Genomic DNA, 144,179 nt, shown 5'->3' with positions numbered 1-144,179 from the left:
AAGCTAAATACCACTGACATAAACATTTGTAATACAGTGTATAATATTAATTTATCTATAGAGGTGGGGAATCTTAGTTCTGATTAACAGAATGCTTTCTTGGTCTTTCTATGAGCTGGAGGTATAACTTTAAACAATTTGGAATCAATGCTGAGAGGAGCCAGCACTACACATGCTGTCAGTTGCGTCTCCATTTTACTATACCTCCACCTTCAGTTGTCATTTTATTTCTGTCTTCCAAGTGATCTGACCATAGGTCAGGCTAGTGACTGAAAAGTCACAATGCTTTTACAATGACGTGGTTCACTTGACTATTTTAAAGAATGATAATCTTTATTCTCTTAACTTCACTTTTTAAGAAAGGAGGGAGCGAGAAAATGGGGAAATATAGACCAGTTACCATGACATTGGTAGTGGGGAAGATGCTTGAGTCGATTATTACAGATGTTATAGCAGCGCATTTGGAAAGCTGTGACAGGATCGGTCAAAGTCAGCATGGATTTATAAAGGGGAAATTATGCTTGACTAATCTTCTGTAAGTTTTTAAGGATGTAACAAGTAGAATGGATAAGGGAGAGTCAGTGGATGTGATGTATCTGAACTTCTAAAAAGCCGTTGACAGGGTCCTGCACCAAAGATTAGTGTGCAAAATTAGAGCACATGGTATTGGGGGTAGGGTATTGACATGGATAGAGAACTGGTTGGCAGACAGGAAGCAAAGAGTAGGCATTAATGGGTCCTTTTCTGAATGGCAGGCAATGTCTAGTGGGGTGCCGCATCTCAGTGCTGGGACCCCAGTTATTTACAATATATATTAACGATTTAGATGAGGGAATTAAATGTGACATCTCCAAGTTTGCGGATGATACAAAGCTGGGTGGCAGTGTGAGCTGTGATGAGGATACTATGAGGCTGCAGGGTGACTTGGATAGGTTGGGTGATTGGGCAGATGCATGACAGATGCAGCATAATGTGGATAAATGTGAGGTTATCCACTTTGGTGTCAAGAACAGGAAAGCAGATTATTATCTGAATGGTGTCAGATTAGGGAAAGGGAAGGTGCAACGATACCTGGGTGTGCTTGTACATCTATCTATCTATCTATCTCTCTCTCTCTCTATCTATCTATCTATCTATCTATCTATCTATCTATCTATCCATCCATCCATCCATCCATCCATCCATCCATCCATCCATCCATCTATCTATCCATCCATCTATCCCTCTCTCTCTCTCTCTCTATCTATCTATCTATCTATCTATCTATCCCTCTGATCTTGACCACTTCCTGGTGTTCTGTATATTGATTTTAGAAAAATCGCTGCCACTTACGGCTGTGATTCTTGACCATCTTACTCAGAGTCCCCCTCCGCTGCGCAGGACACGAGGATTTTTCCAATCGATGAAATATAAAAGAGTTAATAGTGTTGAGATTTTCTCTCCTGAAGGCCACGCCCCTTCCGGAGGGACTATAAAACCTGCAAGTGTTGAGTGCCTCAGTCAGTCTCTGCAAGATGGGGGAAGCGAGAGGGTCACGTCTCTCAGTCTGAGCTGTTGATAACACTGAACACGTGTTCACTAAACTGTGAGTATGGTTTTACTGACCTTGAGTGCCCTTAATGTGGTTTGAAAATGAAATTGTGGTTGGTTTGAAATAAAGCACAGCAAATGGCTGGTGGTGGTTGGTTTGAACTAAAGCACGATTAAAAGTCTAAACTTGACAACTTCCTGCTTGCACTGTATATTGATTTTTGCTAAAACGCTACAACTTATGGCTGTGATTTTTGGCCTTCTTACTCCGTCCCCCTCCGCTCATCAGGTGCAGAGGATTCTTCCCATCAATGAAAAATAAAAGTATTATTAGTGTTTAAAAAATGTTGAGAATCTCTCTCCTGTCAATCACGCCATGAAGGCCACGCCCCTTCTGGTGGGAGGGGGAGGGATTATAAAACCTGGAAGTGTGAGTATGGCACAGTCTCTGCAAGATGGTGGAGGATGAGGTCACGACTGTCTGAGCTGTGAATCAACTGAACACACTGAATGTCTACTGAACTGTGATTGTGGTGTTTATGTTGGACTTTGTGGTGTTTTGTAGTGGTTTTATGGTGGTTTTACCCTGCTTTAAATGGTATGAAATTGCATTTGAATGTGGTGGCCTTCAAGATTCAAGATTCAAGATTATTTAATGACCACACAGTCAAGCTGGTGGAATTCATATTCTGTACAGGATGTTACACAATAAGCTGATTCCCGTCAAACATAACATAAAACACAAACAACATACAGTATACAGTACATGCATGAGGTGGCTTTGTGATATTATCATAGAGTGTTCAGGGTTCGAATTGCATATGGATAGAAACTGTTTTAAAATCGTGATGTTTTGGCGGGCAGTGAGCTGTAGCGCCTCCCTGAGGGCAGCAGGTGGAAGATGTGGTGAGCTGGGTGGGAGGGATCAGAAATGATTTTCTTCACCCTTGACACGGACCGTTTGAGATTGAGTGATTCTATTGATGGGAGGGGGGTGCTGATGATTTTGGATGCTTTGTTGACAATGCACTGTAGTTTATTACGGGAGTGAGTGTCTAAACTGCTGTACCAAACTGTTATTGATGAAGTGAGCATGCTTTGGATGATGGCTGTGTAAAATCGGATTAGGAGATGTTTCCTCACTCTGAACTTCTTGAGCTGACGGAGAAAGAAGAGTCTTTGGTTGGCTTTTTTATAAATTTGATCTGAATTGGTTTTCCATTTGAGGTTATTGCTTATGTGAGTGCCAAGAAATTTGAATGAGTTAGTGGTGGATATGGGTTCACTGGAGATGAGTAGGGGGGTCTTGGGTTGTGCCTTACGTCTGAGATCGATGATTTTGATGTGTTGAGTAGGAGGTTATTGTCTGTGCACCAAGTGACTGCTTTGTGTGTTTGAGTGCGGTATTCTGTTTCCTTGTTGTTAGAGATGAGACCTATGATGGTTGTGTCATCTGCGTATTTGTATATTTTGACTGAACTATCAAAGTTCAAAGTTCAAAGTAAACTTTATTGTCAATTCAAATAAATTGGATTGAAATTGCGTTTCCCCATACTCCAAATGTGCAAATAATATTTATAACACAGACAGCCAATATACCAATAAGATAGACAATATACATTATTTAAAATATTCACAGTGTGCCAGACTGTAACATTTTGAGGTATGTTATTAAAGTGCAATAGTAAAGGTGCAATATAGAAAAGTGCAAATAGCATACTGCAGACATTGAGTTAAAGTTAAATGTTCATGGAATTTTCTTGAGTGTGTTGAGTAATCTGATGGCCTGAGAGAAAAAGCTGTTTTTGAATCTGGTGGTTTTGCTCCGCATGCTGCGGTAGTGCTTGCCAGATGGTAGGAGAGTGAACAGTTTGTGTGCTGGGTGTGTGGTGTCTTTGATGATATTGGTTGCTCTCTTGCGACAGCGAGATGGGTATAAGTCCTGGATTGCAGGTTGTGGTGATCTGGTGATCTTCTCCGCTGTCCTCACCACTCTTTCTAGTGCCTTCTGGTCAGCAGCAGAGCAACTGCCATACCAGACTGAGAGACTGCTGGTAAGAATGCTCTCAATGGCACCCCTGTAAAAAGTGGTGAGGGCAGAAGGGGGGAGGTCGGCTCTCCTCATCCGTCGAAGGAAGTGGAGGCGTTGCTGAGCTTTCGTGACTAGGGAGATGGTATTGGTGGACCATGTCTGATCATCTGTGATGTGCACTCCCAGGAACTATACTGGGATGTGAGTTGATTTGTATAGAGTGAGAATAACCAGGGTGACAAGACGCAGCCCTGAGGGGCTCTTGTACTGAGGTGCAGAGGGTGAGATGTGGTGTTGTGTATCTTCACCCTTTGTTGTCTGTTCCAAAGGAAGCTATGGATCCAGTGACAGATGCAGGGGTCAATGTTCATGTCCGTTAATTTATGGAAGAGTTTGACCGGGTTGATGGAGTTGAATGCAGAACTGAAGTCCATGAACAGGATGCGGGCGTAATTGTTGGCGGTTTCCAGGTGTTGCAGAGTGTGATGGATGGCCAGGTTGACTGTGTCTTCCACTGACCTGTTGGCTCTATATGCAAATTGATATGGGTCCATGTTGAAGGAAGTGCTGGTTTTGAGGTGAGCGAGAATAATGCGCTCAAATTACTTCATGGCCATGGATGTAAGGGCAATCGGTCTGTAGTCATTGAGGCAGGATGTTGTGTTAGACTTGGGCACAGGAATAATGGTGGATTGTTTGAAGCACTGGGGCACTGAACATTGGCAGAGGGAGGTATTGAAGATGTTGGTGAACACAGGGGCCAGCTCTGCTGCACAATGATGGAGCACTGCTGGGCTGATGTTGCCTGGGCCTGCTGATTTATTTTTCTTCTGTCTCCTGAAGGTAGTCCTCACCTCGGCCTCCTGGATGTGGAATGGAGGGGGAGGAAGAGGAGAGGGGGATGATGGTGGAGGGACTGGAGACTGTTCAAACCTGCCATAGGAAATGTTCAGTTTATCTGGGAGTTGATGATCATTATCAGGGATGGGGGTGGATTTCTTTTTGTAGTTGGTGATTTCCTGAAGTTTTTTTCCAGACAGTTCTTGTGTTGTTGATTGAGATTTCTTGTTCTATTTTGGTGGCATAATTGTGTTTGGCTTTCCTTATTGTAGACCTTAATTTATATTTTGCAGCCATGTAGTCCTGCTTATTTCCAGTTTTATATGCAGCATTTTCCTCAGTTCTTAATTGTTGAATTTCTTTTGTGAACCAGGGCTTATTGTTGTATTGTTTAACCGTTCTTGAAGGGATGCAGAGTTGCTCACAGAATTAGACATATGACGTCACTGTGTCCGTGTAGTCGTGGAGGTCACCAGCTGCGCAGAAGACTTCCCAATTAGTGCATGCGAAGCAGCCTTGCAGCTTTTCGATGGCGTCTGTAGACCATGACCTGACAGATTTGGGCGAAGTTTTTGAGGATTTTATTTTTTGCTTATACTTCGGGATAAGCAGCAGCATCGCGTGGTCTGACTTGCCCAATGGAGCTCCTACAAAGGCACAGTAAAGCCTCCTTAAACGGAGCGTGTTGTTCCCTCTGCTGGGGCAGGTTACGTGCTGGTGGTAGTTTGGAAGCTCAGTGGACAGGTTGGTGCGGTTGAAGTCACCTAACACAATTATTGCTGTGTCTGGGTATGAATTTTCTGTGTCGGAGATGTGACTGGCTAGTTCGCTCATGGCAGCGTTAGCATTAGCCTCAGGTGGAATATAAACACCGATTACAATGACCGATGCAAATTCTCTCGGGAGGTAGGTGGGTCTGCATGTGGCAGTAAGGTGCTCCAAGAGTGGGGGTCATACATGGCTGAGTGAGGTGGAGTTTGTGCACCAGCGTTGGTTTACCATAATGCATATTCCGCCACCTTTTGACTTGAAAGATAGTTCAGCTGACCTGTCGGCTCGGTGAAGTGTATATCCTGGCAGCGTTACTGCTTGGTCGGGCACTGACTGATCCAACCAGGATTCAGTCAGGCAGATGGCAGAGCAGTTGCTGTAGTTCCTGTTGGTCTGGATCAGAAGCTGGAGTTCGTCCATCTTGTACCGGAGAGATCTAACATTTGCCAGCAGAAGGGCTGGGAGAGGAGGTCGGAATGGGCGCCTCTTGAACCTCGAGAGGATACCGGAGCGCCTGCTTCGTTTGCCGGTCTGCGGTCTGCTTCGTTTGCTGGTCTGCGGCCAGAATGTGGGGAGGCCCGGAGAAACAAACGTTATTTCCTTCGGTAAAGATGGCCTCAGGACTCCGTGGATGTTGAGTTTGAGATTTAGAAGTTCCCATCGGGTGTATTGGATTACACATGACACTTTACAAACGTATAGCGCAGACACAAGTACAAGAGACAGGAACACAACTTGTACTGGGCGAGCCTCGCGGCCGCCATTTATTTATTTATTTTTTTCTTGCATGCTGCATGAAATTGTATGAAACTGCATTTGAATTTGGTGACATTGCACCCTGCTTCAAATGGCATGAAACTGCACTTGCATTTGGTGGCCTTGCACACTGCTTGAAATGGCATGAAACTACACTTGCATTTGGTGGCCTTGCACCCTGCTTGAAATGGCATGTAACTGCACTTGAATTTGGTGGCCTTGCACCCTGCTTGAAATGGCATGAAACTGCACTTGAATTTGGTGGCCTTGCACCCTGCTTGAAGTGGCAGGAAACTGCACTTGAATTTGGTGGACTTGCACCCTGCTTGAAGTGGTATGAAACTGCATTTGAATTTGGTGGCCTTGCACCCTGCTTGAAATGAATGAAACTGCACTTGAATTTCAAGGAATTTCAAGGAATTGCCGTCAACTGCCAGCTCACCAGCCATGAGTGAGCTGCCAACACATCAGGCTTGAATGACTGAGCTGCCACCCCAAGAATCCATTTGGCCCACAATGTCCATACTAGCCTTCTGGAAACCAGTCCCTTCAGCTCACAACACCCATACTAGTGCCCCATAAAGCCTCCCCCCCCCCCCCACTGGCCACCAATATTGGAATTGGTGGAGAGGTGGAGTATTGCGTTGGGGGACCAGCCATCCCATGTGAACATGGGACCCAATGGGTCCCACTTAGTCTAGTACTATTACTAAAACTCTCACCTTGACCACTTCCTGACTGCGTTGTATTTAAATTTGTGCAAGAACACTACCCTATATCGCTTGGATTACTTGCCACCTTACTCACCGTTCTCCTTTGCTCCAAGCCACCAAGTTTTGTTCCGATCGGTGGAAGATTACAAAAGTTATGAAGGTTTAAAAAATCGTGAGCTCAGCAGATTAGTCTTCTTGCCTGTGAGTCACCATGAAGGTAACGCCCCTTCCAGCACCCGCTGTTAATCTTTGCTGATAATCACTGGGCGGGGCTGAGTCCACAAGCCGTGCAGTGAAGAACGACCAGCAAAGCAACCAGCACCTGCTTTAAGTCACCATCGCACCCCCAACCCCTTCCCCTCTGGTCCCCCTCGCTGGCTCCTGCCCCCCTCACCCGTAATACCGCACTTCCCCTGTATTTTCTTCAAGCTCTTTCCCCTCCTGCCCACTCACCCCTCCCCCAACACCCCCAACCCCCACCCCCACCCACACACACCCCTTCCTGGGATGGCAGGACTGACATATGATGATGGAATGGGTCGACTGGGCTTGTATTCAGTGGAATTTAGGATGAGAGGGAATCTTATAGAAACATAAAACATTCTTATAGAATTGGACAGGCTAGATGCAGGAAAAATGCTTCCAATGTTGGTGGAGTCCAGAACCAGGGATCACAGTTTAAGAATAAGGGGTACGCCATTTAGGACTGAGATGTGGAAAAAAAATCACCCATTGTGAATTTGTGGAATTCTCTGCCACAGAAGGCAGTGGAGGACAATTTACAGGATGTTTTCAAGAGAGAGTTAGATTTAGCTCTTAGGGTTAAAGGTATCACGGGATACGGGAAAAAGCAGGAATGGGGTAATGATTTTAGAAGATCCGCCATGATCATATTGAATGGCAGTGCTGGCTTGAAGGACCGAATGGGCTACTCCTGCACCAATTTTTCTATGTTTCTATGTTCTATGTTTCTTTGTTTCTATGAAGGGATTTGAATGGGGTGTAGGGTCGTATCCATTTACGTGCAAACAAGCTGGGGAAGGTTGAGTGCTCTTCCAATCATCTGACAGCGTTGATAATTATTTTTCATATTATTGGCCAGTACATTATGAGAGCTGTTGAATTTTATTTGACAACTCCGACTGCACAGTGGCACAGTGGTTGGGTGGCAGCCTTACAGAGCCAGCGACCCAGGTTCGATCCTGACTACGGGCGCTTGTCAGTACGATGTTTATACGTTCCCCATGTGAACTGCATGGGTTTCGTCCCACACTCCAAAAATGTACAGGTTTGTAGGATAATTGGCTGTGCAGAATTGTAAATTGTCTCTAGTGTGTGTAGGATAGTGTAAGTGTACAGGGATCGCTGGTCGGAGCGGACTCAATGGGCCAAAGGGCACATTTCCGCGCTGTATCTCTAATCTAAACTAAATTGAACTAAAATTTACCATGGTAGTACTTGACTGCCACAGTCACATGTAAAAATGAAAGATCACATTAATCTAAGTATTTATGGTGCCAGCTGACCTACTTTCTGTGATTTACCACAAATCGAATTCAAGTGATCATAGTTAAATGTGACCAGTGTGGATTTCAAAATAAGCAATTGACCTTGACAAGTCCAGTAGAATTATTTGAAGAGTTTAAAGGGTGATGGATGAAGGACAATGGGGTGTGGATGAACTTGGGGAAAGCATTTCCAAAGTCTAGGATCTAGGATGACGGAGGAACTGATGGAGATTCACATTAGACAGGAAATGGTATTGAGTGGACTGATGGGATGGAAGGCAGATAAATTCCCAGGGTGTGGTGGTCTGCATCCCAGGGTACTTAAAGAAGTGGCTCAAGAAATTGTAGACACATTGGTAATCATTTTCCAATGTTCTATAGATTCAGAATAGGCAGGAGAATGGGTTTGAGAGGGAAAGATCGATCAGCCATGATTGAATGGCGGAGTAGACTTGATGGGCCGAATGGTTCATAGAACTTATTAACATCACTCTAACTGCTTCACTCTAACTACTTATCACTCTGACCACACACCGACCACTTCAGTAATTCCCAGCTACTTCCTTCTTTGTTACACCCCACTTCAGCATGTTATTAAACCTTTTATCCATGTGTTTGCTCACAGGGCTTTGGGCATTAACAATCACTCAGTAAGCCACATCTGTACTATTTAAGAAACTGTATAAAAATATCCTTAGCCTATTAATTTTGTAATTATTTGTTATAATTCATGTATGGATGTATCAGGACCACAATGGTCCTGTAGTTAACATATGATGAGCGTTTGACAGCTTTTGGCCTGTATTCGCTGGAGTTTAGAAAGATGAGAGGGGATCGTTTAGAAACGTACCATTTAATAAAAGGCCTGGATAGAGTGGATGTGGAGAGGTTGTTTCCACTAGTGGAAATGTTTAGGAGCAGAAGGCACCGCCTCAGAATAAAAGGATGTACCATTACAAACGAGGTGAGGAGGAATTTATTTATCAGAGAGTGATGAATCTATGGAATTCATTGCCACAGACAGCTGTGGAGACTAAGTCTTCAGGGATTTTTAAACCAGAGATTGACAGGTGCTTGATTAGTAAGGGTTTCAAAGGTTACGGAGCGAAGGCAGGAGGATGGGGTTAAGAGGGAAAGATACATCATGCATAATTGAATGACCGAGTAAGACTCGATGGGCCGAATAACCTATTTCTGCTCCTATGACTCATGAACCTATGAAAATACATTGCTGGCTGACTTTATTTTTCACCAATCTTAAATTTGAGGACAACGTTTGTGTGAGACACCTGCAGTATGTCTTCAGCATCCCTTTGGTTTCCTCCTGCATCCCTGCAGGAGCTCCGGTTTCCATCCTCATCTCAAAGATGCCTTCTGTGAACTGTCCCTAGTGTGCAGGAAAGAACAGTGTATGAGTGATCAATGGTTGGCACGGACTCAGTGGGCCAAAGGGCCTGTTTCCACACTGCATCACTAAACTAAACTAATAACAACAAGTGAGTAAATACAGTTTCAGTTGTAACAATTACAGTTTACTTCAACATTCTGGGTGTAGACATATATACAATGGGAACACTTCTCAATTGACAAGAACAGTTTAGCATATTCAAACAACTTTTGATGGGATTACAGATATCAAAAGCAGCCCTCTTTCACCACAGCAATGAGCGCTAATTATCTGCAGATAATGGTGTGCATTGTGCAGTTATTTGATGCAGCATTGTGCAGCATAGACACAATGGACACACGGAGAATCCTGTCTAAGGTCAACCCGTGGAAAGCAGTCGGACCCGACAACATCCCAGGACGTGTGCTAAAGGAATGTGCTGAGGAGTTAGCAGATGTGCTAACAGACATCTTTAACATCTCCCTTATCCCATTGTCCCCACATCAATAATCCCCATAGCAAGCCGTTTGCTTCAATCAGCCCTCAATTAATGAAGTCTTCATGATATCGTTAGATGTTCTACCACGCTGCACACAGTAGCTCAGTCCTGTACATTGACTTCAGCTCAGCGTTTTAATGAACACCACCCTGTGTCACTGGATCTTGGACTTTCTGACAGAGAGACCGCAGTCAGTCCGTGTGGGCAAGAACACTCAGGAATGTGAGGAAAGGTCAATGAGATGGAATCCAAATAGAATGCTGAAGACTTGCATTCCAGAAATAGCCTTCAGCCTTTAATCTTGAGCCAAGTTGTTGCTTTACAACTGCAGCACTGACATTTATCTGAACAGATGGAACTATGCCCAGTTATATCCAGTCCACTTAAGGCTGAGCACACCCCATGCAGACAGTTATTGGTTCATCTCAATCATTTATAAAGTAATGCATGGTGTCAACAACAGTGCTGTCAAGCAAAACCCATTTGCCCATAATTTGTTGTTTCAGTCAAGTTTTGCCAGGACCATTTGATTCCATACAAAAAACTGGAGTAACTCAGCGGGACAGGCAGCATCACTGGAGAGAAAGAATGGATGACGTTTCGGGTCTTAGACAATAGACAATAGACAATAGGTGCAGGAGTAGGCCATTCGGCCCTTCGAGCCAGCACCACAATTCAATGTGATCATAGCTGATCATCCCCAATCAGTACCCCGTTCCTGCCTTCTCCCCATATCGCCTGACTCTGCTATCTTTAAGAGCCCTATCTAGCTCTCTCTTGAAAGTATCCAGAGAACGGCACCCCATGCACCGCCCTCAGAGGCAGATAAATCCCACACTACAAAAAACTCTCTGTCACTGAGAGAAAGAAGTGTTTCCTCTTAGACAATAGACAATCTCCGAGCCATTCAATAAAGCTGATCATCTCAGTACCCCCTTATTTCTTAAATCTGACTCTGCTGGCCCCTGGTATCTGGACTCCCCGCCCTCAAGGCAGAGAATCACACTCGGGAACATGGTTCCGTGCCTCTAAACTGTGCGTGTCCCCCAAACCCTTAACAATCAATTACATGTTTCAATAAGATACCCTCTCATCCTTCTAAACTCCAGAGTGTACAAGCCCAGCCGTTCCATTCTCTCAGCAAATGACAGTCCCGCCATCCCGGGAATTAACCTTGTAAACATACGCTGCACTCCCTCAATAGCAAGAATAACCATATAACCATATAACAATTACAGCACGGAAACAGGCCATCTCGGCCCTCCAAGTCCGTGACGAACAACTTTTTTCCCTGAAAATAAGAATGTCCTTCCTCAAATTAGGGGACCAAAACGGCACACAATACTCCATGTTTGGTCTCACTAGGGCTCTGTACAACTGCAGAAGGACCTCTTTGCTCCTATACTAGATTCCTCTTGTTATAAATAATAATAATAATAATAATAATAATAATAATAATAACTTTATTTATAGAGCACTTTAAAAACAACCACTGTTGCCACAAAGTGCTGTACATAACTAATCATGAACAAAAAAATTATTACACGACAATAAAAACACTAGAAGAGAAAGTAAAAACAATAAAATTAAAAACATTAAAAGCACTAAAACAGGAGCAAAGTCTCAAGCAGGGTCAAAAGCCAAGGAATATAAATGTGTTTTAATACTGGTTTTGAAGATGGACAGTGAGGGGGCCTGTCTGATGTGCAATGGCAGGGTGTTCCATAGCGCCGGAGCAGCAACAGAGAAGGCTCTATCCCCTCTGAGCTGCCGCTTAGACCTCGGTACCTCCAGGAGCAGCTGATCAGCTGACCTGAGGCACCGGGCAGGAGCGTATGGATGAAGCAGCTTGGAGAGGTAAGGCGGTGCGAGCCCATTCAAAGATTTAAAAACAAATAAAATAATTTAAAAATGAACTCGAAAGTACACCGGGAGCCAGTGGAGGGAGGCCAGAATTGGCGATATGTGCTCCCTATTTCGAGTTCCAGTTAAAAGGCGAGCAGCAGCATTTTGAACCAACTGGAGATGAGCCAAGGAAGATCGAGCAACTCCAAAATAGAATGCATTACAGTAATCCAGCCTAGATGTGATAAAGGCATAGATTACTGTTTCAAAATGCTGCCGTTCAAGAATGGGCTTCACCATGCCATTCACTTTCTTCACTGCCTGCTGTACCTGCATGCTTACTTTCATAGACTGATGAACAAGGACCACCCAATCCCGTTGTACCCAAAATGTCACCCAGCTACTCCAGCTTTTTGTGTCGATCTTCGGTTTAAACCAGCGTCTGAAAGTCCTTCCTACACATTAGACTCCATACCTCAGCATTCAGCAATTTCATAAGGTGAGGTGTGAATGACTACTCTTGACATCCGAGCTTGATATGACTGAGCATGGCAACATGGAACCCTGAGTATGACTGGACGGAATGGGAAACAATGGACAACTCACCAGCTGGACTCATGCCTAGCATGAGGGAAAATGGATGTCATCTTAGATAATCACCACAGCACCTAGCTCATCACTGCACAATTGAGGCAGGGCAATGGAAAAGGACCAACTATCTTTAAATACTTTATTTACAACTTCTCTCCATCATTCGGTCAAAAATGGAAAATTCCCAGATGACCGAGCAGTGTTCACTTATATTTCCATCACCATTCTTGCCACATGACACATTTTGGAGAATTGCCCAAAGATTGCTCCAATTTATCTTTGTTTTCACAAATGTTTCGATTTGTTTTATACTCTCTCCTCACTTTCTAAGCATGTCAGAAACTATTTTTTCCCCCCAGTTCTGTTGAAAGGTCCTAGGCTTGAGAATTTGGGCCAGATATTGTTTATCTGCAGTTGACAATTCCACAGTGAACTGTTGGCAATCAGCCTTTCTGTGCCCAAGATGTGTCAACCCTCCAAGTGTGTGCCGACGAGGAATTCCCTTTATCTCCAGTACACCTAGATGATCAGATAGAAAGCAAAGAGTAAGAACAAATGAATCATTTTCATGTCAGCAGGCTGTGACCAGTGGAGCACTGCTGAGATCAGTGCTTGGTCTTTGGGAAGATTGTTTCTCAGAAGTTCAAAGGAAATTTGAAGCTTATCAGATTTATACTTCCGATCTGATTTTCTGCACTCTCTTATTGTATATCTTTATTGTCATTTTCCTGAGTACTCACATACCCAGAGGAAACAAAAAAACGTTGCTCAACCAGTGTCCATTCAGTGTGCAGTAAAAATAAATAGAAATAAAAATACATATATCATGAACAAATTAACACTCTACTCTCTACTAAACATCAACAGGCGTTCCGATCGGCAGCGGCACGACAGTGGCTCTGCTGCAGTGTGTCCAGGTTGATGGTTGGTGCGCGATACTTTGGCAATACTTTGGCAGGGGGCAAAGTCCGTTTATCAGTCTTATAGCCTGCGGGAAGAAGCTGAGGAGCATCCTGCTGGTTTTGCAGCTAATGCTCCTGTACCTCTTCCCAGATGGCAGGATGGAGAATATGTGATGCGATGGGTGGTAGGGGTCTTTGATGATGGAGATGGCTCTGCTGATACATCTCTTCCTGTATATGTCCAGCAGGAAAGGTAGTGGAGCACCAATAATCCTGCTGGCGGTCTTCACAATCCTGTCTAGTTGGTGCCGTTCGTACGCCTTGCAGCTCCCGAACCAGGAAGTGATGCCACAGGTTAATGTGCTCTCGATTGTCTCCTTATAAAAAGTTCGTAGGTGTGTAGTGGGGAGACCTGCTTTACGTAGTCTTTGGAGAGGGTGTAGTCGCTGCTGGGCTCTCTTGACCAGTGCTGTGGTGTTGGTCGTGGACGTCAGGTCATCTGACAGGTGGAGTCCTAGGAACTTCACGCTGCTGATCCTTTCCACATCAGCTCCATCGATGTGCAGAGGTGTATGGTGTTGTTTTCCCGCATTCCTGAAGTCAACCACCATCTCCTTAGTTTTTCCCACGTTGAGAATGAGGTTGTGGGATTTGCACCATCCTGTGAGCAGCTCTACCTCCATCCTGTACGCTGACTCATCATTGTCACTGATGAGACCCACCACTGTTGTGTCATCAGCGAACTTGTTGATGAAGTTGTTGTTGAGTCTAGCAGTACAGTCGTGTACAGTTATTAGGGCTCTGGTGGTGTCAAGTGTACAGATTAGACCAACTATAATTAGTTGATGTTCGAAACTGGAGAAATGATCAGCGTTCAGGAGGTGGCAGTTGAAATGTTTCTTAAAGACAGTGGTTCGACCCCCACCGCGACCGGAGAGCCTAGGCGAGCTGAAAAAGTTACAGTTATCAGGACAGAGTTCCACGAGTGGAGCAAACTCACCAGGATTAATCCAGGTTTCTGTGACCAGTAAGAAGTCGTGCGGTGAAGAAGTCGATGAGGATGAAGGTATTGGTCATCAAGGATCTCGCGTTGACTGCAGGGACTGGTGAGTTGTGGTCCGGTAGCGGTTCCCACGTCAGCGGGCGGAGGTTCAGGGAAACCACGCCGCTGCGTTTCACACATGGCCTGGCTGGGAGCCCGCGGGCTGACAGACCGGGGACCGGGAAGATCAACCAGAGAGAGGCATACCTGGGCTCGAGGGACCGCCAATAGATGGAGTGGTAGGGCCGACCAGATCCGTCTTCACAGTGCTGGGCGAGGTAAGCTGATGTTGAACGGGCACGGGTGAGAGTCTTCAACCTTTCCAGGGCGCCCGCGCATTTACTCCGCTTCCTGGCTTGGCACGCAGCGGCGTCTACAAGGCCAAGCCCGTACACCCACCGGGAGCCGAGCGAGGAGCGAACGGAAGGGGAAGCTTTGTCCGGGGCTTAGTCCGGGGCTTTGTCCGGGGCCTTGTCCGGGGCTTTGGCCCGGGGCCTTGTCCGGGGCCTTGTCCGGGGCCTCGGATGAAGACCACGATGACAGATGCTCGGATGTCCAGGAGTGTTTGGCGTTGGTAGACCGGGATTGATTGCAGGCCATATGGATGGTTGAGGTTGAGGTTGCTTTGTCCGAGGCTTTGTCCAGACGGGAGACGACGGGCAGCCAAACACAACGGCGCGGCCATCTGGAAACTATGGTTATGACAGAGGGATAATAGGGAAGCTGAGTGGAAGGTGAGGAAGATGACAGATGCAATATTTTATTGTCATGTGTACCGAGGTACAGTGAAAAGCTTTTTGTTGCATGCTAACCAGTCAGCAGAAAGACTATGTATGATTACTATCGAGCCATCCGCAGTGTACAGATACATAATAAAGGGGATAACGTTTAGTGCAAGATAATGTCCAATAAAGTCTGATTAAAGATAGTATGACGATCTCCAGTGAGGTAGATAGTAGCTCACGATAGCTCTCTAGTTGTTGATAGGGTGCTTCTGTTGCCTAACAGCTGAGAAGAAACTGTCCCTGAATCTGAAAGAGTGCGTTTTCACATTCCTGGTACGTCTTGCCTGATGGGAGAGGAGAGAAGAGAGAGTGACCGGGGAGAGACTTATCCTTAATTATGCTGGTGGTGTTTCCAAGGAAGCGTGTAGTGTAAATGGCATCAATTGAAGGGATATTGGTTTGTGTGATGACCTGGGCTGTGTCCACATTTTTATGCATTTTCTTATAGTCTCGGATGGAGCTAAAAAATGTAAAGTCATGTGCAATGGAATATAAAACAGAAAAGAGGGTTTTTTTTATAAAATGGTGATAGATTGAGTGGTATTGTTCTAAAGGATCGAGCTATCCTTCTACAAATGCTAACATATTGGTGCAGCAAGTGATCAGGAAAGCAAGTGATAAGGAATGGCAAGTTACTCTTTCTTTGAAAAAGGCATTAAGAAGCTTTACAGCAATCGTAGAGACCCTTTGTGAGATTGTACCCGGAGAATCGAGCGCAATTTCAGGCTTTTTTTTAACTTAAAAAAAATATATAATTACGTTTGAGGGAGTACAGTGAAGTTAGGTTAGGATTAGGATTAGTACGTTTTTTTTCTGTGAGGCAAGGTTGAATAGAGCATGTCTGTATTTTCTGGTGTTTAGAAGAATGAGAGGAGAACTGTGGAGCTCATTACAATCCTGAAATACTTACTGGGCTGAACAAGGGAAATGCAGAGAGAATGTTTTCCCTCGTCAAAAATTCTCAGAATAAAGTACTGCTATTTAGGACTTCTTCTTACATAGAAACATAGAACATAGGTGCAGGAGTAGGCCATTCGGCCCTTCGAGCCTGTACCGGCATTCAATATGATCATGGCTGATCATCCAACTCAGTATCCCATACCTGGCTTCTCTCCATACCCCCTGATCCCTTTAGCCACAAGGGCCACATCTAACTCCCTCTTAAATATAGCCAATGAACTGGCCTCAACTACCTTCTGTGGCAGAGAGTTCCAGAGTTCCTTCTTTTTGTGTCCATCTTGTTACGAATGTTGACCTCGCTGTCATCGTCCATCCTGAAAAGGACGCAAGCTTCCGGCGACAATCAGTGGAAGCCATCACTTGTCGCAATAGATCATGGTGGTGGCAGAATTAGCTCAGGATACTTCCAGTTTCCAGCCCCGCGATGTAGACACCTGCTATGGACCTATTTAGGACTGAGAAGTCTTCCCTTAAAAGGTGATGAATCTCTGGAATTGGGTACTCCGGAGGGCGATGATGGTTCATTCAGTGAGTTACTGCAATACAAAGATCAATAGATTTCTGAAAATTAAAAGAATGAATGGATAATAGGAATTGTACATGAAAATGGCACATATGAAAAGTTCAGGTATGATCTTGATGAATGGCAAACAAGCTCCTATTCTTATGTCATTGTGTCTCAATACAGATACCGCTTTGCTGACCAGTACCAGCAGTATTTATTGCTTTAATTTAAGAACGGGTCGAGTCATTGAGAATCATAGAATCAGCACGGAAACAGACCTTTCGGCCCAACTTGCCCATGCCGATCAAGATGATCCATCTACACTAGACAACCAGCCTGCACTTGGCCCATATCTTTCTAAACCCTATGTTTTTTTTGTTTTTAATTATTTGTAAGAGTTTTAATGCATTTAAAATTAAAAGCCACCTTTTCACAATCTACTTTAAAAATTATTTAAATTTATTCATTCTTTTTCACTAAAATATCTCCATTAGAGATCTTCTGAAAAATTATTCAAAGGAAGACCCCACCAATTCAGGTGGTTTAGTTTCGTTTAGAGATACAGAGTGGACACAGGCCCTTCGGCCCACCAAGTCCACACCGACCAACGATCCCCACACATTAACACTATCATATACATACAGTACTCAGTACAATTTCCACTTATACCAAGTATGCAAACCCATATAATCATATAACCATATAACAATTACAGCACGGAAACAGGCCATCTCGACTCTTCTAGTCCGTGCCGAACACGTATTCTCCCCTAGTCCCATACACCTGCGCTCAGACCATAACCCTCCATTCCTTTCCCGTCCATATACCTATCCAATTTATTTTTAAATGATAAAAACGAACCTGCCTCCACCACCTTCACTGGAAGCTCATTCCACACAGCCACCACTCTCTGAGTAAAGAAGTTCTCCCTCATGTTACCCCTAAACTTCAGTCCTTTAATTCTCAAGTCATGTCCCCTTGTTTGAATCTTCCCTACTCTCAGTGGGAAAAGCTTATCCACGTCAACTCTGTCTATCCCTCTCATCATTTTAAAGACCTCTATCAAGTCCCCCCTTAACCTTCTGCGCTCCAGAGAATAAAGCCCTAACTTGTTCAACATTTCTCTGTAACTTAGTTGCTGAAACCCAGGCCAACTAACCCACAAACTTGTACGTCTTTGGATGCGGGTAGTCACGATGCGGGTAGTCACGGACTCTGTGAGCCGAAGGGTCTGTTTCCATGATGTATCTCTAAACTAAACTAAACTAAACTAAACCCACAGTTACAGTCTTAATCAACATCGGTCATAAAAAAGGAACATAACAAAATAGGATCAAGAGTAGACCACTCAACCATTTGTCCTGTTCTGACTTCAAAATAATTATTGCTGGGATGTCCAAGGCTACATCTTGTAGGCTAGCACAGAGGCACGGCTGGTAGACCATTCATAGGAGCAAGGGGTCCTACCTCAGTTGTACAGGGTCCTGATGAGACCGCACCTGGAGTATTGTGTGCAGTTTTGGCCTCCTAGTTTGAGGAAGGACATTCGTGCTATTGAGGGAGTGCAGTGTAGGTTCACCAGGTTAATTCCTGGGATGGCGGGACTGACATACAATGAGGGAATGGACCGACTGTGCTTATATTCACTGGAATTTAGCAAAATATAAAATTCTTAACGGATTGGACAGGCTAGATGCAGGAAAAATGTTCCCGATGTTGGGGGAGTCCAGAACCAGGGATCACAGTTTAAGAATAAGGGGTAGGCCATTTAGAACTGAGATGAGGAAAAACGTTTTTCACCCAGAGAGTTGTGAATCTGTGGAATTCTCTGCCACAGAAGGCAGTGGAGGCCAATTCACTAGATGTATTCAAGAGAGAATTGGATATAACTCTTACGGCTAATGGAATCAAAGGATATGGGAAGAAAGCAGGAATGGGGTGCAGATTCTGGATGATTAGCCTTGATCATATTGAATAGCAGTGCAGGCTCGATGGGCCGAATGGCATACTCCTGTACCTATTTTCTATGTTTCTATGTTTAGAGCAGCTATCTTACAGCACCAAAGTTTTGGGAGCAATCTTGATCTCAGGGTGCTCTGACTTCCTTCCACTTTCCAAAGTTATGCACGTTAGTGAATTCATTGGTGACAATCAATTACCCAGTGTGTAGGTGAGTAGTAGATTTCAGTGGTGGGAAGTTCTGAACAATGTTGGGAGACAAAAAAGAGATTAATTTAAATGAATGAGTGATTGATGTTTAGAAGGCTGAAGGGCATTGATTCTGAGCTGTACCTCTTTATACTTTTTCTGTGCTACTTCCTCATTATCTTTACTTTCCTAATCCTTCCACTGCACGATACAATCTTCCGTCAGGATTTAGTTTATGTAGCACCCATGGGATTGATAAAATCTGTTGAAAATTGACACAGCTCTGGTATATGTACCTGAAGGGCCGCAGGCAGCAGAAGATGCAGAATACTCTCTAGAATTTAGGAGATTGAGAGGGGATCTTATAGAAACTTACAAAATTCTTAAGGGGTTGGACAGGCTAGATGCAGGAAGATTGTTCCCGATGTTGGGGAAGTCCAGGACAAGGGGTCACAGCTTAAGGATAAGGGGAAATCCTTTAGAACCGAGATGAGGAGAACTTTTTTCACACAGAGAGTGGTGAATCTCTGGAACTCTCTGCCACAGAGGGTGGTTGAGGCCAGTTCATTGGCTATATTTAAGAGGGAGTTAGATGTGGCCCTTGTGGCTAAGGGGATCAGGGGGTATGGAGAGAAGGCAGTTATGGGATAATGAGTTGGATGATCAGCCATGATCATATTGAATGGCGGTGCAGGCTCGAAGGGCCGAATGGCCTACTGCAGACGGGCCACAGTTTGCTGCTGTCGCCTGGCGTCAGGCATGGCTCACCCGCCGTGTAACTGGGAACCCGCCTGGAGTAGGAAGCTGCTGAGCCCGGCTCCTGGTCATCCCGGAGGATCGGGAACCAGAGAGGAGGGTTGGTGGGAGTCAGCGACAGTAGCTAACAGTTGAACAAAGGGCCAGTAAGAAGATACATGGTTATTACCTTCCGCGACCTCAAGGTCAGCTGCAGGAGGAGCACTCGGGACATGAAGGTTGAAGGTGGCCGGGCGAGGAAATGGACGATGGTTCACTGGACTGTCCGGATCATGGCGACGGCTGCAATGTGCTTTTATGGCCAGCTGCAGCTAGGACTTTGAAAAAGGTGCCGTATCTGGAGACTCTTGTTTATGGTCTCAGTGGACTGTTTCTATACATTCAGTACTTCATTGGAGATTGTAGTTATGCATGATAATAATCTTACTGCACTGTTTGCAAAAAAAAGGAATTTCACTGTGTCTTGGTACATGTGATAATAAAGAATCATTGAACCATTGAACGATTGAACTCAAGCAAGTTCTCCACAGTTATTCTTTTGTTATCGTCCCATTGAGGTGAAATTCACTTATTCTCCTTTTTCTAGTATAAGTCTGCACCTCAAATTCACCTCCTTGAATGACATAAATGACCCACACATGTTTGAACCCTTCAGATATCGAGGGCAAGAAATAGATATTTCTCTGTCAGGCCAGGCACAGGTCCAATAGAGGAGAGGGATACAGTTGTCGGCGACCCGTTGCAGCGGCCCCTAATTTTGTTTAGTTTTTTTTTAGAGATACAGCATGTAGAAACAGGCCCTTTTAAATGGCCCACCGGGGGGAACTGTTTTAAAGACCCTGTGATGACCGTGCTTTTCCTAGGGTCTCCTACACCTACACCGTAGCGAACAAGCCTTTACATTCATACCAAGACCATTTAGCTGCGGACTCACCATCGTCTTTGGGCCTGTAGCGTGGGGAGCGGCGGGCTCGTGACTCGCTGCTGCGACTCAGACTGGGGCTCACGCTCCAGCAACGCAGCCGCAGGTCTGGTGGACTGTGACATCGGGAGCTCGCGGGTCTGGGAGGAGAGAGAGAGACCGCTTCCCGGAGCTCCCGCAACGCGACTTCTCAGCCATGATGCCATTGTCACGGGGTTGGAACAAAAAAGGAATGGGACAGTACATCACCCAGCGCGGCTTACTCCATGGCCGTGGGACACTCAATCGCCCGTGGGACAGCAACTTGGACTTTAAGAGGGAGCGGGGCCGCGCCCCGAGGTAAAGTGGCCGTGGGACTTATCATCGCCCGCCTGAGACTTGAGTTCATTCCAGGACCATGGGGAGAGAATGGAATTGCCTTCCATCACCCGTGACCACTGTGATGGAGGTTTTTAATCTGTGTATGCTTCAGTTTCCTCCCACACTGGCTGTGGAAATAACATTTCGTTTGTAGTCTCACTGGGGCTTTGATAAAAATTATTGTATTTGTTGTATTGTAAGACGTCTTGACCTCTAAAATACCCTAATTTTTAGTTTAGTTTAATACAATGTGGAAACAGGCCCTTCAGTCCACAAACTTGCCCACATCAGCCAACATGTCCCAGCTACACTAGTCACACCTGCCCACACCAGTCCATATCCCTCCAAACCTGTCCTATCTATGGACCTGTCTAACTGTCCTAGGATAGTCCCAGCTTCAACTACCTCCTCTGGCAACTTGTTCCATGCACCCACCACCCTTTGTTCGAAAAAGTTACCGCTCAGATTCCTTTAAAAAAAAATCTCCTTCACCTGTCCTCTGGTCCTCGATTCATCTACCCTGTGCGTCTACCCGATCTATTCATCTCATGATTTTATACACCTTTATACACACCTGATATGATATGATTATTTATGCACCCTCAATAAAATCACTTTATCCTCCGCAATCTCAAGAAAACCACATCCTCAAGCACCTGTACTCAGGATCGAATAGTCCCAGACTCCTCAACCAGTTGATCAAACTGATACTGTGCTCCTAGACCTTCAGTAGCTTGAAAGAGAAATTGGAATGTAAATTGTGTTTACTCCAACTTATCTGTGCAACTAAAGAGGAATTTGACAGCAGCTTGGGCCAATAAAGGGATGGTGGCGCAGAGTTAGAGTTGCTGTCTTACAGCGCCTGAGACCTGAGTTCATTCCTGACCATGTCTGTATGGAATTTGTACGTTCTCCCCGTGACCACATAGGTTTTCTCTGGGTGCTTCAGTTTCCTCCCACAATACAAAGACATACAGGTTTGTAGGTTAATTGGTTTTGGTAAAAATTATAATTTGTTCCTAGAGTCATAGAGTGATACAATGTGGAAACGGGCCCTTCAGTCAAACTTGCCCACATCAGCCAACATGTCCCAGCTACACTAGTCACACCTGCCCACGTTTGGTCCATATCCCTCCAAACCTGTCCTATCTATGGACCTGTCTAACTGTTTCTTAAATGTCGGGATAGTCCCAGCTTCAACTACCTCCTCTGGCAACTTGTTCCATGCACCCACCACCCTTTGTTCGAAAAAGTTACCGCTCAGATTCCTTTAAAAAAAAATCTCCTTCACCTGTCCTCTGGTCCTTGATTCACCTACCCTGTGCGTCTACCCGATCTATTCCTCTCATGATTTTATACACCTTTATACACACCTGATATGATATGATTTTATGCACCTCAATAAAATCACCCCTTATCCTCCTGCACTCCAAGGAATAGTCCCAGCCTCCTCAACCTTTACCTATAGCTCAGACCCTCTAGCCCTGGCAACATCCGTGTAAATCTTCTTTTTAACCTTTCCAGCTTGACAATATCTTTCCTATATCATGGTGCCTAGAACTGAATACAATACTCTAAATGCGGCCTCACCAATGTCTTATACAACTGCAACGTGACCTCCCAACTTCTATATCAAGTGTATAGGATAGTGCTAGTGTATGGGGATTGCTGGTCAGTGCAGATTCATTGGTGCAAAAGGGTCTGTTTCCATGCTGTATCTGTAAACTAATCTGTAAACTGATCAACTTAAATTGAGTTCACTCCCAACTTATCTGTGTAACTGAAGCGTTGTCTGACAGCAGCCTGGGACAATAATGGGACTTGCTGTGATAATGCTGTAACCCAACCTTTGATTTTCTCAGTATGAACAAATAATGGTGGATAATCTCCAAATGAGTATATAATGACAGTTGCAGATGAATCTTGTATTCAATTGCAGTTTCCAGGATAGAGGATAACACACAAGATGAATACTGAGGGAATAAAAGCACAGAGCATTCTTACACAGAGCATTAAGTGTACAGAACATTCTTATCATGAGACCAATAGGGTTGCAGGGTCATTAACTTTAGAATCACAGAATTGTTTCAGTGTGGAAGGCAACCATTTGGCCCATTGTGTCTGTAGCAGCACCACATGGGAGCAAGCCAGTTGCTCCATTTCCGCTGCCCTCTCCCCATAGACTTAATTATTTCCCCTTCAGTTACATACTCAACCCCTTTCAAATGCTACAATTGAATCTGCCTTCACTACCATCCTAGCAATATATTCCAGGTATTAACCCATCACAGTTTAAAACGTTTCACCTCTTGTCACTTTTGTTTTTTTTGTATTCAGATTACATCTGTGTCCTGTGTAGCTTGATCCTTTTGCCATTTGTATTAACTTTCTATTTGTTTATTCATTTCTTGATTTCAAATACCTCTATCAGATCCCCCTCACCACCTTTTCGATCCAAGGAAAACAATCCTTGGATCTTTTCACATGACTGGAATAATTTTAGAAAATCTCCTCTACACCTTCTCCAAAGTCTTCAAATCCTTCCTTAAAAATCGCCGGATGCTGTCTGTACAGAGTTTGTACGTTCTCCCCGTGGGATTTCTCTGAGATCTTTAGTTTACTCCAACACTCCAAAGACATATAGGGTGTGTAGGTGAATTGGCTTGGTATGCGTGTAGGATAGTGTTAATGTGCGGGGATTGCTGGTCGGCGCGGACTCAGTTGGCCGAAGGGCCTGATCCGCTCTGTATCTCTAAACTAAACTAAAATAAATGGGTGCAATATTGCATGTGTAACTGAACCATTGTTTTACAAAAGTTCATCCAGGTTTTGTTCTCCCTGTGCCTTGTGTCATTATGTATGAGGCCGAGCATTCTTTTTAACCTGCATTCACTAACTGTCCTGCCACTTTCACAAAACTAGATCTCCAGATCTTTCTTTCTTACATCTCTTCCTCCCTCTATCGATATTCCTTTCTCTGGCTTCACAATTCACAATTCTTCAATCCTTTTGCCTCACACTTTTTTTTCATCTCTGGCCTTTGTCCAACCATTTGCCTATCAATGACTTAAAGTATACCATCACTTACGGCAAATTTCATGAACATGTTTCTGATGCAGAGCAGATTCTCACCCTCCTAGAATACCTATCTGGGACACATGACAATAAACTCTCTTGACTTGACTAGTGTAGCTGCGACATGTTGGCTGGTGTGGGCAAGTTGGACCGAAAGGCCTGTTTCCACTGAATCAGTCTATGACCCCATGATTCTAGTAGAACTGTCACAGTCTGCCCTCTCCTCATTCTCATCCACTGCACCTCCCAGTACTTTTCCACCGGTCCCTCCTTCTCCTCGCCTGCCTGCCTGCCACTCCCCTCTCATCAGCCCAACTCTCCTCACCTGTTGCACTCAGTTGCCTCTGATCACCAATTAACCCGGTATATAGACTCGCCTCACCATTCACACTGTGCCAGATTGTTCTCAGCATTCATGCAAGACTCTCCAGCGATTTCCCGACTGCCTACACGGATTCGAACCTGCCTGCCCCTGACCATTCCGTCCTTTCGTCTGTCCCTCGCTGGTTTGTTTGCATCGTGTGTTGGATCGCCTGGTTACTGGACCTTCCGCTACCCCGACTACGTCTCTTGCCTGCCCCTCTTCGGAACCCTCGCTCAATCCTGAGCCTCTGTGTGAGTACGGTGTACCCATTCCTGTGTTACTACTCTGTGCTGCTATTGGGTCCAAGCTATACCCGTTACAGTACAATCTGGCCAACAATGGACTCGGCGCACACAACGTCTCCGTCAAACCGCTTCGAGAGGATTGAGCACACGCTCCTGCAGCACAAAGCTATGCTCACTGCCCCCAACTCCGAGGTTCGACAGGCTGTGTCAAGCCAAGAGCAGGTATTGGTTGCACTAGCCACCCAGGTCCAACGGCTGACGACCACCCTCGCCCAGGCTACACCCCATGCTTCGCCTCCGGCTCCGACAGCCCCAGCTCCCGGTCCGCGAGGACCATCAGCTGAGCACCGGGTGGGAACCCCGGAGCGCTACGCTGGGGACCCGGAGGTCTGCAACCCATTCATCACGAACTGTTCCATTCTCTTCGCTCTACAGCCCTACACCTTCGCCCAGGAAGCGGCGAGGGTGGCGTTTACCATTAATCACCTGACTGGCAGAGCTCGGCTGTGGGGAACGGCTGAATGGGAGAGACGCACGCCGGCTTGCTCCTCTTTCCAGACCTTTGCCGCGGAGCTTCGCAAGGTGTTCGGCGAGGTTTCGATGGGTCCGGACGCTGCGGGAGGTCTGCTGGGGTTGAGCCAGGGGAACCAGAGCGTTGCTGACTTCGCCATCGACCTTTGCACCAGGGCCCGTCAGAGTGATTGGAATGCCCCGGCCCAGTGTGACGCTTTCTTGCTGGGTTTGAAGGACTATATCAAGGATGAGTTGGTGTCCCACGACCTTCCTTCTTCTCTGGATGGGCTTATCGAGCTAACGACCCGTCTGGACCGACACATTCTGGCGAGACGTCGGGAGAGGCGACAGGGACAGGCGGTCCGCCAGCTAGCCACCCAAGCTCGTTTTTCTCCAGGGGCTGGACTACCCTCGTCGGGGCAACCGTCGAGGCAACCCGAACCCATGCAGGTGGGTCGCACCAGTCTCACCCCGAGGAACGGGAACGTCGGCGTCGGGGGAACCTCTGGCCTGGCGGATCATTACATCTCCAAGTGTCCAGTAAAGGGCCAGATTCACCAGTAGCGGAGGAATTACTGCTGAGTCGAACCTCTGAACTTTCCTCTGCCCGACGCCCTCTTTGTCATGCCCGTCTGCTGTTGTCTGATGGTTCTCACACCCTCGCCACCTTCATAGACTCTGGTTGTGACATTAACCTTATGGACATGGAACTAGCCCGTCAGCTAGGCATCAGTTGTGTTCCCCTGCCTAAACCTGTTCCCGCCAATGCCCTCGACGGCCATCTCCTGGGGACTGTTTCTCACCAGACGGTCCCAGTGCGCATGCTCCTGTCTGGTAATCACCATGAGACCATCCAGTTCCACATCCTGCAGTTTCCCCGTCTTCCCCTCATCCTTGGTTACCCCTGGCTTCGGTGACACAACCCCAACATTGACTGGAGGACAGGGGTCATCTTGGGTTGGAGCCCTTCCTGCCACCAAGTGTGCCTGAAGCAAGCCTCAGCTCCTCAACCGGCCACCTGCTACAGATCCCAGCCGAGTACCATGACTTTGGGGAGGTTTTTAGCAAGTCTAGGGCCACCTCCCTTCCTCCTCATCGGCCCTATGACTGCACCATAGACCTCCTGCCTGGTTCCGCTCCTCCTAGGGGTCACCTTTACTCCCTGTCCGCCCCTGAGAGAGGCGCCATGGAGAAATACATGAACGACTCCTTGGCTGCTGGTCTCATCCGTCCCTCCTCGTCTTCTGCTGGGGCTGGGTTCTTCTTCGTGGAGAAGAAGGACAAATCTCTGTGTCCCTGCATAGATTACCAGGGGCTCAACGGCATCATGGTGAAGAATCGCTACCCTCTCCCACTCATCTCCTCTGCTTTCGAGCTCCTGGAGGGGGCCACCATCTTTTCGAAGTTGGATCTATGCAACGCCTACCACTTGGTCCGCATCAAGGAGGGAGATGAGTGGAAGACCACCTTCAACACTCCCACGGGACATTACGAATACCTGGTGATGCCCTTTGGCCTCACCAACTCCCCGGCCGTATTCCAGGCTTTGGTCAATGACGTTCTCAGGGACATGTTGAACAAGTACGTGTTCGTCTATATTGATGACATCCTCATCTTTTCACGGACCAAGGAGAAACACGTACACCACGTCCAGGCAGTTCTACATCGGCTCCTGGAGAACTCGCTCTTCGTTAAAGTTGAGAAGTGCGAGTTTCACTCCCCGTCAGTCTCCTTCCTAGGATACATCGTTGGCCAAAGGAACATCAAGATGGATCCTGCCAAGGTCTCTGCTGTCACCACCTGGCCTGTTCCTGACACCCGCAAGCAGCTTCAAAGGTTCCTGGGGTTCGCCAATTTTTACCGTCTGTTCATCCGTGGCTACAGTACTGTGGCCACACCCCTCACGGCACTCACCTCCTCCAAGATTCCATTCCGGTGGTCTGCCGCGGCCGACGAAGCTTTTCAGACACAAGACACGGTTTACATCGGCCCCCATCCTCCAAGTTCCGGACTCAGAGAGACAGTTCGTGGTGGAGGTGGACACCTCCGACGTGGGGGTGGGAGCTGTTCTGTCCCAGCGGGCTGCCGGGGACCAGATGCTCCATCCATGCGCCTTCTTCTCCTGACCCCTGCTGAGAGGAATTATGACATTGACAACCGAGAACTGTTGGCGGATAAGTTGGTGTTGGAGGAATGGCGTCACTGGTTGGAGGGAACTGAGCAGCCTTTCTTGGTTTGGACTGACCACAAGAACCTTGAATACCTCCAGTCAGCCAAGAGGCTCGACTCTCGTCAGGCCCGCTGGTCTCTCTTCCTCACCCGCATCAACTTCTCCCTCTCCTACTGACCTGGGTCCCGCAACGTGAAGCCCGATGCCCTCTCTCGGCAGTTCTTGACTAAGGAGGAGCCTGCCACTGGCCCCAAGACCATCCTCCCGTCCTCGCACAGGGTTGCCTCCCTCACCTGGGAAGTGGAGGAGAAGGTCAAGGCGGCCTTGGAGAACCAGCCGGGACCCAGCGCATGCCCTCCTGATCGCCTGTTTGTGGTTTCTGCCCTGCGGTCCGACGTCCTTCAGTGGGCCCACAGCTCTCGACTCGCCTGTCATCCTGGCATTCAGCGGACCAAGGAAATGGTGCTATGGAGGTTCTGGTGGGCATCGCTGGAGGAGGACACTCGGGAGTTTGTCAATGCCTGCCCCGTTTGCAACCAGCACAAGGTCTCACACCAAGCTCCTGCGGGTCCTCTGCTTCCACTGCCTGTACCCCATCGACCATGGTCCCACATCTCCCTGGACTTCGTTACCGGCCTGCCCCCATCCAGTGGTCACACCACCATCATGAACGTGGTCGATAGATTTAGCAAGATGGCTCACTTCGTCACCCTGCCCAAGCTTCCGTCAGCCAAGGAAACTGCAGAGCTCATGTTACTCCACGTCTTCAGGCTCCATGGTCTCCCCGTCGATGTGGTCTCCGACCGGGGACCCCAGTTTGCCTCTGTTCTGGAGGGAGTTCTTCACGCTTGTGGGGGCCCCTGTGAGTCTGACGTCTGGATTTCATCCCCAGTCCAACGGCCAAACAGAAAGGAAGAATCAGGAGATGGAGACGGCGCTGCAGTGTATGGTGTCCAAGCATCTCTCCTCCTGGTCCCAGCAGTTGTTGTGGGTGGAGTACGCCCACAACACCCTGACAAGCTCGGCCACTGGGCTCACCCCATTCCAGTGTGCCTACGGGTTCCAGCCTCCACTGTTCCCGGCGCTGGAGAAAGAGGTTTCCTGCCTGTCCGTCCAAGCCTTCATTCGTCGCTGCCGCAGGACGTGGACCCAAGCCAGGGCGGCTCTTCTTCGCTCCGTGGACCGTTACGCCACAGCTGCCAACCATCACCGCACCCAGGCCCCCACTTACCTCGCGGGCCAGAAGGTGTGGCTGTCGACCCAGGACCTTCCCTTGAGGGTGGTCCAAGAAGTTGGCACCCAAGTTCATTTGTCCCTTTGAGATCTAGAAGGTCATCAACCCAGTGGCTGTGAGGCTCAGGTTGCCTCGTTCCATGCGGGTCCATCCTACGTTCCATGTGTCCAGAGTAAAGCCAGTCCGGGAGAGCTCCCTGGTCCCCGCAGTCCCTCCTCCTCCACCTCCTCATCTCATCGACGGAGGCCCCGCCTTTATGGTGCACCGCCTCCTGCACTCCCGCCGTCGCGGGAGGGGTCTCCAATACCTGGTCGATTCGGAGGGTTATGGTCCAGAGGAGAGGTCCTGTGTTCCTGCTCGACACATCCTGGACGCCTCCCTCATCAGCGAGTTTAACCGGCGTCATCCCGACCAGCCGTCCAAGTCCGCCACTCATAGAGGGGTCGCAGCCCCTGAGACTCTGTCCCCTTTTGCGTCTGAGGCGCCCAGTGATGACGAGACGGAGCTTTCCTCTGATGCTATGGAGGAGGATGTGGACATGTATGTCTCAGACGAATATTAGCCCTCCTCTGGTTCCCCTCCTCCCACCCAACTCTGCATGGGATTGGGTTTATTTTCTTTATTGTTTTGGGACGTCAGGAGCCGTCCCTTGAGGGGGGGGGGGGGGGGGTTCTGTCACAGTCTGCCCTCTCCTCATTCTCATCCACTTCACCTCCCAGTACTTTTCCACCGGTCCCTCCTTCTCCTCGCCTGCCACTCCCCTCTCATCAGCCTAACTCTCCTCACCTGTTGCACTCAGTTGCCTCTGATCACCAATTAACCCGGTATATAGACTCTCCTCACCATTCACACAGTGCCAGATTGTTCTCAGCATTCATGCAAGACTCTCCAGCGATTTCCCGACTGCCTACACGGATTCGAACCTGCCCGCCCCTGACCATTCCATCCTTTCGTCTGTCCCTCGCTGGTTTGTTTGCATTGTGTGTTGGATCTCCTAGTTACCGGACCTTCCGCTACCCCGACTTCGTCCCCTGCCTGCCCCTCTTCGAAACCCTTGCTCAATCCTGAGCCTCTGTGTGAGTACGGTGTACCCATTCCTGTGTTACTACTCTGTGCTGCTATTGGGTCCAAGCTATACCCGTTACAAGATGGGGAGAAACAGCATAAACAAAAATCATTCTAGGAGGGTAAGAGGAGAAACAGTTAACACCAACTCTATTTCTCTTTCGACGGGTGCTATCCGATATGCTGAATTTACTGTTTTCTTTCAAATTTCCGGCAAACGTATTTTGTTTTACATAGGTAGAGAATTACCTGACTGTGGTGAAAGTGGGGGGGAAAGGGAAAGGTGTATATGAATATGTGCGACTGTATAGCACATTTGTGTGTCTCTCAATTGTTAACGCCCGGTAGAAAAAAAACCTTTGCACAGCGCACGTTCTAATCAAACAATAATCCCTGGAAATATACAGTGATAGTTTGATGGTTTGAATGGGTGAAGTGTTTTTTGCTGAGAACAGAACGTGAGAAAGCTATTTTTTTTTTAATCCAATGCTACAGGTTCCACTCAGTATTAATAACGATCAGCGATCAAAAGGCGCTGCCAGGCAACGGCTCAGCAGTACCTAGTCCCCATATTTCTTGATGTGATATTTCTGAGTCTAAACAAATAGCGATTCCTCCGCTGGAGCCGCCGGCCATTGGTCAATGGGAATTTCAATCCGTTCAACCCCCGGCTAACAAATTTATAAATTAAAAAAAATAAAAACAAAGCAATCGTCTTCCCGAACAATACACCATTCATTTCCACGCTGCGGTTTTAGACTCGAGCATGTTTAAAATATAATGTTGGTAAATTATTATTGATTGATCGCCCAGCTGTTGCAATATTGACATATAGCTGGGGCTCGAATTGGTAATGTGTTCACTCTGCAGATACGGAAGGGCTCCTTGGGTATGTACTTTGCTGGGAGATTCTGCTGGAGAATAAGGGGAGGTGAGAGGAACAGCTTTCTCTGGATATGGCGAACTCGTGGGCAATAACGCTCGCTCTCGTCCCATTTCACCCAACGACGCATTATTGCCGGATGCTCTGACCTTTCTCCGGTGCCATCCCCATTCTAAAAATATTGTCTTTTACAAAAGAAAACGGGAAAGGTGCCTTACTGGAGTGATATCCCGTGTTCATTGACACCGACGAGTGAACGTAAAGAAAAATCCGTAAACTGAAAGCGAATTCATGTGCTGAGCGTTTTCGCCCAGTGATAGGACATCAAACCAGTGGTGAGTACTGAATCAGACATCTATCTCTTCATTTCTGGACTACTCTCATCATCGTTTCTTGTTTGAAGTTCAATTAATTTTGATAATTTAAAAAAGAAACTGCTACCAGCAATATAAGATCGGCCAGTGATTTATTTGCATATGGTGGTTCATACAATGATTTGACTTGACGAGTTATCTGATTTGGTATGTGTTTGGTGTTCTATTTGGGATTATAATTCGCAGGGTCTAAACTTTATCCCAGGGATTGTGCACATATATTTTTTTTCTCGATTTTGTTTAAATCGATAATGATCTGCATCCACAGACTGACACAAAAGGCAGTGTACTGGTTGCCCGGGTCTTGTATCTCAGTGGAGCTGTATCTCTGTAACGGCGGAGAATCCTTACTCGTCCAACTCAAGAAACATGAGTGTGTTTCGGGTTTTTTTTTTTTTTGTTGCTTAAGAGAATATCCGATCATTTTATGTGCATTATTAGTGGCAACGGTGCTCCGATTCACTCCCACCGTCCATTTTATGGTTGCTGGGTGCTCACCTTCTCTCCCCGTTGCCTGGACCACTTGCATGTACAGTCGGTTACATTGTAAGCTCCCTGATTTCTGCTCGGGTGGTTGTGGTTTCTCAGTTTCGATTTGGCAAACGAGTGAAAAGCTATCATCAAATTAAAAATCCTGCAGTAAAAGGCACACACCAGACGCCTGCTCTGTTTTGTGTAACGCTGCGGAGATGTCCATAGAAAATGGCTGGGAGGCTCCGATGAAGCTGTTATTTTGTTGGGTTTTTTTTTGGCCGGGGGGGGGGGGGGGGGGTGTGGAGGGGTGAGATGAAACAACAACATGAACAAACCACGACAACAGAATGGCACCTCGCCACACAAACGGCGGGGTATGTTTGGGATGTTTGCTGGTTTATTTTAAATATAAATCTTCATAATTAATTCCATTCTTCCCATAATTAAACAGCTTTTTAAATATGGACAAAAAAGAACGTTTAATAATAAACAAGATTCTTCGTCATTTTCAAACGCAGATTGGGGGTCTTTGAGATTCAATATTGGTTTCTGCTAGTGCGAAAAGTTGCTTTCACTTGGCAATAGGGATGGCAATCGTTGTTTCAAGTTTCCACGTAGCCCGCGGGTCACAAATCTCTAACTCCGTATTAACATCGCAGAGATGTAATGCATATAGCGGGGGATGAGAGGAGAATGTGGTTTCACTTGATAGAGATGCAGTCTACGGGGCTGCGCTTCCCAGGGACTGGCTGTCGGCAGCCCGCTGCTGCGGGGATCTCCGCGTACAGTTGGAGCAGTATTGCTCGGGCTCAGTGGCATTCACGGTTCATTTGCCATTTTCTTCCCGACTCGATAGCTGGGTTGAAAGAAAGCCGTTTCGGCCTTGCGGAAATATTCCGACTTGCACTGCAACAGCGAGCCAGATGCAACGTTGAAACGGGAACACTCCCGTGTTTTATTTTTGACAACAGCGAGAAGGAAGGGGGGGAAAAAGCGGAGATGAGATTTTGAACCGAGTGTTTTTGTTTTTACTGTAAAATCCCAGTGTTTTATTTGTAGCCGGCCGCACGCTGGCAGCCGGTGGCCATGGGCTGGGATACCGTGGAAAGCAGCGGTGAGGCTGCAGCTCGGTGCGTTGATGCCCGCACCGTGAGTAACACTCCCGTCCAATGAGTACCGCTTCCGTCCACTCTGCAGCCTGCCCTCACAACCGGAGCCTGTGTGCGGGCCAGTGTGCGAGTGAGGAGGAGAGAAGACGATGGGGACCGCACGGAATCCCGCTCCGGGTTCCCCTTCCCCCCCCCCCCCAGCCCAGCCTAGTCTAGTACAGTACAGCACTGTCCAGCCCAGTGCAATGCTGGGCTAGGATTGCACAACCCAGTATAGACGAGCCCAGTCCAGGACAGTACAGCCATGCCCAGTTCTGCCCAGCCCAGTACTGCCCAGCAGCCCAGCACAGTACATCCTAGCGCAATCCCAGCCCAACCCGTCAGCACAGCACGGCCTAGCACAGCACAGCATGGACCAGTACAGTACAGTACTGCCCTGCCCAGCCCAGCTCAGCTAAGCCCAGTACAGCACAACACAGCGCAGTCCAGTGCCAGTACAGGAGGCGATGGGGCAGCGCCTCCGCTGCCTTCAAACTCGTATCAGGGATGCACAAGGGAGGGACTGCGCACTAACTGTGCTGTGCTGCGCTGTTCCTCTGCCCCCACCCCTCGTGGATGTCCAGACCGTGGGCATCACTGGGGTACAGTCTGTAGCATGATGCCTTCAGTGGGATATTATCGCCACCCTCACTGAATGTGGTCCTGATGCTTATTAACGAATGTCTTCTCAACCAAGCAATATTGCAGCCACCCAGGCCGGTTTCTGTTGTTAGACGTAAAATGCTGGAGTAACTGAGCAGGACAGGGAGCGAAGCTGTCCTTCTCTCCAGAGATGCTGCATGTCGTGCTGAGGTACTCCAGCATTTTGTGTCTATCTTTGGTGTAAACCAGCATCTGCAGTTCCTTCCTACTGCGGTATGTGCTGTTGTTTGAACTGGAGCGAAGTTCCCATTCACCCAGTGAAGAAGGGATGCCAGTGACCTATCTCCCCTTGAATGGTCAGTCGCAGTTATCCATTATAAAAAATTAAAAAATAAATAAAAAATCCCTAGGTGCAGTTTCCTCAGATCTAGGCGCTGATTCACTTGATCACATCATCTAAATTCTCACCCCCTCCTCACTTGTTGCAATATTAAACATTCCTAGTGTCCCAATTTGAGTGCCAATTTCCAAATTCCCAATTTTCACGTACATTTCCACAAGGGCATCCCATCCCCTTCGATTGGTGATGTATTCAAGAGCGAGTTAGATTTAGCTCTGGGGGCAAACTGAATCAAGGGATATGGGGAAAAAGCTGGAACGGGGTAATGATTTTGGATGATCAGCCATTGAATGGCGGTGCTGGCTCGAAGGGCTGAATGGCCTACTCCTGTACCTACTTTATATGTTTCTATCCAGTACCTGGTAGAAATGTGCAAATCCATAATTTCACAAACAACGTAACTTATTTATCCGCATGGTAGTCGCGCAGATATTCCTGCACCCGCCCAAGGTGTAACTTCAATTGTGGTAAAGATTTAAGGCGGCTGCGCCGGGGCGAGGGCAGGGAATCCTCGTATAGGGAGGTTTCACGGCAGTCGGGTCACGGCCCATGACCCGTACTGTTGCTACGCTACTCCAAATGGATTACACGCGATGAACTGCGGGTAGGCACTTGCCATTGTTTCCAGCGTAGTGGGCCCGTTAAAACCCGCTGAAATTGTCAATTTTTGCATTGTAAATAATTATGGAAATCGGGATAAGCGTCAGACATTTAGCCTACCTCAGAATTCCAAAAGCGAGGAGAAATGACGGTAGATAGAAACGAGAGCTGAAGGGACAACAACAGCTAGAGTGCTTGGCGAACATTGGCCGTTTGCTCACTGCATTTCATCAACAGTAAGGCATTATTTGTGTTTTTTCTTGATTCCTTTGGCATCTAAAAAGTTTCAGAAGTGATAAATCTGGCTGTAATTTGTTTAAATCGCCCATGGTTCTCGTGCGTTTTTACGTACAAAATGAAAACGCATCTGAAGAAAAATTTACAGCCAGATTTATCACTTCTGAGAATTTTTAGATACCAAAGGAATCAAGAAAAAACACAAATAATGCCTAACTTGATGTAATGCAGTGAGCAAACGCGATAATTCCCAATATTTTCAATATTTACCAAGCACTTTAGCTGCTGTTGTCCCTTCAGTTCTCGCTTCTCTATACCTTCATTTCGCTTCACATTTGGAATTCTAAAGTTGGGTACATGTCTCTCACACATACCCCGACTCCCACAATTTTTTTTCAGCGCAAAAAATCAACATTTTGGCAGTTTTTAACAGGTAGGAAAGTACGCGTTTCCAGCATTAATAACATGTACAGGAAGTGACGGATGTCTTCCAGTTGGATTTAGCGGCTCCGTGCGTCGAGCCCTATGACCCGGTGACCTTCCGTGCAACCTCCCTATTCGCCTTTGGACATCCCACTGTAACGTGGTTATGTGCACATCTGGGACATTTAGAACTGAGTGATGGGTTAACATGGTGATCTAACATAGACATAGGCATCGGATGTAGTAGTGGCTTCTGTTTCCCATCAAAGTAAACTGGGGATTGTGTGCAACGCTAAAGTCACATTCCGTGAAAGAAGGGACCAGGGCTGAGATACCAGGGGGGCAACTTCCCGTGGATTGGAAGGCTGTTTTCGGCTTTATTTATAACTGCCAACATTCTTTAGTCTGGAGAGGTTAGCAGTGTCTCTTTAGCATGAAAAAACTGCGACCCCTGATCCCCACCCTAGGACATTGAGACATGGTGGAACCGTCCCGTTATCATTTTTATCTGACATTTGAAACGCGCGAACATTAGTAAGAAGACACAGCAAAGAAAATAAATTGTGACCGGCGCCATGTAGAAATGTGTATCCATCCAAAATCGAGCTTACTTTGTGCTCTGCTCCACCAGCACCTACATATTATTCAGTTCTCAAATATAATAATATTGCCATTATATCAGTGAATCAAAATATTTAGTCCGATCAGTTGAAAAGTGGGTTTGCTGAAAAGTGGGTTTGCTCTCGCCATCAGCATGACACCGCACCAGGGAAGAGACAATTGCAATGCAGTGCAGCCTATATTTCCTTCATTCAAGTGGGAATATTTTCTTTTAATTAACCCCAAGCACGGATAAAATAAAATGCATATGATTTGTAATTTACAAATTATAATTGAATAACAATTTCAGTAATGAGATTGCATTTAAACTGGCCCATTTACTACTTCATTGCTAAAGCATTCAACTACAGCTAATATATCAGGGGAGATGGGATTATGTAATTAATATATTACAAATGTTATAATATATTCCTGTCCTGTCCGCTACAAACGTGTTCACAGGATCAAAACAAAATAAATAATGAATCGTACTTAACCCATTTGAGGTTATAGTTATAAATTTGAATGAAATATATTATTAGTTTTAAAGGTGTGACTGATGAAGTTGAATAGCATCTTTACACTAGCAAGCACCTTTTCTTTTGCCAAACTCATTTTCAGAAGTCTCTGGGACATTGATCTTTGTTAGCAGAACAAGAAAGGGGTTCAATTTTGCATAACCAGTTCAATGTGTTGAGCCTCGGATGAAAAGATAAGGATAAACACATGTAAGATTGGACAAACTATCATAAATATATCTGCGAGCAAGGCACAAATGACTGGAAAATTTCATATCATGCAGCACCTGTAGGAAAATAAACAGTTAATGTTTTAGATCGAAGAAGGGACTTTGACTTGAAATGTTAATGTATTTTCACGGGGGCTACCTGACTTGCTGACTTTCCATAATTTTCAGTTTTTATTTGCCATTTCCAACATTTGAAGTCATTTGGTTCTCTCGAAAGGCCATTCGTTTGATAGGTGTAGAATGATACTGTATATGTATAATGGCTGCATGATTATTATGTTTTCAGCTACAGCAGACTGGATATTACTTTGTCAATCATAGTTGGCATTTACTGGTCTTGTCTAGCTGCTGCAAAAATACTGAGATGCAGAATTTACAGTGGAATTGGAAATCAAAGGACCAAAAGATAAATTACTGACATTCTGTAATATTGGTTATAGACTATAGCAATCTTTAACTCAATTATTTGATAGTTGGATTTTCAGCTATGCACATCTTACACTATAAGTAAAATTAAATGATCACTTTCAGCGGTGGTGGGGATAAAAGGACTAACTTGCTGCTGCAGGGAGGAAAAGCTGTCGGCTTTATTTGATATGATAGTGGAAAGCTTTCAAAATGAAATAAACTGACGGGATATTTAAAGAATGCATTGTAGAAGGGAAATTGGGGATACTTTGAGGGAAACTGGAGCAAAATTATGAAAGGAGGAAGTGAGACGAGATTTTTGAGATGTAAAGATATTAGGAGAATTTTATACAAGATGGATGGAGGATGTTTATGGACATGAAAGACGAGACCTCGGAATTAAAGCTGCTGCTAACAAAGGTATGGCAGGGTAGAAATGCCAATCAAATGTCTAACTACAGCCGCTCTTGGAAGGCTTTGAGTTATGTGCACTCGGGAAATTATCCCAATGTAGAAAGAGGAAAAATGGGTAAAATATTCAGGACCTAACATAACAGTTAAAAAATTTAACCAGTTATAGAAAAATATTTTATTTTCTCCACATCATACTTAATGGTAAAGCATTGTGGATTGCATATATACTAATGGTTTGAATTTTCACTATTCCAATGGCTCATTGAAATGTTGCTCAATAAAGCTGAACAGCTGCTGGACACATTGAGGGAATAGTGAAACCTTGCGATGGTGATGGTGAGACTCTGAATCATGGAGATATCAATTAATCCGCAAGGATCTCTACATATCAGAGGAGAGGATAAGAACGGATTATAGAGAAGGTGTGGAAGGACATTAATGTACACAAATTGGTTAGAAATCTTTGAACATACGCAGGCAAATATCAAATTGCAGAGCTTGACCAAAAATAGGTTTGTGGGAAATTTTTGAAGGCCCAGCAGAAAGGCTGAATATTTAGTTTCAAAGCATGGATCAGTTCAGAAGACTAGAAGCAAAGTTATTTGTCTTGACAATTGTGATGAAATGTTTTAATCCATTCATGTGAATATTGAAACATATTTAATTGTCAGAAAAAATGTTCTAATGTCTAGGCAGATCATTATTCAGTTTGTTTTGTGGTAATGTGCTATTCATGTTTTGAGTGAATCTGGTTCGTTATTTCCCCGTTATCTTGCTAATAAATGTAGACAGAAAATTAATTGCAGTTTCTTTTTATCTCGGTGAAGTAAATTGCATGGTGCAGAAATGGATTCTTGCACAGTAGCTCTTGCTAATGGTATTTTAAATCCATTTCTTTCATTGAACTAACTTCAAATGAAATACAACAAACAGCAGAAAAGACTAGTGGAAGGAAAATTGGCTGCTTGATCTTTCAAGCTGTTTTCTGTTGCCCTGTATGGCCAATCCTTGTATAAGAATTTTACGAAGCATCTTATTCCCAGTGTAAATCATTCTCAACAATTAAATTTTTAAATAAATTCAGGTACTTGCAGCACTCACAAAAGTTTCATATTCAATAAACATTTTAAAATCCTGAACATGGCTCACGCATTTCTCCAAGATTGATTCAGTGGATTTTCTGTTTTACCACCACTTCCACTATTATAAAAAGACACACAAAGAACTGCAGATGCTGGTTTACAAAAAAGCACCACTAAGTGCCGGAGTAACTTAGCGGGTCAGGCAGCATCTCCAGAGGACATGGATAGGTGACACTTGGGGTTGGGTTCCTTCTTCAGACTGATTGCAGTAAGGAGGAGAAAGCTGGAAAAGAGATGGGGATGGGACAAAGCTGCAAGTGAGAGGTGGATATAGGTGAGAGGGGCGTTTATTGACAAATGGGTAGATAGATTAGAGACAAAAGGGTGTAAGTTAAGGTGAGAAGAGTGACATGTGAAACCAGGTGAAGGGATATAGATTCGAGGGGAAAGGGGATAGGATAATGGGAGAAATGTGTGCGCACCCGAGTAGATCTCAGGCTGTCTTGCCTTAAATTGGAAAAATAATTTAAATTGAAATTGAAATAATCAAGCATATAGCCACTATTCTATTACTGAATGTTAGAATGCTCTTGATTCCTCTTGTACATCACGTTTCCAGCCATCAGTACTCTTCAATTTTAGATTTTGTACTCTTTAGAGCAGTACTTTTCCCACTCTTCAACTTTAGATTTTGTTTGTCTACTTTGGTTTACTAACTGCTTCAGACATAGATTTTGTCCCCCTGCCACCTTCTCCGCAACTTTAGAATTGTTTAATTTCTAATATTAGCATGTTTCCATGAATTGTCATAAATGGGAAAATATTAACTCTAGTTCTCTCTTCTCTGAGACCTGTTGAGGATTTCCAAAACTATTTTAAAGTTTATTTTAATGTTCAGTCCTATCCAACAACAAACAGCAATATGCCAAATTTGGTTGCAAAGGAGCTCAAAAGGCTGCCAGAAAAGAAAACTTGTGAAACATTTGAGATATTGTGATGCTATAAAGAGGAAAATCTTGTTCTTGGAGGTTATGTCTAATAGATTGCCTGGACCTCAGTCAATAGAAACTCAATGGAATCAATAATTTGGAACAGCATTAGAAAATAACAATAGGAAAGTACATTCATTGACAGTCATAAATAAAGACGTTACTATTTAACAATTTTGACAGCATTTCTAGAGGGGAAAGTCGATGACCAGAAAAATGGGCAGCTAATTTTACTTTCACAAAAGTATGTTTTGTTCAACTAGTTTAATTTAGTTTAGTTTAGTTGTCATGTGTTAAACCATTTGTGAATATTGAAGTATATGTAATTGTCAGTCTAAAATGAAAAGTGAAAAGGTACAGTGAAAAGCTTTCGTTGCATGCTAACCAGTTATTAGAAGGGCAATACATTAACACCTATTTTTGAAAAATAAGCATCACTGAATGTACATGATATAATATTCTTAGGCAATGCAAATGGTCTTGATTGAAATGTATACAAACAATTATTTTACAAATTGCCAGTGGATAACAAAAATGAGCCACGACTGAATAACTGGGAAAAGTAGAGGTGTCAGAAAATAGATGCTGACGGATCCAGAATGAAGTGGGTTGAGTGAATAAAGTTTCCAATAACAGACCTGTAATGCGAACTTAAGGCAAAAGGCGATGAAGATAAATTATTGACTTCTGAAAATGTTTCTGACCTGCAGGAAATAGAAAATAGCGACATTAATTGTGAGTACACTAATTAACAGTAAGTGCTGTGTTATGCATCCCACAAAGATCTGTTTAGGAACCTCGGCCGTTTACTCCACTTGCTAATGACTTGGATGACAAAGGAGCCACATTCTTAAATTAACTTTTGACACCAAGAAAGGTGTCATTGTTAGCATGTACATGAAAGTGTGAAAATGCAAAGCAATATTAATAGGTTGGATTAATTAATTTCAATGTGGCTCTCTGCCAAAAAGATCATTGTGATCACAAGCATTTCCTGTGCTCTTCTGTTCTGTTCTATGTTCTATCTTATACTTTCTAAATGGTGAAACGCATGAGGCAGTGGAGGTGAAGAGAGACCAAAGGGTCTGCTTACGCCATTAAAATACCACTAGTATGCATAGAAAATAATCAGAAAGACCATTGGAATAGATGTTTTTATTTCCAGTGCACTGGAATAAAAGAGAGAGCTTCTCAGACCTCATCTAGAGACTTTGAGCAGCTCTGGCCACACCTTGCGAAAGATAATTTGGCCCCAGGCAGAATGATAAGGGTTAAACTACAAAGAAACATAGAAACTAGGTGCAGGAGTAGGCCCTTCGAGCCTGCACCGCCATTCAATGTGATCATGGCTGATCATCCAACTCGGTATCCTGTACTTGCCTTCTCTCCATACCCCCTGATCCCTTTACCCACAAGGGCCACATCTAACTCTCTCTTAAATATAGCCAATGAACTGGCCTCAACTACCTTCTGCGGGAGAGAATTCCAGAGATTCACCACTCTCTGTGTGGAAAAAAGTTTTCCTCATCTCGGTCCTAAAAGATTTCCCCCTTTATCCATAAACTGTGACCCCTTGTTCTGGACTTCCCCAACATCGGGAACAATCTTCCTGCATCTAGCCTGTCCAACCCCTTAAGAATTTTGTAAGTTTCTATAAGATCTCCCCTCAATCTTCTAAATTCTAGCGAGTGCAAACCGAGTCTATCCAGTCTTTCTTCATATGAAAGTCCTGACATCCCAGGAATCAGTCTGGTGAACCTTCTCTGTACTTCCTCTATGGCAAGAATGTCTTTCCTCGGATTAGGAGATCAAAACTGTACGCAATACTCCAGGGGTGGTCTCACCAATACCCTGTACAACTGCAGTAGAACCTCCCTGCTCCTATACTCAAATCCTTTTGCTATGAATGCTAACATACCATTTGCCTTCTTCACTGCCTGCTGCACCTGCATGCCTACTTTTATGCACCTGCATGCCTACTGAGTCTGAAGAAGGGTTTCGGCCCGAAACGTCGCCTATTACCTTCGCTCCATAGATGCTGCTGCACCCGCTGAGTTTCTCCAGCATTTTTGTGTACCTGCCTACTTTCAATGACTGGTGTACCATGACACCCAGGTCTCGTTGCATCTCCCCCTTTCCTAATCGGCCACCATTCGTTTAATAATAATCTACTTTCCTGTTTTTGCCACCAAAGTGGATAACCTCACATTTATCCACATTATACTGCATCTGCCATGCATTTGCCCACTCACCCAGCCTATCCAAGTCACCTTGCAGCCTCCTAGCATCCTCCTCACAGCTAACACTGCCCCCCAGCTTCGTGTCATCCGCAAACTTGGAGATGTTGCATTCAATTCCCTCGTCCAAATCATTAATATATATCGTAAATAGCTGGGGTCCCAGAACTGAGCCTTGCGGTACCCCACTAGTCACTGCCTGCTATTGTGAAAAGGACCCATTTACTCCTACTCTTTGCTTCCTGTCTGCCAGCCAGTTCTCTATCCACATCAATACTGAACCACCAATACCGTGTGCTTTAAGTTTGTATACTAATCTCTCATGTGGGACCTTGTCGAAAGCCTTCTGAAAGTCCAGATATAACACATCCACTGGTTCTCCCTTATCCACTACTAGGTACATCCTCGAAAAATTCTATAAGATTCGTCAGACATGATTTACCCTTCATAAATCCATGCTGACTTTGTCCAATGATTTCACCACTTTCCAAATGTGCTGCTCTCCCATCTTTAATAACTGATTCTAGCAGTTTCCCCACTACCGACGTTAGACTAACTGGTCTGTAATTCCCCGTTTTCTCTCTCCCTCCCTTTTTAAAAAGTGGGGTTACATTAGCTACCCTCCAATCCTCAGGAACTACTCCAGAATCTAAAGAGTTTTGAAAAATTATCACTAATGCGTCCACTATTTCTGGGACTACTTCCTTAAGTACTCTGGGATGGAGCCTATCTGGCCCTGGGGATGTATCGGCATTTAATCCATTCAATTTCCCCAACACCACTTCCCGGCTAACCTGGATTTCACTCGGTTCCTCCATCTCATTTGACCCCTGGTCCCCTGCTATTTCTGGCAGATTATTTATGTCTTCCTTAGTGAAGACAGAACCAAAGTAGTTATTCAATTGGTCTGCCATGTCCTTGTTCCCCATGATCAATTCACCCGTTTCTGACTGCAAGGGACCTACATTTGTTTTAACTAATCTTTTTCTCTTCACATATCTATAAAAGCTTTTGCAGTCAGTTTTTATGTTCCCTGCCAGTTTTCTTTCATAATCTATTTTCCCTTTCCTAATTAAGCCCTTTGTCCTCCTCTGCTGGTCTCTGAATTTCTCCCAGTCCTCTGGTAGGCTGCTTTTTCTGGCTAATTTGTACGCTTCATCTTTTGTTTTGATACTATCCCTGATTTCCCTTGTTATCCACGGATGCACTACCTTCCCTGATTTATTTTTTTGCCAAACTGGGATGATCAATTGTTGTAGTTCATCCATGCAGTCTTTAAATACCTTCCATTGCATATCCACCGTCAACCCATTAAGAATCAATCGCCAGTCTATCTTGGCCAATTCACGTCTCATACCCTCAAAGTTACCTTTCTTTAAGTTCAGGACCCTTGTTTCTGAATTAACGATGTCACTCTCCATCCTAATGAAGAACTCAACCATATTATGGTCACTCTTGCCCAAGGGGCCACGCACAACAAGATTGCTAACTAACCCTTCCTCATTACTCGATACCCAGTCTAGAATAGCCTGCTCTCTCGTTGGTTCCTCTACATGTTGGTTTAGAAAACTATCCCGCATACATTCCAAGAAATCCTCTTCCTCAGCACCCTTGCCAATTTGATTCACCCAATCTATATGTAGATTGAAGTCACCCATTATAACTGTTTTACCTTTGTTGCACGCATTTCTAATTTCCTGTTTGATGCCATCCCCAACTCCACTACTACTGTTAGGTGGCCTGTACACAACTCCCACTAGTGTTTTCTGCCCCTTAGTGTTTCGCAGCTCTACCCATATCGATTCCACATCCTCAAAGCTAATGTCCTTCCTTTCTATTGCGTTAATCTGCTCTCTAACCAGCAACGCTACCCCACCTCCTTTCCCTTTCTGTCTATCCCTCCTGAATATTGAATATCCCTGGATGTTCAGCTCCCAGCCTTGGTCACCCTGGAGCCATGTCTCCATGATCCCAACTATATCATAGTCATTAATAGCTATCTGCACATTCAACCCATCCACCTTATTACGAATGCTCCTTGCATTGAGACACAAAGCCTTCAGGCTTGTTTTTACAACACTCTTACCCCTTATACTTTTATGCTGAAAAGTGGCCCTTTTTGATTTTTGCCCTGGATTTGCTGGCCTGCCACTTTTACTTTTCACCTTGCTACCTATTGCTTCTACCCTCATTTTACACCCCTCTGTCTCTACGCTCACACATTTAAGAAACCCTTTCCCTTTAACTCCATCCTCCACTATCCCATTCGACACCCCACCCCCCTTATTCAGTTTAAAACCACCCGTGTAGCAGTGGCAAACCTGCCTGCCAGAATGCTGGTCCCCCACCTGTTAAGATGCAATCCGTCCCTTTTATACAGTTTCCCCCTTACCCCAAAACAGATCCCAGTGATCTAAGAATCTAAATCCCTGCCCCGTGCACCAGTTCCTCAGCCACACGTTCAGGCCCCGTATCTCCCTGTTCCTGCTCTCGCCAGCACGAGGAACTGGAAGCAAACCGGAGATAACAACCCTGGAGGTCCTGCTTTTCAGCATTTTTCCGAACTCTCTAAAGTCGCGCTGCAGAATATACATTATCTTCTTTCCGACATCATTTGTGCCGACATGCACTACCACTTCCGGATGTTCACCTTCGCCCTTGAGGATTTTCTGCACTGTGTCCGTGACATCCTGGATCCTGGCACCAGGAAGGCAGCACACCATCCTCGCATCCCGTCTGTTGCCGCAGAAACCCCTGTCCGTACCTCTCACAATGGAGTCTCCCACTACAATGGCGTTGCCTGCCTTAGGCCTTTTTGATTTTGGCTCAACAGCCCTATTCGCATCGCAAGCCAGTCCGTCGCTCAGTGTAAACAGGTCTTCTGTCCCGACAGCTTCTAAGTGGGTGAACCTGTTCACAAGAGGTACAACACCCGGGGACGTTGGTATTCCATGCTTCCCTCACTGTCTCCCACATTCTCTCTTCCAGTACCTTAGGTGTAACAATCTTACTGTAGGACTTGTCGAGGAACGACTGTTTCTCGGACGAACCGGAGGTCATCCACTTGCTTCTCCAGTTCCCCAACACGGTCCTTCAGGAGCTGTACCTGGATGCACTTCTCGTATTTGTAGCAGCCAGAGGCACCAGCGGTGTCCTTGACCTCCGCCAAGAGGCGCCTATGGCCTACCTCTCAAAAACCACATTGACTATCCATAATCAGCCTTAGTCGATCCAAACGTATATCTTATTGCTCAGAATCCTCTCCAGTAACTCATCCACCAGAGAGGCAAGGCTCACAGGTCTATAGTTCTCAGGCTTTTCCTTGCACCCCTTCTTAAATAGAGGAACAATATTAGCCACCAATGTTTTTTTATGTTGGTTAGCAGATATATGATGAGTGGTCATTGTCTACAAATTAGGACCTGGCTTCTGTGATGTGCCACTTCAATTGCACATGCAAATATAGCAATTGTGTCCAATTGTTCATTTTATTTGTGTGATTGGTAAATTTCTGTTTATAAAAAATATTAAGGGAAAGGGAAGAAAGGTAGGTGTAAAGGTTGGCCATCCAGGTGGCTCTGCATCCAAGCTCATGATTGAAAATTCCAAAAGAGAAAATTGAACATGAAAATGGAAAGAAACTTGCCAGAGTTTGCTTATATGTCCAAATAGGTATAAGACAGTAGTAATAAAGCAAGCACCGTGGATTATATCCCCAGATGATAACATATTCCTGGCCAGGTCCTAAACATGGTGTTAGTTTCAAAATGCAACAGCATGTGGAAGAAAACAATGAGACTCTTTGTGGAGATGCAGGGGAAAGTCATAGTTCTGGTCCCTGGTATTAGAAGGAGAAGTTGTGTTTGATATAAATTGGATTTCCAGTGTAAAAAAGAGATGTTTTGGGGAAGAATCTAACAGGACACAAAGCTATGAAGTTTGTCCCAAGCTTTTCTCTGTTAAGCTACCTTTGGTTTTCTTAATTGTCGCCCACTTTAAGCCAGGGCAGTCACCTACTTTAAACATGTATAACTAAATCATTTTGTTGGATAATGTGACATCATGATTTTTTTTAGTTCATTCATTTTTGGTATGATAACATTGGTGGTGTGGCCAGCTTTTATTGTGCTGGTCTAATAATCATCGAGTAGATGGTGGGGAGTTATCTCCTGGAATTCCTGCAGCTCTTTTTGTGAAGGTATGTCCACAATACCATTGGACATAGAGATCCAAGATTTAGATTCAGTGATGATGATGATGATGGAATGGCAATATCTATTTCTAAATTGGGTTGATGTGTCACTTGGAGGAATCTGGAGGTAATCGGAAGTATCTTGCCCTTATCCTAATGAATTTGGGAATAGCAAATAGCAAATTTTTTTTGCCTTTTAGCAGATCATATTTCCACTGTTTGAGGATAACCTGCGACATCTGAATGATTATTGTTGCACTGCATAAAGAGCAAATGCTATAATCTTATTGCAAGGACACATGTATAATGTATGTAGCAAGCATACGAGCAGCCATTCATTCCAGGTATTTAGTGGCGAGTGGAAAAAAATGCTTGTTTCTTCAATGGCTGCAGGCATCAGTAAACAATCCTGGTGAAGAGTTCTGTAATCTCAATGAATATACATCAGTGGGTTAAAGGAAGTGTTCTTTATTTGAAACATTGTGCCGTGCTATCGGAGATTAATGACTTCTGTATTCTGTACGCAGGATTATACAAGTTTAGGATTACTTTTAATATTTCCATTATTTATTGTGTCTCCCTGGTTGCCTTGCAGCAGATGACGTTGAACAGGGTGGAATGAGGTTCCTGCCATGGAGAGAATATATTGTCATATTTTAATCATTATATCTTTATCGGATCCCTCAGTACACTAAATTTAATTTAAATGGACTTAAATGTTGGCCTTGAGAAACACAGGGCTGGGATTAACTGGATGAGGACATGTCACACCCTGGCCTTCCCTCTTCACCCTTCTCCTATTAGGCAAGAGGTATAGAAGTGTGAAATCGCACACCACCAGATTCAGGGACAGTTTCGTCCCAGCTGTTATGAGGCAGCTGAATCATTCTACCAGGGATTCTACCTCAAACTATCCATGATCGGACTTTGCTGGCTTTACATTGCACTAAACCTTATTCCCTTATTTATCAATACACTGTAAATGGATCGATTGTAATCATGTACTGTCTTTCTGCTGACTGGTTAGCACGCAACAAAATATTTTCACTGTACTTTGGTACATGTGACACTAAACTAAACTAAAGACTAAACTAAACTGACTGCAGAAGTTCTCTTCTGGAGAACCAGGAGAAACGGGAATGTTCTTGGATTATTTTGATGATCAGAACCACGCTTTTCAGTCCTGGTCCCCATCTTCTAATCCAGTTTCCAAACCTCCTGTCCTGCAATTTGTTGCCCCTTTCAACCTTCAAAAGTAATGGTTTGATGATCCCACCTCTCTCCAATCTCCAAACTCAAGTCTCCTGATAACCATCTCCACTGCGATTCAAAGACATCGCATCTATCACTACCTCTCTCCTGATTCAAGTGACAACCCCCCTCGACCACCCTTAACCCTTGATCTTTCCCAACTGTTCTCACTGTGGCCTCCTTCTGTTCATTTTCCATCATCTTCTGTTGCCATGCAGCAACCAGAATAACATACCCATAATCAGGTCCTGCCATGAAATTCATTGGGATCTCCTCATCCTCAAGATTTCCAGGTCCACTCTCACCCAACTCTATCCCATCCTCCCATTCACTCATTAAAAGTAACAGGACTATAAGTTCTGATTCAACAGTGCCAACCAAACTCGTGTTGACTGTCACCAGGGCCATTTCTTTTACACAGAGACTGTCCTGATGAAATACATTGTATATAATTATTTCAGTAAGAAATACAGTCTCTATAAAGATTGTGCTTGATATTATTCTTGTGCCACTAATTAAAAATTGCTCACTAAATTGTAGACCAAAGGATAAATCCAACAGAATTCAATTTCAGACAATATTTCTGCAAAATTAGATGTTTTGTGAAGGTGACTATAAAATACAAAGTTAGTGAGGGGAAAAAAAGCAACTAATTATAATAAAGTGGTACTCATGCTGCAGGCATCAATTGCCAGTGCAGCAGAGACTCATTTATATTTCTCAGTGTATTATATTTAAACAGTTGCTCTTCTGCCAAACGTCTTGGCAAAGGCTCTTCATTCAGTATTACTTAATGGTCCTGTGAGAATACTACAGTATTTTATACAAACAAAATAATCAATAATAATTTACTTGAGTGAAGTAATGTTTAGCAGAATATAAAGCTTTCCTTAACATAAAAATACTCTTGAGAATCAAAGAAAAATAGCTTTGTAATGAGATGACCATTCTTTGAGAAATCAATTTATAAAGAAGTAGCTTTACTGAATCTTAAGCTCAGCTATGATCCTCAGTTATCAATTTATTGAAATATAAATCCAAATTCTACATATATGTGGAATGCCCTTCAGGAAGGAGAAGGACATGGAAGGTAGCGAGATCAGGGAGAGCAGGAAGAGTACATCTTGATATCAAAAAGGAGGTGTTGAGTCTTTAGAGAAAATGAAAATTAATGTCCTGAGGGCCTGATGGGATCTAACACAGATTATTGAAAGAGGCAAGAGGGGAGATTGCTGGGGCTCTGCATCCGACTTGGCCACAGGTGAGGCCTCGGGAGAACTGGAGAATGGTCATTGTTGTTTCTTTATTTAAGAATTACAAGAGGGACAGACCAGAAAATTATAAGCTGATGAGCCTGACAGCTGGTAGGGAAGTTGGTAGCGTTATAAACTGGTCGAGAAATTATTGCTGATGATTCTTAGGGATAGGATTTACTCATTTCTAGAATAGCCTGAATGTATTAGGGATCATAGTTAGCATTGGTATGAATCCTGCATACTTGTTAGAGATTATTTTTGAGGAAATGACAAAAATGATATACAGTTATTTGGAGAATTAAATCCAAGGCATAATTCCATGTGAATGTTGTATGTTAGAAAAGGTGTGCCCCATTCAAAATGAACAGGGCCCAGTGGAGAAATGCCAAGTAGGCTAGATATTTCAACAGTTGCTCTGTACTTTCTAAATGGAATCCGCAAATCCACATTTGGAAACTGAACTAATAAAAACTCAATTAAAAAAAAAAAACTGGTAAGGGTCTTGAAAAAAAAACAACAAAAAACTGCAGATGCCAGAAATCCAAAATAAAAACAGTAATTACTGGAAATACCCAGTATGTCGTCACACCCACTGGAAAATAAACCGAGTTTATGATTCAGGTTGAACACCATTTTGTTAATTGAGGCCTTTCTCTCCAAATCTCCTATTTTAGATTTAGTGAAAATATGACCACCAATCATATTAATGGCATTTCAGAGGAGCCCCAGCCATGTAAAATCATGGGTTAGGTAATGCAGCCTGAAAAAAGACATACTAATGAGGTCAAGTGCAAGCTTCATCAGACATAGCAGAATTTTGTTTTCATTACTCCAAGCATCACGATAAGTCAGAGGGTCAGATGGTGGTGAATCTGTGGAATTCATTGCTACAGAAGTCTGTGGAGGGCATGTCAATGGATATTTTTAAGGCAGAGATAGATAAATTCATGATTAGTATGGGTGGTCATGGGTTATGGGGAGGAGACAGGAGAATGGGGTTAAAAGGGAAAGATAGATCAGCCATGATTGAATGGTGGAATAGACCTGAATGGCCTAATTCTGTTCCTCTCACTTATGTACTGATAATCATTTGTCTTCCTGAGATTTGAATGAACAGAGAAGCAGATGAACAGCTGTGCCATTTGCTGAAAACTAACCTGCAACTCCATGCAATGGAATTTTATAAAGGTCTGCCAAATTTCATGCTGTACCTGACTTTCATTGCATTCTTCCTCAGTCAGTGCATATATCACCCCTTCTTTGGAAAATTGATGCAGTGTATTTATTCAGATGCCTCTGCCTTAGTATTTTGATTGTTCCAGTCAGGTACTCTGTCCTTTCTAACTCGTTTTCTCTTCACATATTTGTAAAACATGTTAGTGTTATTGTATTTTTACCTGCCAACATTTCTTTGTGCTCTCTCTTTGTCTACCCAATTTATTTTTTAATTTCACCACTGCATTTTCTAAACACTTTCAGGTCTTCCTTGATGTTGAGATCTCAATATTAGTTGGAGTTTTCCCGCTATTTTAATTTCATCCTGCTTGTATGTCTTTGAACATTCACGGGCATCCAGAAATGGGAACTTTAAAAAAAAAATAAGAACATATTTATTTTCAACCTTCACTAACTCTTGGATGTATCCCACTCCATTGACAATGAATTCACCATCAAATAACTATTTCTTGTCCACTTTTATGAATTAAAATCTCGTTAGAGTCAAAGAGTCATACAGCATGGATGAAGGCCCTTCTGCTCAACTCCTCCAAGATGTCCATCTACATCTGTCCCATATTTTATGAGGATGTTGCCAGGACTACAGGGTGTGAGCTATAGGGAGAGGTTGAGTAGGCTGGGTCTATATTCCCAGGAGCACAGGAGGATGAAGGATGATAATGCCCTTTTTTGAGGTGTACAAAATCATAAGATGTATACATCGGGTAGATGCACAGAGTCTCTTGCCCAGAGTAGGGGAATCGAGGACCAGAGGACATAGATTCAAGGTGAAGGGGAAAAGATTTAAGAGGAATCTGAGGGGTAACATACACACAAAGGGTGGTGGGTGTATGGAACAAGCTGCCAGAGGAGGTAGTTGAGGCTGGGACAATCGCAACATTTAGGAAACAGTTAGACAGGTACATGGATAGGACAGGTTTGGAGGGATATCGACCTAGTGCAGGCAGGTGGGACTAGTATAGTTGAGACAATGTGCTGGTGGCACCAGCAGCGATGGCAGCTTAGCCAACGGGTTCTCTGTCTTTTCATCTTTTCAGTTATTTTTAGTGTGTTTTAAAAGTATGTGTTAATGTTCTCTGATTTGTTTTATGTGGGGAGGGGTCGGGTGAAACTTTTTTTCAAACTCTTACCTTGCTGGAGACGCGATTGTTTTCCGGATCGTATCTCCGGTCACTCTGTGGTCTAACAACATGGAGCTGGTGGCTTTGCTCGAGACTGACTTTGAGCCCTACCGCGGGGCCGTGGATTTACCATCTGAGCCTACGATCCCCTGCCTGGGATCGACGCTCCAACCGCAGCCTGCAGATTTCAACATCGTGGAGCTCGCAGTCTCGGGGAGAGACTGATTTTGGGATGCTTCAAAGTCTCAAGAGGTTTGATTAGCCCCGATCCGGGGTCCGATCGCCTGACGCGGGGAGCTGAGATCCTCCCAGATGCAGGAGCTTTATCACCCCAACGCGGAGGGCTCGACTGCTGGTTATGGGAGCCAAGATCGTCCCGTCAACGGAAGGCTCGAGGCCCCTGACTGCGGAAGCAATTGAACTTTTTTTCGCCTTCCCTCACAGTGAGGAATGTGGAGGAGTCACTGTGGTGGATGTTTATGTTAAAATGTATTTTGTGTGTCTTGGTGCTTTATATTGGTATGACTGTATGACAAATCAAATTCTTCATAACTTGCGAAACTTACTTGGCTAATAAAGTATGATTATGATTATGTTGGTCAGTGTGGGCAAGGGGCCAAAGGGCCTGTTTCCACACTAAATCACTCAATGTCCAAATGTCCTTTATATATTGTTACTGTAACTACTTCAACCACTTCCTCTAGCAACTCCTATCCATGTATCATCCTCCATGTGAAAAAGTTTCCTATTAAATCTTTCCATTCTCCATCATGTTATCCAATACATGGTCGTATTGCACCTTCACTATCAGTTGTCTTGGTGGGGCGTCTTCCCGTGGGTGGTGTCTCAGTGCTCTATGTGCTCAACCTAGTAAAGGTTTTTGATCCAGATTTCAGACTTTTTGCAATAAGTCTGCAGCGAATTCGCGGGGGTCTCAGTTCCCCTCTTTTCCTTCTTGGATGCCAACAATTCTTGAATTCTGACGTCTTTGACATCCTTCCAAGTCAACACATTTTTCAGTTATTTTACTCAATAAGTCTGATAAACGTTTATTCTCTTTGAGAAGCTTTTTTGTAGTTTCAGCACTTGTCGCCGCCATTTCCTCTAATTCAGTTATTGCTATATTTTGTTGATCCAATGTCTTATTGATGGGATCCAATCTATTGTAAAGCTGGATTCCATCTAGTTGATTTTAACATTTCCCTCTTCAATCTGTTGATCAAGATTTTCTTCCATTGTTTTCTTCCATACTTCCAATAGTTCGTGAACAGAGAGTGGTGAATCTGTGGAATTCTCTGCCACAGAAGGTAGTTGAGGTCAGTTCATTGGCTATATTTAAGAGGGAGTTAGATGTGGCTCTTGTGGCTAAAGGGATCAGGGGGTATGGAGAGAAGGCAGGTATGGGATTCTGAGTTGGATGATCATATTGAATGGCGGTGCAGGCTCGAAGGGCTGAATGGTCTACTCCTGCACCTATTTTCTATGTTTCTATGATTTCTTCTTTAATTTCTTCTTTAAATGATTGAAGTTCTTCTTTAAAGTGAAATGGTCCAGGTGTATTTGAGTGCTGGATGGAAGTTAGATCCAGATAGCCATGGGAGTCAGTGGGTTTATAGTGGATGTTGGTCAGATGTCTATCACCTGCGATGGAGATAGTGAGGTCAAGGAATGGTAGGGAAGTGTCGGAAATGGTGGAAACTTCCATCTGGCACTCAAATACACCTGGACCATTCCCGACACTTCCCTACCATTCCTTGACCTCACTATCTCCATCGCAGGTGATAGACTTCTGTCCGACATCCACTATAAACCCACTGACCCCCATGGCTATCTGGACTACACTTCTTCCTACCCTGCTCCCTTTAAGGACTCCATCCCAATTCCTCCGTCTATGCCGCATCTGCTCCCAGGATGAGGTGTTCCACACCAGGGCATCTGAAATGTCCTCATTCTTCAGGGAACGGGGGTTCCCCTTCCCCACCACAGATGAGGTTTGCACCAGGGTCTCTTCCATACCCCGTAACACTGCGTTCTCTCCCCATCCCCCCCCCCCCCCCCCCCCCCCCCACTCGCAACAAGGGCAGAGTCCCCCTAGTCCTCACTTTTCACCCCACCAGCCGTCACATACAACAAGTAATCCTCCGTCAGTTTCTCCACCTCCAACGTGACCCCCCACCACTCACCACATCTTCCCATCTCCCCCCGTGTCTGCTTTCGGCAAAGATCTCTCCCTCCGCAACTCCCTTGTCAATTCTTCCCTTCCATCCCGTACCACCACCTCCCTGGGCACTTTCCCTTGCAACCGCAAGAGATCCTACACTTGTCCCTTTAACCCCCCCCCCCCCCCCCCCCCTTCCCCCCTCGACTCCATTCAAGGACCCAAGCAGTCATTCCAGGTGCGACAGAGGTTCACCTGCATCTCCTCCAACCTCATCTATTGCATCCACTGCTCTAGATGTCAGTTGATCTACATCGGTGAGACCAAGCGGAGGCTTGGTGATTGTTTCGCCGAACACCTCCGCTCGGTCCGCATTAACCAACCTGACCTCCCGGTGGCTCAGCACTTCAACTCCCCCATTCCGTATCTGACCTCTCTGTCCTGGGTCTCCTCCATGGCCAGAGCGGGCACCACCGTAAATTGGAGGAACAGCACCTCGTATTCCGCTTGTGGAGTCTGCATCCCGGTGGCATGAACATTGAATTCTCCCAATTTTGTTAACCCTTGCTGTCTCCTCCCCTTCTTCAGTCCTCCTATCTCTCCCTCAGTCCTCGGGCTCCTCCTCCTACTCCTTTTTCCTTTCTTCTCCCCGCCCACCCCCCCATCAGTCTGAAGAAGGGTTTTGGCCCGAAACGTTGCCTATTTCCTTCGGTCCATAGATGCTGCTGCACCCGCTGAGTTTCTCCAGCATTCTTGTGTACCTCTTGTATATCTTATCTGTTGTCCTTACAGCTTAATGGCATATTTCCTATAACAGGGTGACTAAAACTGAATGCAATTCTCCAAGTAGCTTTACCAACATCTTGTACAACTGCAAAATAATATCTCAACTTCTATACTCAATACCCCTACTGATGAAACTCAGCATGGCAAAAGTCTTCTTCAGCACTTTGTAACCCTGTGATGCCAGTTTCAGGGAATTGTCTCAGTGTAGTTTGAGGTTGCTCTCAAGGGCCCTACAGTTCACTTTGCAAATCTTTCCCTGGTTTGACTTCCTGAAGTGCAACACTTCTCTGTCATTCCTTAGTCTACTTGCCCAGCTGATCAATATCCTGTTATAATTCTTGATAACCTTCTTTGTACTTCATAACCTTCTCCATGCCACATATATTTTAGTGTCATTTGCAAATTTACCAATCATTTCTTGTTCATTTTCATCCAAATTATTGACATAGATGACAAACAACAATGAGCCAATCACCGATCCCCGAGGCATAACACAAGTCAAGGGCCTCCACCCCTTAATATTGGAATTGGTGGAGTGGAATATTGCGTTGGGGGACCAGCCCTCCCGTGTGATGCTGGGACCCAATGGGTCCCACTTAGTCTAGTAAGTTCTATTTTTTTATTGACAAGAACACTTTTAATTCGCTGTTGATGTAGAAGTCAAATATATGGGAAATGTGTGGATGAAATAGAATTCTTTAATCAGCTGTTAGATCCACATCAGCACTGAATCCCAATCTCTTCCATCTCCAGTAGCCGTCTGTTTCAATGCTTTGGTTATCTCCAGGGACCCTCTGGGAGATAGCTGGAGGCGTACCTTGGGTTCTCTGGTGTTCTGTGCTCTCTTCTGTGTGGGCAAGAAAGGAACCATCAGGAGAGAGAAATAGCATAACTTGGAAGGAAGGACATAGAGCATTGTGAAGCTATCAGGCAAGAGTGTTACACTGTTTAAATGGCAGTGTTAACCAGACATTTGAGACAGTGGTAACCTGACATTGAGACAATCATAATCTATTGTGAAATGTGATATTAGAAGTGAGCTGTTGTTGAAAAATTGAGAGGTTTGGAGTAATATACACATCAGAATGTAAATGAATGCGCCATTCCATTCATATTTCCTGTTCCAATCAAGTAATGAAATTGATTGTCACACTGAATCCAAATGTAGGATCCAGCTTCCTGCTGCTGACTTGCAAAACCATCTGCACAGTTCCCTAGTTCAGCTGTTAGTTTCTTCCTCTTCTCAACAGGGAAGATTATATCCTGGCCATTCTCAGCATGACATGCCACAAGGTATTACTGAATTTGCTGCCTATTTTTATTTTCTCATTGAAAGCCGCAGAAGATACAAGTCCTCTGATTGTAAAGTCCACTTGAGAGCGTGCATTAAGATTGATGTTTTCACATTGTCATTGTGGTTACAAATGGGTTAATTGAGCAAACCTGTCACAGTCTGCCCCTGACACTCTCCTCCGCCTAGCGGAGCTGGTCCTTACCCTCAATAACTTCGAGTTCGACTCCTCCCACTTCCTCCAAATACAAGGCGTAGCTATGGGCACACGCATGGGCCCCAGCTATGCCTGCCTATTTGTAGGTTACGTCGAGCAATCCTTGTTCAATACATACCAGGGCCCCATCCCCAACCTCTACCTCCGCTACATCGACGACTGCTTCGGTGCCACCTCCTGCACCCGCACACAACTGACTGACTTCATCCACTTCACCACTAATTTCCACCCGGCACTGAAATACACCTGGACCATCTCCGACACTTCCCTACCATTCCTTGACCTCACTATCTCCATTGCAGGTGATAGACTTCTAACCGACATACACTATAAACCCACTGACTCCCATGGCTATCTGGACTACACTTCTTCCCACCCCGCTTCCTGTAAGGACTCCATCCCCTACTCCCAATTCCTCCGTCTACGCCGCATCTGCTCCACGGATGAGGCGTTCCACACCAGGACATCTGAAATGTCCTCACTATTCAGGGAACGGGGGTTCCCCTCCTCCACCATAAATGAGGCTCGCACCAGGGTCTCTTCCATACCCCGCAACACTGCTCTCTCCCCCCATCCCCGCACTCGCAACAAGGGCCGAGTCCCCCTAGTCCTCACCTTTCACCCCACCAGCCATCACATACAAAAAATAATCCTCCGTCAGTTTCGCCACCTCCAACGTGACCCCACTACTAGCCACATCTTCCCATCTCCCCCCATATCTGCCTTCCGCAAAGACCGCTCCCTCCATAACTCCCTTGTCAATTCTTCCCTTCCCTCTCGGTCCACCCCCTCCCCGGGCACTTTCCCTTGCGGCCGCAGGAGATGCAACACTTGTCCCTTTACCTCCCCCCTCAACTCCGTTCAGGGACCCAAGCAATCGTTCCAGGTGCGACAGAGGTTTACCTGCATCTCTTCCAACCTCATCTATTGCGTCCGCTGCTCTAGATGTCAGCAGATCTATATCGGTGAGACCAAGCGGAGGTTGGGCGATCGTTTCGCCGAAACCCTCCGCTCGGTCCGCAATAACCTAGCTGACCTCCCGGTTGCTCAGCACTTCAACTCCCCCTCCCACTCCGTCTCCGACCTCTCTGTCCTGGGTCTCCTCCATGGCCACAGCGAGCAGCACCGGAAATTGGAGGAACAGCACCTCATATTCCGTTTGGGGAGTCTGCACCCCGGGGGCATGAACATCGACTTCTCCCAATTCTGTTAGTCCTTGCTGTCTCCTCCCCTTCCTCAGCTCCCCTGCTGTCTCCTCCCACCCTCCAGCCTTCCGGCTACTCCTCCTTTTCCCTTTCTTGTCCCCACCCACCCCCACCCCTGATCAGTCTGAAGAAGGGTTTCGGCCCGAAACGTTGCCTATTTCCTTCGCTCCATAGATGCTGCTGCACCCGCTGAGTTTCTCCAGCTTTTCTGTGTAACCTTCGATTCTCCAGCATCTGCAGTTCCCTCTTAAACACAGTCTGCCCTCTCCTCATTCTCATCCACTTCACCTCCCAGTACTTTTCCACCGGTCTCTCCTTCTCCTCACCTGCCTGCCTGCCACTCCCCTCTCATCAGCCTAACTCTCCTCACCTGTTGCACTCAGTTGCCTCTGATCACCTATTAACCCGGCATATAGACTCTCCTCACCATTCACACAGTGCCAGATTGTTCTCCGCATTCATGTAAGACTATCCAGCGATTTCCTGACTGCCTACACTGATTCGAACCTGCCTGCCCCTGACCATTCCGTCCTGTCGTCTTCCCGGATAGCACCTCGGCCTTCTGTCCCTGACCTGGTTTCTGTCTGCCTCTCTCCTGGGCTGTTTGGTGTATCCCTGCAACGGCTCCTCGACTACCTGCCTGACGTCGATTCTCCTTTCGTCTGTCCCTCGCTGGTTTGTTTGCATCGTGTGTTGGATCTCCTGGTTACCGGACCTTCCGCTACCCCGACTACGTCTCCTGCCTGCCCCTCTTCGGAACCCTCGCTCAATCCTGAGCCTCTGTGTGAGTACGGTGTACCCATTCCTGTGTTACTACTCTGTGTTACAGTATTGTAATAAGATTCATTACCAATTAGACCTGCCTGATTCTGTGCTGCTATTGGGTCCAAGCTATACCCGTTACAAAACCCATCCCCACTAAATATATAGAGACAAAAAACTGGAGTAACTCTGTGGCTCCCACTGAGTTACTCCAGCATTTTGTGTCTGTTCTCGGTGTAAACCAGCATCGGCAGTTCCTTCCTACATCTTTCACCTGAGTAATCTGCTTGTCACATTTATGACTAAATACTGAGTCAACACCACAGGTTTAGCATCTTTTTGTATGTTCTACAATTACGAGCTTATGAGGGAAAATAGTGAAACAATGAGTAAAAATAAGCTTGCCTATATTGTGCCTATATTGCACCTGCCTACACATTCATTCATTATTTTGTTATCTGAAGTAAGAGTCCTGTTGTAAGATATTAGATAACAAGAAGATTTATGTATATATTGTATTGTTTATGATATTGACCTGCATGCATAACTTCATTAAAATGTCCTTGTTTCTGTGTTTGACTGCAATAAACAAGCTAACAACAGTCTTTTAGTTTAAGAAAGAATTGCAGATGCTGAAAGAAATTGAAGGTAGTCCTTGCTTTTTCCCTCTTCCCCATCCCCTTCCCAGCTCTCCCAAAGCCCACTGTCTCCTTTCCTTTCTTCTTCCCACCCCCCCCCCCCACCCCCACATCAGTCTGACGAAAGGGTCTCGAGAAGAGAGAGTACGCAACCTTGCGGTGCTCTTATGGTGAGCATTTGCGGGTCCGAGATGTGCTTTCCCAGTCTCACATGCTGCTTCCTGACTGTCGGGAAGCTGGTGATCCACCGACAGAGGGGTTCAGGCACAGTCAACTCGGAAAGTTTGGAGTGTAGTAGCTCTGGCACAATGGTGTTGAATGCAGAGCTAAAATCAACAAACAGGATCCTCGCATAGATCCCCTGGCGGTCTAGGTGCTGTAGGATGAAGTGCAGGCCCAGGTTGACTGCATCATCCACAGATCTATTGGTCCGATGTGCAAACTGCAGAGGGTCCAGCAGGGGGTTTGTGATATTTTTCAGCTTGGCCAGCACAAGCGTTTTGAGTGTCTTCATGACTACAGGTCAGTGCGACAGGCCTGTAGTCATTAAGACAAGTAATCCTTGCCTTTTTGGGTACAGGGACAATAGTGGAGTCTTTGAAGCAGGCAGGGTTACGTTTCTGATTTTCAAACCTGCAGTAAAACTCATTCAGGTCGTTGGTCAGCTGACGATTGTTCAAAGAGCGGGGGGCTTTCCTCTTGTAGCTGGTAATTTCTTGCAAGCCCTTCCAAACTGAAGAAGAGTCACTAGCTGAGAACTTGCTCCTCAACTTCTCAGAGTACCTTTCCTTGGCAGCTCTGATTCCTCTTCTCAGCTTGTACTTGGCCTGCCTATAGAGGTCTGCATCCCCACTCCTGTAGGCCTCCTCTTTAGACTGTCGGAGCTGTCTGAGTTCTGCAGTAAACCATGGCTAGTTGTTGTTGAGCCATGTCTGGGTCTTAGTTGGAATGCAACTGTCCTCGCAAAAGCTGACATATGAAAATACAGTGTCCGTATACTCATCGAGGCTTGTGGTTGCTTCCCTGAACACATTCCAATCCGTGCCATCAAAGCAGGATTGTAGGTTCTCAATGTCCTCGCTTGTCCACCTTTTTGTTGTTCTGACAACAGGCTTAGCAGCTTTTAGTTTCTGCCTGTAGGTCGGAATAAGGTGAACTATGCAATGATCAGAGAGACCCAGACCCGCCCTGGGAACAGAGCGATATGTGATCTTGATTGCCGTATAACAGTGATCGAGTGTTCTCTCCCCTCTGGTGGGGCAGGTAACATAAAGTCTGTATTCTGGAAGGTCAGGGTTGAAGTTAAAGTCCCCCAAAACAATTTCCAGGAAGTCACTCTCTCCCCTCATTACCTGGTCAACGAGTTGCATTTGTGCCTCGCGTATATTTGAAATAGTTACATTTGTAAACTTTCACGCAATTGGTTTGCTATTCAGTCATTCGCCATAAATCAACAAGGAATAAATATACTGTTCTTTATGGTGGGGTTTATGAATTTGTTCCCACTGCACAACTTATCCCAGTAACTTGAGCAGCTGATTGTCAACATGTGTTGATGTGGAAATGTGGTCAGCCTATTGGAAATTTGCATCTCAGTTACATGCTACATAGATATTTGGTACTTGCTAGGTAGAAATTTTCTGCAATTTACTGCTGGAAGTGGAAGTCAGTAAATTCTCAGTGTTTTACTCAAGCAAAAAACACTTCTTAAAAAAAAAATCTCATGTGGAAGTAATGGAAGATTTTTGTGGGGCCACCTGAAATGTGAAGTACTCCATTAAAGGTACACTACTGTCAGAATCAGAATCAGATTTTATTCGCCAAGTATTTTTTGCAACATTTAATTTCACTGGCAAATTTCACTGGCCAGGTCAGTCATACAAATAAAAGCAACCGACTCAAAAACACATTTTAACATCAAAATCCACCACAGTGACTCCTACACATTCCCCACTGTGATGGAAGGCGAAATAAAGTTCAAGTCCTTCCTTTTGTTCTTCCTCGGTCGGGGGTCTCGAGCCCCCCCGTTGACGGGACGGTCTTGACTCCCGTAGCCGGTGGCGTTCGGGCCCTCATGGAGGCGTTCAGCTCCTGCATCGGGGGGTTGTCAGCTCCCCGCGCCGGGCGATCGAACCTCGCGTCAAGGCTGGGCGAACCTTCTGCGGCGTTGTAGCTCCAGACTAGCCTCTCCCGAGACTGCGAGCCCTTGATGGTAAGTCCGCAGGCCGCGGTGGGAGCGATCCCAGGCAAGGGATCCGCTCCGATGTTAAGTCCGCGCCCCGCGGTGGGGCTCATGACAGTCCGAGGAGTCTTCCAGCTCCAGCGATGGTAGTCCGCAGAGCCCAGAGAATGTGATCCGAAAATTGGCCACATCTCCTTGAAGGTGGGCACTTGAAAAAAAGTTTCCCCCAATACCCTCCCCGCTCCCCCCACATAAAACAAACTGACATACATTAAAACAAACTTTTAACAAAAGCTAAAAATAACTAAAAGATGAAAAAATGAACACTGCCAGCAGGCCTGCCATCTCCTGGCGCCCCTGGTGGTCTCTCGTGTGCTCGTGTGTTTTTAAAGAGGCATTTCCAATTTTACAATTTCAACTGTGGCACAAGTATCTTCAAGGTGCACATTTTATTGTCTCCAACCATGAATCCAGTTTTATTTTTGGAGACTTCCTGATGTTTTTGCAGGTTCTGCTTCTTTGCTAGACTTTCTTGATTTTGAACTTAACATTTAAAAGTCTACACTGGAATCAGCTGGGACACGATTACTGATGGAGTGGTTTACCAGCCAGACGTCACTCGCCTTTTGGATTACAAATGAACACTTAATATTTTGTTACCAATTTCAATCAAATAAATAAAGATAGACACAAAATGCTGGAGTAACTCACTGGGTCAGGCAGCATCTCTGGGGAGGAATGGGTGATATTTCTGGTCGAGATCCTTCTTCAGACCCATCCCTTCACTCCAGAGATGCTGCCTGTCACGCTGAGTTACTCCAGCATTTTGTGTCTATCTTCGGTGTGTACCAGCATTTGCAGTTCAGCCCACCGAGTGTTATCCATTTTCTCACATCTGCAATTCCTTCCTTGGCATCAATATTGGTTCCATAAAACTTTAACGTGATTCTTACCTATTTCTGTGACGTCCCACCTAATGCTGATTTCAATTGAAATTGCATTTGTTTTGATTAGTCATAATATTTAAACTCAACTACTTCTGTTCAAATCCAGAAGCCAAATTTGTTTAAGAAATGTGTAAGCGTAATATGAATCTGTTGCTCTACACTTCAGCTAGAAGTTGGTCGTGGTGTTTCATGCCAAGCATTGTATCACAGCAATCCTTATTTCCTGAGAGCTTCTTTAACCAATTTGACTGATTTCTCAGCTGCTGCATTCGAAGGATGTGAAGGGATCAAGAATGGTTGATACTATTCCAAAGTTGTCAGTTTATAAACAGTCGATCAAAACTGAAATCTATGTCAGAAACAGATCCTTCAGGTAACTCACAACAGACACAAAGAGTCCTCGGCTTATTTACAGTATGGTCAGTTGTGATAAACAAACCCATGTGCTTCATTTCAATCCGTTTTAAATGATTGGTGATCAGTAACAGGAAGTTGTAATTACCTCTATCTCAAAAGTCTACTGTCTAGTAGGCCATAACCATGATTGCAAAGGAGTTTTTCATCGCTAGTTCCTGCAATGTTAGCTAATACCACCGTCATTACTAACTATCCAAGGTCACTGAACAGAGACTTGAATTACAAAAAGCCATGTTCACTGTTCTTGTAATTACTTTCACCCTCCTGTGTTTTCAATTTGAAGCTTAGCAATAACTACTTTCACCTCACTTGAAGCATCCTTGCTCACATGACGGCTCATTTCGATGATTGTGGAACACTCTACCTGAGGAGCACCGTGGTGCCAGATAGACCCAGTTTTGATCTTGACCTGGGTGCTGCTGTATAGAGGTTGTATAAGGCCAGTTTCCTCCTGCATCCCAAAGACATGAGATGTGCGGTATTTGCAGGTTAATTGGCCTCTGTAAATTGTCCATAATGTATACGGTGTGTATGCAAAAGTAGCATAACGTTGAGACACATTGAGAACTGTTCGTAGACTTGTTATGCTGCTGCAAGTAAGAATTTCATTATTCCATTTTCAGTATGTGGGACAATTAAACTCTTGATTCCTGTCTTGAACAGGTGATTGAGGTTAGCATGGACTCCTTGGACCAAAGTGGTGAGTGATGCAACATGGTCTGTTTCCATGCTACATCACACAATCAATTGAATTGGTCAAATTTTGGCCATCCTTTCAACGTCTGAACATCATGTTTTTCTGAGTCTCTGATTTCAGACATAATCACTGGACTGTTATGATCCTGAATTTAATGGAAAGCCCATTTTACCTCCCTACATTAAATTATTCTGCAGAAGCCATTACAGAATGTTCTCAGTGACATTTTGCATAGAATTGCTGTAATCCATTTTGTAGTCTTCAACAGTAAAATAATTAGCCAAATTTGCAATCTTCTTGTCACAACAGTAGGCATCACCGATTTGATACCACTAATTGGTGTTTATGTTACTATGACAAAAGATTTGCCTATGGGATTTCCTGATTTCAAAATAATTTTCGAAGTGTTTCCTTCTCAATTCATGTGTTGCTGCAATCATATCCGTTGCACGTGCAAGAAGCAAAAGCAGTGGCTTTTTCATGTAATGCAGTTTATGGGACTGGCCAGGCAGCATTTGGATTACTGCGTGCAGTTCTGGTCATTTCAACACAGGAAAAACTTGTAGGAAGAAACTGTAGATGTTGGTTTAAACCGAAGATAGACACAAAAAGTTGGAGTAACATAGTGGGATAGGCAGCATCTCTGGAGAGAAGGAATGGGTGACGTTTCGGGTCGACATCCTTCTTCAGACTCAGGAAGAATGTGTTGGCTTTGGAAAGCATGCAGAGGGGATTCACCAGAATGGTGCTTGGTGTGGCTTCGGGGATGAGGCCAGGTTTGGCAGTGACCACACTGACACTTGCATTAGAGTGAACATAGAAACATAGAAAATAGGTGCAGGAGTAGGCCATTCGAACTCACATAATATATTTTATTTACAGTGACAAGAAAGTCGAAGAGCACATGGGGCGCGATCCGTTGTCGACAGGGCTCATGTGAGGTAGCACTGGCGATCTCAAGCTTGTTCTTGCAGCTCAATCCTGGTGTTGAAGGAGAAGGTGTGGCAACCTCAGGCTTTTCTCTGCAGTTCACCCTTCTCAGGCTTGATCGTGGAAATTTCAGGCTTATACTGGTAGCTCAGTCTTTGCCTCTGTGCGTGGGTGCAGTCCCTTGTAGTGTATAGGCAAGAAGAGGCACTGGCATTTCAGGTTTGCCTCGGCCACTCAGTTTTAGAGGGCGGTGGAGGCTGGTTCTCTGGATACTTTCAAGAGAGAGCTTGATAGGGCTCTTAAAGAAAGCAGAGTCGGGAGATATGGGGAGAAGGCAGGAACGGGGTACTGATTGTGGATGATCAGTAATGATCACATTGAATGGTGGTTCTGGCTCAAAGGGCCAAATGGCCTACTGTACCTATTGTCTAGAGGCATTGACTGTCTAGGGATTCTTCCCAGCTAACCCAGCCTTGACCATACAATGGCACTGGTGGTCTCAGGTTTGTCACAGTGGCTCAGTCTGCCTCAACCTGTGACAGGGGAACGCACTTGGCAGGGAGGTGCACTTTTCATTCTTTCTTTCTTCTTTCTTCTTCCACCTTCTCTCAGGGAGTGGAGGGATATAGAATATAAGAAGGCAGAGAAGAGTTTGTTTTGCCATCATGTTCAACACAAACATTGTGGACCGAAGCGCCTGTTCCTCTGCTGTATTGTTCTATGTTCTATTTACCATCATATAGCTTAATACTGCAACGCCAACATAACTAAGCAAATTACATGCTGATTTCCACAATCTATGGTATTGCAACAATCAAAGAGTACTTCTTTTCTGGTATTTATTCTCTGTTAATACTTGCTCAATGTTCACATCACATCCTTTTTTCTACAAGCAATGCATAGTACAGGTGTATGTGCATTCACAGATCTGGAAGAAATTGTGAATAAACTGCACCTTTCCTTGTAACAATTTTCACTCTATTACATTTTTTTAATGTTTCAAAGGACTTGCTGATGGCATCTGTTTTGTTTTTGCTTCTTTGGCTGCAGGCCTTTGGCATGAAGCATCAAAACCAAATTGCAACATTTCATTTGACAAAAAAAATCTTCAAATCCACAAATTGCCCATGTAATCTGCCACAAACTTCCTCCAAAACACTACATTGATGGCAATAAACCAACTTGGTTACAAAAGCAAAGATCCACACTTTGCAAGATTTTGTTCATTGTAGTCTTTTCAGTCTTGGGTGAAAACTAGTAGGAATAACCTTGTGTATGAATGAAGTCCTTTGTGAATGTTGGTAGTCAGATGCTGCTGACTGTTTGGTCAACATTAATTACTGCATAGATAAGAAGGCTGTCCAATTGTATCTCCTGGCTGGCAGATATTGTTCGCTGTCTGTAGCTTGATTTAGTGTGAATCTGTAGGCTGCCTACAAGGCGGCACAGTGGTGCAACTGATAGAGCTGTTGCCTCATCATGCCAGAGACCCGCATGTAATCCTGACCACGGGTGGTTGTGTGGAGCTGTACATTTTCCATGAGACCATGTGGGTTTCCTCTGGGTGCCTCGGCTTCCTTCCACATTCAAAAACTGTGCAGGTTTGTAGATATTGTGCCTCTTTAAGTGTGTAAGGAGTGGATGAGAAATTGGGATAGTATAGAACTGTTCAGTGGTAACATAGAAACATAGAAAATAGGTGCAGGAGGCCATTCGGCCCTTCGAGCCAGCACTGCCATTCATTGTGATCATGGCTGATTGTACCCAATCAATAACCCGTACCTGCCTTCTCCCCATATCCCTTGATTCCACTAGCCCCTAGAGCTCTATCTAACTCTCTCTTAAATCCATCCAGTGATGTGACTACTGCCCTCTGTGGCATGGAATTCCACAAATTCACAACTCTGGATGAAAAAGTTTTTTCTCACCTCAGTCTTAAATGGCCTCTCCTTTATTCTAAGACCCTTTATTCTGTGGCCCCTGGTTCTGGACTTGCCCAACATTGGTAACATTTTTCCTGCATCTAGCTTGTCCAGTCCTTATATAATAAGTTTCTATAAGATTTCCCCCTCATCCTTCTAAACTCCAGTGAATACAAGCCTAGTCTTTTTCATCTTTCCTCATATGACAGTCCCGCAATCCCAGGGATCAATCTTGAGAACCTCCGTTGCACTGCCTCAATCACTGCCTCAATCACACGGATGTCCTTCCTCAAATTAGGAGACCAAAACTGTACGTAATACTCCAGATGTGGTCTTACCAGAGCCCTATACAACCGCAGAAGAACCTCTCTACTCCTATACTGAAACCCTCTTGTTATGAAGGCCAACATTCCATTAGCTTTCTTCACTGCCTGCTGTACCTGCACGCCAACTTTCAGTGACCAGTGTACAAGGACACCCAGGTCTTTCTGTACCTCCCCCTTACCTACCCTAACCCCATTGAGATAATAATCTGCCCCCTTGTTTTTGCCACCAAAGTGGATAACCTCACATTTATCTATATTATATTGCATCTGCCACGCATCTGCCCACTCACTCAACCTGTCCAGGTCACCCTGCAAACTCCTAACATCCTCTTCACAGTTCACACTGCCACCCAGCTTTGTGTCATCTGCAAACTTGCTAGTGTTGCTCCTAATTCCCTCTTCCAAATCATTAATATATATGGTAAACAGTTGCGGCCCCAACACCGAGCCTTGTGGCACTCTAATGGCCTCCTCCACCGAATGGCCTTCTCCTGCACCTATTTTTTATGTTTCTACGTTTCTATGTTGTGAGCGGGTGATCAATGTTTGGCATGGACTCGGTGGGCCACTATTCCTAATTTTTTTGCTGTATCACTAAACTATAACCATATAACCAAATAACCATATAACAATTACAGCACAGAAACAGGCCATCTCAGCCCTACAAATCCATGCCGAACAACTTTTTTCCCTTAGTCCCACCTGCCTGCACTCGTACCATAACCCTCCATTCCCTTCTCATCCATATGCCTATCCAATTTATTTTTAAATGATACTAACGAACCTGCCTCCACCACTTCCACTGGAAGCTCATTCCACACCGCCACCACTCTCTGCGTAAAGAAGTTCCCCCTCATGTTACCCCTAAACTTCTGTCCCTTAATTCTGAAGTCATGTGCTCTTGTTTGAATCTTCCCTATTCTCAAAGGGAAAAGCTTGTCCAAATCAACTCTATCCCTCTCATCATTTTAAAGACCTCTATCAAGTCCCCCCCTTAACATTCTGTGCTCCAGAGAATAAAGACCTAACTTATTCAACCTTTCTAAATTGACTTGAAACTTCAGGTGCCAAAAATGCACAGTGAACAGAAGTATCAGTATGTCAAGTATCTAGTATCAAATGTCAAGTATCCTTTATTGTCATTCAGACTTTTCAGTCTGAACAAAACTTCGTGCCTTGCAGTCATAACATAGAATAAAATAACAAAACACACAATAAACACAGATTTAACATCCACCACAGTGAGTTCACCAGGCCCTCCTCACTGTAATGGAAGGCAAAAGTCTTAAGTCCTTGTTTAAAGATATATCACCGTGTGGGTTTTCTCCGGGTGCTCCGTTTCCTCTGACATTCCCAAGACATGCAGGTTCGTAGGTTAATTGGCTTCCATAAATTGTCCCTAGTATCGGACTCGGTGGGCCAAAGGGTCTGTTTTCATGCTATATTTTTAAACTAAACTAAACTTTCTTCTACTTTTTCAGTCAATTCTACATTCATATTGTAACTGTCCCTTTAATCATGTAAGGTTCAGTTCCATTCATCTAACTCTCATACAGCACTTTATGAAATATCCTATGAAAGCCCGTGTAGCTTATGGCAGGTTTCCAACCAGCCATGTTCAAGGTGGTCCCCATCAACAGTGTCACTCACTTGCCGTGCCATTTTACCTCCAGACAGATGTTGAACTCTTGTGCATTTAGCAGTCACAGACAACACAACCTAACTCTATGTTATAGTATAGAAACATGCAGCAAGTGACTAAGTTGCTTTGCAAAAAATATATATTTCATCTTCAGGTCAAAAGCTGCTACTATTACTTATCCCATGCTACTGTATGATTGATGGAGAAAGCAATCTGATTGTCTCATAGATGAGCTCCTCGGGATAATAATGCATAAGAAAATGATGTTCAGGTTCTGTAGGTGTTTAGGTGTTTCATATTGAAAACTGCACCAACCACAGTGGAGTTTCATCTTATCAACCACTTTCTTGGCTAGGTTCCACGAGATTTTGAAATTACACCCATTTTCTCATCAATCTTACTTGAGCTGTTTTAATGAGGCATCTTCAAGGAGGATGTCAGACAGTCTTACACTGGATTGTTCCAGTTTCCCACATATTTATCAAACCAATCTGTGGCAGCTCTTAACATCTTTTTATTTTTCTGTTCAACCCGAAAAATTCAAGTGACCCACGTGGCTTTTTACCTGTGCACATTTGAATGTCTGTAGAGCATTGAATAAGTACAATGCTTGATAGCCTAGTTTAGAGATAGAGCGTGCAAACAGGCTTTGCCCTCTTTTTCTTAGCCCCCCTTAGATCATCGCTGACTATGGGTGTCGCCTCCTATATGGAGGATGTCTACAGGTGCATGACTTTGTTTAATGTGTGGAGACTGGTGCATAGACAGACACCCCATGGTCCTTGACACATCTAACCATATATATCTGGGTCAGGATCCAGTGGCATGGAGTCCAAGATGACCGAAGACCCTTTTCTACTGCAGCCTTCATCAACGTTCCCAGCAATTGTGATGCTCCACTAAGGCCAGCCATCATCCTCTGCCTGTTCCACCATTGAGGGCTTGGTTGGATTGCTCTTTGTCAGAGTCCTCCCCCTCGACTTTACCGTCATGGGTGGCCCTACCAGGAGCATAGCTCCAGTCGGCATTACTCTCAGGATCTCACGTCCACACAAGCTTCTCCACCACGACAAGGTGAGAATCCATGGAGAAATGGTCTTCCATGTCCGTGCCAATCACCGATCACCCGTACACTAGTTCTCTCCTACGCACTAGGGACAATTTTACTGAAACCAATTTACCAATGAACCTGCAAGTCTTTGGAATGTGGGAGGAAACCAAAGCATCCAGTGAAAACCCATGCCATCACAGGAGAACCTACAAACTCACTACAGACACCACCTGCAGTCAAGTATCGAACCTGGCTCTCTGGCGCTGTACAGCATCATTACTACTGCTGTGCCACTGTGCTGCCCCAATCCCAACCTTGGGTTAGTCAGCACCAGCAAAAGATAGTAATATTTATGCCTGGAATTCCAGGGCATAATCCTGATTTTAGTATTGCCTGCGATGAAATAGTGCCCACTGTTTCTTAGATTTTCCTTTCCTTTGGCCATTTAATTTCTGTGTACATTTGTCCTACATGGTGCGATTTAAATAGTCAAATGAGAGGTTTGATGGGAAGTTTTCTTGGAAATAAGTAACCAAATATCTCCGTGACCAATCATACTGGAGTGTATTAATGAACCAAAAAATGTCAATATCAAAATAGATCCAGAAATTGAAATCTAGGGAGGCAACGAAAAGAGTAAATATGCAATATGGTGAAATTAATAGAAAAGGCTAAAATAAAATGGATTTTGAACTGATGCAATTAGTTCCCATATTTGGATAAACTAATTTGCAGTGACAGGGAACTTGTTTGACAGGATTATGACATCACGGCATTTAAAAAGTCCAATTAAACAGAAATAGAAAAGCAACTCTTTGGATATTTGATAGACGCCAAAAGCTGGAATAACTCAGCTGGACAGGCAGCATCTCTGGAGGGAAGGAATGCCTGACTTTTTGGTTTGTGACCTTATATTTGAATGAGGAGCCCAATGCTGAATGTCAATTTTGTGCAGTTAGCATTTGATGTAATACAAAAAGCTATAGACTTTCATGTTTAGTTGCACTCCTCTCAACTTGAAATCCAATTTGTACATAGCAACAGTAAAAGCTATCAATTTTGCTGATATTTCTACTATAAATAACAGCTTTATATGGAGAAACAGGGAACTGCAGATGCTGCTTTCTTTTTTTTTAAATGGTACAAAGTGTTGAAGTAACTCAGCAGGCCAGGCAGCATATCCAGACAACATAGATAGGTGTCATTTTGGGTTGAGACCCTTCTTATACTGGAGTCTGTAAAGAGGTCCCAACCTGAAGCATCACCTGAGGTACTCCAACACTTTGTATTTGGCTTCATATGAAGCATTGTTTAGGGGTTAAGAATTGTTCTCAGATAAATGTACATATTTCTTAAATGGGTTAATCAACTTCAAAAGCAAAAAAAGTTAATCCAAATGCAATATTTTCTACAAAAATGCAGGGTTATCCACAGCCAATAATGTCCAATCTATATTACTAAAAGTCTGTTCTTGACCGGATTTGGTGACATGTGCTGCGATTTTCGAGAGGACGCCGCCACCTACAGCCGTGATTTTTGGCCAGCTCGCTCAGAGCCCCCCTCCGCTGCATGTGTGCCAAGGATTTTTCCAGTCGATGAAAAATGACAGAGATATTAATGAATTTACAAAATTCCCCATTCTCTCTGCTGCCCCTGCTGGCGGCAGGGGGATGGACTATAAAACCAGGAAGTGATGTGCCTCAATTAGTTTGCAAGCTGGAGGAAGGCAGAGGGTCACGTTTCTCTGAGCTGTGAATAACACTGAACCCATGTCCCACACAACTGTCAGTAGTACAACTACCCTTAATGTGGTTTGAAAATGCAGGCTGATATGGTTAAAGTAAAAAAGCACTGCCTGCAAATGGTTGTTTCACTGAGGTTTTGGGTTGAAATAAAAAGGCACTCTCTCATCCCCCCCCCCACCCACCCACCCCCGTCCCTTCTCTCCCCCCCCCTCTCCTCTCCCTCCCCCCCTCTCCTCTTTTCCCCTGTTCTCCCCCCCCCTCTCCTCCCCCCCCCCCCCTCCTCTCCTCTCCAGCCCCCCCCCTCCGTCTCCCCCCTTCATCTTTCCCCCCAAGTTCCCCCCTCTCCCCCCCCACCTTCCTCCCCCCCCCTCTCCTCTCCCCCCCCTCTCCTCTCCCCCCCCCTCTCCCTCTCCAACTTGTTCATCCCCCCCCTCTCCCTCCCCCCCCCTCATCTCCCCCCCCTCCTCAGGTCTCCCCCCCCTCTCCCTCCGAAACTGGTTTCCCTCTCCTCTGTTCTCTGCCTCTCCTCTCCCCCCCCTCTCCTCTCCCCCCTCTCTCCCTCTCCCCCCCCTCTCCTCTCTCCCCCCCCTCTCCAATTGTGATGAGACTTGAAAACTTTCCACCCCCCCCTCCCTCTCAACTGACAAACCCTCCCCAGGAGGCCATCAGACCCAGAGGTCTTCCCCTCTCCCCTCCCCCCTCTCCCCTCCCCCCTCCTCTCCCCTCCAACCCCCCTCTCCCCCCCGACCCCCCCTTCCCCTCCTCCCCCTCTTTGTCTCCTCCCCCCCCCCTCCCCCCCTCTCCTCCTAACCACCCCCCCTGCTTTAACACTTGTATTTGGCTTCTCCCCCTTCCCCCCTCACCCTCCCCCCCCCTCTCCCCCCCCTCCCCTCCCCTCCCCCCCCCTCTCCTGGAGAGGGGCCCTCTCCCCCTCACACTCCCCCCCCATCTCCCCCCCTCCCCCCCCCCTGCTGCTTATGAGTTTATCCCTCCCTCTCCTCCCCCCCCCAATACTCCAGGGTCTCCCCCCCCCCCTCCTCTCCCCCCCCCCAAGGTTAACCTCTCCCCCCCCCTGCTCCTCTCCCCCCCCCCTCCTCTCCCCCCTCCCGGCCCTCTCCCCCCTCCCTCCTCTCTCCCCCCCCCCTCTCCCCCCCCTTTCCCCCCCCTCTCCGGAGTTCCCCCCCCCTCCTGATATTCCCTCCCCCTCTCCTCTGCCTTTGTGCCCTCCTCCCCTCTCTCCCCCCTCCCTCTCTCTCCCCCCCTCCTCCTCTCCCCCCTCTCCTCTCCCCCCCCCCCGCTCCTCTCTGAGTACTCCCCCAGCTTTTATATTAAAATCTCCTCGGAGTCCCCCTCCCTCTCCTCTCCCCCCCCAAGGGAAAAGGTGAATTAATATCCCCCCCCTCTCCTCTCCCAACTGATTTTAGTTCCCCTCTCTCCCTCTGCTTTCCCTGGGAACTGTTTGCTCTCCTTCAGTCTCACCCCCCCTCTCCCCTCCTCCCCCCCCCTCCTCTACCTCTCCCCCCCCTCTCCACATCCCTCCTTCTCTTCGGTTCCTCTCCTCTCCATGGTTTGTGACCCAACTCTCCTCTCCCCCCCCCTGGTCCTCTCCTGCCCCCCCCTCTCCTCTCCCCCCCCTTCCCTCTCCTCTCCCCCCCCCTTTCTCCTCTCCCCCCCCCTCTGCTCCTCTCCCCCCCTTAAAACTAGGGAACTGCAGGCCTCTCCCCCCCCCTCCCAGGCCCCTCTCCCCCCCCCCTCTCCCTCCCCCCCCCCTCCCAACCTGAAGCTCCCCCCCCTTTTCTCCTCTCCCCCCCCCCCTCCTCCTCTCCCCCCCCCTCCTCTCCCCCCCCCCCTGTCCTCTCCTCCCCCCCTCCTCCCCCCCCCCCCTCCTCTCCCCCCCCCCTCCTCTCCTCTCCCCCCCCCCTCCTTCCCCCCCCTCCCCCCTCCGTTCTCCTCCCCCCCCCTCTCCTCCCCCCTCCCTCTCCCCCCCAACTCCCTCCCCCCGATCTCCTCCCCCCCAACTCTCCTCCCCCCCCCCCCTCCTCCCCCCCCTCCGCATCCCCCCCCCCTCTTTGGACCCCCCTCTTTGTTGCTCTCCCCCCTCTCCCCCTTTCCCTCCTCTCCCTCCCTCCTCTTCCCCCCCTCTCCTCTCTCCCCCCCCCCCTCCTCGCCCCCCCTCTCGCCTCGTCCCCGGGGACCTCTTCTCCCCCCCCTCCTCTCTCCTGTCCCATGGGGACGACCCCTCTCTCCCCCCTCCCTCTCCCCGCTACAACCCCTCTCCTCTCGCCCCCTCTCCTCCCCCCCCCCTCGGCTGTCTCCCCCTAATCCTATCTAAACTAATCATCAACAGCTCAATATTTCATAATATTTTAAACAATCTATTTTATTGGTAAGCAAAGGCCTCCTGATGATTAATGTATCTTCTGATGCGATGCATCAGAATAAAATAAACTGTATTAACAAAACATGCCCCAATATATTCGAGCCTTGGGCAAAGGACGTCATTCATTAAGACCCAGAGTCTGTAATTATTATTTCCAGATAACACTTGATCCAAAAACCTTTGTGAAACAACCTTTGGATATGGCCTGAATCTTTTGCCTTTCATAATTGGAATAATGAACAATAATTAGACCTGAACAGTAGAGATCTTCAAAGAGGGAACTGAGTTTATTTCTGTCCAGCATGTACATTAGAGATAATAAATAGAAACATGATCCTCAATCAACAGTCATTCTCTTGCAGCTCATGAAGTATATAAGCAACTCCTAATGTTTTGAGCAAAAACACAAAATGCTGGTGTAACTCAGCAGGTCTGGCAGCATCTCTGGAGAACATGGATAGGCAACGTTTCAGGTTCAGACCAAAAAGTCTGAAGAATGGTCCCGAAGCAAAGAGTAGGAATTAACGAGTCCTTCTCAGAATGGCATGGGTAGGTGCAGGGACCCCAGTTATTTACAATATATATTAACGATTTAGATGAGGGAATTAAATGTGACATCTCTATGTTTACGGATGACATAAAGCTGCGATGAGGTTGCTATGAGGATGTAGGGTGACTTGGATAGGTTGGGTGAGTGGGCAGATGCATGGCAGATGCAGTGTAAAGTGGATAAATGTGAGGTTATCCACTTTGGTTGCAAGAACAGGAAGGCAGATTATTATCTGAATGGTGTCAGATTAGGAAAAGGTAAGGTGCAATAAGACCTGGGTGTGCTTGTACATCAATCACTGAAAGTAAGCATGCAGGTACAACAGGCAGTGAAGAAAGCTTGTGGCATGTTACACAGAAAAGCTGGAGAAACTCAGCGGGTGCAGCAGCATCTATGGAGCGAAGGAAATAGGCAACGTTTCGGGCCGAAACCCTTCCTCAGACTGATCGGGGGTGGGGGTGGGTGGGGACAAGAAAGGGAAAAGGAGGAGTAGCCAGAAGGCTGGAGGGTGGGAGGAGACAGCAGGGGAGCTGAGGAAGGGGAGGAGACAGCAAGGACTAACAGAATTGGGAGAATTCGATGTTCATGCCCCCGGGGTGCAGACTCCCCAAACGGAATATGAGGTGCTGTTCCTCCAAGAGATGCAACACTTGTCCCTTTACCTCCCCCCTCGACTCCGTTCAAGGACCCAAGCAATCGGTCCAGGTGCGACAGAGGTTTACCTGCATCTCTTCCAACCTCATCTATTGCGTCCGCTGCTCTAGATGTCAGCAGATCTATATCGGTGAGACCAAGCGGAGGTTGGGCGATCGTTTCGCTGAACACCTCCGCTCGGTCCGCAATAACCAAGCTGACCTCCCGGTGGCTCAGCACTTCAACTCCCCCTCCCACTCTGCCTCCGACCTCTCTGTCCTGGGTCTCCTCCATGGCCACAGCGAGCAGCACCGGAAATTGGAGGAACAGCACCTCATATTCCGTTTGGGGAGTCTGCACCCCGGGGGCATGAACATCGAATTCTCCCAATTCTGTTAGTCCTTGCTGTCTCCTCCCATTCCTCAGCTCCCCTGCTGTCTCCTCCCACCCTCCAGCCTTCTGGCTACTCCTCCTTTTCCCTTTCTTGTCCCCACCCACCCCCACCCCCGATCAGTCTGAGGAAGGGTTTCGGCCCGAAACGTTGCGTTGCCTATTTCCTTCGCTCCATAGATGCTGCTGCACCCGCTGAGTTTCTCCAGCTTTTCTGTGTAACCTTCGATTCTCCAGCATCTGCAGTTCCCTCTTAAACAAAGCTTATGGCATGTTGGCCTTCATAGTGTGAGGATTTGAATTTAGGAGCAAAGAGGCCCTACTGCAGTTGCACAGGGCTCTGGTGAGACCGCACCTGGAGGATTGTGTGCAATTTTGGTCTCCTGATTTGAGGAAGGATATTATTGCTATTGAGGGAGTGCAGCATAGGTTCACCAGATTAATTCCAGGATGGCAGGCCTGACATATGATGAAAGAATGGGTCGCCTGGGCTTGTATTCACTGGAATTTAGAAGGATGAGAGGGCATCTTATAGAGACATATAAAATTCTTAAAGGATTGGACAGGCTAAATAAAGGAAAAATGTTCCCGATGTTGGGAGAGTCCAGAATCAGGGGTGACAGTTCAAGTATAAGGGGTAGGCCATTTAGGACTGAGATGAGGAAAAACCTCTTCACCCAGAGAGTTGTGAATCTGTGGAATTCTCTGCCACAGAAGGCAGTGGAGGCCAATTTACTGGATGTTTTCAAGAGAGAGCTAGATTTAGCTTTGCGGGCTAAAGGAATCAAGGGATATGTGGAAAAAGCAGGAACTGGGTACTGATTTTAGATGATCAGCCATGATCATATTGAATGGCGGTGCTAGCTTGAAGGGCCGAATGGCCTATACCTGCCCCTATTTTTCCATGTTTCTATGACCCATGACTTTGCCTATCCATGTTCTCTAGAGATGCTGCCTGACCAGCTAAGTGACTCCAGCACATTGTTTTTTTACGCCAGATTCCAGCATCTGCAGTTCCTTGTATCTCCTAATATTTTTATCTTTGTAATACTGAAAATGTTTGGTAGCAAAATTATTCTTCCCTCCAAAAATATTAAAGAAATTCTGCTGGTCCAATGAAGATTATGAATTTGTTGATATTTTACACCAACTCATTTGTCTTTTTTTTAATGTGTCTCCTTTTGTATTGGTTCAGCAATATATTGCATGGATTTATGTGCCTCTTGTGTGGCATTGAATCTTAAGAAAAATAGAATAATGCTTTTGTTTCTAAAGGTTATAATTAGTGAAGCAGTCACCTTTTAACATCGATAAATGTTTGCAATTTTGCCATTGCAATTTGGAAAGTAAAGAGAATGATTTTATCTGTGTGATAGAACTGAGAATGTCAATGTTTGAATCCTTGCAAAAGGAATTAAAATGTGAGATTATTAAATCAATCTAAGTAAAAGAAAATGACGTATAGTAAACTCAAAGTAAATGGATTAATAGATACAAATCAAAATATGGATGTGGTCAGAACTTCATACCTTGGCGCCAGTGAGAGGATGCTATCTAAGTGTTGACAACATAATTTGTTTCCTCATCTTTCATCAAAGGCTGAATACGCCACTGGATAATCTAAACTGAGCAAATCCACTTTTCAATAATCTAATAGAGCATGCATTTCAACAGCTATCTTTAATTTCAACAGCTGGCTTTTATTCTCATGATATCCAAGGCATGTTGGTATCTACCAAAATTAAAGTGCAGTGTTTAATAATTGTCGTCTTTTCTCTCACCTTTAATTTAGTTTGGCTCACCTAGTCCTGACCAGTGATCCCCGCACACTAACACTTACACACATTAGGGACAATTTACAATTTTATCAAGCTAATTAGCTTACAAACCTGTACGTCGCTGGACTATGGGAGGAAACCAGAGCTCGCGGAGAAAACCCACGCAAGTCACAGGGAGAACGTACAAACTCCGTACAGACAGCACCCGTAGTCAGGACTAATGGCACTCTAAGACTGTAACTCAACTCTGCGCCACAGTGTCATCATTGTCGCTTGTGGGATTATAGCTTGTTTCCCATTGAGAATTTAAAAACTTACTCTTCTTAAAAGTTTGTTTGATTTTCCCACAGTGTAGCAACCTTAACTGGGTTAGGCACCAATTTTAAATTCACATAGTCTTATTTTGACATATTTATCACAGTTAAAATATGATGTGCAGGGCAGGTAAAACAATGAGCTTCGTCTATGATTTTATGACTGTTTGCCTTGTTTGTGCCTGCATAGATAGGCCAGTGAAATCAGTTCCGTTTATTTTATTGTCACGTGTACTGAGGTACAATTAAAATCTTTCGTTGCATGCCAACCAGTCAGCAGAAAAACAATACATGATTACAATCGAGCCATTTACAGTGTATAGAAACATGATAAGGGAATAACGTTTAGTGCAATGTAAAGCCAGCAAAGTCCAATCAAGGAATGTCCGAGGGTCACCAATGAGGTAGATAGTAGTTCAGGACTGCTCTTTAGTTGTGGTAGGATGATTCGGTTATCTGCTAACAGCAGGAAAGAAACTGTCCCTGAATCTGGTGATGTACGATTCCACAATTCTATACCTTTTGCCTGTTTGCATTAATCATGCTTTCGGCTAGAGCTTTCTTCACATCAGCTTCACTGCCAATTTTGGTATCATCATCAGATCACAACTATGGCACCTACAATTAAATCCACATCATTTTTTGAATTAGGTCCTCTGGCACATTGATCTCCAACTACAAAAGCTGCTGTCAACAATTACCCTCTGCTTTCCAGCACTAAACCAATTTCATAATATAACTTGCTACTTCCCTTCAATCTCGTGGGCTTTTCATTGTTGATCAGTCTGCCAAATGGGACTTTGCCTTTGGCTTTAAATGATATCCAAGCATATCATGCCAAATGATCAACACTAAAACAGAAATGCTGGAAGTATTTACCCATAAAGAGAAAAAACAGTTGATATTTTGGCTCAGCAACCTTCTTCGGAACTGGAGAAGAGTAGAGGGGTCGCAGTTTTCAAAGCAAAGCTGAATGGAGGTGTGAGGTGTATGACAAAAGACCGCAGAAAGACAGGTTAAGACGGGTCAACTGATTAGGAGCATTGGTACTGACCATTAGTGTACCATCCTGAAAGAAACATGGTGAGAAACAAACTAGTGTAGAAATGCGAAACGATGAGAGAGCACTTTACCTTAAATTGCAAAATTCAATGTGTATTTTGGAGGGTTGCAAAGTGACCAGATGAAAGATGTTTGCCATTAAGCTGAAAAGGATGCGGAGAAGATTGTGTTCTGACAAAGGCAATCGGGGTCTATTTTATTTCAAAGTCACGCGAGTGACTACGTGAAGAGCCCGCCAGTCCGCATGTGCGTCAATACGCGAGATGCAATGCGGCGGGTCGGAGCAGTTCGCAACTGCTCTGGCAGGTAAGTAAAATTTACTTTCAACGGGCCGGAGTAGCTGAGGGAGGCGGCCGCTCTTGGCGGCTGCCGCCATTGGAGCTCCGTATGGGAGCAGGCGGCCGATTTTGGAGGCCGCCATGGAAGCTCCATAGGAACTCGGGTTCGTTATTGCCAGCCGGATTTTAAGCCACCGTTCAACGACTTGGGAGCTCGCTGCTAAAATTAGCAGCAGACGGTGTTTAAATATAGCCGCAGCTAGGTTTCGTATCGCTGCTAAGTTAACAGTGACTGGTGTTAGCCGCACAGCCAGGGCACCAAACGGTAGGTAACCTCAGCTGCCATACCACCTATAAATTATTTAACATAAATGCTGCTGAGGCATATATGCTGGTATCAGCATATATTGTGTGCTCTATTCGTAGGGGCATTTTGATATATTACACATAGTTCTTTAATTTGTCAAAATCTGAAGAACTGGTTAAGGTGGTTAAAAATAGAGCTGGCAGTTTTTAATAGCGGTTGCTGTTCGGTCATGTTTGTGACTATTGCGGCAGATAGGACATTTATTATCATACACCATATGGTGTAGAAAACTTTGACTTGCCATTTCGTCACAGAATGGAAGTCCACTGGAATGGGTGGCTGTTCGGAGGAACTCCATTAAAGCTCCAGAAAAGAGCTCCTGGCTTGGGAGGCCTTTTTTCAGCTGTCTATTAGACACCTGTGGAGCTATACCTAGTGCAGGGGTGCGTCATGATAATTTCCGCTCAGTTGAGGGGACTGTTGGAGATCTTTCAAAAAGACCCCAACCATGGGGATCAACAAAGCAGTCGAATCTTTGATCCAATGGGACTATGCTTCTGCTTAAATCATATGAACTGTGACAACGCTTGTCAGGGTTGCAGTATTTCTCCCACTCTGTCTATTACAGGGTTGCGCTCTATTTCCTCCCTGAAATACTCTGTTGAGGCTCCAGAAGGGAGTAAGGACTCAGAGTCACTAGCAGGTGCAACCTGTCTGGTAAGTATAATGATGATACCAACAGAGCACCGATCTGCACAGCTAGTCCCGGTTCAGCTCCTAGAGGGAGCTGCTTGACAAACCCGAGTCGGGGCAAAGTCAAAGCCAAATCTGTGGGACAAGTCCTGTCGGACGATTTGGTCAACGGGATGCTGTCCCCACATCTATGCCAAATATGATTGGCCGTTTGTCTCAATTGCAACATCTGATGAATCAGATGGTGGCAAGAGAAATGCTTCGTGTTAACGGAGGCATGTACAGGCAGTTTGAATCATACACCCGAGGCAGCTCCTGGTTCAGGGTTGCAACATTCCTCCTACTCGGATGGAAGGAGTGATGGAGATGGTGCCAAATAATATGCGCTGTATTACGGAAGCATGCACAGGCAGTTCAAGTCATATGCTTGTAGCTACCCCTGGTTCAGGGTTGGAATATTCCTCCCACTCAAAAGACTATCGGAGATGGTGTCACTAAATATGCTCCGTGTTACGGAAGCATGCACAGGCAATCCGAGGCATACGCATGTGGCAACGCCTGGTTCGGGGTGCACTATTTCTCCCACTCTGGAGAATCTCAGAGATCAGTATGGAACTGACTCCGAACATGACTCCGAACATGACTATGTGCCTGAATCCCATGCTTTAATGCATGATGTACGAGAGTCGCATAAGAAAGAACTACTTGCTCTTGCCTCTAAATTTGCAGTGTCTGCAAATGGAACCTTGCTGAAGCTCCAACAAGTAAATCAGTGACGCTGGCAGGTAAGGTCTCTTTATTAACCTCCGTAAAACTCCAAATGGAGCAGTCTGTCGGCCCAGGTTTGAGTTTACTGGCAGCATGGGCTGTCTAGTGTTTTTTCACTGTCTCTGGGATAGATCCGGTTGATGTAGAGACATTGGCAGGGTGCTTTGCATAGTAACCTCTGCAAGTTCCAAGTAGAAACAGTTTGGTTATCCTGGTTCAGGGTAGACCATCATGGCACTGGTTGGCCATAAGGGCCATATTGACAAGGGATATTTTGATATATTACACATGCCCGAAACATCACCCATTTCCTTCGCTCCATAGATGCTGCTGCACTCGCTGAGTTTCTCCAGCATTTTTGTGTACCTTTGATAAGGGATGCACTGCCTCATTATCTGTGATTGAGGTTATTAGACTGCTCAGTAGAATTAAGTAGTTGAAGTCTTCCTCAAACACAAAGTTCATCTAATTTCAAACACATGGTCTAATTTAACTGATTCAGAGAATTGATCTTAAAGTTGCATACTTTGCCATATCTGTACACATGAAGCACAGATTATCTAGTGGTTTTGATAACAAAGCCAATGGTGGAAGCCAATGCTGCCCTACTCAGACCTAAGTGCATTGTGGCATCAAGTTTTAGATAACTATGAAAAATTTTGCAGCTGATAAACTTGAGGGCTATCAGTAGATACCTCTTGCAATATTAAGTATGAGGCAACATGAAATTTAATAATGCTAATTTGCCTATTCATTCAGGCCATGGTAAGGCGGCTGAAGCAACTTCTATTTACTTCCTCACGAGGAATGGCTGGGGCAGCCTGTCTTCTCGGGCAGCTAGATCTGCAGGATTGTATGGGAAATTTATGAACAAAATATGTGAGTTATATTTTAAATGAAAGTAACAGAGGTTTGTGTGGTTTTTCAGTTTGAGCCTAGAGAAGTGTTTGTGATAGCACAATTGACATTGCTTTTGCTGCTTTGTCATTCTCTATAGTACCATAATTGGGACAATAAATGATTGGATATTCACCCGCTGTTCACTAACGTTATGCAGGGTGTCTTTTATATGACCACTCTAATAGCCTACACTCATTGTAGTGTGCGATGTATATCAGTAAATTATTATGCAATTATTCATCTACTATATTCCTAATGGGAGCAGTATTTTTAAGATGATTATGCTTTCAGCAACTGATCTCAGCACAAAGAGGCTCATTAGCAGCCAATAGAATGGATATTTTCCCTTTCATCATACAGCAAGAGGCTTACATAGTGCGTGGTAATAAATTATAAACATTGGTTGAATATGTCTGGATATTTGTAGATATAATTCAGCATAGCATTGCATGAGTTTTTGTCTAACTCAAAAGTCTATTGGGACTATGGTCCAGTTAAGAACAATGGCCATGTATACAAGATAGCATCATGGAATTAATAACCCATGTTTTTTTCTACCATTAATGGTTTATCTGTTTAAGAGTTTCACTCACAGATTGGGTTACTGCATGAAACCACAGAGCTTTGAAGTCTTCACGTAGTCACTCACATGACTTCAAAATAAAATAGAAAGATTAAACGAGAGCTTACCGTTTGAAGTTTGATCTTTATTTTATGAGAAGTTGAAGTGAGGGAATACGTGCCCTCCACTCCCAACACTACTTCTCATAAAGTCCATTCGGTAGTTCTAAAGTCGTTAATCTTTCTATAGCTTAGGTCAGCAACCATTCTGTGGTTTCATACAGTTGCTCTAAAGTTTGATGCGCATGCGGACTGGCGGGCTCTTCACGTCTTCCCTCACTTCAACTTCTCATAAAATAAAGATCAAACTTCAAACGGTAAGTTCTCGTTTAATCTTTCTATTTTAACCAGAAACAGATGAACAGGAAGACACCCTCTTTGCTAAAGTCCAGAACTGAAGCTATCAAGAAGGATGATCCCACATTGTCGTTGAAGGCCAAGTATGGTCTTTGCAAGGTTCACAGGGATGCCAAGGGAGGATTCTAAAATGAGCTAAAAGCTCAATCAGCTGATTGAAGACCTGCATACCATCACGTGCTACAAGCCAAAGTCATGCCCAATCTCTGGCAACTATGCATCTCTGTCAGATGTGCTCGATTCATTTTATACCAGTTTTAAACAGGCAATCAAAAGTTCACCTCAGCTCGCCCCTCCTTTCCCCACTGAATCTGTCCCACTACAACTCAGTGGCAAAAGTCAGATATGCTTTCATGAGGATAATTTCTCAGAAATCCACCGACCCAAATGGAATCCCTGGACTGATTCAGAGATCATGTCCAATTAATTGGCCAGTCTTTGCTGACAAATTCAACCTTTCACTTCACCAGTCTTCTATCCCCCTCTGCTTCAAGGAGACCTTCATCATTCTAATCCCTCGAAAAACTAAAGTGAATAGTCTTAATGACTATAGCCAGTAGCTCTAACATTGGCCATAATAAAGAGCTGCTGCCTTACAGCACTTGCAGCGCCGGAGACCCAGGTTCGATCCTGACTGTGGGTGCTGCCTGTACGGAGTACCCTCTCCCCAATCTTCGGTTTTCACCCACATTCAAAAGACGTACAGATATGTAGGTTAATTGACTTTGTGTATGTGTAAAGTGGCCCTAGTGTGTGTAGGATAGTGTTAATGTGCGGGGATCGCTGGTCAGTGCGGACTCGGTGGGCCGAAATGCCTGTTTCCGCACTGTATCACTAAACAAAACTAAAAGTGCTTTATGGAGAAAGTTACTGACCCATATTTATATCCGTTTTACAGACAATCTAGACCACCTGTAATTTCTGAGACATAATGCACAGGTCTGAAAGTCAGGATTATGCTGACCATTGATGTCCATCTTGCAAACTGTTCTCTTTCAAATCACTGACAAAAGGTAAGTATTGGAGTGTAGTGTGCTTGAAGTACTGTGCTTCAACCGATAACCTATTCAGTCAGTCATTCAGTCAGTCGGTAAGTCAGGCAAACAATCAGTCGGCCAGTTGGTCAGTTGGTCGGTCAGTCAGTCGGTCGGTCATTTGGTCAGTTGGGCTGTCGGGCCGCCAGTGAGTGCTGCGAGGGGTCGGTCAGGCTGTCAGGCTATCTGTGGATGCTGCGAGGGATTGTTCGGGCTATCGGCCGGCCGGTGTTGCAGCGAGCGGGCGGGCGGACTGATGGAGCCGGCACTATGGGGGTGCTGAAGGCGATCCGGGTGGCATGTTCCCCACCATCATCATCCAGAAGAGCACGCTGGCCGAGGTGGATGTGCTACTTACTTACGGAGCCCACAGCCGGTCCCCAAGCGGCTCTAGCTCCAGCCGTGGGCAGCTCTGGAAGGTGGGGGGTGGGGGGGGGTAAGTTAGGGTTAGGGTTGGGCATTTTCCTCTCAAGGGAAGTTGCCTTGACCTTCCCCCAGCCTGGCGCTGCCCCAGTCCCACTACTGGTGGGACTCCCATTCTGCACGCTGGCAGTCAGTGGGGTTCAGTAAATGGGGGAACCCAGGGGAACTGCCCTGATCCAATAATTAGACTGGTTCCAGAGCCGGACTTCTGCGACAGTCTCCTTCAAAATACACGCTCGCAATTATATTCATTATTACTAGACTAAGTGGGACCCATTGGGTCCCAAGTTCACACGGGAGGGCTGGTCCCACAACGCAAATTTTCCACCTCTCCACCAATTCCAATATTGGTGGCCGGGGGGGGGGGGAAGGGGGGCTGGAGCGCTAGTATGGGTATTGTGGGTTGAAGGGACTGGTTTCCAGAGGGCTAGTATGGACATTGTGGGCCAAATAGATTCTTGGGGTGACAGCTCTGTCACTCAAGCCTGATGTGCTGGCAGCTCACACACGTGGGCGAGCAGTTGACTCGCGGCTATTCCTTGAAATTCCATTTCAAGCAGGGTGCAAGGCCACCAAATTCAGGTGCAGTTTCCTACCATTTCATGCAGGGTGCATGGCCACCACATTCAAATGCAATTTTGTACCATTTCAAGCAGGGTGAAACCACCATAAAACCACACTAAACACCACACTAAACACCACACTAAACACCACACTCACAGTTCAGTAGACATTCAGTGTGTTCAGTTGATTCACAGCTCAGACAGAGTAGTGACCTCTCCCTCCCCCATCTTGAGCCACACCCAGACTTCCGGGTTTTATATTCCCTCCCCCCTCCAACCGAATGGGCATGGTTTTCATGGCGTGATTGACAGGAGAGAGATTCTAAACACTTTTAAAACACTAATAACACTTTTATTTTTCATTGATGGGAAGAATCCTCTGCACCTGATGAGCGGAGGGGGACTGAGTAAGATGGCAAAAAATCATAGCCGTAAGTGGTAGCGTTTTATCTAAAATCAATATAGAGTGCAAACAGGACGTTATCAAGTTACCACCACCAACCACCATTTGCAGTGCAGCATTTCAAAGCAGTTACCGCCAACAACAACCATTTGCAGTGCAGCATTTCAAAGCAGTTACCACCAGCAACAACCATTTGCAGTGCATCATTTCAAAGCAGTTAACACCAGCAACAACCATTTGCAGTGCAGCATTTCAAAGCAGTTACCACCACCAACCACCATTTGCAGTGCAGCATTTCAAAGCAACCACGTTTTCATTTTTAAACCACATTAAGGGCACTCATTTGAGTAGACATGTGTTATTCCCAGCTCAGAGAGACATGACCCTCTCGCTTCCTCCATCATGCAGAGACTGAGTGAGGCACAACACTTCCGGGTTTTATAGTCCTTCCCCCTTCCCACCAACAGGGGCACAGCAGTGAGAATGTCAACATTTTTTAAACATTAATAACTCTTTTATTTTTCATCGAAGGGAAAAATCTTTTTGTCCTACACTCTGAGTGAGGTGGCCAAAAATCACAGCCGTAAGTGGCAGCGTTTTTTCAAAAATCATGAAACAAAAAAATCAGGAAGTGGTCAAGATCTTATTTTTCATTAATATAGATATTATTTTTATATTATATATAATTACTAGACTAAGTGTGACCCGTTGGGTCCCATGTTTGCACGGGAGGGCGAGGTCCCCTAACGCAATATTCCACCTCTCCAACAATTCCAATATTGTAGCAAAGTTACAAAATTTTGAGATTTAAAAAATCAAGTCTGTAATTTATCCCATCAGATAAAGCATAAAAATAAGTTTAATTTGACACATAATTCACTTTCATATCTCAAGTATTTAAAAAGTTATGGCCATTTTCATACTCGGAAATTAGCATCTTGTTCCCTATTGATTTTCTATGGACATAACAAAAAAGCTGTGATCGTGTGCTGTCAAAAGGCCATAACCTTCTTAAAAATTAAGAGAACTGAATGAAATTTTCAGTTATCGTAGATTGAACCATTCTGAAACAAATATAAAATAATCTTACTTGGATGACCTGAAATTAAAACATATAATTAGTTAGTTACCCAAGTGTAGCTAATTTCAAACTTCAATTACTAGATCAAAACATCTATCCATTTCTTAATAAATGATTAACATTTTTAAATAGCCCAAGTGTCCAAATAATATTCATGAATAATTCTCAATAAAACATGATTTTGAAATCTCATTTACATTCATTTATAGGCCAAATGGAAGGAATTTAGTGTTCAATTGCTGTAAATTAAAGTCCATTTTAAATCAACTTTCCAGTGGGATCCTGTGAACGCGCTGGTTTAGAACGTTCACATTGCTGTAGATTTGTGCCCTCAAATGCCCAGAAAAAAATACTGCGGGATATAATGGGGCCAAAATGAGCTACTCGCAATAGTAAACTTTGTATAAAGGGTTCTAAAGAAGCCCTTTTTAATGTAAAAATAAGGTACATACCTTTAATTGTTTGCTTTATAAAACTCTGGGGCAGCGAGAGATCGCGGGTTTAGAGAGTGATTTTTAAACTACTATAACTATTATACAAGGCCATAAAAACTAATATTACCTTTTGCGACGGGGTCTTTCAGCGATTTTTCGTTAATGATTTACTAGGCTGAACATTTTCGATTGCAACAGCCTAGAGAAAATCGCGTTTTAAACCCGCCCCCTCAAAACAGCGCCAAAATCACACACACGGGCTGGGGCAGATTTTCAACGACGCTTCACGTAGGCTTTGCAACATACCTAAATATTGGTGGTCAGTGGGAGGGCTTTCCGGAGCGCTAGTATGGGTGTTGTGGGCTGAAAGGACTGGTTTCCAGAGGGCTAGTATGGACATTGAGGGCCGAATGGATTCTTGGGCTGGCAGCTCAGCCACTCGGGCCTGGTGGGCTGGCAGCTCAGTCACTCAAGCCTGGTGGGCTGGCAGCTCAGCCACTCAGGCCTGGTGGGCTGGCAGCTCAGTCACTCAGGCCTGGTGGGCTGGCAGCTCAGTCACTCAGGCCTGGTGGGCTGGCAGCTCAGAAACTGCCAGAAATTCTGCCCAAACCAGGTGAGAGACTGTGAGAGAGAAGGGGGGAGGATGGAGAATCAATTTTAGACATTTTTCATCTTTTTCTGCAGATCACGGCAATGAAGGAGAAAAGTCTATCCTGGCCTGGATCTCACAGGGAGCCAATGAAAGGAGGGAGAAAAATACTGGGGTGAGGTTTAATACTTGCAGGGGGAATATTTACTGATGGGCCAAAGGGACTCCTCCCGGACTAATACAGTTCTGATGGGCTAAAGGGGATCTTTAAAAAAAATCTGAGTGAAATCTCAGTGAAACACACTTTTTCTGGACTTTTCCTGGCCTGGCACAGGCCTTTTGGACTCAAATAGTCCTCCTGGGCAAAACGGACTGGTTTCTCGGCTAATAGGGCCTTGTGGGCTGAAATTAGTAGTTTCGGGCAGGCCAAATGACTAATTTCATTTCATTTCCAATTTCAAGCACAGGGCAGGCCAAAGAGCTCATTGCATTTTCATTTCATTTCCATTTCCATTGCAGTTTCCAGCACAGGGCAGGACAAACAACTCATTGAATTTTCATTTCATTTGCATTGCAATTTCAAGCACAGGGCAGGCCAAACAACTCATTTCATTTTCATTAAGGGCTAACAAATCAATATATTGCAAGCACATTGCAGACTCACAGTTCAGTTGATTCACAGCTTAGGATCACAGTTGTGGCCTCTCCCTTGCGATCTTCCAGAGTGACTGACTCGCGTCCAGACCTCCAGGGTTTTATAGTCCTGCCCCCCCCCCCCCCCCCCCCCCCCCAGAATGGGCGTTACCTTCATCATGGTGATTGACAGACAAGAGGACCAATATGCTGACCTCAAGATTTTTTAAACGCTCATAACTTTTTTATTTTTCATCAATCGGAAAAATCCTCGGGGCTGCCTCATCAGAGGTGGACTGTGAGTAAGATGGCCCAAAATCATAGCGATATAGTGTAGAAAATAAATATACAGTGCAGACAGGTAGTGGTCAAGATGAGACTTTTAGTTATATAGATATATAACTCCAGCCATATTCAAAAGTCACACACACACACACACACACACACACACACACACACACACACACACACACACACACACACACACACACACACACACACACACACACACACACATATAATATCGTGATATATTTATTACAATATAAATTTATATATTATATAAATAGTATATTATATATATATATATAATATACATATACATATAATATACATATAATATACATATATACATATATATGTATGTATATATATATATATATAATATACTATATAATATCTCTCATATGGTTTAAATAGACAGCAGCACGGAATTAGGCTCCCCATGGAGTAATATGAGCGTTGAACACAAGATAGCGCTTGCTTTTTCGGTCTCATTTTCTAATTAGCTCAATTAATTAAAGTGCAACTTTTGGAACTGACAAGTTGTGACTTCCTTCTCAATTTTATTTTATCTAAATCTGTACCAAATTTCAAGTAGATCACAGAGATGGGTCATGAAAGTCAAATTCTAGACACATTCTTGATGCTCGGCCCACAGCCTATTTGGGTGGCATGGTGGTGAAACAATAGAGCTACTGCCTTACAGCGCTAGATCCCCGGGTTTGATCCTGACTATGGGTGCTTGTCTGTTCAGAGTTTGTACGTTCTCCCCGTGACCTGTGTGGGTTTTCTCCAAGATCTTCGGTTTCCTCCCACAATCCAAATACATACAATTTTGTATAATTTGGCTTGGTATAAATGTAAATTGTCCCCAGTGTGTGCGGGATAGTGTTATTGTGCAGGGATTGCTGGTCGGTGCAGACTCGATGAGCTGAAAGGTTTGTTTCCGTGCTGTGTCTCTAAAGATGGTACCTTGTTCAAACAAAGGACGGGGAGGCTTTCTGTACGTGAAAGACTCCTCAATGTTTATGGTCATCTTTTCCAAAGATGAGTGATAAGTGTAATTTCTTTATTGCTGACCACAAAATGTCTTTATTGTTGACCACAGGGAGTGGATGCGTAAGTGGGATAACGTAGAACTAGTGTGAATGGGCAATTGATGGTCAGCGTGAATTTGGTATTCCCAAGATGTATCTCTAAACTAAATTAAATTAACAGTGGATTGTTTTCATTTCATAAGTTCGTAAGTGAAAGGAGCAGAATTAAGCCATTCGGCCCATTAGGTCCACTCTGCCATTCAATCATGGCAGATCTACCTTTCCTTCTCAACCCCATTTTCCTGACTTCTAATCAATAATTTATCTATCTCTGCCTTGCAAATATTAATTGAATTAGCCTCCACAGCCTTCTGTGGCAATGAATTACAGATATTCACCACCCTCTGAATAAAGAAATTCCTTGTAAAGGAAGAACTGCAAATACTGGTTTAAATCAAAGGTAGACACAAAAAGCTGGTGTAACTCAGCGGGTGAAGCAGCATCTCTGGAGAGAAGGAATGGGCGACGTTTTGGGTTACTCCAGGTTTTTTTTGTCTACCTAAAGAAATCCCTCCTCATCTCCTTCTTAAAGGAATTCTTAAAGGAACATCCTTTTATTGATGTACTGCTTCTCTACAGCCTCCTCTGGTCACGTTCTGCTTTCTCCACAGCCCATGGGATCGGAGCGGATGGAGATGCGTAAGCGGCAGACATCGGTGCAGCAGGAAATGCCGGGCTCGACACAACCGCAGCAGGGCGCTGGGAACCGGGGCTCCAATGCATGCTGTTTCTGCTGGTGCTGCTGCTGCAGTTGCTCATGGTACGTCTCCCTGTCTATTTTCTCCCAGCTCTGTAGAGTGACTGGAAGGTAAATAACGCTGTCCTGATCTGTACTCCCATGACTACAGGCAGCTCCCATGATATCAGTGCTTAAACAAAACAGGATTAATCAATCCTTTAATCACAGTGCATTTTGCTAGTCTGAGCGGTAAAAATAGCAGAATAGAATTCAGCACAGTCCTGTGGGAACCACCGCAGGCTACATTTGAGTTTAGTTTAGAGATGCTACATGGAAACAGGCCCTTCCGACCAGCAATCCCCGCACACTCACACTATCCTACACACTAGGGATAAATTACAATTTTACCAAAGCCAATTAATACAACCATAATACAAACCAGAAAGTCTTTGGAGTGTGGGAGGAAATTGAAGCACCAGCACAAACCGCACGCAGGTCATGGGGAGAACTTAGAAACTCCGTACAGATGGCACTGGTAGTCAGGATCAAACCCGGGTCTCTATCACTAAGGCAACAACTCTAGCACTGCACCACCATGCTGCACCACCATGCCGCAAAATTGTTCACAACATAATGTTCAATAGGTGTCATATTCACTGGTTTTAAAAACTAGAAATATAATTTTTTGAACTCGCCTTTTCCTATTCCACCCAAAGATTAGATATGCCACAACCTTCTTTTCACTGCATTGGCGACAGGGTTCCTTATGACCAAGTTAATCAAAGCATTATTGTGAAGTTGATGAAGTCAGTGAGCTCTCCATGGGTGTAGGAGGTAACACCAATGCAGTTGTCAATGTAGCGGAGGTAGAGTTCGGGGATAGGGCCAGTGTACGCCTGGAACAGGGATTGTTCGATGTACTCTACAAAGGGGCAGGCATATCTGGGGCCCATGCGAATGCCATAGCTATACCTCGGATTTGGAGGAAGTGGGAGGAGTCGAAGGAGAAGTTGTTAAGGGTAAGGACCAGCTCTGCTAGGCGGAGGAGAGTATTGGTAAACAAAAATTGGCTGGTTCTGCGGTCGAGGAAGAAACGGAGGCCTTTAAGACCTCCTGGTGGGGGGTGGAAGCGTAGAGTGACTGGAAATCCATAGTAAAGATGGGCCTAGAAAACGAAAGTCACTGAGGAGACGAAGAGCGTGTGAGGTATCTTGGACATAGGTATGGGAGGGATTGGACCAGGAGGGATAGGATGGAGTCGAGTTATATGGAAATTAATTTGGTGGGACATGAACATGCAGAAACAATGGGTCTGCCAGGACAGTTTTGTTTGTAGATTTTGGGGAGAAGATAAAATCGGGCCTTGCGGGGCTGGGGAACGATAAGGTTGAAGACTTTAGAGGGCAGAGAGCCAGAAGTGATGAAATCAGTAATGGTGCTTGAGATTAAGGCCTGGTGCTCGTCTGTGGGGGCCATGGTCCAAGGATAACTAGGAGGATGTGTCTGAGAGTTGTCGTCTGGTCTCATCCCGGTAGTGGTCAGCGCGCCAGACTACCGCGGCAAGATACAGGAAGAGACTAGATACTAGATGCAGGAGGAGACGGGAGGAGACCGATGGTCTAGATACAGGAGGAGCCTACTTGGACCATCAAACCTGTTCTGCCATTTAACATGATCCTGGCTGATCTGATTGTAACCTCCGCGCTGTATTCCCATTTATCCACGGAATCTTTTCAGCAATTTGCTTATCAAGCATCTGAATATTTCTGTTACCAAAATGTTCAAAAAATATTTTCCTCTGTCAATGAGGAAGCAAGTTCCAAAGACATGACCATCTGAGACAAACATTGTACAGGTGCACAACCTTTTATCCGAAAGCCTTGGGACCAGACACTTTTCGTAATTCAGAATTTTTCGGCTTTCGGAATGGAAGATTTTTAGCATAGATTTTAACGGCTGGCGCAGTGGTAGAGTGCTCGGCTCATATCCGCAAGGTCGCGAGTTTGCTCCTCGATCCCGGCAGTTACTCGATCGCGAGTTTGAGTCTTCAATGTAGTTTTTTCTTGCAGAATAGGAGAGAATAGGGAGGGTTAGGCTGGGATCATTCTCTGCGAGATGATCTTAGTGCGGGAGACAAGTGTAGGAGAGGTGTACTGACTGGTACTGACTGTGTGGGCAGAACTTTGGAAGTGATTGCCCACCATTCTCAAAAGTCGCTGTGTCTCCCTGTCCCTCCAACTCCAGAGGAATCCGCTGCCCGATGCGCCGCTACGGCGACAAGTGGCAGTTCGCCCACAGCCCGAGCTGCGCCCCCTCATCCGCAACCCGGGTTCCTCTGGAGTTGGAGCGGGGCTGGGCTAGAGTTGTTGCTGGCTGTGAGTCTCTGGGATCTCCGTGCTTGCAGTGGGCCTGGGGGTCGGTGTCCCGATGAGGGGGCGCTGCTCAGGCTGTGGGCGAACTGCCACTTGTCGCTGTAGCAGCCCATCGGGGAGCGGCTTCTGGTGGTCCTGACGTCTCTCAGCTCCTGTCCAGGGGGATGGCCGGAGACGTCAGGACCAACAGGAACCCGCTCCCCGATGCGCCGCTACAGCGACAAGTGGCAGTTCGCCCACAGCCCGAGCTGCGCCCCCTCATCCGCAACCCGGGTTCCTCTGGAGTTGGAGCGGGGCTGGGCTAGAGTTGCTGCTGGCTGTGAGTCTCTGGGATCTCCGTGCTTGCAGTCGGTGTCCCGTTGGTCCTGACGTCTCCGGTTACCCCCCTGGAATGGAGCTGAGACTGGGAACTGTACCACCCTTGCCCCCTCCCTCTGCAACTGCAAACAACCCCACAGTTACCAGTCTCAGCTCTTGTACAGGGGGGTGGCCGGAGACGTCACAGCCCGAGCTGCCCCCCCTCATCCGCAACCTCAAGGCCAAGACGTACCTTGCACACCATCAGCTTCTGTCCCTACGGGGAGCGTGTTCCTCTGGAGTTGGAACGGGGCTGGGCTGCTGCTGGCTGTGGGTCTCTGGGATCTCCGTGCTTGCAGTGGGCCTGGGGGCCGGCGTCCCGTTGGTCCTGACATCTCCGGTGACTGGCACTGGCTCAACCGACGTGAAGACAGTGCAAAACCCCCGCGCCGGTGCAATGGGCGGGGAGCTGGAGAGGGGAGGGATCACACACATGGCCGGGAAGCAGAGGGGTGTAGGTGGGGTGAAACTGAAGGGAGCGACAATTTGCTGCTGCCTGCCCGCTGAGTTAAAAAGTTCCCACGCAAGACTCACGATACACTGTGTATCGTGTCTACCGTGGGAACTTTTTAACTCAGCGGGCAGGCAGCAGCAGATTGTCAATTATTAACCCTCCCGCGCAATATACCCTCACCCTCTCTTTTATGAATGGGGATTTAGTTCCCCTTTCTTCGAGGACCGACCGGAGGTTCCGCTGTCACCTCTGCGGGCTGCCCTCGGTGAACGTCTTCAAGGACCTTTCTTCAAGGACTGAAAAAATGTCGCTATTCGGACCTTTTCGTTATTTGGAACTTTAGATAAATGGTTGTGCACCCGTACCTCATATCTACATTAATGAGTGACCCTAATTTTTAAACTGTGACCGACTAATTCTAAATTCTCTAATTAGTGGGAACATAATTTCCACATCCATTCTCAGGATCATATATGATTTATCCCCTCTCATGCCTGTAAACTTCACTAGATACAAGCCTTGACTATTCAACATTTCTCTTTAAGATAACCTGCATTCAGGTATTAGTCTTGAAAACATTCTCTGAACTACGTCCAATACATTAATATATTTCCTTAATTAAAGATACCTCTACTATACTCAGCAGCCCAAATGTATTCTTATCTGGTCATTCAAATGTGGTGAAAAGGCTAGGCTGCAACTCAGCTCTTTATTGAACATCAATTACCATACTCTTCCCATCAGAGAAGGGGTCTTCCCTGTTGTGCAACTGCTCAATTATTGATTGTTTCACAAGGATACTTCCACTGTGCTCCCAGCCCTTCTTTATTGGCAGCTACATTCATGGGCGCACATTTATATGCAGTCCTTGTGATTTAAGGCAAAATTGAATTAGCTTTGACTAGCTTTTCTGATCCATGGATACATTTGATCACATTGTTTTAGTCAAATTCAATTGAAACTACCCCCATGATGGATATGAAACCAACCAATCATTGTATACGCGATTCTCTTCCAACATCCTTGCAATATTTGCAATTTTCAACCCAAAGGCAATATGCCTGAATTTTCATGGTTTTTGGCAAATAAATGTACTTGCAATTTCTTCGACAGTTTGGGATCATAAAGTTTCAGGTCCTGAAGGATTCTCCAGCTTAAGTCTCATTATTTTCACTGTTACCTCCTTACTTCTGTCATTGCCGTTTCCCCACAAGCACCATGTAATTAAATTGTGTATCAGCTATGTAAATTAATTTTCTGAAAAATTTAATAAAGAGCACTCCTGGCAAATGAAAATAAATTGGCATTTTATGTGCGTAATTAAAATATGTTTCATATGGGTCAAAAGAAGTAATAGATATATTATTTATATTTCTATATATGCAGAATGCCATTCTGCACCTGCAATAACACAACTTGTCAGGAATGTAGTCCATAGAAAGGTCGCAGATATAAATTAAGATACAAAACTATGAAATATCTACTTCACAAAGTGCTTTTTCCCCTGTCCCAGTGTTCTTGTGGGCAAAACCTCTTCAGAAACTGTTTCACAAGAAACTGCTTATGAGTCTCAGATTCATTTAAACCAGCGTTGGGGAACCTTTTCATGTTGGAATGCCGCATTAAGTTAGCCGTAATCTAATAAGGGCGCATCCAAGATACTTCAATTAGATATACTTCAAAATGTACATTATTTTGTTAAAATAACCCTCATGACTTACTAATGTTTTAATTGTGGCCGTCAGTCGGGGAGGATTATTTCTTTGAATCTTCTTTTACACTTTGGTATTTTAAAAACGTTTATTTTAAGATTAAAATAAAAATAATAAAAGACGAACAAAAACATATTAATAAAAATAAAATGATTTGTTCTATAAAATTTGGATTCATTCAAAAGGCCGCACTTAATGGCCTGGAAACCACATGCGGGGCCGCAGGTTCCCCACACCTGATTTAAACAATGTAAAGAATTCAAAGATGAGTTGTACCCTGGCCATTCCCTCTTCTCCCCTCTCCCATTGGGCAAAAGGGATAGAAGAATGAAAATGCTCACCTCCAAATTCAGGGACAGTTTCTTCCCAGCTGTGATCGGGCAACTGAACCGTGCTACCTACAACTGGAGAGCGGTCCCGAACTACTATATACTTCATTGGAGACCCTCGGCCTAGAAACATAGAAAAATAGGGGCAGGAGTAGGCCATTTGGTCCTTTGAGTCAACGCCGCCATTCAAAATGATCATGGCTGATCATCTAACCAGTACCCTGTTCCTGCTTTTTCCCCTATCCCTTGATTCCTTTAGCCCAAAGAGCTAAATCTAACTCTCTTGAAAATATCCAGTGAATTGGCCTCCACTGCCTTCTGTGGCAGAGAATTCCACACATTCACAACTCGTTTGGTGAAGTCATTTTTCCTCATCCCAGACCTACCCCGTATTCTTAAACTGTGACCCGCTGGTTTTGGATTCCCCCAACATCGGGAACATTTATCCTGCATCTAGCCTGTCCAATCCTTTAAGAAATGTATATGTTTTTATAAGATACCCTCTCATCCTTCTAAATTCCAGTGAATACAAGCACAGTTGACCCATTCTTTCATCATATGTCAGTCCCACCATCACTGGATTTAACCTGGTGAGCCTACGCTGCTCTGCCTCAATAGCAATAATGTCCTTCCTCAAACTAGGAGAACAAAATTGCACACAATACTTCAGGTGCGGTCTCACCAGTGCCCTGTACAACTGCAGTAGGACCTCCTTGCTCCTAAACTAAAATCTTCTCGCAATGGCCAACATGCCATTAGCATTCTTCACTGCCTGCTGTACCTGCATGCTTATTTTCAGTGACAGATGTACATGCACACCCAGGTCTCGTTGCACATCCCCTTTTCCTACTTTGACACCATTCAGATAATAATCTGCCTTCCTGCTCTTGCCGCCATGGTGGATAACATCCATATTATACTGCATCTGCCGTGCATCTGCCGTGCATCTGCCCACTCACTCAACCTATCCAAGTCACCCTGCAGCCACAGAGCATCCTCATCGCAGCTCACACTGCCACCCAGCCTTGTGTCTGTCATCCGCAAACTTGGAGATTGTTGGAAATGATCACTCTCTAATAAGCCTGTGGGCGGAGCAATAGTATGAGTGACACTAATCTACAGAGATGTCACATTTAATTCCCTCGTCTAAATCGGTAATATATATTGTAAATAACTGGGCACCGAGCTTTGCGGCACCCCACTAGTCACTGCCTGCCATTCTGAAAAGGACCCGTTAATTCCTACTCTTTGCTTCTTGTCTGCCAACCAGTTCTCTATCCATGTCAATACCTAATCCCCAATATCATGTGCTTTAATTTTGCACACCAATTTCTTATGTGGGACCTTGTCAAAGGTCTTTTGAAAGTCTAAATACACTGGCTCCATTCTACTTGTTACATCCTCAAAAAATTCCATAAGATTAGTCAAGCATGATTTACCCTTCATAAATCCATGCCGACTTTGACCGATCCTGTCACTGCTTTACAATTGCCCGGCTATTACATTTTTAATAATCAACTCGAGCATCTTCCCTACTACTGATGTAAGGCTAATTGGTCCATAATTCCCCTTTTTCTCTCTCCTTCTCTTAAGAAGTGGGGTTACATTGGCTACCCTCCTGTCCACAGGAAGTTGAGAGAACTTTGGAAAATGATCACCAATGCATTCCACGATTTCTAGGGCCACCTCCTTGAGTACTCTGGGATGCAGACCATCAGGCCCTGAGGATGCATCTGCCTTCATCGGCCTATCTTTGATCGGGCTTTACTTGCTTTATCTTGCACTAAACATTATTCAACTTATTCCCTTTATCATGTGTCTGTTCAGTGTAGATGGTTTGATTGTAATCATGTATTGTCTTTCCACTAACTGGTTAGCACGCAACAAAAGCTTTTCACTGTACCTCAGTACATGTGCCAATAAACTAAACTCAAACTCAACTGAGTCAGGTTCAAACTGCAACTTCAGGCCCAGTACATACATTTCAGTGGAAGCCTTTTGAGTTGACCAAAAAATTGATAATTAGTGGAAAGAAGAAAAGAGCACATGTGCTTAGGTCCAGAGCTCACGTGGAAGGTTTAGTTTAGTTTAGTTTAGAGATACAACGTGGAAACATGCCCTTCGGTGCACTGAGTCTGCACTGAACAGCGATCCCTGCACATTGACACTACCTTAAACACATTGGGGACAATATTTTACATTTATATCAAGCCAATTAACCAACAAACCTGTATGTCTTTTGAGTGTGGGAGGAATCCGAAGATCTTGGAGAAAACCCACACAGGTCAAGCGGAGAATGTACAAACTCTGTACAGACAGGCACCCATACTCAGGATCGAACCCGAGTCTCTGGCAATGTAAGGCAGTAGCTCTACCACAACGTCACCATGCCGCCCGGTAAATAATATGGACTAGTTGTGCCATTTTCATATTGTAGGTACTGCTATGCAATTGAGCGTGACAAAATAACACCCATCTGCTGTAATTTTATTCAGCTTATCTCATCTCTCTTGCAAAGCAGGAAGACACTCTAATGCTTCATAACACCACCACAATCACCTGCTGCTTTCCACTGATTACGGTGCTGTGCGGAATGATCTCTGCTTTTTTAATAACAGTGTTCTGTCAGCTTTCCATGAATCTCCATAAGCCTTGCAACAGGAAACCCTGCTGTTTACTAGTTCCATATCCTGTTTTCGTCTGCCTCTCATTGAACTCGGCCTACATTTATTTTCATGATATAAAATTTGTAAGATAGCAAGAATCGTCAATAGATGTGGTTTGTATTTCCGAAGAGGTATCTAATAACTTCCAAAGAAGTAATAGATACACAAGCAAATTCTGTTGGGCCCAGGCATGGCATTTCACTCAGTGACTGGGTACCATCTGCAATTTTACTTTCCAAATATGATATCTTAACATTTCAACCAACAACCAATCTGTGCTTGTAAATTGGGAACAAATGTTCTGCTTTTCTCTCCAGTTTTTCCTTTTCAGCCCGTTCACTATATTTTGGAAGCAAACCACCATAGTATGCCTAAGGTTAGCATCATTCAGGATGAATGTTACTGAGTATACTGTAATACCCTTAAATTTCAATTTCTAAATGCAATACCAAAGAAAAGTACTGCAATACTAATTGAACATTATTTTGCACAGCTTATTAGCTTTAAACTAGTACACATGAATAAAATAACATAATAAGTACATCAGTCATTATATTTCTGTTATTCACCGCATTATTTATTCTAAAAATATATTGATATATTAATATGTGCTAAAACTATATCGGGATAAAGTGATTTTGGTATACATTTTGCCGATTGGGTGCTTTTAAGGATTTTAAAAAGTTAACACATAATAAATAATACATCCACATAAATATGATAAAGTATCAGGTAAACCAAATATATATTTCCATTTGTTACGACACCCTCCTCCCTCGTTTGCTCCAGTGTAAGTCAAGCACTGTGTGTTTTGCCAACCTCCTACCTGATTTCCATTGAACCCTGAGCAAAAAAACAAAATGTCGGAGGAACACAGTACGTCAGGCAGCATCTGCGATGAGAATGACAGGTGAAGTTTAAAGTCAAGCCCCTTCTTCAGATTGATGGAGTAGGGGGAAGAAAGCATGAAAAGAGAGATGGGTTTGGGGCAAAGCCTGGCAAGTAAAGGGCCTGTCCCACCAGCATGCGATTGCATGCGTCTAGCGTGATCAAACAGAAGCAGAGTTCGCGCTAAGTTCGTGGTAAGTACGCGCAAAGTACACGGCAAGTACGCGCAAAGTTCGCACGTGACGTAATTTACGTCAAACTCACCAATCAGCTGGGCAGGAGGTGGGCTGATTGAATTTGGACGTCGCACGGCGTCGGGCGATGACGTCATCGCGCAACGGCACGCCGGGTGGTGACGTCATCGAGCAACGCCACCGCTAGGCGTATGCCGTCAAGACGCTGCATACGGCGTCAAGATGCTGCGTACGACGTCAAGGCGCTGCGTACGCCCGTCGAGGCGTACAATACAGCTGCGGGCTGACAGGCCGTTGTCGCGTGGTATTTTCGGACAGTGCAAGATTTTTGGAGCCCCGCGCGATGTTGGGATCAGCCCCTCACAACTCCATACACCTCCAGCGATCGAAGTGGGACCGGCCCCACGGGGTCGTACGCCTCAAGCGACAACGTTTGGTCGCGCTAGATGCAATCGCATGCTGGTGGGACAGGCCCTTTATGGGAAGATTCAGATGAGGTGGTGGGAGGACGGGGAGGCTGTTAGGTGGAGTAAGTGACAAAGCCTAAAAGCTAAAAGGAGACAATAGGGTGCCAGATAAGGAAAGAAAAGGAAGACTGAAATTAAAAGCCAGGTAGGGAGAAGGGATAAAGGGGTCAGGGGAGAGGAGAAAGGTGGGGTTAAAGGAAAATATGGGACTCCTGGATGGGTGATATGCACACCTACTCCTTGCCCTTGACCATGACCCCAATAATGAACAACCACCTATGGAAGTAACACCCTTCTACTCTTAAATGCTCAAAAGTGTTACTTCACTCTCATTTCATTGTACTATTGCACGGCATGTCACTTAGTTTTGAATGTTTGGCAAAATCATCGTACCAGACATTTTCTGCACTACCTGCACCATTCTCAGTTCAATAAGTATCCTTTGTTCATTCCACAATATGTTTTAGTTTCACCTCATAAGTGACCACTTTTCATACTTTATTTTTCCCTGTCGACCAGGTATTCCTGAAATGTTCCTCCCTTAAATCACCACACCTTTCTGTTGCAGATATTAGCTGTAAAGATTTAACTTCCATTGATTTAAAATATAAGAACTGGATGCAAATAGGTACAAGCACTCAACAATCATTTAACATCCAAAAATGTGATTTTAAACTGTGACCAAGGGAGAAGAAGATTATAGAATACTCATCCCTGAAGGATGTTACATCACCTACACATTTAATATTACAAGTGTGAGCCTGTTTTATGAATATCCTGTTAGTTCTTCGTCAGGACAGCAAAAACAAACACGTGTTCTCTATATATAACCATATAACCATATAACAATTACAGCACGGAAACAGGCCATCTCGGCCCTACAAGTCCATGCCGAACAATTTTTTTTTTCCCCTTAGTCCCACCTGCCTGCACTCATACCATAACCCTCCATGCATCCCCTTCTCATCCATATGCCTATCCATTTAGATAATATTTTTCCTGTTTTTGCCAAAAATGATACCTCAATTTATCCAATACCATCTGCCTTTGCCCACTCACCCAGCCTATCCAAGTCACCCTGCCACGGAAACAGGCCATCTCGGCCCTACAAGTCCAGCCGAACAAATTTTTTTTTCCCCTTAGTCCCACCTGCCTGCACTCACACCCCTCCACCACTTCTCTGCTATCCAATAAAATGATACCAATGAACCTGCCTCCCCACTTCCACTGGGAGCTCATTCGACACCGCTACCACTCCCTGCGTAAATAAGGTCCCCCTCATATTACCTCTAAACGTCTGTCCCTTAATTCTGAAGTCATGTCCTCTTGTTTGAATCTTCCCTATTCTCAAAGGGAAAAGCTTGTCCACATCAACTCTGTCTATCCCTCTCATCATTTTAAAGACCTCTATCAGGTCCCCCCTTAACCTTCTGCGCTCCAGAGAATAAAGACCTAACTTATTCAACCTATCTCTGTAACTATGTAGTTTTACAAGTACATAAAAATGGTTTAACACATTAGGGATTAATAAGTTCTAGACAAATTGCTGATGTTGTCTGTGAGACCAAAAGTCGACTGAAATATCAAGAGCCAAAGAAAGCAATTTTCCTTTGAGTACGGAGTGCGTCAGTTTCAAGCGGCAAAAGAGTCATGTTAAAAACATAGAAACATAGAAAATAGGTGCAGGAGGAGGCCATTCGGCCCTTCGAGCCAGCACCACCATTCATTGTGATCATGGCTGATCGTCCCCTATCAATAATCCGTGCCTGCCTTCTCCCCATATCCTTTGACTCCACTAGCCCCTAGAGCTCTATCTAACTCTCTCTTAAATCCATCCAGTGACTTGGCCTCCACTGCCCTCTGTGGCAGGAAATTCCATAATGTTTTATTTAAGAATGTCACAACATACCCAACATTTTAAATTATGCTTCCCAAATTCTTAGATAACCTTAGAGCATTGAAATGCAGGGGAAGTTTATCAGCAGCCTTAAGGAAAAGGCAGAAATGTCGCAAATAAAATTGTAACATGAAGGTGCAGTTGTAAAGGAAACATTTCAGAAGGTTCTGAAAGCTGGAAGGTTATCAAGGTGGCAAGAACTAGGTAGAGATCTAGGTAATAATTGAGGAAATATCCAGTGTCGTCAAAACAGAGCTAGTAAATTGATGCAGAAGTCATGAGAATTCTTGTGCGAGGTTGAGGTGAGGAGAGCACGCAAGACTCATGAAACGAGGATGACACGAGGATTTGGATTACAATCTGAAACAGTTACCTCCGTGTGTGTTAGTGTGTCTGATATTTTCCACTTATCGTTCACATACCTAAATACTTAATGTTGTGCACTGCACAATTCCTACCTCCTCGCCATAAATTGAGCTTTTGGGTGCAACCTTTTTATGAAATACTCACAATACAAGTAGAAATGCAAAGCATTTGTGTTTGTGTTGCATTTGTGTCGATTTAAAAGGAAACACAACTGACATCAGGCAATTTGACTGCGCAGATGCGGAACTGACTGAAGATAGCCAGGCCCCTCAAAATGTCAAGAGTCAAGAGTGTTTTATTGTCACACGTCTCAGATAAAACAATGACATTCTTACTTGCAGCAGCACAACAGAATATGTAAACATAGTAAACAATATAATAAACGAGAAAAAAAGGTTTATTGTGTGTATATATACATGTACACACACACTCATATATATATATATATATATATATATATATACACACACATATGTACACATAAAAAACACAAACATTAATTGTGCACAAAGACAAAACCAATGCTCCCAAGTCTATGCAGTTCAGAGCTTATTGGAGGTTGTAGTACTTAATAGCTTGATGGCTGTAGGGAAGAAGCTGTTCCTGAAACTGAATGTTACAGTTTTCAAGCTCCTGTACCTTCGTCCTGATGGCAGGGGTGAGATGAGTGTGTGGCTAGGGAGATGTGGGTCTCTGATGATGCTGTCTGGCTTTTTGAGGCAGCGGCTTCTGTGAATCCCTTCGATGGTGGGGAGGTCAGAACTCGTGATGGACTGGGCAGTGTTCACAACATTTTGCAGTCATCTTCGATCCTGGGCATTCAAGTTGCTGAACCAGGCCATGATGCAATCAGTCAATATGTTCTCTACTTTACACCTGTAGAAGTTCAAGAGAGACCTCTCAGACACTCTGTTAAAGGAAACTTTATAACACAACACAAAGATCGGTTAAGACATTCAAGACTTTATTTAAGTGCCAAATACAGTGGTCACTGGGAACAAAGATGTATCTACTACTTATATACATTTTCCCTTTGATGTGTTGTTTATGGGGAGAAGGCAGGAACTGGGTACTGATTGGGGATGATCAGCCATGATCATATTGAATGGCAGTGCTGGCTTGAAGGGCCGAATGGCCTACTCCTGCACCTATTGTCAGTTGTCTATTGTCTATCTCCTCCCCTTTCTGCTTTCTACAAAGACAATTCCCGATGCCCAGGATCGAAGTCTAGATAACTTCCTAGTCAATTCGTCCCTTCTCATCCAAACCACCCCCTTCCCCGGGTACTTTCCCTTGCAACTGCAGGAAATGCTACACTTGTCGCTTTATCTCCCCCCTCCATCCAAGGACCCAAGCAATTTTTCCAGGTGCGGCAGAGGTTCACCTGCACCTTCTCCAACCTCATCTACTGCATCCGCTGTTCCAGGTGTCAACTTCTCTTCATCGGTGAGACCAAACGCAGGCTTGGCGATCGCTTTGCCCAACACCTCTGCTCAGTTTGCAATAACCAACCTGATTTCCTGGTGGCTCAGCACTTCAACTCCCCCTCCCATTCCGAATCTGACCTTTCTGTCCTAGGCCTCCTCCATTGCCAGATTGAGGCCCAGCACAGATAGGAGGAACAGTACCTCATATTTTGCTTGGGTAGTTTACACCCCAGCGGTATGAACATTGATTTCTCCAATTTCAGATAGTCCTTGCCCTCCCCTTCCCAGCTCTCCCACAATGGACGGGAAAGGTATGGAGGGTTATGGTCTGAACGCAGGTGTATGGGACTAGGGGAGAATACGTGTTCGGCACGGACTAGAAGGGTTGAGATGGCCTGTTTCCGTGCTGTAATTGTTATATGGTTATATGGTTATAAGCCTACTGTCTCCACCTCTTCCTTTCTTTTTCCTGCCTCCCTCCCTCTGACATCAGTCTGAAGAAAGGTCTCGTCCTGAAACGTCGCCTATCCCTTCTCTCCATAGATGTTGCCTCACCCGCTGTGTTACTCCAGCATTTTTGTCTACTAACGAATCTCCACAATCTTTTCAGGAAGTAAAGTTTGTATTTTATTTGCACCATTAACCTGGTAATGTATTTGTTTATTGAGTGCATTTGGCGAGACACAGCCGACGGCAGTTTATAACTGAAGATGTCACTATGCCAATGACAGAGTCTGCATGGTGGGCATGAGGCCAACACAAGGATCTCAAGAGACAACACATCCTACGTAAATCTCACCGATGAGCAATGTATTTGCAGAGTCGGTTCATCGTAAAAGGTCCCACCGATAGTGCATGAAGGCATTCGGATATGCCCTCAGGCGGGGACACATCTCCATCCCAGGTTACCTGGACTCTGAACTCCCTTGCCATAGAATCTTTCCATGGATCTATACAATGCACGGTCTAGCATTGAAGGGGATCCTAAGCCCTATATTCGCTCAGAAATGATTCCATCATTAAAGACCACGTGGCTTCTTAGGCATTGGGTCTCGGTAGTATTGTTGCAGCAGGAACCAGAGGAACACTAGGATATCTAAGATAGACACAAAAAGCTGGAGTACCTCAGTGGGATAGGCAGCATCTCTGGAGCGAAGGAATGGGTGATGTTTTGGGATAAGACCCTTCTTCAGACTGGTGAAGAATAAGGGGAACAAGAGATATAGACTGTGATGTGGAGAGATAAAGAACAATGAATGAAATATATGCAAAAAAGTAATAATGATAAAAGAAACAGGCCATTGTAAGCTGATGGTAGGGTGAAAATGAGAAGCTAGTGTGACTTGGGTGGGGGAGGGATAGAGAGAAAGGGAATGCCGGGGCTATTTGAAGTGAGAAATCAATATTCATACCACTGGGCTGTAAGATGTTCAGGCAAAATATGAGATGATGTTCCTCAAATTTGCCTTTAGCCTCACTCTGACAATGGAGACCGAGGACAGAAAGGTCTGTGTAGGAATGGGAAGGAGAATTAAAGTGTCCAGCAACGAGGAGATCAGGTTGGTTCACGAGGCTGAGTGAAGGTGTTCCGTGAAACGATCGTCCAGTCCATGTTTGGTCTCGCCAGTGTATAGAAGTCCACATCTTGAACAACGGATACAGCAGTTGAGGTTGGAGGAGGTGCAAGTGAATCTCTGCCAAACCTGAAAGGATTGTTGGAGTCGAGGGAGGAGGTATAGCAACAGGTGTTGCATCTTCTACGGTTGCAGGGGAAAGTACCTGGGTAGGGGGTGGTTTGGGTGGGAAGGGATGAGTTAAACAGGGAGTTGCAGAAGGAACAGCCTTTGCGGAAGGTGGAAAGGGGTGGAGATGGGAAAATGTGACTAGTGGTGGGATCCCGTTGGAGGTGGCGGAAATTTCAAACGATTATGTGTTGTATGCGACAGCTGATGGGCTGGAAGGGAAGAACTAGGAGGACTCTGTCTCTGTTGCGACTAGGGGGAGGGGGAGCAAGGGCAGAGCTGCGGGGTACCGAGGAGAAACAAGTGACGACCTCATCTATGATGGTAGTGGGGAACCCCCATTCCCTAAAGAATGAGGACATCTCGGATGTTCTAGTATGGAACACCTCATCATGGGTGCAAATGCCGCATAGACGGAGGAATTGGGAGTAGGGGATAGAGTCTTTGCAGGAAGCAGGGTGGGAAGAAGTTGAGATAGTTGTGGGAGTCAGTGGGTTTGTAATCAAGTTGTGGGAGTCAGTCAGTAGTCTATTTCTAGTGATGGAGACTGTGAGATCAAGAAAGGGCAGGGAGGTGTCGGAGAAGGTCCAAGTAAATTTGAGTGCAGAATGAAAATTGGTGGTGAAGTAGATGAAGTCCATTAGTTCTGCATAGGTGCAGGAGGTAGCATCGATGCAGTCATCAATGTCACGGAGGATATCTAAGCTTTTCTGGGAAATTCCTAGCTGCACACCCCTTGCTTTATGACCCAGTGGAGCAAAGGATGGAGCCATTAACTGCATGAGTAATGAGCAGCTCCCTGATTAATGCTTTTCGTAAGGAGCGGATTATATAATAATTCTCAATCTAGGATGATTTACAATGCATTCTACTTTTTAACATTAACACAGTTCACCAGTCTCCTTGTGGGACTATCTGCATTGATCATTACAAATCAGTGAAGGAACCCCAGATCTGATAAATGAAATGGATTGCCCCAACTGCTTTCAGTGGTGATCACTCATCATGACATGTTTTGGAAGGACACAACATTTATTTCCGCTTTGCTCAAACAAGTGGCGGTCTTCAGACAGCAGGAGCCATCCAGCAGGAGCAGGAAACATAGAAACATAGAAAATAGGTGCATGAGTAGACCGTCCGGCCCTTCGAACCAGCCATTCAATATCATCCAAAATCAGTACCCCACTTCTATTTTTTCCCATATCCCTTGAATCCTTTAGCCCAAAGAGATAAATCTAACTCTCGTGTGAAAACATCAACGTTTGTCCTGGTGAATCTCCAGCCATAGTTTTCTCTACCCATCCCAATGGTTGGCATGAAGTACCTCACACCTGGCATTTGATACACCAGTGAGAATGCCAAGTCTTACAAAACCTAGGGACTCTTGTTTAATGCCCCTGAATGTTTACAGCATCTGTCTCTGGCATCATGAGGTTATAAAGCCAATACCCTTTTCAAAGATCTATGTAACCATTGTAAATTGAGCCTGATCCCTCTGGAAGCCGTGCATATCCTGTTCCAGCATGTCCTGTTGAAACTACATTTGTGCTGTTTTCACCAACATTATGATGATTTCAAAACTTTAGTGGGCTTTTGGCTACTTACAGTACACCAAAAAGAGATGACATCCAATGTCTAGGAATCAGGTCTCAAGCTGTTAAAAAATGTGATTAAAGTTTTTAAAAAATGTTTAAAAAACTTGAGTTGAAAACAGCCAACCTTGTGAAGGTGGAAGGAATAATTTGATGGTGGTGCAGATAGCGGGTGGAAGACAAGAGCAGGCTGAAAACATGCATTGTATTGAGGCCATAGGCACCATGGAGTTGACATAGCCCCCAAATGCGCAGGCGCGGCTGGTGGGTTCCCGTTGTGATGCCCCTGATCCCCCCTCCTTCTCTCACTCCGCCCCTTGCCCTTCCTCCCCCACGCACTCACTCCATCCCCCCTCAATCCCCCCCAACCGCTCTTAGCAGCTCTCTGTCAGCACAGCCATTCCCGCCCATTGGGTTCCCATTGTGACGTAGAACACGCAGGTATTACTGCGCAGGCGCAGCTGACGAGCACGGCAAGTGGAAAAGGGATTTATTAAAGCTTAAAATGTGAATAACTCTTAAAGTATAACAACAATTTAAACTTTAAAGATGAGATTTATTCAGCCCTTTCTTGTTGCATGTCTTGGTGTATTCTGTAGCCGGGGGAGGGGGATGGCTTCAGGCGGGGGCTGACGGGGGCCGGTGGGGCAAGCGTCCTGCAGCCTGGGGAGGGGCACGGCTTTAGGCGGGGCTGTTGGGGGCCGGTGGTGGAGGGGGGAGTGTCCTGCAGCCTGGGGGAGGGGATGGCTTCAGGCAGGGCCTGTCGGGGCCCGGTAGGGAAGGGGGTGCGCTACCGCTGCCTACCCCTGCCGCTGCCTACCCCTGCCGCTGCCTACCCCTGCCGCTGCCTACGGCTGCCATGGCCTATCGCTGTCTTGGCATACCGCGGCCGTGGCTTCCCGCTGCCGATCCCCACCGGCTTCAGGCGAGGACCGGTGGGGAGCATCCTGCAGCGGGGGATGGGGACGGCTTCATCGGCGAGGGGGCCGGTGGAGGGGGGGGGGCACCCTGTGTGGAGGAGGGGATGGGGTTCAAGCGGGGTCCGGGGGTGGAGCGTCCTGCAGTGGACGGGACGGCTTCAGTGGGGGGGGGGTGGGGGGGGAGGTGTGCAGGAGGAGGGTGTGTGGGGGGGGAGAGTGTGGTGGTGGGAGGGGGTGGGGGTGGGGGGTGTGTGGGGAGGGAGGGTGGGGGGTGGTGGGGGGGGGGTTTGGGGGGAGGAGCAGGAGTGTGGGCGGGAGGCATGTGGGGGGGGGGGGTTTTTTGGGGGGGGGTTGAGGGCAGGAGGCGTGTGGGCAGGAGGCATGTGGGGGGAAGGGGGGTTTGTTGGGGTGGGGAGGGGGTGTGGGGGGGGGGGGTGGGTTTGTGGTGGGGGAGGGGGGGTTGTGGGGGGGGGGGGGGGGGTGTGTGGGTTAGGGGGGACCTGACCTCACTCAGCGTGTGTCTCCCGGACTCAGAGGCTCCCGGCCCCGACCTCACTCAACGGCTCCCGGCCCTGGCTCCGGTCTCACTCAGCAGCTCCTGCCCCAGCTCCGGTCTCACTCAACGGCTCCAGGCCCCAACCTCATTTATCAACTCCCAGCCCCAGATGTGACCTCACTCTGCGGCTCCCGGCCCTGGCCTCACTCAGCGGCACCGGCTCAGGCCGCATTCAGCGGCTCGTCGTTGTGGTGGCCATCGTCGCCGCCCACAGATACAGCCCCACCCATTCCGCTCCTTCAGCTTTATTCTCCTTGCCGCCGGTGATTGACAGCGGGTGTCGGAAGGGGCGTCACCGTCCCGGCAAATGACAGGACAGAAGACCAATAGGTTTTGTAATATTTCACCAATCGGAACAAAACTTGGTACACTTGCAGCTCAGGAAAATAGCGAGTAAGGTGGCAAACAATCGTAGCGCTATCGGGTACCATTTTTTCACAAATGTAAAAATAATGCAAACCAGAAGAGGACAATATGAGAGTTTTAGTTAAGGATAGATAGATAGATAGATAGATAGATAGATAGATAGATAGATAGATAGATAGATAGATAGATAGATAGATAGATAGATAGATAGATATAGATAGATAGATAGATAGATAGATAGATAGATAGATAGATAGATAGATAGATAGATAGATAGATAGATAGATAGATAGATAGATAGATATTACAATTAGTCCAAATGGGTAGGTGTTGTTACATGATGCCATTGATATTAACAGTGTTGCAGCAACATCTGCTCCATTGTGTAACACTGGCAAATATGAAAGAAGTTTACATGATCTGTCTCAGTAAGCACTTAATAATGACAGTAAGCTGATTCTGCAACCACAATGAATAGGTAGAAATGTAGTGTATATAAAAATGCACTTAATGGTTCCCCAAATAAATTATAAATTAAATTCAGGATAAAAATCCACATGGATGTAATAGCTTTCCAATACACTTGAAATACATTTTCCGTTATCGTTGATTGATTATTTATTTTCTGGATGAAGTTAGTACTTTATATATAGAACATAAAACATGCATAGAATAATGCAAAGAAAGAAATAAAGAAAGAACTCAAATTTATATAATAGCTTCTCAAGTCTTCTGATGTTTGAAAGCGTCATTTTTTGTTTTACTGAATTAAAGATGATGTTGAACAAGCAAATGATTTTGCTCATTTATACATCACAAGGTTCCATGAATTGTGCTTTCAACATGTGACCAAGTTACCTGTTCCTAGAGATCCGATTGAGGGCGGTATGTTGGCCACAATAGTGGGCAAATATTTTACTCTTCCTCAAATTGTGCTGTGGAATCTTCCAAATTGACCACCTGAGGATTATCTTTTTAATATTTCATCTGAAAATCAAGGTGTTAAATAATAATTTGTACAATAAAGCACGTGCAAGAAAAGGCTTGTAATCAGCGATCTCCAATGCCTGTTTCTGGCTGTGCCATTTGCAAAGGATTTTCATGTAAGGAAGTGTGTGGTTTAGTAACACACATCTCCACATTATTGCACCAGGGAAGGGTGCAGTATGCCAGCTAACACTGACCTGTGCCAATTGACAGCAATCCCAACATTTTTAAAGTATTACTGATTACAAGTCATATTGCAGTTTGGAATTAAATATTTATAAGAATGGCAAGACCGATGTGGGTGAGTATTCTGTTTCAGTCTGAATGTCTTTCTGGAAGATGTGGACTCACATCAGGGAGTCCTGCAAGCTCAGCACCAAGGGAGCCTTTTACTTGGAAATAAGATGCAGAGGGAGGCTGCAGCAGTATGGGAAGAGCAAAGCACAATGGCTCAAGAAGGTAATCCCAGTGATTGAAGCAATTGAATGATCTCACACACAGGTCTAGGGTCAATTTCAGCAGAAACGAAGCCCTCGCCAACTCATGCGAAACTGCACTTACACGACGCTCCTTGTATCACATCTACCCTGTGAATCCGAAAATTAACACTTCACTGAGTATTCATATGCTCCGTTACATACTCATGTATTTCTCCGCACTCACGCATCTCTCACATTTCACATACTTTCAACTATTCAGCTGGCAGGTACATCACAAAACTAATTTGCCACAAACCCATGGTCTATACCCTTTCCCCTGCAGAAGACAATATGCAATTTGCTCTAGGAACAAACTGGAGAGAGTGCTTACTGGTTTAAGTTGAAGAGAAAGTGTTGGCTATCATGAGTTAATGGTCGCAGAGTTTGTGGCTAACATTATTGAGGATGATGACGTGCCCATTTCTAATCCTCACCTCACATCCTCCTCGTCCTGCACATTTTTCAGCCATAAGATTCAGATGGTCCATCCATGACCTCTTACCTGCCCCCTAAATTACAGAATGACAATGTCCTTGTGTCATTCATATTGCCAAGATGTACAAACCAGAACATCCCATTTGACAAGTTCCCAGGGTCTCAAGAACATGGTCATGCCTCTGCATCTGATACTCCGATCCATTAGCTCAGAACGGCACTTTTCATAGATTAGAGTGTAACAGATTCAGGACCTGTAAGTATTGAGTCATGAGAGAAGAGCAGCCAACAGCCAATTTGGGGGAGGGATATTTTATGCATCTATTACCTAGAAGTCAAAGTCATACATTTCTGAAGAAGGGTTTCGGCCCGAAACGTTGCCTATTTCCTTCGCTCCATAGATGCTGCTGCACCCACTGAGTTTCTCCAGCATTTTTGTGTACCCTCATACATTACTTCTTCTCCAGAGGACCACAATGATGAGTTTCATGTGGCAGCCTCTTGATAATTATCCAGGTAGAGATGGAGTGGCACAGTGGCACAGCAGTAACCATATAACCATATAACAATTACAGCACGGAAACAGGCCATCTTGGCCCTACAAGTCCGTGCCGAACAACTTTTTTTCCCTTAGTCCCACCTGCCTGCACTCATACCATAACCCTCCATTCCCTTCTCATCCATATGCCTATCCAATTTATTTTTAAATGATACCAATGAACCTGCCTCCACCACTTCCACTGGAAGCTCATTCCACACCGCTACCACTCTCTGAGTAAAGAAGTTCCCCCTCATGTTACCCCTAAACCTCTGTCCCTTAATTCTGAAGTCATGTCCTCTTGTTTGAATCTTCCCTATTCTCAAAGGGAAAAGCTTGTCCACATCAACTCTGTCTATCCCTCTCATCATTTTAAAGACCTCTATCAAGTCCCCCCCTTAACCTTCTGCGCTCCAGAGAATAAAGACCTAACTTATTCAACCTATCTCTGTAACTATCTTATTCAACCTAACTCTGTAACTATCTCTGTAACTTAGCAGTAGAGTTACCACTAATCTGTAAGCCTCATCTGCAGGCGGCTCCCAAGATGTGAGCAACTCACTGCTACTTCCACTGCCGCTGTGGATTGAGGGCTTCTTCGCACAACTCGTTTTATCACCACTGTTGTTTCCCCTTTGTATTTCTGTAAACACAATTTTCACTGTACCAATTGGTACATGTGACAAAAATGTATCTTGTTTTGTTGTATGTAATAACATCACCAATGTGCCAATGCCCATGGATTATTTTATGACTGAAACTGGATCATAATGACGTTACTTTTAACCTTAATAATTAACTGTAAATAATACTTAATGTAAATAAAACAAGGACACCATAACTCCAAAAGTAAAGAATCCTCTGTGATTTAAAGGGACATAATTTTTTATGTTTTATACATCAGCCTATATTAAACTTCGATGATAATATGTGGAATTAATTCATGTTATGAATATTGCAGTGGTCCCGACCCGAAACGTCACCAATCCTTTGTCTCCAGAGATGCTGTCTGACCCACTGAGCTTTGTGTTTTCATTCATTTGCTTATGAATTTTGCTTTCATTTTCATAAAATTCAGTAATCTGAGATTCTCACTATTCCTTGCTTCACGCTCGTTCTGTAGCTACTCCATTTCCATCCTCTAGAATGCCCCATTAGCAGTCTACCTGCTATTCTACACTCCTTAAGTATTTGCCAGTGTCAAAGAGAGTTTGCTCTTTCTTCTTTTCAATCTTCTAATATATCCATTTAATATTCATTCGGCCATAAATCACTCTGCCCTATGTTTCATTACATGAGCAGCTCCAAGGACATTAATTTAGTTTAGTTTTAGTTTAGAGATACTACATGTAAACAGGCCCTTCGGCCAACTGAGTCCAAGCTGACCAACGATCACCTGTACACTAATTCTATGTCATCCCACTTTTGCATCCTACACCCTAGGGGCAATTTACAGAAGCCAATTAACCTACACACAGGAAACCGGGGCACCTAGAGAAAACCCAAGCATTCACAGGGAGAATGTCCAACTTTCGTGCAGACAGCACCCATGGTCAGGATCGAACACGGGAGTCTGGCGCTGTAAGGCAGCAACTCTACTGCGGTGCACTCCTGTTACATATCTCTGCACAATGAAGTTGCAAGTGCGTGAACAGTGATTTACCTGGGTACTGGCTAAGCAGTGAGGCACTGAACGATATGATAAACATCGTCACAAAGTAGGTCATTGGTTTTCTTGGTTATGGACTCCTTTAATCCTAGGAGCAGGTTGGCAGATCTATTTCATGGACTTGGAGGTTGGAAATTTAAAGAATGTTGAAAGTAATGGAAGAATCGTAGTATGATTTAAAATATTATAGGAGTTCAGGATGGAAATATTTCATGAGAATTACACGAATGGAGCAAAAAGCATATGATAATACAAATGCAGAGTTTGTTAAACTGACACAAATATATACAGTGTACATCCAATATAAATGCCCATTATGCAGGACCATGTATGGGCAGGGGTAACCAGGAGCAACATCCACCCTTACCCTCAGCTCCCTCTGCATACATACATATATATATATATATATATATATATATATATATACTAGACTAAGTGGGACCCGGTCCCACAACACAGTATATATACTAGACTAAGTGGGACCCGGTCCCACAACACAGTGGGATCCCACAACACAATATACTTTCCAGACCAATAAGTGGGGGGAGGGGGGGGGCTTTCTGGAGCGCTACCCACAGAGAGCTAGTACAGTAAATGGATTCTTGGGCTGGCAGCTATCACTAGACTAGTCACTCAGGCCTGGTGGGCTGGCAGCTCAGTCACTCAGGCCTGGTGGGCTGGCAGCTCACTCACACAGGGCTGGCAGCTCACTCACAGAATGAAATTAGCAGCTTCAGAAAAGGTTTGAAAATATGAAATAAGTTTTAAAGGAAGGTAAAATCAAAAGTGTAACCTTCACCATTCCAATTAACCGAAGTAATTATTTGTATTCATGTAATTGTTCCACCAAAACAAGCCTTTTACGTGTATTTGGTTGGTGAATTAGACAATAGCAAGGTACTAAAAGGTGGCATGGCGGCACGGAAGAGTAGTGGTAGAGTTGCTGCCTTACAGAGCCAGAGACCCGGGTTCGCTCCTGACTACAGGTGCTTGTCTGCATGGAGTTTGTACGTTCTCCCTGTGGTCGCGTGGGTTTTCTCCAGGTGCTCCAGTTTCCTCCCACACTCCAAAGACATACGTGTTCATATGTTAATTGGCTTGGTAAAATTATCCCTGGTGTGTAGGATAGTGTTAGTGTGCGGGGATCACTGGTCGGCGCTGACTCGGTGGGCTGAAGGGAGTTTCCGGGCTGTATCTTTAAACTAAACTAAGCTAGAAGGCCTGTTGCCCTGTAAATAGAGCCCAGGGCAAATTAACCAGTTCTCTGTTTAAGCACATCATGAAAATTTGAATGTTTAATTCTGCACATTGCCATTGGTTTGTATTACTTGTATGATTACATAGCTACCATGTATAGTCATCAATGGGTGAACTGTGATTGGAATATTATGCACATTTTTGGATATATCCACTTTCCCATCCTGGCTCCACAGGAAAAATATTCATATAATTGTTTTTGAAAATATATTTTTGATGGACGTTCCACAGCTTAATAATGCCGAGCAGACCAGTTCTGGATTCCAATAAAATGGGTGCTGAGTCAGGAACTAAAGTGCGCAAATGTAATACAATTACCAAAGCAAACAAATAATTATTTAATTTACAAGGGAATTGTCAGGAAATTGACTGTTTTATGATTATTCAGGATAATCTTTAGCTGTAAAAAAGACTGAAAAAAACAAGAAAATGGAACTGAAAGGATAGCCGAAAAAGAGGCAACACAGAAATGACAGACTGCATAATCCGCCAACATTCGGTATTTTAATATTTTTAAAAAATGAATGAAGAACCTGGATAGAAAACATCAAGAGATTGCAAGAGTAGGATATGCAGTAAATATGTGGTGTAGCATTATATAAAGACAACAGTAAAAGGTGAATGAGTCACCAAGAATTTGGAAGATGAGAGACAAGAAGGGTTATTACTTGACAAGCAATTGAGAGAGATAGAGAGAGAATAATCTACTTCTAATTGCCATTACCATGAGAAAATTAATATACGTTACAATAAGCAACACATGTTTTAATTGGCCTAAGTATTATCGCGGCAGGTGATAACAAATTGTAATTTGAGTTTTTTTTGTATTATCATCAAAGCTGGATAATATTGTCTATGCTTGTTGGCATAGCAAGCATGGCAAGCATTAGTTTTCATGGACAGGACAAGTGTGGAGGGATATGGACCAAGTGCAGGCAGGTGGGATTAGTGTAGTTGGGACATGTTGGACGGTGTGGGCAAGTTGGGCCGAAGGGCTTATTTCCACATCGTATCACTCTATGAAACTCTGTTATTGATTTGAAAACAACTGCTCAAGCCAGGAGAAAACATTTTGGAGATTCTTCCCTATCCATATTTTCAGTAATCAGAAAGATTACTGCTGATCTATCTGATTTACTTTTGTGAATAACACACCATTGCCATCTGCTCCTGTACCTCGATAAAATGATTTTATTTACTACCTTGCAGTCTTACTGTTAGGAATGAAGATGACGAAAGAGCAAGAAGGATGTCTCAGGAAGCCAGAGGAGAAGGCCAGCCAAACTGTGAAGAAAGGTACACCATTACTTAAACGGTTTCTGTGTGCTCTGAAAAGTATTGCCATTGTTCTTTGCTTAGGGCTTTTGAAAGAGGATGAAGTGAAAATAGCAGACAGAAAATATTTGTAATTAATATACATATTAAAACTCAGTGTGTGTGTGTGTGGGGGGGTCATTTTGCCTGTGAAACATATCTCCTCGAAAACCAGACGATAAAACAGGGCCATTTTTACATATTTCAATAGCGATTTACATTATGATTTTAGAAATCCACTTCTCTGTAAATTTGGTCAATTACTTCCTGATATTTTCACTAAAATTGTTCACCAAACAGACTGTTCTTTTCAAATATCACCGCTGGCCAGCTGCTGACGTCACAATGCCTTTGTTCCTCGCGACTGCGCAGGTTTTCAATGCACAGCCAGTTATGCTCCCCACTCCTCTCTCCCTTCCTCCTCCACTCCCCTCCTCCTCCTCTTCCCCCCACTCATTTCCCCACGACCACTCCCCCACCCCCGTTCTTCAAAAGACGCAGAAAGAACGAGCAACTTATGCGGATCCGGAGGTCACCAGAGGCCACCGGCTTGTTTCTTAATCCTCTCCGTCTCCCCCGCCCGATTGTAGAACATGGCGGCGGTGGCCGTTATTGTCGAGCGGGGCAGCGCGAAGAGAAGGTGGCCCTGGCGGCCATTACTCCCTCTGGGAAACCCGCGATTCCTCCATTGGTTACAGGGACACGGGGAATCGTGATGCCAGAGAGCTGCCGAGGCACTCAACGCCACCCGAAGTCCAAAGAGCTGCCGAGGCCCGCTGCCCTTTCGCAGTTGGCCCCATCCGAGCCCCCTGCTCGCCCGAGTTCAAGTCCGCCCTCTCCCTATCTCTACCCCATCATCTCCCCATTCTCCTCCCCTCCCCCCCTCCCCCTCCTCCCCCCCCTCCCCCTTCCCCCCCCCCCCCCCTTCTCCCCCCCTCCCCCCCCTCCCCACTCTCTCCTGTTCCCCACACCCCCCTCATCTCCCACCCCTCCCCCCCTCTCTCTCCACCCACTCTCCCCCTCCCCCTCCCTCTTCCCCTACCTCTCTCCCTACCCCTCCCCTACCCCTCTCCCTATGCCTGCCCCTCCATCCCCCCACTCCCCCTCTCTCCCCCCTCCCTCCCCCCCTCTCTACTCCCCCCCTCTCTCTCCCCCCCCTCTCCATCCTCCCTCCTCTCTCTCCTCCTCCTCCTCTCCCCCTCTTTCTCCCCCCTCCCCCTCCATCCCCCTTGCCCTACCCCTCTTCCCTCCAGCCCCTCTCCCTTCACCCCCCCCCCCCCCCCCCCTCCACTCCCCCCCCTCTAAACCTCCACCCCATCTCCTCCTCCCTTTCCCCCCCCTCTCCCCTTCCCCCCTTCCCTTCTTTCCCCCCCCCTTAGCCTCCTCCCTCTCTCCCCCTCTCTCATCCCTTCTCTCTCTCCTCCTCTCCCTCACCCACCCTACCTCTCCACCCCTCCCCCCACCTCTCGACCCCCCTCTCTCTCTGTCTCTGCCTCTCTCTCTCTCTCTTCCCCTCCTCTCTCTCTGTCTCTGCCCCTTCTCTCTCTGCCCTCACTCTCTACCCCTCCCCCTCCCTCTCTCGATGCACCTGCAAGTTGGGGGCTATGCATCAGGAGATATCGCAATAATGGGGTAAAAGGAGCAAAGGAATAATATTAATATAACATCAAGGGGAGTAGTTAGTGTGTGTGTGTGTGTGTGTGTGTGCGCGGTGTGTGGTGTGTTGTGTGTGTGTGTGTGTGTGTGTGTGTGTGTGTGTGTGTGTGTGTGTGTGTGTGTGTGTGTGTGTGTGTGTGTGTGTGTGTGTGTGTGTGTGTGTGTGTGTGTGTGTGTGTGTGTGTGTGCGCGTGTGTGTGTGTGTGTCTGTCTGTCTTTTCAAATGTGATTCACATCTCAAAAACCCGACGCAATAACGGTGACATTTTTACATATTCCGGTAGAGATTTACATCATGATTTCAAAAATCCCGTCATCTGAAATTTTGATTTCCCGAGATTTTTACTAAAATTGTTCACCAATCTGACATCTTTTTTAAATCTAACGTGCTGAAGCGAGCTGATGACATCACAATGCCTTTGCTCCTCGTAACAAGTTGCGTAGAGTTTTCAACACGCAGCAATGAGCTGAGGAGCTGAGAAAGAGAGAGAGAGAGGGGGAGAAAGGGGGGTTGTACGGATGGGGGAGAGAAGGGAGGAGAGGGGGAATGAGAGGGGGAGAGAAAAGGGGGGAGAGGGAGGAGGAGAGAAGGGGAGGAGAGGGGGAGAGGGGGAGAGGGGGCCCTCCCTCTTATGTAAACACCTTTTGGTAAAAATTTACGATCAGCCAAACTACCGATTTATTTACTATGGACTAACATATTTACTTTGATAAAATGTATTTACCCTTCACCAATTTCCTCAATAAAACTTGTAAGATACCCAAGTTTATTTTATTGATATTCTGGGATAACTGCAGTTTCCAGGACATTACTACATAACCAATACAAATAAGGAATTAGATAAATGGGTTAATGTATTCAGGATATTGAAATTTTGAAATATTTTGATGACGTTAGCAATGTACACTCTTCGTATTAGAAATAAAGTAAGAGAATCATTCAATTATCTTTTTGCATTCTGCGTTGCAAGTATATACAGGATTTAAATAGCATTCTGCACCTACTGTTTTAGTATAATATTTCTTTAACAAGTTTATTTGCTACTTTCTAAACAAAGATTGATGAAGAGACGTGTGGAAAGTTGACGTAAAATAAGATAACTGTTCAAAATGATAAATTGGGAGATAATTTCCTTTTATCTTCTCACTTTAATCTCAATATGTTCTGTGGGATCCAGAAAAGAATCTGTGGAATAAAAATTTTGGCATGAATATTTACCAGCCAGATTATCGAGTGCTTAGAAATTCATTCATGTGGCACTATTTTTTCCCCCCAGTTTTCTGTGTATGAAAATAAACGTGTTTCAATGTAACACATGGTGCGATGATTTCCTGCACCTTTCTTGGAATTGCCCAGTTATTTTCTGTCATGAATCTGGTAGGCACTGATTACATGTTTAATGATGTCCATGCTCATTTATAGCCCTGCTGAAGGACATGAGCCTGCATTGATCCAAAACATGCCTGCAGGACACTCAGCCAAATAGAACGGGCACTGCAGCTGTGTGATTTAATGGGAACCTTCCTGAGTAAATCCCAGCTCGTGACTGGGTAATTTACTCAGGTAAGTTTCCTTTAAATTGCTTAGAAGTACCAACCTCCATACCCACAGGCTCATAAAACTGCTGACCTCATATTCAGTAAAATTGAACCTCTGGCTCTTCTCCATGCTAGTGCTTTTGATTAAATCGTATGAGAGCATCCTCATGATATTTATATGCATTCGTGAATGTATTCCCTTGGAGCTATATTTTGGTGCCTCCTACACCCACACACAACTGGCTGACCATCCGCTTCACCACTAACTTCCATCCGGCACTCAAATACACCTGGACCATTTCCAACACTTCCCTACCATTTCTTGACCTCTCTATCTCCATCGCAGGTGATAGACTTCTGACCGACATCCACTATAAACCCACTGACTCCCATGGCTATCTAGACTACACTTCTTCCCACCCTGCTTCCTGTAAGGACTCCATCCCCTACTCCCAATTCCTCCGTCTACACAGCAACTGCTCCCAGGATGAGGTGTTCCACACCAGGGCATCGGAAATGTCCTAATTCTCCCGGGAACGGGGGTTCCCCTCCCCTACTATATATAGATGAGGCTCTCACCAGGGTCTCTTCAATACCCCGTAACACTGCTCTCTCTCCCCATCCCCCCACTCGTAACAAGGGCAGAGTCTCCCCAAGTCCTCACCTTTCACCCCACCAGCCGTCACATACAACAAATAGTCCTCCGTCATTTTCGCCACCTACAACGTGACCCCACCACTCCCCACATCTTCCCATCTCCCCCCCTGTCTGCTTTCCGCAAAGACCGCTCCCTCCGTAACTCCCTGGTCAATTCTTCCTTTCCCTCCCGTACCACCCCCCTCCCCGGGCACTTTCCCTTGCAACTGCAAGAGATGCTACACTTGTCGCTTTACCTCCCCCCTCGACTCCATTCAAGGACCCAAGCAGTCGTTCCAGGTGCGACAGAGGTTCACCTGCATCTCCTCCAACCTCATCTATTGCATCCGCTGCTCCAGATGTCAGTTGATCTACATCAGCGAGACCAAGCGTAGGCTTGGCGATCGTTTCACAGAACACCTCCGCTCGGTCTGCATTAACCAACCTGACCTCCCAGTGGCTCAGTACTTCAACTCCCCCTCCCATTCCGAATCCGACCTTTCTGTCCTGGGCCTCCTCCATGGCCAGAGTGAGCACCACCGGAAATTGGAGGAGGAGCACGTTATACATGGGGTGATTTTATACAGGTGTACTAGGTCATGAGGGGAATAGGTAGAGTAGATGCAGAATAGGGGAATCAAGAACCAGAGGTTATATGTTTATGATGAGAGGGGAAAGGTTTGATAGGAACCTCAGGGCAGCATTTTCATACAGATACTGGTGGGTAAATGGAAGGAGCTGCCAGAGGAGGTAGTTAAGATAGATACTATAACACCATTGAAAAGACATTTGGACAGGTACATGGGCGGGATATGGGCCAAATGCACGCAGGCAGGGCTCGTGTAGATTGGGATTCTTGGTCATCATGGGCACGTTGAGCTGAAGTATCCATGCTGTATGACTTTAGATAACATGTAAGTTGGTTTTTGTAACCAATCTGTCATGTCATCTTATATTGATCTGTTGTATAAAATGGTTTGTTATATGTTGTTTCATATGTTCATGCTTTATGTGGTGGGCTCAAATGCAAAAATCCCAGCCGACAAAATCTGCATTTTTTTAATAGTAATGCTCTATAAAATTGGGAATTTACTTTTTTAAATCTTTGTTAACCTACCTTGGAGTTTCCTTTATTGACACTAAATTGACACTATAATGTTGATTATTATTAATTGTTGTGAGCACATTGGTTTCATACTTACCACTGAATAATGGGGAGAATGAACATCTAAGGGATCATTGTCATACCTCGGTTTTAATTCATCAGTGCATGCAAACAAAAAAGCTTTCCTTTATTACTCAAAGCATTTGGGTATTCTAATTTATAATTAGTTGATCAGGCAAGCTCAGAGATATACAAAGCATTCACATATTGTGGTGTGCATTTGTAAATTGCTCGTTCTAAGCTTCCCCCCAGTCAAGTTTCAGTCAAAAATCACTGAGTCAAGTGATTTAAGCATCTAAACTTTAGTTTGACAAAACACAATTGCAGTTCCCACTACTGTACCTAACCACCGCGGGTTTGATCCTCGTATCTGCCTGATCAAGCCCGCTAGGCCTTGCTCAAACAGAGACACCCTAGAAGGTCACGCAGTCCTAAGCGCTCTCCCAGAAGATCGACGCAGGACCTCGTGACAGCGGACTTTTATAGGACCTCCGGACCTCAAGGGGCCGAACCACATGGGGGTGGTCTCTTTACAATACAATAACAAATATTGGATTTATATAACAAATAATCAAGGTACAGGAGCCTGAAGACTGCAACGACCAGGTTCAGGAATAGCTACTTCCCCACAATCATCAGGCTATTAAACTTGTCTCGAACAAAACTCTGAACATTAATAGCCCATTGTCTGTTATTTGTACTTTATCAGTTTATTTATTCATGTGTGTATATATTTATATAATGGTATATGGACACACTGATCTGTTTTATAGTCATGCCTACTATGTTCTGTTGTGCTGAAGCAAAGCAAGAATTTCATTGCCCTATCAGGGACACGACAATAAACTCTCTTGAATCTTGAATCTTGAATCTTGAAATATCGATTAACCCCATACATGACAGACATTTCCCTAACCCAATAATACAGTGGCTAATACATTGTTTTCAAACAGAGTTTCTCAGAGGAAACAAACATCACAACATGTACCCTGATAACCAGACAAGGCTCAATCCAATCAACATCCAACAAAGTAAAGCTTTGCAACATTATTTACAATGTGTATGCAGGGCCGGCCCTAGGCCGATTGGACCGATTTTTCCAAATTGGGCCCCGCACCCAATGGGGGCCCCTGCGTTAATTTTCCGTATTATATATGGAAATACAAATTTGCTATGTTAAATAAAGATTTAAAAAAAACATTCACCATACGGATTTTTTTACAAAACGAACATGGATAACAAACGGTGTGTTAACTGCTGCTGTAACACTTGTAAACAGGCAGTAGTTAGCAAGTAGTTAAACAATTCCTCAGTAAATGCGTTATATTGTGTCACTCGCTGCCACCGGAGCAGATCCAGGGAGAGGGTGGGAGTCTACAGGGCAGCAAACCCCAGCACCACAGTGAACTCAGCCGTGAGTATTCAAGGCTAAACGCCGGGAGCAGGCAGGCTGGCTGTGTGTGAGTGCGGGTGGGTGGGGGGGAGAGAGAGAGAGAGAATTGGAGAGAGAAGAGAGAGAGGAAGGGGGGAGAGAGAGAGGGGGGTATTGGAGAGAAGAGAGAGGGAGAGAGAGAAGAGGAGGGAGAGTTGGAGAGAGAGAGAGAGTTGGAGAGAGAGAGGGGAGAGGGGGGGGGGGGGGGGGGTGCAGAGAAGGGGGGGGAGAGAGAGAGAGAGTTCTCCCTTCTGCCTCACCACCATTGTTGGCTGCCCTGTGTGAGGTGATTGGAGACCAAAATCACCAGTTACCCTTTAGATCTCCCTCTCCCTACCTCTCTCCCTACCCCCCTCCCCCCCCCTCCCCTTGCCTCCTACTTTAGAGAGGGGGGGGGGGTGAGGATGAGGGAAGGAAGGGGTGAGAGGGCGGAGGGGAGAGAGGAGTGTGCCTTGCTTGGTGGAGAAGAGGGATGTGGGAACGCTGTACGCAGGTGGTAACTTACTCTCACACTGGGATCCCCCCCGACATTGCGCAGTTTATCTGACTCCCTGCATCTCCCCCCCCCCCCTATGGATCAAAGGAAATTTGCAACTTTCCGGATCGAAACCCTTCTTTAGACCCGGCCCGAAACGTTGGCTATTTCCTTCGCTGCATAGATGCTGCCTCACCCGCTGAGTTTCTCCAGCATTTTTATCTTACTTCGATTTTCCAGCATCTACAGTTAATTCTTAGATGTTTTGCGGTGATGGCTGCATCTGACGTTTCCTTTCTGTTGGGGGGGGGGGGTTGGGAGGGGAAGAGTCCTGGCCCGTGGTGGCTCCTGATAAGTCATGTGTTCCCTCCGCGGGTGCTGCCTGGCCCGCTGAGTTCCTCCAGCACTCTGTGTTTTTTGTTTGTCTCTGAAGTTGAAGGTGGATCCCCCTGTGTCTATCTTCAACTCCCTGTCTGTGGTGGCTCAGCGGGACGGGCAGGGGCTCCGGGGAGAGAGTAGCGGTTCTGGTCGAGACCCTTCTTCAGACAATCACAAATACTCTCACCGACGAGAGTTCAGTTCAGTCTAAAGAAGGGTCTTTTCTCCAGAGTCACTGCGCGTAACCTCAATTGATCCCTTGTTCGCGCTGACACAGGAGTAAGCTCCACCGCCCGCTGTGATGTTATCAATCACCCGCTGACCCACTCCGCTCTATGATCTTTTCTCTTGAGCTGGTCCCCTCACTGTTCAAACGGAGAGCACTGCCAGAGGTGAGCGGGCCGGCAGAAGGCGCTGAGATGGCAGTCGGTTCCGCTGTCCGATGATGGAGGCCGCTCGTAGCCGTGCGAGCTGCTTCTCTCCCCGGCTACAATGCAGTGGCTCTGCGCCCGCAGCACCGCGGCAGTGGTGAGTGAGTGTTACTGGCATGAACCCGACCCCCTCCTTCTCAACGCTCCTTCCCTGCTCGCAACTTTACCCCTGGCTAGACTCCCCACACTCTGTGAAAGGAACTCCCCCGAATTGTCATGTTACTCACGACACGTGACTCAATCATAATGATTTATTTATAGATTTCTACACAAAAAAAAATCCCAATTGGGCCCCGCACCTCCTAAGGCCGGCCTTGTGTGTATGACTGGTCTGCATTCATCCAATCCATTCTATGCATTTTGCACCTAATTGTCAGGGTCTGCAGATGTTCCCATTCTCTTCCTGCAGTTCTGATCTAGGCTTTAGAAAAACTGTCACCACTCTGCAGCTTGCATCATTTCTACAGAAAGCACTTTCAAATTGACCAAATGGCCTAGCAGCCCCGAAGCCTTTACTCAATTTTAGGGTTCGAGCCTCTACAATTTGACCAGGAATAACACATTGAGAGGTTTCCCTCCATTAAAGTGACTTTATAAATATTCTCAGGTGATACTGATGATCAAAAGATAAATTTTTCCTCAAGATTCCAGCACCTGCAGTTTCTAACATCTTTATTCTCAGATGACATTCTCGTATAGTATACATCTGATGCAGTGTCTTGCAGGAAAGGATAACTGGACTTTAAGCAGGGGAATTTGCAGAGATTGAGTCAGCAGGGGTTATAAGTCTCCCCATTATCACGCAATATTTGTTAAGAATATGCACAATATATTTGCTATCTGCCTCTCTGTTACTGGTCAAATTTACATTCCTAAGTACCTGTACTGTATATACCTAAACTCCAAGAGTTAAACTAAAAAGAACAACTAAACTATTTGTAGTTATGTCCCTTGGAAACCAGATGCTTAAGAAGATTTTACTGAAGTTTCAAGACTTTAAATGAAATAGGTACATGGAAACTAATTCCACTAATTGGATGGTCTATGTTCAGAGGGCAGTCTAAAAAGTTAGAGCTTGTCAATAGACAATAGACAATAGGTGCCGGAGTAGGCCATTCGTCCCTTCAAGCCAGTACCGCCATTCAATGTGATCATGGCTGATCATCCACAATCAGTACCCCGTTTCTGCCTTCTCTCCATATCCCTTAACTCCGCTATCCCTAAGAGCTCGATCTAACTCTCTTTTGAGAACATCCAGAGAACCAGCCTCCACCGCCTTCTGAGGCAGAGAATTCCACACACTCATAACTCCCTGTGTGAAAAATGTTTTTCCTCATCTCCGTTCTAAAGGGCCTGTCCCACATCGGGGACCTAATTGGCAAATTTAGAAAAGTTTGCACTCGACTCAAACTTGCAGCATGGTCGACATGTGGTCCTAGGAGGTCACTGTAATTCTCCTTCATGCTCGAGGAAAGTTCCCGCATATTCACGGCCTCAGTTTGGTCGAGGAAACTTTTTCAGCATGCTGAAAAATTTTCCGCGAGTAAAAATTGGTCGGCGTGGTACTTTTGAATTCTTAGTGCAGTGGAGTGGGGTCGCTATGTAGTTATAGGCAGTCAAGGGCAGCCGTAGGCAATCTCCTTTGCTGACCGGGCATTTTAATTAGCTCATTGGAGTTTTCAGAACCAAGGAAAACCAACTGGTAATGTTAAATGCCCTTCTCTCTCATGCTCTCCCCTTCTCTCTCCCCTTCTCTCCGCACTCTCTAAAGGACTTACAGTACACTGTGACAGCCGCCTTTTACCAGTGCTCCCCCACTTTCCCAGGCCCTCACCTTTGCGATGTGTGTGTGTGTGTGTGTGTGTGTGTGTGTGTGTGTGTGTGTGTGTGTGTGTGTGTGTGTGTGTGTGTGTGTGTGTGTGTGTGTGTGTGTGTGTGTGTGTGTTGTGTGTGTGTGTGTGTGTGTGTGTGTGTGTGTGTGTGTGTGTGTGTGTGTGTGTGTGTGTGTGTGTGTGTGTGTGCGCGCTAATGGTCGATCCAGCTTGCAGTTTCATTGCTGACGGTCGATCTAGCTCGAGGTTTTTCAGGAGAGTGCCCTCGAGCTTGAAAGTCGAAGACAGTTGCAGAAAAGTTGCGTTAGTGGGACAGGCCCTTAAATGGCTTACCATTTCTTGAACTTAAACTATGGCCTCTGGTTCAGGACTCCCCCAACATTGGGAACATGTTTCCTGCCTCTAGCATGTCCAAACCCCTAATAATCTTGTATGTTTCCATAAGATCGCCTCTCATCCTTCTAAATTCCGCAGTATACAAGCCCAGCCGCTCCAATCTATCAACATATGACAGTCCCGCCATCCCGGGAATTAACCTCGTGAACCTACTCTGCACTCCCTCAATAGCAAGAATGTCCTTCCTCAAGTTTGGCGAACAAAACTGCACGCAATACTCCAGGTGTGGTCTCACTAGGGCCTGTATAACTGCAGGAGGACCTCTTTGCTCCAATACTCAACTCCTCTTGTTAATAGGGCCAACATGCCCTATTGCTTTCTTCACTGCCTGCTGTACCTGCATGCTTACTTTCAGTGACTGATGAAAAAGACCTCCAGAACCCGTTGTACTTGGCCTTTTCCCAACTTGCGCCATTTAGATAATAATCTGCCTTGCTGTTTTTGCCACCAAAGTGGATAACCTCACATTTATCCACATTAAACTTCATCTGCCATGCATCTGCCCACTCCCCCAATCTGTCCAAGTCACCCTGCATTCTCATAGCATCCTCCTCACAGTTCACACTACCACCCAGCTTTGTGTCATCTGCAAATTTGCTAATGTTACTTTTAATCCCTTCATCCAAATCATTAATATATATTGCAAATAGCTGTTGTCCCAGCACCGAGCCTTGTGGTATCCCATTAGTCACTGCCTGCCATTCTGGAAGGGACTCGTTAATCCCTAATCTTTGTTTCTTGTCTCCCAACCAATTTTCTATCCTTATCAGCATCTTACCCCCAATACAATGTGCCCTAATTTTGCCCTAATCATGCTTGACTAATCTCCTATATGGGACCTTATCAAATGCTTTCTGACACATCCAGGCACCCTACATCCACTGGCTCTCCATTATCCACTATCATGATTACATCCACAAAAAATTCCAGAAGATTAGTCAAGCATGATTTCCCCTTCGTAAATCCATGCTGACTCAGACCGATCCTGCTATTGCTATCCAAATGTGCTGCTATTTCATCTTTTATTATTGACTCCAGCATCTTCCCCACCACCGATGTCAGGCTAACTGGTCTATAATTCCCTGTTTTCTCTCTGCCGCCTTTCTTAAAGAGTGGGACAACATTAGCTACCCTCCAATCCACAGGAACTAATCCTGAATCTATAGAACATTGGAAAATTATCATGAATGCACCCACAATTTCTAGAGCCACTCCCTTAAGCACCCTGGATGCAGACTGTCAGGCCCTGGGGATTTATCAGCCTTCAGTCCCATCAGTCTACCCAACACCATTTTCTGCCTAATGTGAATCTCCTTCAGTTCCTCCGCCAGCCCAGATCCTCTGGCTAATACATGGTTGTGTCCTCCTTAGTGAAGACGGATCCAAAGTACCTGTTCAACTCACCTGCCATTTCCTTGTTCCCCATAATAAATTCACTCTTTTCAGTCTTCAAGGTTCCAACTTTGGCCTTAACTAGTTTTTTCCTCATCACATACCTAAAAAAGCTTTTACTATCCTCCTTTATATTCTTGGCTAGCTTACCTTCGTACCTCACCTTTTCTCCCCATATTGCCCCTTTCGTTATCTTCTGGTGCTCTTTAAAAGTTTCCCAATGCTCTGGCTTCCCGCTCATCTTTGCTATGTGATATTTCTTCTCTTTTATTTTTATACTCTCGCTGACTTCCCTTGTCAGCCATGGCCTGCCTTACTCCCCTTGAAATCTTTCTTCCTCTTTGGAATGAACCGATCCTGCACCTTCTACATTATTCCCAGAAATACCTGCCATTGTTGTTCCACTGGCATCCCTGCTAGGATATCTTTCCAGGCAACTTTGGCCAACTCCTCCTTCATGGCTCCATAGTCCCCTTTGCTCAACTGTAATATTGACACCTCTGATTTACTTTTCTCCCTCTCACATTGTAGATTAAAACTTATCATATTATGGTTACTGCCTCCTAATGGCTCCTTTACCTCGAGTTCCCTTATCAAATCCAGTTCATTGCGCAACACTGTCCAGAATTGCCTTCTCCCTGGTAGGCTCCAGTACAAGCTGCTCTAAGAATCCATCATGGAGGCATTACACAAACTCCCTTTCTTGGGATCCAGTTCCAACCTGATTTTTCCAGTCTATCTGCATGTTGAAATCTCCCATAACCACCGTAGCATTACCTTTGCGACATGCCAATTTCATCTCTTGATTCAACTTGCACCCTATATCCAGGCTACTGTTTGGGGGCCTGCAGATAACTCCCATAAGGGTCTTCTTACCCTTACAATTCCTCAGTCCTTCCACGAATTACGTTATGAATACATGTAAAGGGCTGTAGAAGTTGGAAGTTTATTCCCTAAATTGGAATTAATACAAAGTGAATCAATCTGATGTCCACAATTGATAGATTTTTATTAACCAGATGTATTAATTTATTTTGAGCTAAGACAGATTTATGAAGCTAGATAGCAGATCATCCATAAATTGATCAAATAGTAAAATAAGCTTTTGCAGCAGAAAGTCTTGCTCACTGCTCATTATCAACCAAAATCTGGCAACAAGCAACAAAGTTAGTTACGAGGGCACATAGTTGGGAGCTTCTTATAGGATGATGGCGAGACAAAGAGGTTTAGCTAGAGGAATCCAGTGCTTAGGACTTTGGGAGCTGAAGATGCAACAGTTAACAAGGAAAGAATTAAAACTGGAACTCCACAAGAGACCAGAATTTGAGGAGCTCATATGTTTCATGGATCTAGGATTGGAGATAATTGATCAAATACATAATCTACCTTGCTTTGATGCCATGATAAAATAATTTTGTGTGAATTTAATATAATGTCATTGAACAAATGTTGTCAAGCTCCTTACAAAATTAACTGTGTAGTTCTTGGTTTATTTCTAACATTTTGAGGTTCAAGTTGTTTCCAGAAATATTCATTAAAAAATTCCCTGTTAACAATGACTTCCTTCACTTTTTCTCACTTTGCTCGTACAGTCCAAAGCCAACACTTGAAGAAGTGGAGTCCTGGGGACAGTCTTTTGACAAGTTAATGAAAAGCCCTGCAGGAAGAAATGCATTCCGAGGGTTTTTACGAACAGAGTACAGTGAGGAAAATATGTTGTTCTGGCTGGCTTGTGAGGACCTTAAAAATGAAGTCAACAATCTTCTTGTTAAGGAGAAGGCAAGATTAATATATGAGGATTATATATCCATCCTTTCACCAAAAGAGGTGAGTTTATGTTACATTAAATATTTTGTGGATGTTAAATCAAATATACTAACAATGGTAACCAGATTCTCTTCAGGAATACCTCAAAAATGCACTTAATAATTCCAAAATGTGATTTTGCGATTATACAACAGAGTGACACAATCTAATTGCACAGAAAAAATGCACAAATAATGATGGATGTAGGCAGGATTAACGCATGTTTCTCGCATTGGTTAATGACTCCAGGACAAGTCGTTAGCAGCTGAAGAAAAACGATACAGATAGTGCAAGTTTCAGTAAAATAAAATGTAACCGTAGAAAAGAAAATAACTAGACTAAAGGCAAAGGTAGACAAAAATGCTGGAGAAACTCAGCAGGTGCAGCAGCATCTATGGAGCGAAGGAAATAGGTAACGTTTCGGGCCGAAACTCTTCTTCAGACTGATAGGGGGTGGCAGGTAGAAGGAAGGAAAAAGGAGGAGGAGGAGCCCGAGGGCTGGGGGATGGGAGGAGACAGCCCGAGGGCTAAGGAAGGGGAGGAGACAGCAAGGGCTAACAAAATTGGGAGAATTCAATGTTCATGCCCGCAGGATGCAGACTCCCCAAGCGGAATATGAGGTGCTGTTTCTCACTCTGCCAATGGAGGAGACCCAGGACAGAGAGGTCGGATTGGGAATGGGAAGGGAAGTTGAAGTGCTGAGCCACCGGGAGGTCAGGTAGGTTTATGCGGACCGAGCAGAGGTGTTCGGCGAAACGATCGCCCAACCTCCGCTTAGTCTCACCGATGTAGATCAGCTGACATCTAGAGCAGCAGATGCAGTAGATGAGGTTGGAGGAGATACAGGTGAACCTCTGACGCACCTGGAACGACTGCTTGGGTCCTTGAATGGAGTCGAGGGGGGAGGTAAAGGGACAGGTGTTGCATTTCTTGCGGTTGCAACGGAAAGTGCCCGGGGAGGGGGTGGTACGGGAGGGAAGGGAAGAATTGACAAGAGAGTTGCGGAGGGAGCGGTCTTTGTGGAAAGCAGACAGGGGGGGAGATGGGAAGATGTGGCGAGTGGTGGGGTCACGTTGGAGGTGGCGGAAATGACGGAGGATTATTTGTTGTATGTGACGGCTGGTGGGGTGAAAGGTGAGGACTAGGAAGACTCTGCCCTTGTTGCGAGTGCGGGGATGGGGAGAGAGAGCAGTGTTGCGGGGTATGGAAGAGACCCTGGTGTGAGCCTCATCTATTGTGGAGGAGGGGAACCCCCGTTCCCTGAAGAATGAGGACATTTCAGATGCCCTGGCGTGGAACGCCTCATCCTGGGAGCAGATGCGGTGTAGGCGGAGGAATTGGGAGTAGGGGATGGAGTCCTTACAGGAGGCAGGGTGGGAAGAAGTGTAGTCCAGATAGCCATGGGAGCCAGTGGGTTATAACCCCCAGCCCTTGGGCTCCTCCTCCTCCTTTTTCCTTCCTTCTCCCCGCCACCTCCTATCAGTCTGAAGAAGGGTTTCGGCCCGAAACGTTACCTATTTCCTTCGTCCATAGATGCTGCTGCACCCGCTGAGTTTCTCCAGCATTTTTATGTACCTTCGATTTTCCAGCATCTGCAGTTCCTTCTTGAACACCTAGGCTAAAGGCAAAATGGTCTGATGATCAAGGACTAAAAAACCTATTTAACTACAAGAGCTGCAAATGAGAGATATACGTTTATGAAATTATTTTAAAGTGTATTAACCTTAGCTGTAACCTTCCCCCCTTTTCTCCTTGATCCATAAATACGGTGCATTAAATGTCCATGGTTCTCAAAGGCCAATCTTTAAGTACGAAACAAGGAAAAGGTTATTTAGCCTATTGACCCCATTAATTCCACAATTAAAATGATATGTCATAGATTCCAGCAGAATGTGCTTAATGATGCATGTAGCTAGAATATTGCCCAGGAAAGAAAACATTCAAACCTTCTTCTTAAGCCGCACAGCTACTTTTTAAACAAAACACTGTAGATATGGAATACACAATCTTTGACCAAAGTTCGGTCAAACATCATTAATGTAGAGAGAAAGAGGGTCAATGTTGATGACCTTTCATTAGAATACAAAACTAAGTGACTTAAGAGTTGTGATATCAACTTGGGGCGGCACAGTGACACAGCGGTAGAGTTAAGGGCCTGGCTCACTGTACGAGGTAATTCAAGAGCTCGCCCGAGTTTTAAAAATTAAACAAACTCGTGGTAAGCACGTAGAATGTACGTAGCGGGTACGTCAGAGCTCGGGACATCTCTTAGCAGCTCGTAACGCTAACGGCAGGTACTCGGGAAACGCAGTAAGCTCGTGAAGACTCGTGAAGATTTTTCAACATGTTGAAAAATGTCCACGAGAGCCCCAAGTACCTACTCACGGATATTACCATAATTCTCTGTTTCGAATCAGAGGAAACTCGGGATGACTCTTGAATTAGCGCGTACAGTGGGACAGGCCCTTAACTGCCTTGCAGCACTTGCACCGTCGGAGACCCGAGTGTTGGCTGTACGGAGATTGTACGTTCTTCCCATGACTGCGTGGGTTTTCTCCGAGATCTTCGGTTTCCTCCCACGTACAGGTTAGAAGGCTAATTGGCTTGGTAAATGTAAAAATTGTCCCCAGTGTGTGTAGGGTATTGTTAATATGCAAGGATCTCTGGTTGGCACGGACCCGGTAGGACGAAGGGCCTGTTTCCGTGCTGTATCTCTAATCTTATAATCTAATCTAATTAACTAATTTGTGGCCAATGTTCAATCCTAATCCAACTAAGCAGTGGAATCATTAGTAAGAAGAGTTGCTCTGAGATGTTGTAAGACTATCTCTACAATTCTGGGACGTTTGCAAGGGTTGCATATCAGATTCAGAGATATTACTGAGAGCTGGACAGAGGAATGAAGTCGGACCTCCTTTACACACACTATTTATGTTAAAGGAATTGACATAATATTAAATGTGTGGTCGTGAGGGAGTAAAGATGGGGATTTTTGTAATCGCTATTTACTAATCCCTTGAAAGCTCTTTCTACTGATGTAAAATATTGTGACAGATTATCAACACAATAAGAGTCTGTCAATGTTTGAAGCAGATTGCACCAGGAATCAAGTCAGTCTGAAAAAAATACTTTGAATTAACTTGATCCTAATCTAAAAATAACAAAACATAGGTGTTGTTAAAATATTCTTCGATCAAACAAATACCATGGTTGTAACAAATAACCTAATTGTTAAAAGATCACAATATAATAATGTGCAATTGTGAGTAAATTATTGTTACCGTTCCATAAACGCATTCACCAACATTTTCTAAAATAAATAAATGTATTTTTGTTCTGTCAATCCAAGTAGAATTAAGCAGATTTCAGTTTCTTGGAAAGAATCGGATTAGTACTGACATATCAGATATAATTAAAATAGACCTGCCACTAGTAACAAAATGTGAAGAAACAACCAAGGCTGAGTTGCCACTGCACGTGCAAGAACGGATTGAGATTAAAACCAATTGCTCTTTTCAAAAATATTGCCAGAAGTAAGAATGGCACACAAAATGCTAAATAATAAAATGCTTTAAAAAAAATCTATTCATCTCTTAGAAGAGCTGCATAATAAATCTTGGAAAATATGGCTAGCATTATTCACTCCTATTCAATTGGAAGATATTATTCCTATCCCATTCCTATGTATGAACAATTTGAGAGCATAATTAAACTAGAATTTCCAAGAGAATTTCCTTATAGAAACATATAAAATTGTTAAGGGATTGGACAGGCCAAATGCAAGAAAAATGTTCCCGATGTTGTGGACGTCCAGAACCAGGGGTCACAGTTTAAGAATAAGGGGTGGTCTATTTAAGACTGAGATCAGTAAAAACTTTTTCACCCAGAGAGTTGTGAATCTGTGGAATTCTCTGCCATAGAAGGCAGTGGAGGCCAATTCACTGGATGTTTTCAAGAGAGTTAGATAGAGCTCTTAGGGCTAACGGAATCAAGGGATATGGGGAGAAAGCAGGAATGGGGTACTGGTTCTGGATGATCAGCCATGATCATATTGAATGGTGGTGCTGGCTCGAAGGGCCAAGTGGTCTACTCCTGCACCGATTTTCTATGTTTCTATAACATTCAGATGTCTCCCAGATCACCACTAGAGGGCTCTATAAGATATGCTGCACAAAGACACTCGGTGAGCTGGACCCATGAATAAACCGTGGGTATCTATCTATAAGCATTCTACATTATTGGCAGTAAAATACGGACCATAATATTGAAAGTGTGATAGTATTATTTTATTATCTTTGGCACACTGGTGTTTAACTGTATTAAATTTCAAAATTACCACAAGCTTAAAACAAGGTTAGGGTTTCAGATTGTTTAACCTTCACATTGTAAGATGAGTCAAGCCTAGAACCTGAATAATCTTCTACGCTAAGTTGAAAATTATATCAAAATGTTTTTTAAAAATCATCTACTAGCAGGAGATGTTTTTTAATGGTGGCCTTATTGGAAATAATCAATTTTTCTTTGTAATCCCAAAAGTCAGTATAATTTGAATATTTATCCTCTAGTATATTATGAACCCAAACCTAGCAGCTCATCTTTGTGGCATTAAAACAAGCTTGAATGAAAAAGTTAATACCTATGTAATTGAGAAAAGAATTTTATAAATCAAAGATGATTTATCTAATTAAAAACAGATACATTACCAAACCACTCTCAGAAGAGTGAAAAATCATCAAAGCAAAGAGAAGAAAAGAATATTGTTATGTTAGAAATGAATACATCTGTCATTTTATGTTTAACCAAAGTGGTATATCAAGAGGTAGGAAAAAATAGATGTAAGTTTAGTCCAGGTTATCGTTACAGTTTAGTTTATTGTAATATGTACCGAGGTGCAGAGAAAAGCTTTTGTTACGTGCTATGCAGTCTGATTTTACATTCCATAAATCAGTGACAAAGAGCACCCAGTTGTTCTACCTGCATTCCCATCTCGCTAAATGCTTGGCCGGTGAGGAGCTGGCTAGAAGCTTTTTCTCAGCAAGAATAGCCCTTCACTGTTTCCAAATTTTACTCGGTTTACTGTAAGTAAATAAGAAATTAATTCATGTAATTTAGACCGACTAAGGAATGTGGATGGACTAAACTTCATTACATTTGGAATTTATCTGCACTTACAGTTGTATTTTTATGACGTCCGGCCCCTAGCAACCTGGACTTTTCATCCATCAGTTACATTTCCCAGCATAGCTGATCCAAGAAAGTAGATTCTTCCTCACATTTCAGAACACCTGGGAAATAAAGATCTTGGAATTGGTTTTCGAAGTTAAAGTGGAGTTACTATGCTCATTCAGATAATCAAGGGCAGTTCAAGGGAGTTTGGACAGGTTTCTAGATGGCATCAGAACTGAAAATCTGTATTGATAAGTACAAAATGTGTGAAGGATCATCTTTTACCAGAAAGGATTCTATGGATTGCATACCATGAGTAAATTGGAACATTCAATGTTTATGTCTGAATTATTTTCAGATGAATCTGCGTGTTGGTAGTGGTTCTATTCCAGAAGTGTCTGAATAATACTTATACGGGTCTTGATAGATGAGAATAATTCAATGATAACGCTTTGGAGATATATCTGGTAAATTACGTCCATAGTTCTAAGTGTTAATTCTGTTCTAGCTGTTGTGTACGGCCCTGGATTTAAATAGATACAAACTCATAAGTATGGATGAATATATCTATAAAAAAACAAACCACCTCTATATTGTATGGAAGCTCTAATCGCAATGCATTTAATTCTTCAGTTATTGCTACTATGATAATTGAGTAGAGGATCACCCTCAAAATCCAATATTTTGAGCTTTAACTTTTGTTAAATTACTTAATTATATTACCCTATTGGATCAGTGATTTATATTGGTCAGTCCTAATGTCAGAAGAAGGTTCCTTTCCATAACTTCTTCCATCTCTTCCTATGGCTACGGTCTCCATTATTCCTGATTCCACTCCCAGACTCCTATTGTATTAGTTTCTGTGCACCGCCACTGCTTATCAGATTCATTTTTTTTTTACCCTTCATTAGTAGGGAGATTTTTCAACAACATGAGGTCTTCATAAAAGGCATCAGATTGATTCTTGTTCCTCTAATATTATTTTCATTACAATCCTACTCTCCTTCCTGTTTCATCATCCAAACGAAACATCTGTTTTTGTGCTAATTGTATGTAAATACTATTTCTTATTGAGATCATCCATGCTATCATTTTATTGCTCCAAAGTCCAATGAATGTTGCCTGCTGAAATGAAGGACAAAGAACATAAACACAGAGGCAGGGTTAGGCCAGTTTGACCTCCAATATGATCATGGCTGATCCTCCAGGAAACTTAAGCTAACACAAATGGATGTCTTCTCCAATCTATAGATTACCGGTACTTAAAAGTAGCGAAGAGGGGAGTTCATGTGCCTCTGCCCCGATACACATTTTTAAATAGGCATCCTTATGTTCAACCAGGTAGTAGATTCTTCTTATACTGAACAAGGGTACATTTATACATTTTCTATCCTGTTATTATTCTGTAAAATGGTTTTACAGAAATGTAGTATTCTGAAATTAATCTTTCATTAGTTCATATAAAAAGCACATTATACTCTGAAATAGCTGGTCCTTTTTTTTGTATTATTCTAAATTTAGGTCAGCCTTGATTCCAGAGTCCGCGAGGTCATCAACAGAAATATGCTTGAACCTACCCCTCATACATTTGATGATGCACAGCTTCAGATTTACACATTAATGCACAGAGACTCTTATCCAAGATTTATGAACTCTGCAGTCTACAAAACCCTGCTTCAATCCTTAATTGATACATCGTCAGAACCTTAAAGCCTTCCCGACTTTGTTTCTGAAAATAAAATAATGAAATGTCTGTGGGCTATTATTACTCGCAGGGACACTGGAGCTATTTGATCTTCACCAGAAAGTAATACTCAGGCAAATTTTACTAAGGATTTTAATGTCTATCTGCAGAGGGCTCTGAACACAGGCCAAAACACAGCTTCAGATCAACACAGCAAGATTCTCCAAAGGATGACTGATGAAATGTTAGTCGTTTTAAAAAGCCTGTAGTTGTATTTTTTACATGAAAAATTATTAACATGTACTCAAAGACAAGAGTTTGTATGTGGAAGTGCCTTGATGTTCCTCTAATGACATCGTCACCAGAGCGACATATGCTACAATACGGTTTAAAAGTCTCCTACCATTGAACATTATGATAATGATGCCACAACCACATTGGGCAGTACTTCCACTTGTCTTGGAGTATATTATACTTGATATATGTAAACATAATGCTGATGGAAACTAAATGGATCAACTTCAAGTATCGAAGCCAATGGTTTGAAAAACTACTGAAATACTGCCTATAAAGCATGTTGCAAGACCTCTATTATTTTAATATATTTTTCTTCAAATGCAATTTTTTTCATTATGATTTGTGAATACTTATAAAAATTAATTTCACAAATTTATTACTTGTTTTATTTTGCAAATGGAAAACAGACAAAATGTGGGCATTTCAATTATTTTCAAAAAATAAAGCACAAATAATTTTAATTTACAATTGTTTAGTGATCTGTCAAAACTGAATTAGTGTATACAATGTGATTAAAATCTTTTAAAAAGTAATATTTTGTTTATATATTGTACACGGCATAAAACATTTCTACGATTGTACAGAATCACCCACCTCTTCTTGGGAGAAAAATCCTTTCCCCACATTTTGCAAGGTTCATTCCTCCATTTAGATGATTTGAATGTAGTATTGATAGAAGTGTTGATAGTGTGCGGTGGTGCAGGGAGTAGTGTAGGAAAAATGTTCCCAATGTTGGGGGAATCCAGAACGATGGGCCGCAGTCTAAGAATAAAGGGGAGGCCATTTAATACTGAGGTGAGAAAATACGTTTTCACCCAGAGAGTTGTGAATTTGTGGAATTCCCTGCCACAGAAGGCAGTAGAGTCCAATTCACAAGATAAATTTAAAAGAGAGTTAGATAGAGCTCTAGGGGCTAGCGGAATCAAGGGATATGGGGAGAAGGCAGGCACGGGTTACTGATTGTGGATGACCAGCCCTGATTACAATGAATGGCGGTGCTGGCCAAATGCCCTCCTCCTGCACCTATGTTCTATGTTTCTATGTTTCTACTCCAATGACATACAGGTTTGTTGGTTAATAGGCTTGGTATAAATCCAAATTGTCCCTAGTGTGTAAAGGACAATGTTAATGTGCGGGGATCGCTGGTTGGTGTGGACTTGGTGGGCCGAAGAGCCTGTTTCCGCACTGTATCTCTAAACTAAAAAACTAAAGTATTGGGGAACTTTATACCCAGAAACTAATTTTTTTCTCTCCTATCCCTCGACATAGAAGTATTGTAGAAATGTATACCCAGAAACTCCTTTAATTCCCAGTTTCATTAAGCTAAGTAGAATCAAATGATCACATCAGGACACAATAGAGGAAATAGTATGGTCTTCTCATTTTAAATCAATTGCTGTACTATACTTTATGCTATAGTCTACTGGTGATTTTAAGTTTCAAAATATGTACTTCAATACCATACAAAAATAAATGTAGCACACTAGTCATACTGACAAAACAAATGCCAAAAGTTAAATCTATTACTCCAAGTAATTATGTAAATGAAAACAACGTGAAGGAAACTATGATATACACAGAATTGCTAGATTTGTATACTGATAATCGGAAAAACAAAACAAAAATTATGGATGCACAACAAAAGGTGAGATAAAATGTGACATTTGTGATGCTCTGAGAATAGAACCTCCACTAAACAGGTCACAAGGCTAAGGGTTAAGGGATAAGTTGTTTTGTACAAGAATGTTTTGCTATACGAGGTTGTATTACTGTTCAGCAACAATTTGCTGTATCTTGTTAATATGAATGTGATTAGCAAACAGCTGCCTAATTCGTCCAGTTCTACGCAAATTACCCAATTTTCATTTGTCCATTTGTGAAGCTTCATGCAGCAGATTCCTGGTAATCACCACATCTCTATATAACTTTAAAACTATCATCTTGTATGTGTGTGTGTAAGTGTGTGTATATGTGTGCGTTTATGTGTGTGTATATGTGTGTGTCTTTATATTTTTGCCAAAATGCTACGCGGTAACGATAACATTTTTACATATTCTGACTCACATTTTTCCCTTCTAAGCAGTGATCAGCTTCACTTAAGATTTGACGCGATATTTCCTGACTTATTGGTTAAAAAAAGACAAAACTGCCTTTTAAGCTTCGACTGATGACGAGACAATGAGGTGGGCGAGCACGATGGCTCGGGTCAGCACCCCTTTCACACATAGAATATTCCACGAGCTTCGAGTGACGTCAGGGGGAGGGCCACATTTCCAGAACATTCCTCATATGCTTCACCACCTCCCCAACAGTCGACCTGCTTCATTCTCACTGCTTGATGCACTCCTTCATGCTTCATTCTGACTTCGCCATCTTTAAAGGTATGACGTCACAATGAGGTGGACGGGCACCATGGCTCAGGTCGGCGCCCGTTTCACACACGACCGCATGCAGCCTTGCTCGGGTCCTCGGGTCCACGCCCGCACATGACCTCGCTCGGGGTCCTCGGGTCCACGCCCGCACGCGGCCACGCTCGGGGTCCACGTCCACCTGTGACTTTGCTCGGGTCCTCGGGTCCATGCCCACCGACGGCCCAGTGCCTGGTGGGGGGGCTGCTAGGCCTGGACTGGAGCCCATGTGGCGGCAGTCTACAAATCCGGTTAAGAAAGTTAATGCAGGGTTTGTAACGATACACTGCAGAAATTAGATTACGTCAACTGTTTTTGGTTTATGCTAAAAGGTCTCTTACAAGCTACTATTACATGCCAGGCCCGGGCTGAGTACAAGAGCCAGGCCGAGTTCCAGGCCCTGGCGCTGCGCTATGACCTGGGTAGATGTGGCTGCAGGGAATGGGAGTGAGGAGGATGAGGGAGATGGGGTGGGGTCTCTACCCCCTCCCTCTCTGCCCCTCTCCCTCTCTACCCCCCCTCCCCCTCCCTCTCTACTCTCCCTCTCTACCCCATTCCCCTCCCTCTCTACCCGTCCCTATCCCTCTATCCTCACTCGCTTTCAGGGTCAGAGTAGAAGTCCTCCTTCATTTCATCTGAACCTACCAGGTTTGGAGCATACACACTGACAACTTTAGAAAATTGTTTTTCATGTTTAGTTAGGCGAGGGATTTTTAAGTATTGGCTAAATCTACTGAGACACCAGTCTAGTTCCTTCTTGATGGCAAGGCTTATTCCATGAAGATTGTGAAAATATTATAATCTGTCCTTCCGGGTGTAACCATTGCCATGTACATTAAACTGGCTTCTGGAGTATGGTTTTAAATGTACAATTTTGGTTGCCCAATTATAGGAAGGATGTCAACAAGATAGAGAGAGTACAGAGGAGATTTTACTAGAATTGCCATGTACATTAAACTGGACAAACATTTTAAAAATTTGACTTAACAAATTTAACTTTGCCACACAGGATAAATGTCAAAGCATCCGAGTTCCTAAGGTGAAGTAGCAGAGCAGTTTGTTGCAGTTGGAACTCTAAATGAAGGTACCGTAATTCCTGGTTCAGAACTTCATATTGTGGAGTGGAATATGCCTGCCGCGTGTTTTCTTTTAATGGAATAGTTGCTATGGGCTTCAGAGAGTAAGGTCTCGATTTAGTGGCATGGGGGACAAGACAACTATAGATCAACCCGCATTAACAGTCCACCCCTTGCTCAAGCCACACAAGCAGACAGCATTATGAATCCAACCCAACAGCATAACCAACCCAATCGGCATCAGTATTATACAAGTGTAAAATCGAATTATGTGATTACATCCTTGACGGAGCTCCTTGGCAAAGGATTTGAGAACCATGAGGGCGGCACAGTGGCGCAGCGGTAGAGTTGCTGCCTTAAAGTGCCAGAGACCCAGCTACGATCCTGACCTCGGGTGCTGTCTGATTTTCTCCGGGTGCTCCAGTTTCCTCCCACGCTCCAAAGACGTACAGGTTTGTAGGTTAATTGGCTTCTATAAATTGTTCCGAGTGCATGTAGGGTAGTGAAGGTGTGCAGGGATCACTTGTCGGCACGGACTCTGTCGGCCAAAGGGCCCGTTTTCATGCTGTATCTCTAAACATAACATCAGAGATAGGGATGAACATCAAAATAGCTTCTTCAAGCATCCCATTTTTTAAATTACACTAGACTAAGCATCACATGGGAGGGCTGGGCACCAACGCAATATTCCACCTCTCCACCAATTCCAATATTGCTCGCCAGTGGGGGGGGGGCTGTCTGGTGCGCTAGTATGGGTGTTGCGGGCCGAAGGTACTGGTTTCCAGAGGGCTAGTATAGACATTGTGGGCCGAATGGATTCTTGGGCCAGCATCCAACTGTTGCAACGATTTTAAAAGCCAAGCCAAGGCAAACAATTGGGCTGCAGCCACCAGCCAACCAAAATTCATTTTGTGAACACAAACTTGTTAAAAAAAAGGCGAGGCAACCAATTGGGCTGCAGCCACCTGACAACCAAAATTCATTTTGTGAACACAAACTTGTTAAAAAGGCGAGGCAAACAATGGGGCTGCAGCCACCTGACGATCAAAATTCATTTTGTGAACACAAACATTTTAAAACGGCGAGGCAAACAATTGGGCTGCAACCACCTGACAACCAAAATTCATTTTGTGAATACAAACTTTTAAAAAAGGCGAGGCAAACAATTGGGCTGCAGCCACTCTACAGCCGCATCGAGGGGACTCACCGTGGAGTAGACGTGCGTGTTATTTGCAGCTCAGAGAGCCGTGATCCTCTCGCTTCCTGGATCTGGCAGAGACTGAGTGAGGCACTACACTTCCGGGTTTTATAGTCTCGCCCCCTGCCGCCAGTGAGGGCAGCAGAGAGAATGGGGATTTAAAAAAAAAACATTAATATCTCTCTGATTTTTCATCGATGGGAAAAATCCTCTGGTCCAGGAAGGCGGAGGGGGTCTCTGAGCAAGGTGGATAAAAATGACGGCCATAGGTGGCGGCGTTCTCTCGGAAATCGCACCACAGTGGGTCAAAAGCGGTCAAGATCAGACTTTTAGTAATATAGATATCACCACACAGATTATGCATGCTGCACATTCCTTATGTAGTCCAGTTCAGATCTTCATCCCTACCCTGGGCTGCCGGTCTTAAGTTAATGCATCACTGTCTCTTAGCAGATTTGATGCAGACCACGAGGATGAAAGCATGTCATGTTTCCTCAGCTTGCACTGCAATAAAGACTATGAGTTATTGTTAGTTATAACCTCTTTGCATGGGTCTCATCATTCAACATGGTGCCAGAAGTGGGATAGTGTGGTCGTTTGATGGCAGCGTTTAAATCTTTAGGATTGTTGCAAATCCATATTTCTTCCTTATTCTTTTTCATTGCTGCTTTCATGGTTGTGACCCAGTCCGATGGGTCAACGACAGGGGCAACACACCCAGAGTCTCAATTCTGTTGAGTTAGTTTTGTACGCGATCCCGCAAAGCATGGGGAATCCGGGGTGCAGGACGGACATCTGGTTCTAGTCGACATATAGTTTGAAATTGATCTACGCAGTAGCCCCACCTCTGCAGGGGTGGTCCAGAAGCTGGCACGTCATTTCTCTGTTCACGGGTCTCCATATCAACTACAGTCTGATAATGGCAGTCAATTTACCAGCCAGTACTTCAAAGACTATGCTATACGCTGGGTTTTCGTCATATCACCAGCAGCCCCAAATAACCACAGTCAAACGGGCAGGCTGACCGTGCTGTCAGGAGTGCCAAACCAGTGATGGAACAATCCCACAGAGCAGGATCAGACGTTTACCTAGACCTGCTCAACCTGTGCAACATCTCCCATGACCCGATATTGGGTTCACCCACCCAGTAACTCAAGGCAGACCCGAGCCATACTGCCTGTTGCAAAACAGACACTAGTACCGCAAGTGTGCACACCATCCGAAATCCAGTCCAGGCTACAACAAAATTGTAACATTCAAAAAAGATGGTATGACAAGACGAGCAGACCACTTCCACCATTAGCCAAGGGACAAGTGGTCCGTCTACCAACAGAAAAGGGTCACGACTGCCTCGGTGTAATTTCTGGAACTGCTCCCGAGCCACGTTCATATCTGGTCAATGTGGACGGCAGCACCTACAGACGTAATAGACAGCACATCCTGCTGTGAACGAAGTAGCACCACCTCCATATTATCCTGACCGCACAGGTATACTTCCATCCCCATCCAGTGGCACCAGCCCGACCATACCACCGTTGGTTGCCATCCGCTCCAGATCCGGTCGATTCACCCATGGCCACGTCACCTCGACCCCTGCCATGTTCTCCAGTTTTGTCGCTGTTTCAATCTCCAGCACCGGCTCTGCCACCGATCACATCTCCGGTGAAGGGTGGAAATGTAGGCTGTACCGTACGCGTGCAGGCCGCATCTGCAAGCCCAGCCTAAAGTACCCGGGTTACATTTGAACTGCATCTGGTGTTATTCCCTTCAGCTTGTTTACACTTACCACATGTAATCAATGGTACCTACATTTTGCATGCGATTATCATATCTATTTTATTATGAGAAGCCCTTAAGAGGAAGAAATGTAGATTAGTCTGTCTTTACTATATATATATATATCACCACACAGATTGCTATTGCATGCTGCACATTCCTTATGCAGTCCAGTTCAGATCTTCATCCCTACCCTGGACTGCCGGTCTTGGTTAGTGCATCACTGTTTCTCGGCAGATTTAATGCAGACCACTGGGATGAAAGCATGTCATGTTCCCTCCGCTTGTACTGCAATAAAGATTATGAGTTATAACCTCTGTGCGTGGATCCCATCATTCTAGGAGCAGAACCCACTTTTGCTCCAAGAAACATTCTTAAGGCTGATATGTTCTCATCTGTACATATTTACAAGTTAAAGAATCATCTTTAATTCATTTAATTCATCTACAGCTGAAAGGCAGAGAGCGAGGAAGCAGGATTGGTTTAAACTGCACGTATTTTAATGCAAGGGGCCTGACGGGTAAGACAAATTAGCTTAGAGCATGGATAGGTACAAGCGACTGGGACGTTGTAGCCATGACTGAAACCTGATTAAGGGAGAGGCAGGGCTGGCAGCTCAATGTTCCGGGGTACAGGAGCTTCAGGAGAGATAGAGGTGAGTGGAAAAAGAGGACGGGGGGTTGCATTGTTGGTTAAGGAGGATGTCACGGCTGTGTTCAGAGGTGACATTTCGAATGGTTTGTCTAGTGAGCCTATATGGGTGGAGCTGAGGAACAAGAAAGGGATGATCACCTTTTTTGGGGTCTACTACAGACTTCCGATTCGTCAACGGGAATTAGAAGAACAAATGTGCCAGGAGATAGCAGACAGCTGCAGGTCAAATAAAGTTGTTGTAGTAGGGGATTTTAACGTTCCCAATATTTACTGGGAAAATCATAGACTGAAGGGTTTAGATAGGGTGCAATTCCTCAAAAGTGTTTGTGAGAGTTTTCTTAAGCAGTATGTGGAGACCCCTACACGTGAGAGGGTAACGCTGGATCTAGTATTGGGAAGGGCAAGTTAATGAAGTGTGTGTGGAGGAGCCTTTTGGGATCAATGACCACAGTTCGATCAGGTTTAAAATAGTATGGATCGGGACAGAGAGGGTCTCTCCTTAAAATGCTCAACTGCGGTAAGGCCAACTTTGAGGGTATGAGAAAAGGTTGACTGGAGCAGGTTATTAGAGGGGAAAGGAACCGGCCAAGTGGGATGTTTTTAAAAGTGTACTGAAGAAAGCTCAGGAGTGTACATCCCCATTAGAGTGAAGGGCAAAGCAGGTAAACATAAGGAAGCTTGGCTGACGAGGGGAATTGAGACGTTGGTCAAAAATAAGATGGATGCGTGGGACAGGGAAAGGCAGCTGGGATCAAGTACATCCATGGAGGAGTTTCGGGAACTAAGGAGTAAACTAATAAAGGAAATCAGAAGGGCAAAAAGGGGCCAGGAGATAGCTTTGGCGGGTAGCATTAAGAACAATCCCAAAATATTTTATAAATACATAAGGGGGAAATGAGTAATTAGAGAGAGAGTGTGACCTCTCAGGAATCAAAGCGGCCACCTCTATGTGGAGCCACAGGAGATGGTCAAGGTCCTAAATGAGTATTTCTCCTCTGTATTTACCGAGGAAAAAGACAGTAGGACGAAGGAAATTGGAGCCGTCACTGGAAGTGTCTTGGGAGCAGTCAGAGTTACTGTCGAAGAAGTACTGAAGGTACTGTCGTGTTGAAGGTAGACAATTCTCCAGGGCCTGATCTGATATATCCGAGGACATTGTGAGAAACTAGAGAGGAAATTGCGGGAGCCCTGGCTGAAATTTATGAGTCGTCCTTAAGTACAGGAGAGGTGCCGGAAGACTGGAGGATGGCAAATGTTGTACCTTGTTTCAAGAAGGGCGGCAGGGAAAATGCTGGGAACTATAGGCTGGTGAGCTTAATATTTGTAGCTGATAAGTTACTGGAGCGTATTCTGAGAGATAGGATATATAGGCATTTGGATGGGCAAGGGGTGATTATGGATAGTCAGCATGGTTTTGTACGTGGGAGGTCGTTTCTCATAAATATGAATGATTTTTTTGAAGATGTGACCAAAAAGGTTGATGAGGGCAGAGCTGTAGATGCTGTGTACAGGGACTTCAGTAAGGCATTATTGACTCTATGGAAGGAAGCATAGTGGAATGGTGGCAGGTTGCTTCTCAGTATGGATGCCTGTGACTAATGGTGTGCCTCAGGGTTTGGTGTTGGGCCCGTTACTGTTCGTCATCTACATCAATGAGTTGGATGAGGACATACAGGGCAAGATTAGCAAGTTTGCTGATGATACAAAAGTTGGTGGTTTTGCAGATAATGAAGATGGTTATGAACGATCTGGATCTGGATCGATTGGCCAGGTGGGCTGAGGAATGGTTGATGGAATTTAATACAGAGAGGTGTGAGGTGATGCATTTTGAGATGTCAAACAAGGGCAGTACCCTTCATGTAGAGCAGAAGGATCTAGGAGTACAAGTGCATGGTTCCTTGATGGCCTTACCAAGGTCGTATCTGGACTTCTTGTAGGATATGGACCAAGCGCAGGCAAGTAGGACTAGTGTAGCTGGGACATTGGTCGATGTGGCCTGTTTCCACTTTATGACTATCTTTCTTGCTGTCACAAATTGATGCAAGTCAAGTCAGATTTATTCGTCACGTGCACATAAAGTGCAGTGAAATGAACTTGCCAGCAGCGATACAATTGAAAAAAAGAACACACAATAAAAATTTAACACAAACATCCACAACAGCATTCAACAGTGTGGTGGAAGGCACAAAGTTTTGTCGTTCCTCCTCCATTTCCCCCTGTGATCGGGACCACAACCCTCCGCAGTCGCCGCTGCGGGCGGCCAGATGAGCAGACAGGTTAAGTCCTGAATCGGTGCTTCCCCACCGGAGACCGCGGCTTCAAGATGGTGTAGGCTGCAGGCCGGTGGTCGAAGATCTAAAGTCCCTGCCGCGCCGCACCCATAAGCACCGCAGACCGCAGGGCCAGTGGTCGGAGCTCCTCTCCAGGGATCCCTGGCGAGGGATCCCGCTCTGGATGGTAAGACCCCGCCGCGCCCGCGGTTAGAAGTAGGCCGTGGGACGGCGGTCGGAGCTCTTCTCCCCCGGGGTCCCGAACGGGGGATCGCAGGCTCCGGACGCTGCTCCAGCTGGAGCTCTGCAGACAGCGGCTTCAGGCTGCTGCGGGCCAGCGAACAGAGCGCTCCCTTCCGGCGACACCCGGCGAGGGCTCGCCCGCTCCGCAACGAAAGAGTCCTCGCTGCGCCCGCTGCTGAAGCCCCGGGTGCGTCTCCAGGAAAGGCTGCACCGATCCTCTTTGTTAGGCCGCGAGGAAGGCGACATTGAAAAAGTCGCCTCTCCGTGGACGAGGCGACCGAAGCGACCTTCGAGCCAGCACCGCCACTCAATGTGATTATGGCTGATCATCCATAATCAGTACCCCGTTCCTGCCTTCTTCCCATATCCCCTGACTCCGCTATCTTTAAATGCCCTATCTAGCTCTCTCTTGAAAGTATCCAGAGAACCAGCCTCCACCACCCTCTGAGGTAGAGAATTCCACACTCACAACTATCTGTATGAAAAAGTGCTCATCTCCGTTCTAAATGGCTTACCCCTTATTCTTAAACTGTGGCTCCTGGTTCTTGACTCACCCAACATCGGGAACATGTTTCCTGCTCTAGCGTGTCCAAACCCTTATTAATTTTATATGTTTCTATAAGGAAATTCTAGTTTAAGTATGCTCTCAAATTGTTCATACATATTTCAATGAGATACCTTCTCATCCTTCTAAATTCCAGAGTATACAATCCCAGCCGTTCCATTCTCTCAGCATATGACAGTCCCGCCATCCCGGGATTTAACCTTGTGAACCTACGCTACACTCACTCATTAGGAAGAAGGTTCTTCCTCAAATTTGGAGACCAAAACTGCACACAATACTTCAGGTGTTGTCTCACTAGGGCCCTGTACAACTGCAGAAGGACCTCTTTGCTCCTATACTCAACTCTTCTTGTTATGAAGGTCAACTTTGCTTTCTGCACTGCCTGCTGTACCTGCATGCTTACTTTCATTGACTGAAATTGATTGGTCAACAAAGGCAAGTTGGCCCGAAGGACTTGTTTCCGTGTTGTATGACCCTACGACCAAAAGATGAATGGAAATACTTGAGATATTTCTGTTGAAATAAAAGTATTTACAAGAACTCTGGAAATTCAAACTTAAACAGTTTTGCTCCAGAACATCAATATTTTGGCCCAAGAGTCAAGGTTGTTTTAAACAGAGCATTGAAATTCTTATTTGCAGCAACTGATCACCTGCCACCCAGCCCCAAAATATTCCTCTTCTTTAGAAAGTTACAAACAGCATCAGAGATAGTTGCAAAACACATTGTGCAGGAGTAACTCAGTGGATTGGGCAGCTTCTCTGAACCAAATGGACAGACGATGTTTTAGGGCTGGGCTCTTCTCCGGAGATAGAAATGTCACCGATCCATTCTATGCAGAGATGCTAGCTGACCTGCCGAGTTACTCATATTACTTGAGACTCCAGCATCTGCAGTTATTTATCTCTGATGCAATTTGCTCTTATTCAGCCACAGCCAAACCCTAATTTTTCCTCTAGATCAGAGATATCGTACAATCCTTTCATGTCCACCTCAGCATCCGGGTCAATTTCAATCTGGTTTCAAGCCAATACATTTTGGTATTGCTCAGTAATTCAATGCATATAAAACAAAATTATTATTATGCAAAATCTCTTTTTTTTTAACTGTTATAGTGGATCTTCTGATAATCACAAGACCCACTATAATAGTTAAAATGTTTAAAACAAGAGAACCCTCAAAGAATTACACTAATATACATTTTGCTGCACTTTGTTTTAAATCACGCAGCAAATTAAAAAAAGGCACAGTAGGACCATGTGCATACAAATACAACACCCCTACTAGGCCATACTATAAACTGGTTTGGAAATAATTATCTGTTCTTTCATTAATACTGGACAAATTGTGGAATTTTCTGG

General features: G+C 44.9%; 1 protein-coding gene across 3 annotated transcripts; it reads left to right on the top strand.

Annotated features, from left to right (window-relative positions):
- Positions 1-29,271: 29,271 nt before the first annotated feature.
- On the top strand, positions 29,272-133,559 carry rgs20 (regulator of G protein signaling 20). Of its 3 annotated transcripts, XM_055634075.1 has the most exons (5): positions 29,272-30,736; positions 87,292-87,440; positions 112,239-112,325; positions 125,268-125,502; positions 132,169-133,559. In XM_055634075.1, the coding sequence occupies exons 2-5, from the start codon at positions 87,295-87,297 to the stop codon at positions 132,355-132,357; spliced, it is 657 nt and encodes a 218-aa protein (XP_055490050.1). In that variant the 5' UTR covers positions 29,272-30,736; positions 87,292-87,294; the 3' UTR covers positions 132,358-133,559. The 3 variants fall into 3 exon arrangements, with proteins under 3 accessions (XP_055490050.1, XP_055490049.1, XP_055490048.1); XM_055634074.1 differs by lacking the exon at positions 29,272-30,736 and having other exon boundaries at positions 86,030-87,440; positions 112,251-112,325; XM_055634073.1 differs by lacking the exon at positions 29,272-30,736 and having other exon boundaries at positions 86,030-87,440.
- The last annotated feature ends 10,620 nt before the right edge of the window (positions 133,560-144,179 follow it).

The sequence above is a fragment of the Leucoraja erinacea genome, chromosome 4 (assembly GCF_028641065.1).
Source record: "Leucoraja erinacea ecotype New England chromosome 4, Leri_hhj_1, whole genome shotgun sequence".
NCBI classification, from domain to species: domain Eukaryota; kingdom Metazoa; phylum Chordata; class Chondrichthyes; order Rajiformes; family Rajidae; genus Leucoraja; species Leucoraja erinaceus.
Note: the sequence above shows the minus strand (reverse complement) of the source record. Positions and strands in the feature narration are given on the sequence as shown.

Bases quoted from the DNA above. Each gene is read 5' to 3' on its own strand.
- rgs20 (XM_055634073.1), top strand. From the start codon at position 87,241: ATGTACTGCTTCTCTACAGCCTCCTCTGGTCACGTTCTGCTTTCTCCA. The intron at 87,441-112,238 runs GTACGTCTCCCT...ACTACCTTGCAG, and splicing joins TGCTGCTGCAGTTGCTCATG to TCTTACTGTTAGGAATGAAG. The intron at 125,503-132,168 runs GTGAGTTTATGT...TTCTAAATTTAG, and splicing joins CCATCCTTTCACCAAAAGAG to GTCAGCCTTGATTCCAGAGT.